This window comes from Calonectris borealis, chromosome 5 (genome assembly GCF_964195595.1).
Source record: "Calonectris borealis chromosome 5, bCalBor7.hap1.2, whole genome shotgun sequence".
NCBI classification, from domain to species: domain Eukaryota; kingdom Metazoa; phylum Chordata; class Aves; order Procellariiformes; family Procellariidae; genus Calonectris; species Calonectris borealis.
In genome coordinates, this window is record NC_134316.1 from 7,204,110 (window position 1) to 7,326,394 (window position 122,285).

General features: G+C 44.7%; 2 protein-coding genes across 2 annotated transcripts; one reads left to right on the forward strand and one right to left on the reverse strand.

Annotated features, from left to right (window-relative positions):
• Nucleotides 1-41,369: 41,369 nt before the first annotated feature.
• Nucleotides 41,370-73,669, reverse strand: C5H14orf39 (chromosome 5 C14orf39 homolog). Its single transcript, XM_075152474.1, has 17 exons — nt 73,619-73,669; nt 73,247-73,303; nt 70,018-70,144; nt 66,181-66,270; nt 58,708-58,895; nt 58,185-58,227; nt 57,649-57,769; nt 56,379-56,473; nt 51,394-51,533; nt 50,852-50,931; nt 48,702-48,787; nt 48,544-48,608; nt 47,366-47,433; nt 45,520-45,677; nt 44,850-44,985; nt 43,285-43,342; nt 41,370-42,059 (listed from the first exon to the last, which is right to left on the reverse strand). Exons 1-17 carry the CDS (start codon nt 73,665-73,667, stop codon nt 41,857-41,859), a joined length of 1,764 nt encoding a protein of 587 aa, XP_075008575.1. The 5' UTR covers nt 73,668-73,669; the 3' UTR covers nt 41,370-41,856.
• An 11,620-nt stretch (nt 73,670-85,289) lies between these two features.
• SIX6 (SIX homeobox 6) lies at nt 85,290-87,976 on the forward strand. Its single transcript, XM_075152475.1, has 2 exons — nt 85,290-86,305; nt 87,445-87,976. The coding sequence occupies exons 1-2, from the start codon at nt 85,734-85,736 to the stop codon at nt 87,611-87,613; spliced, it is 741 nt and encodes a 246-aa protein (XP_075008576.1). The 5' UTR covers nt 85,290-85,733; the 3' UTR covers nt 87,614-87,976.
• Nucleotides 87,977-122,285: the final 34,309 nt, after the last annotated feature.

Sequence of the window (122,285 nt, forward strand, 5' to 3'; positions counted from 1 at the left end):
GGCAAGGACCTTGTCATCTCACAACTCTGTAAAATACCATTTTGCAGCAAATCAACAACAACAACAACAATAATAATAGTACTAATAACTTCTAATAAAATGGCCTTAAAAGGCACAATATAGAATTAAGATCCCTGTCTAAGGCTGTTGGAAGCCTGTATATAGGACTTAAGAGCACAGGTAACAAGTTTTTTAGGATGTCTTAAATGAGTCTGCAATAGAAACAATTTTAAATGTCTTTGAAAAGATATTGTTTTATAGCAACTTTTATCAGAAGGGTATTACAACAAATAAAAATATGTCCCCACATACAAACCTAAGGCAAATATAATCCTAGGTTTTCCCCAACTTTGAAAAAGTTACATGATTGTGGTTGCATAAATAATAGTTTCTCAAAATAAAATACTGATACTTCTATTTAAAGTGGTTTCAACATCATCTTTCACTGTCAAGCTGATATCTCTAAAAGAGGTGGAACAGCATAATTTATGAATAAAATTAATAAAAAATAACACCAAATTTACATCCGTTTCAAGTAATCCTGGGAATTCTCAGCAATTAAGATGCTGCCTCTTCCAAAGCGTGTGTGCTGTTCTACCATAGCCACATACTGAAAGCTCTCAGGTTTAGGGAAACTCACTCCGAGTTTCCCCTCAGAGGAACTCAGTCAGTTTGCACAGCTCTGTACTGAGACTGGTTTATTCCACGCAGCTTTGAAATTCAAGTGAAATTGCAAATCCTATAGTCATCACTGCTCTTTCTAATATATGCTTCCTACGTAGTTGGCATATATTGTACCCTATTAATTAAAGTCCAGTGATAAAAAAGCCACCTTTTTCAGTAGCTGAGATTAGAGTAGGCTGGTTTTATATCATAAGATTTTTTTATTTATCTTTTTATAATTAAGTCTGTGGCTTTTGAAGCTGAAATCTATTTTGGAGTATCGTTGTATATTATGTTGCTACTACAGCCAAGACAAGCAGTGCAGACGGGTTCCTATTAATAGCAGCTCATCCGCAGAGACTGGGCTGGCTTAACCTAAAGGGATTTCTAAAGGGATTGTTGCAAGCTTCAAAACTCGACACAAGAGGGCTCCAGTTCCTTTTGTCAGGAAAAAAAAACCCACTGCTGCTGGAAAGAGCACAGCAAGGCTGAGAGGAGCCGTTCCCTCATGGTATAGTGTTGGAGCACGGTGACAAAGAGCAGCACGTAGCTGCTGGCAGAAGATGTCTCGTCTGTGCCTGGCTCCTCGTTCCCCAGGGGATGGAAACAGAAAAACCTGGAATAATCACGGCGTGAATGTATCTGTAAAAATGAATGAAAACCTGTGGTGTATGAAAGCCTGAGGTTTTGTGCTCAAACACTGCCAGATTAGGGGAAGGTCAAGAGAAGTTCACCCTGACGGCTCCAGCTCTTGTAATCTGCAGCCTGACTCAGCCTTCATCTCCTCCTCAGACACCAGCTCTGAACCAGGCAGGCCAACGGCGAGTGCTGCCTTTAGCCCTTGTCCACGCGTGGCTTTGAGGTGGCTTTGAGGTGGCTTTGAGGCACCCCGGCACCAGGTGCTCAGCTCAGGAAGACACAGCGTCCCATCTGATCTGAAGGAAGGTTGGCTCAACAAGTTGTGCTGCCACAGTGTTCTCCTCAAGCCATCCTGCAGCTGCACACCCGCAGCCTCCTGTGTTTCACAAGCCCTGCCTTCGTAGGTTGGGCTTCACAAGGTGAAGGAGAAGACCTGTCAAACAAGGACTTAAATCAGAGGCATCCTAAATGTGAATATCAAGGTTGCTAAGATATAGGTTTGACTTTCCATTATCAAATAGTATAAAAGTAGCTTTACCACCTCCCCTAGTTCTTGTTGGGGAGGAGTAGCGTGGCCTGGGGGCTGGAGCCATGGCTGGGGAACTCAAGTGTCTTTACGTCTGTTGTATGATGACCTCCTAAATGACCAGGGGACGGATCACTTCTGCCTGTGAAAAGGAGATAGTGGTGCTGACGTTGTAAAGTGCTTTGAGATCTGCTGGTGAGAAGAATGCTATATAAGAGCAGCGTTTTACTGTTGTTAGCACATGTGGAAATTGCTGCCAGAGCATCTTCTGGGAAGAGCTGTCCATGCTGGAGCCTGCTCTGCCCCAGCAGGCTCTCTGGGGCTGTGTCCTTTTTCTCAGGCTGCTTTGGGAAGGCTGCTCCAGTGAAAAATAGTTGTGCAAACACACTGCCATCTCCATATGCACAGAAAGTAGCTGTTCTCCAGGGTCTGTGCACTTGCTGATAGTGATAAAGGAGGAAGGAACTGCATATTTGCTAGAAAATAAGTGGAGTTCAGAGGAAGCAGGTAGGAAAGACATTGTCAATCATCTCTGAAAATAGCCCACAACGGAAGGAAGGAAACGGATGTCAGTCATTTCTGCTGTTCATCTCTCATTTCCCTTAGAAAACTTTATTCCAAAATCATTACAAAGAAAATCTACTTTCTGGGGAAGACGTTTAGAGCCTGCCACTGCTTTTCCGTGCTATAAAGCATTTGAACTAAATGTTTTGTTTGTTATTAGTAATTACATTATTTTCCCTTGTGATGGGTTTCTAGCCTGTGTGTTCAGGGCAAGAGGCATCCCGTGGAAGTACTGCATTCCAGATAGGCAACTCAATGTACCCAGGAGGGATGGGGGGTAAAAAAAAACCACTTCTCTCTGCGGTCGCTGGCAGCTGGCAAGTTTCAGCAAAAGGTTTGACTGGGCTGAAAGCTGTAGTGAGCCGGAATGAAACCATGCAGCACTTTATGTATGGACTATGAGAGTATGATCAGGCTGGATGTGAGTGACGAGGGTAGAAATAATAATAACAAACAATAACAATAACAATAATAATAATACCTGATAGAATTAGGTATTAATTATTAATTTGAAGTACAGCATGAAATATGGCCATGGTACTCAAAAGGACTCATAGCTGGGCCTCGCCAAAGCTCACAGTGCATTTGTAGCAACACTGATTTTAAATACTTTCTGGACGTTCTCAACCCCGGACCAGTAGTGTGAGGAGGAAAGCCCCACTTCCACTTGTACCTGAACGAGCTCTCTAAGTTGTCTTAGTTATCACCCAGGTCTGTTCAGTGGTTTGCCTCATTAAGGTCCCTATTCTGCACACCCTCAGCACCACAACTTGTCCCTGGAAGGTGGATGCTCTGCCACCTTCTGCTGTCTCCACTGCAGGAATCATCCTTCTGCATTTAGTAGAGCTTTTCAAACTCCTTCCTGCTGCTCTGACCCTTTAGTACGCTAGCAACCATGGACAAGTGGTGGAGAGGGCTCTTGCTGAAGTAAGGATATCTCACCCAAGATGTATCCCCCCTTATATGATTCAATGTACGAATAAGTGTTGGCACAAGGCAGTGCATATTCTCAGGATTTTAACATGCTTTTTACAAGGAGGTAACTCTCACGTCTCTGTGCACATGAAGCTTGCATGGCTGAGTGTCTTATGTCACAGGCCATATCCCCAACTCTGTAAGTAACTGCAGAGCCACTCCACCGTCAGACCTGTTAGCACTTCTTTCCTTAAGAACTTAATCTTGCAATCCTTCCTACTGCTAGTAGCCTTTACTCATGTGAGTAAGCAGATCTTCCACTTCAGCCCTTGTAGCCCGTAAGCTGCTCCCTGTTCCTAGAAAATCCTCAGTGCCGGGAGGCTTTCCAGCCTTAGTGTTGTTGCTGTCATGTTCTTTGCAACCATAATATTTATTCACTAAAAGCTATCCCGTTCACTCTGACCTGGCTTTTGAATGAAGATGGTGGCAAAGAGCCTGCTGGCTTCGGTTCTGCAGGCTCGGAGGCCTTATCTAAGGAGCTGCATCCTGTAAGGCACTGAGCACTGTCATCGGGTCCAGGCAAAGGCTAAAGCATGGGCCAAAAGGTTAATCTCACAAACCGACTCCACTGCCGCTCTCTGAAAATGCCAAATTCCTGCAGAGAGCTCAGCACTATCCAGGATTTAGCTCTGGTAGTCAATAATTTGCAGGGTTTCATGGCACAAGTTATTAACCTCTCCAATTTAGTGGTTCTGTGCAGCCCCAGTCCCTTAAATATCACCTCTGCATAAACCACAAGCTCTGACCCTCCGAAAATGCAAAGGTTCTTAATGAAATTCAGCTTTGGAAAATGTAGGTGTTGCAACACCTGTTTTCACTCTGACAACAGGTTAACGCAATTATCTTCCCAAAGCCTTACTGTATGGGGAGAAACGCACGTGAGAGCTCGAGGCATCGCTGTAAGCAACAAGTATCTCTTCTCTTTCTGGTGTCAGAATTAGGAGACAAAAAGTTTCATGGGTGGTCCACAGTGAAGGGAGAAATCTTTTCCTTTCCTTTTCTTTTCCCTCCTTCACAAACAAGCAGTAAAAGAATACAAAAAAAATTGCTTTCAGCAGGCAGAATGTCCCTATCGCTTTTAAGTGCACCTTTCAGCGAATTTGCTAACTGCTCCTTTGCCATTTATTAGCCAAGGGCCCGAGTGTGAAAGGTGGTTATCTGAAGTGGGCTCTGGGAGGCTGAACTCGCTGTGAGGTTGGCAATGCCCAACCCTGGGCCGTCTTTAATTACAGTCGTGCCCCGTCTAAGGGGTATATTTTTGACCTGCAATAAGAATAAAGCCAGAAAGCTATAGGAGATTTTGTTTTCTTAGAGAAAGCAGCTGCCCGCATTTGGTTGGATTTGAAGTGAATTGCATCTTTTGTTTCGCCTGTATTACATGGTCACAGGTTTCACATTTATGTTTAATTAATGCCTTCCCATCCACATGCCATATCTCCAGGCAGGTATCAGCGATGTTACCCAGATTGCACCAGTTTAATTTCCAGTGCATCTCCTTCAGTCTCGCTAGCTGTCGCCTGGAGCTGGATCCCCATTGAAGCACGCTGCTTTATAACCTGGTGACCGTGGGAAAAGACTTCTTTGCACTCTGCTATTTCAGAGTGTTCCCATGAACAGTGAATGTCTCTGTCCAAGCCCAGGCAGATTTTCGTTCTACGTGAGGAGAGGAGCAGCTGGCCCGGTGGTCAACCAGCCACGCTGTATGGTTGGCACAGATGTGGTTTGAGAACAGAGATGGAGTTTCAGGAAGCTGGCTCACTCCTTGGCTTTGCTACAGGCTCCGTTTGGGGTTTTGCCTGTGGCACATAGCTACCTCCGCTGTCTCTGAGCATCAGGTACTCTGGGCTTCTCTGGGACATTTTGTCTAATGACTCCTTCTTGCAGCATTAGGTATGTGCCGATGGGAGAGGTTCCTGCTTCTCCTTCTTGACCTACTTCGATGTTCATCCCATCACAGCAGCCAGAGAGAGGAACTGGCTCCATCGCATGATTCAGTAGCAGAAGCAGATTCAGAGCCCCACGCCTTGGCCTGGGTTGGGGACAGTATGACACCCTGGATGGCCACCACGCTTGCCTTGCTCATAGCCTGCCGAGGAAGAAACCTCTGCCACACTCAAAGCTGGCACAGACGTAACATTTGATCCTGTAAATTCATCCCCACGGAAGTAGAACGTGTTCATATGGGTGGCTCAGGTCTGAAGTCTTTCTACACATGAAGCAAGTTGCCATTAGCTTTATAATAATTTTGAAGGGGAATTTGCTGTTTGCTGGAGTATTGGATTAGCAACATCCTCAGGACTTGGACTCTTAGTTTGGATATGACCTGGAGCACACCTAATAAGAGTTATTTAAGAGAGTAAAAAAAGACTGACATATTAAACTCACTTCTTTTACAGCCAGATCAGATGGTTATTAGTATTGAAAATGTTTTCAGATGTGTATTTCTTCCTGGTAAAGTGAAGCGTGTACGAGTGTGACTTTAGCATAGCTGATCAGAGACCCAAGATAGGTTCAGTGCCGAGCAATGGCTTCAAGGGGACTACACAGCCCCTGCCAATATTCGAGCACTAGGACTGAGTGTGTGCACCTCTGGTGATAGAGATCAGCCCGTGACACAGGGCAGACAAAGTCAAGGGGTACTCTGGCAATCTACCCTCCTTTTGGAGCATCACTACCCTTCCCCGAGAGAGAGAATGCAGAATGCTGCTTAAAAATGCTTCCTTGTCTTCTTTTCACATTCCTCCAACTGTTTTGTATTACAAAATACAGCATCCCTGACCAGATTTTTGTATATGCTGCAATTCCATTAAAAATGGTAAATTTATAACATGTATAAATATATGCTTATATTTTATACATAGCTCCCTTTTAGTATTTTGGTGCCATTTTTTTCAATTTCCTCTGTCCTGGATGTGTGTTCAAATGTGTCATTTCCTCCTGAGGATTGTAATTTTTGCACTGCGGGTAAAGAAGCCTCAAAAGAATAAGGTTTTTCAGGCAAAATATCCGGGACACAATATCTGCTTTCATAAAGCTCTGGACATGCTGTTTGCCATTTCCTAATCTTATTCCTATTTTTTTATGCTGCTGGAGACTAACTTCTGGTGGCAAAGTCCTTGTACAGAAAAAAGTGAATATTTTGACCAATAGCCTGAAATCATACATTCTTTCATTGAAAACAGTTAATTAGGAATTGAGCTCCGAAGTTAATTTCACCAAGGTCATTCACTGTTCTATTGGGTCCAGTGACCCTGTCTTAAGTAATCACGGCATTAACATACAAGGTTATAGCTTTCTTTTCAGTTGATGACATAATCTCTTTAATTGGTGTCAGGAGGCCTGCTTATGAAAGAACCATGGAAAACACCTATAGACTATAATTTTACTTTCCCCATTCACAGAGCAAATGAAACAAGCCTTAAGAATGTACTAGAGGCTCATTACATCTCCTAGCCTGTCAACACAAAGCCCCTCCGTTTCAGCCAAAGCATTAGGAATGATCAATTCTGTTTACTTCTAACTTCAGCCTGTGAACTATTAACCTTTTCAGCAAAACTGGTGAATAGTAAATGTCAGATAATCCTCTCTGAGAAAGTTAAGAGGGTAGATAATGCATTTTAATTGATTAAAACTTGCACGGACAAAAGTTTAAAATATCAACAGGAGAATCCCCCGCGATTCCTATTTTTGGTGGGACGTGATCCAACTATTCCGCGTTGACCCCCGTGTCCACTTTAATTTTATCATTTCCGAGATGAAACTTTTCTAAAAACTGTACCTGAAAATTAAATATCCTGCCTAGCAGAAATTCTGGGTTTAGAAGACAAGGTCCCTTCTGCAGCTGGTGTGCACTGGCTCAGCAGGAGAGGAGCTCCACAGAGTTAAGCTAGGGCAGGATTTACACAGGTTGCTCCTGTGGGTAGATTTAAAACAAATATCCCTGTTGACCATATTTACAAAGCTCCAGAAATGAGTGTAAATACTTATATGTGTTCTCTTCATTCTATAGTACTAGGAGTTACTGCTTAGCCTAAATATTTGCCTTTTTTTTTCCCCCCAGCAATCTGGACTCTTGCATATTCTATGATTGATGCAACTCCTTCACAGGAGATCTTCTTTGTAACTCTTATGATATCTGTCAGCCCTCTCTGAGTGACAGAGAGTCTTAAATTCTACAGTAAACAATGCTAAACTGTTTCTGGACATAGCAAGACGTATTTCACCAGCATGACAATTATTCATGTCTTCTGGTTTTTTTTCCCATTGCATTCCTCTAAACCTTCTACTATTTCAGGTTTTTAGCATCTCTTTGGGGGCTTCACATAACCCACTTTTCCACTGTTGCACATTACCTTCTGATCATTCTCAGCTTTGTGAAGCTATCCCTTAAATTCATATTTATCAGTTGAAATTATCTTCACAATTTTTCCACAATTTTTATTTTCTGGTTGGAAATAAATTTTGGTTTTGTTTAAAAGTGGGAAGAAAAGTTTTGAAAATTAATTTATTTTTTTCAAAGGAACAATTCTTTTTAAGAGAGAAACTTTTAAAACTCTACTTTTTCTTAGTTGTGGGTGCACAACCCATTATGGTAGCTCTTCCCAATCCTTTACTTTTTATCAGGCTGTCTTATATTCACATTGGAGTGAATACTGCTTACATTAACCCTCCTTATCTTCAGAGCCATGGCTATTAAAATAAAGGAAACAAAGACCCCAACATGTGCTTTGATACACAAAACAATGCAAAAGACTGGCAAAAGCATTGATATGGAAGAGAAATTGTCAAACATGTTTCAGTCAGCCAGAGAATAAACTCAGCATTATCCATCTCTTATTAGTGAAGCATTATTCCACTATTACCCTTATTCTGTGAGACGATCCCTAAGGAAAACCACCAATTGCCTCTGGCTCTGCCACGCCGAGCACAAAAAAAACCAAGATCTGTGTGTAAGTTATCAACTGAGATACGTCCATGGGCAATTTTTTCCTCCAACTTGCTACGGCTCAGAGCAGCCCAGTACGACAAGCTGGGATCTATGGATGAAGTCAGCAGGGGATCGGATGGTCAGTTGGGCAAGGCAAAGTTGAGGACCAGACGAGCTGTAGCCAAACCTCTCCCCTTTTGCAGGCATCAGTGGTGGCAACACGCCCAGCGAGTGTCTGGTGGTGCTCAGCCCCGCAAAGGGAAGGGGGAATTTGGGCAGGAATGAGCATCTGGGGGTTATAGGTACAAGTGGGGAATGTGTTTTATCACTGCTGGAAATATCCACTGGGTAAACGATGGCCCTTGCCTTTCATCCCTTCCCTCTCTAGGAGAGCAGAGGGTGGAAACAGCTGAGCTGGAGTGAAATCCAAGTGGGTCTGTTTTGATGGGATGAAGTATTGTACCCATCAGCCTTACCCTGGACTGTTACAGCTTCCAAGTGATGCTGTTCTGTAAGGATCAGCTTATAAATTATACTGTCACCTTTCCCATCCCAACATCCCTTAGTTGGGGCACCAAGATGTTTTTTCAGTCTTTTGTGTAGCTTTTGGGGGAAAAAATCTCACTGCTGCGTTTCCCTGTGCACAGGCACGTGACTTTTCTTTATACTGTAGAGCATGAAAAGAAGGCGGTTCTGACGTCCAGGGAGGAAAGTGCTGGTCCACCTGCACCACCAGTGCTTTAGACAGTGAAGCGATGGGGTTCTGCCAGTGCAGTTGGGAGCCTGTTTTGTTATCCAAGGAAGCTGGGTTTTCTTGATGTTCCCTTCCGTGCTGTGCTGTGGGACTCACTGGGGTCAGTCCTCTCTCCTCTGCAGTCTCAGTTTTGGATGTATCGGTGTTCTCCGCACTGATGTGTCTGATTAGTCTTATTCCACAAGGAACTCTAGATAATTCTGGGTGTTACCACTGGTTTATCTGGAGTTGCACAGTTGCAGAGTCACCTGGTTGATCTCAACGGAAAAGCTTGCCATGTGTTACTGCTGCTATCTGCACTTGTGGAGCTCCCAGGATGCTGATCCTCCACTGCGTTAAGAGCTCTACAAACAGGACAAACAAACCACTTCCATCTCAAAGAGCTGAATGTGTCAATTGGGCTCAAACCCCTCTTCAGAGGGCTTGTTTTCTTCTGCTGAGTTTGCTGTGGGTATCCATGTGAGCTGGATGGGGCTGTAGTTTCTCTCCCATTGCCGCCTTCTCTCCTTCTACTAGCTTCTGGATTCAAGAAGAGACTTACCAATAAGTCTTAGGAAGACACTCAGCACTCCTGGTCCAGCACCCTCAGGTGTCCTGGTGGTGGCAGCAGTGACACTGCTCGGTGAGGAGAACTCACCCAAACTGCCATGGACCATAGTAGAGTTCACCATACCAAGACTTAGGTGTTTTCAACTCACCCCCCTGTTTATCTTCCTATTTAGATAATCATCATCTCAAAGCGCAATAGTAACTTTAATGCAGAGGTAGGGATGTGTGTGTATGTGGGGCACACAGGTCATTCCTGGCTTTGCTTATAACTTACTGCATGGACTCAGCAATAAAACAACTCTTCTTCTCGGGCAGTGGGACCTCTCAGTTAGCCAAAACAATTATAAAATACATTCTGCCCCCCGCACCTCGGCTTCCCTTCAGAAGGAAGGCAGCTTCCCTCCACTGCAGAAACACACCACAATTTTCTTATTTGTCTTCTGTTTTTTCAAACTTGTTTAAGTCTTTAGGAGCCGGTCTTGCCCATTTAGCCACAAAATGCATGTGCGTGCATGCGTGCGTGTGTGTGCTTCCAGTGAAAAGAAGGGAAAAAACCCACAGGTTTGAGTTTGTACAATGTTTGCCCCTTTTCCCAGCAGGGATGGGTTTTGAGAGCCAGGAGACAAAAAGCATGGCCTCAACAAGCTGAATTTAAAAAAGAACATCATTTTCATTATGTAGTCAATCTCAATTACAAGCAAATGTTTTCTCTGTTGAGACTTTTCTCTTTTCAGTGCATTATGCAAGCCTCTTTTGTGGGTTGAGAGAAAGGATCAGTGGTCAATAGGGAGCAGAGTGTTGTGTACAGTGGATTTTTGTATCCTTTAGTCTACTACATAATGCGTTTTGTCAGGAGAACAGCCCAACATCCTGAGCAGATTTGCTGAATTAAAGAGCACAGCAGGGATAGGAAACTTGTTGCTAGGTGACTGACAACTGCTGCATGTCAGTATCTCTGCGCCGGAGGTTACTCTTCCCTTTTCTTCCACCACTGGTCTTGCCTTTTAATCTGCATCTATAATTAACTCTCTTAATACTGTGCAGCCATTTCTTTCCCTTTTGCTTCAGATGGCTGTCTTGCCATTATTTAATCTCGAACAGAGAGGAAAAACGATTTAATTTTTGTGCTTCGCTTGGCAAGGAGAAGTTGGGAGTTTTATGCAGCGCAATGTCTCATGTCTGCGCTGCGATGAGATGGCTCCTAAAGGGCATTTCAGAAGATATATGCTCTTTGTCCCTCTTAATGCTCAGTGAAACATTTCTGTGTTTACCGTTCTTTCTAAAGCCTGTTTGTTTCAGTTCAACTTAATTGAAACGCAATCGCTTTTAACCGTTTAGGTTTGGTGACCTTCCAAGCTCTTTCACTTGTGTATTTTGCAAAATAGATTTTCTTTGTATGAGGCTCTTTCTTCAATGACTGGAAATCCAGGGCTGCATCTGGCCTAGATTTGTAGTGGCAGAAGTCAATTAAACAACAGTGTTTACCCTGCTTATTTTTACTCTTATTTTTCCTGCACAGATCAACTGCTAGTCACATTTGTGAAGCTCTGTGTTGTTCCAAGGATGGATCTGCATTCGAGAACTACATCCCTAGTTTACACCCATCAGTCGCTCTGGAAATGTATTTATTTTATTTTTAGTTTTTATTCCAGCAGCTGATCCAAAATACAGGGTATTTAGTGAATGTTCTAATTGCAGGAATGTGATTATTTGCTTGGCATTTTATTAGAAAATGACAAGAAAATATATGTCAACCTTTATTTTGGGCGGTCTTTAAAATAGCGCTTTTTTTCTGCATTATATGTGCATGTATTTTGGGGGAGCTGAATTCAGAAGTTCAAAGGAATTAGAACAACAATGAAAGCTCTTTTTTTTTTCTTGCAGGTTTGTAATAAAGCTGCAATCATAGAAAGCGTGTACCTTAGACACTCTTTATACCGAAAATTAGACAGCAATTTAAGAAGAATAGCCAAGTAGATGTGAGAAGTGCTACTGGTGAAAATAGGTGACAGTCATTGCTTCTAGGGGACTGTCCCCTGTTTGCTCAGCAGAGTGCTGAACTTGGGTAATTTAAAGGAAAAAAAAATCCCAAAGACTGTTAAGCAGCTGTTTCTAAGCAGGAGCTCTTTCCCCACCAGTGCAAAAGGCTTTACTGACACCAGGAGCTGTAAATTTTATTACTCGCTATCAGCTTCTGTGAAACAGTTCCACTGAGGGCAAATTTGGTCACCGGGAGCATAATTAGAGCTATCTTATTAATGTCCATAATTAATGTCTGACTTCAAGTCTGTAGCCAGGAATGAGTGGAGGGACTTTCACCCATAACCGTGGTGGTGTTTCTCCTTCCCGTTAGCCAAGGGCAAAATCCTGCCTGGGGAAATCCAGCTTCACACTTGAGGAGGAGAGGAAAAATTTGCAAACTCAAGTGTTTGGAGGAGCAGCACACGCAGTAATAGGGAGGGCCAGGAGAGGGCAAGCAGTGAGAAGACACCAGCATGGGGATGTGTTGGCATCCAAGCCTTGAAATACGGGGTATGAGAAAACCCGCAGGGGCTGATCGGGAAGCACCGAGCACCCATAAATGATCAACCTGTTCAGCTGAGGCTTTCCAACAAGGTACAAATCTAGACGCACACTTATTAGCTTCTTGGGAGCCAGAAAAAGAAGATAAAGGCCTTATCACGTAAGGCAGACGTCTGGAACTGAACTGCAATTTCATCCGTTCTTGTGCAGAAGAAAGCCAGAACCGGCGTTGAATACAGCAGTTTTGCCTTGTGACTGCTCTGAGACCAGAGTTTGCTCTTCAGCCTTTGTACAAGGTTCAGGTGTGCTGGGACAGGAATATAAATCTGGGGCAGGCTGGGGTGGGATGCATGGTCTAAAGGGTAGGTTGTGGTGTAGTGTGTGTTGTGGTGACATGGTTTTGTTACAGTGATATTCAGCGTGTCCTAATTTCTTCACAGTGGTATGTCACCCACATTTGTGCTGACACATTTTGCAATGAATTTTGGCCAAGTAGAGCAAACACCGGATCCTTTTGTGTGATGTTGTGGATCAAGTTCTGCTCTCTTTACTCAGGTAAATAGTCTCTTTGAAGCCACCTGGAGAAGGTGAGTTGGGTTCACGCTACTACTTGGGGGACTGGCTATGAATTCAAGCAATTGCATGAGTTAGTCTGACCTGTAATCTTCATAATCATTGATTGATACTGAAAACTTGATGATTAAATTATATTGATGATTAGATTATATGCTGTTAGTGACAGGGTCAAGTCTCCCAACCTCGGCCCATGCTTTAAGCCCAGAAGCAAGTTCTTGTCTTTCTCTCCCTGACTCTCAAGGGTGATGGGCACACAAGTGTTATGGCAAAGTAGATGAAAGTGGGAACTTCCTGCTAAGGAACTAAAAGGCTGTAATCTTCCTGAGTGCGAGCTCTAACCCCAGAGAAAGCAACTGCAGCATCACACAGACCATTCCTGTTTGCCTTCACCAACTCCTGCTGAAGTGCGTTACTGCAGGAAAACAGGCTCTCTGGCAAGAAAAGGTAGTACAGACCACCTCCATTCTCACCTGACACCTTGCCTCCCCCACATCCTTGGCTTCCAAGCTCCCTCTTAGCTTTTTCAGTTTTTAATATACTCCTTGTTGCCAGAATCTGCCACTGCAAAGCTGAAAGAGCCCCTTGCAGAGAGTGATCCCCAGGCATGAATGGGAGAAGAGAAGATGAAAGGAGATGGTGGGAGAGAAGGAGATGGCACGGACAGGAGGAGAAGATGGCGGACAGAGGTAGCTCTAAGCAAATGCCTTGGTCCCTCATCCAACACTGACCAGTTTCTGGACACGAGGTCTACACCATATGGGGCTGTTTTTCCAAGTGTTACACATAAAATCCATGACCCTACTGGCTGTACCTGTGTTGTCCTTGCAGGAGAAATGCATTGTATGGGCCAGGAAGATCATGAGAGAAATGGGAGACATTTCTCAAGGCCAAGACTAGTGTCTAGTGCTTGGAGAAGCTTCCAGGCTTCTTCAGGAAAGGAGTTCTTGCCATGCCATGCCATGCCTGTGAAGTATAAGGACATGAAGAAGGGCAGTAAGACAGACTATGCCATCAACCACTCTGAGGCACACCTGCTTGCCTGCTCTCCTCCCCAGGGAAGATGAGATTCAGTTCCTTCCTCCAGTGAAGGGAACCAATTCCTGATTCATATCCCACCTCTTTCTTTTCCTACCTTGCCATGTGATGGATCTTCTGCTTGACTGTAGCCTCGTTTGTGCAGCACTGGGGACAGATCACTTATTCTTGGTATGGATTTGTTTTCTTACCTGGATAAAATTGTGAAATACCCGGACACCTCCATAAAAAGTCTGAGAGAGAAGGTTAGGTACTGTGTGAGGAATATGACTGAGCATCAGTCATCACACCTGCTTTGCAAAACAAATATGCAGGCACCAGCTAGGGCTTCAAACAGGCTCCCAGGGACTCCTTTTTCAGGTAACACATAGGAAATACTGTGTTACCCAAAAAAGAGCATGTTACCCACCCACTGCTGAAAAAGACAGGAATCCCAAGGCTAGGGGAAGAAGCGTGGAGTCACTAGGCTGGAACAAGCAACCCCTCAGCATGGGGAAGTCCTGCTCAGGGCTGGCCAGCCAGTTGCTCTTCCTCAGTGCAGTTTTTTTCATAGTTAAAAGAATAAACCTAGACTTAGACAGGTAAATTGGAGAATACAATATGTGTTTCATATCCCAAACTGTCCTTGACCCACTAAAAGGAGAAGCAGCTCTGCGTCTCAGGGATTCTTTCCCGACTCATCTTGATCTCCCTTATTAATAAATGTATGGACTCCGCGATGACTCAGCCAGACTGTATTCTTGTCTAAATTTAGCAGTCAATTTGGTTTATTGCTTCAGGGCTGCACTGAAGAAGAATCATCAAAAAAGCATCCCTTTTTTTTTTATCACTGAAGTTGAAAGTGCATTTGTGTGAAAATGGATCTGAGCTTGGCAATAACAGCAATTAATTATTTATTAAGCACACATTGGGGACGGGCTTAAAAAAAAAATCACATCGCACATCTTTTCCTCACAATCACTCATTTCTCCTTTCTCTGCTTGTTGTCTGTGTTTTGCACTGGGTCTGCCAACATATTCCCTGGACCCGTGATGCTACAGAAGACCGTGGTGAGGAAGCCGATGGATGTCTCTGAGCTAACACAAGGGAAAGCTCTCGGTGACGGACTGATGCTGTAGCTTCTTTGGGGCAGGTTTCTGCCATTTCAGAAGCCTATAAAGCATCTCCCATATTTTAATCTGCTCTGCTGAGAAATAAAATTAAATCCCTTCAGTGAAATCAATAGGACCAAGTAAAACTTATCTGGAGCCATCTGCTGCCTAGTTAGAGCACAAAGAGAGACAGTTTCCCAAATTACTCTTTCAATGGAAAATGAGTGGCAGGTTTTATAACAGAATTTCGTCTTGCGGGAAACCAATCAGAAATGCTTTTGTATCTGAACTTAGTCACTGGCTGCATCTTTCATAATCTCTTACTGAGGCTCCAGCTCTGGCAACTGTGAAAGAGTCTGCTGTTTTATTTTGTTGAAGGAAAAACCCAGTGGGAATTAGGCTAAGATCTCCTCTCTTTGCCCCAGTTACCAGTCATTTGAAGAGTTGTTGGTTCAGTGTCTTATTTTAACTCCTTTTCAAGGCTCAAGTGTGTTGGAGTGATGAAAACCCTCGCTGCGTCTTCACTGCAGTCTCCGGTCCCTCTTCTCTTCCACCCTCTTACAACCAGACTCACAGGGGACTGGGCAGACCCCAGTTTTACCCCCTCCTGCACCCCTTCTCCCGCAGTGCCCTGACTCTGGCACGTGGGTGCTGGGGCAGAGCAGGGTGCTGGGTCGCACAGAGCGGGAACGTCAAGGAGGGTGAGCCATGGAGTGAGCACCAGCCACACGCACCCGGGGATGTCCAGTGCTGAAGTCAGGACAGCATCGTCTGACTCCAGCTTGGCACCCAAGAGGCTGCCCCAAGACACCAGTGCATGCAGAAATAGGTTTACAAAGACCAACTCAGGCTGCTTTGACCAATTTTCTAGGGCTTTCTTAGGATTTAATGAAGGAAAGGGGCAAAGATAATTAAATTCTTCTAAATGGTCCCCAAAGCTCTGTTCTTTTGGCTGGTGAGACGTTGGTGAATGTTCTGTTGAGCCCAGGTTTTTCTTACTCTTTATTTCAAAATCCTTAAGAACGACAGAAACGTAGAAAATTATCAAAACTGGAATTTCCATTCATCTTTTTCCTGTTCAAAAATTAAATTCTTTAGAAATGTAACCAAACTTGTGTTTGTTTATGGAGCAGGGAGCTCTGATGTCATTAAATTAGTTGTGACATTTTAATGTAATTAGACAACATTAGTGTCAGATAAGATTCATTAATGGACCTTGATCTTTGGTGGTTGTTCAAAATTGATTTTTGCACTGGAAATCTATGTTGGACAGAGAAAAAAAAAATTCATAAATTCATCTTTCTGCTAAAATGCTCAGCTAATTGACATAAGTACATTAATGAGAGCAATACACTAATAGGATTACATCAATATTCCCCCTGCATCAGTTAGAGACCCAGCAGCAATGGTCATTAATTATTGCCTTACAGTAATCCTTGGCAGCTTTTGCAAGAGTTGGATTGTCCTTCTTTGAGAAGATCAGTTTTTGCTTTGTTTTGCTTTTTGCCCCCAGATTTGGGGCTTTGCTGTTGTTTATACCAATGTAATCCCATTGGTCCAAACTTCAAGCCTGGGTGCCTAAAATTAGTCTCCTAAACTTATACTTTGATATTTTTCCAAAATATAGTTGGGTTTTCTCCTCTCAGAACAATTGCAATTCAAAGGCAACAGGAGAAACACTTTAAAATACAGGATGCTTTTGAGGTCAGAGCGTAACTATGCATTTGGAGGGGATTTACAAGAGCAGGAAAGATAATGGTTCCATTGTCACTAAAAGTCAGATTTTCTCAGTTTTTTTCTCCTATTTTTCCATGTCCAAGCTGAAAATTTTGGCTAAAGATTTCAGCAGAATTACTCCTAATTTATACTAACAACTTTATATCCATTGCCTTGTCTGTACTACACTAAAAGAAAATGTTAAATGAGTTTTAGATACAGGCCAGAAGTGATAAAATAATTCTGATATTTTGGAACTGACTTGGTTTTGTAATGTTAAAAACAACAATGATACTTAATCTTTAAGCAACATGGGTTTAGTGATCCTTGTTTAGCTTTTACACAAGCTTCTGTTTATCATTTCGTCCTATTTGATTTTTACCCCAAATATTGTAAAATAAAGCAGCTCAGTGTCCGTTAGCACACTGGGCTGCACATAATTCAGCGTTTTAGCTACATTTCTTCCATTGGGTTTTTCTGAACAGAGTATCTGTATTTATATAAAACAGCAGAGATACAAATAATCCCACTGCTATGTACAAGAAACTACATTTATTACCAATACCACTTGTCTGCTCAGGAAAAGGCAGCCTAAAACCAGAGAAGGTTCCTCTATTTATAAACTACCTCATTGCAATTAGATTTAATCCACAGCGTTCAGAAGCCTTAGGGAAAAAAATGCCATTAATTCCAGGTAACTTTGGGCCAGGCTCTGTCTAAAGGGAAACATGTCCACTTGCAGATACAGTTCCACCAGCAATTTTCCTTTCAGAGTCTGAATCTGATGCACAACAAAACCATTTTCTGCTGAAGTCGAGGAGTGCACACAGAAGTACGACTCTCAACAACGATCTGAGATGAGAGGGTTGTTTCTTAGTAAATATTTTGAAAGCAAATATTTCAAAAAACCATCTTACTGCGACCTCAGGAGACTGGTGCCAATGAAGGTACAAGACAGCTTTGCACCACAAGCACAAGCAAGGGGCTTTCCAAACAGAGAGGAGTCATTGAGCCCACCCGACAGGATACAGCGATAACCCTCTCCAAGGAGGCAGGACAAATAGGTGTCTTTGTCTTTGTCTCCCAGCCAAAAAGAGGCAGAAAATTAACTGAAATGTTCACGATTCGAGAATTATGCAATGGCTCGTTCGTGTAAATGCACAAGCCAATTAAATGAAGATAAAAATGTAATGCAGAGTAATGAAGTAATACTGCAACACGAAGCAGTGACTGTGGTGGTGCGTCCCCCCCTGCCTCCCTCCTGGGCCGCTCGTTGATCTCAGAAATTCCCAGGAAACCTCGGCCTTGGTGCACGGAGTCTGACGGCTGAGCGCTCCTTGACTGCATCAGAAACTCTGCATGGCTGAGGCTGGGAACGTGCTCCCGCTGCCTGGCCCGGCTCATCTTATCTGAGTTGTAGCTCAATTGTAACAGCACTGAAACCTTGAGAATTTTACTAACTACCACCTCGGATTGTGGCCAGGATGGAAATTTACAGATGACTAAAGCCAATCATCTTGCGAATGGTGGTCCTGAGACCCTTTGAGCTCTCCTGGACCGCAGCGGGCTGGGCCCAGCATCTCCCTCGGGGTGGGATGCCTCTCAGACACGACCTCTCGGGTCTGCGATATTCGGAGGACTGTCGCTGAAAGCTGATGATGGGACCTTCACTCCTCGAGGCTCAACCCGTTGAGAAAAAATGCCTAGACATTTGATGTGAATATTTCTTCACTGAACTCGAGGGGAATTTTTAACAGGTACCTTCTGCACATTTATATATATATTTCTGTCTGCGTATGTGTGTGTGAACTAATAGTAAGCATAATTTGTAATTAAGTTGTGATTGTAGTAGTCTCTACTAACTTACTTTGTAAATGTTAAATTAGTTAATGATTAAGTACTGCTAAAGTATTGTGATCCACCTTAAAACTGTGAACGAACCTTAAGCTGCTGCTAAACATGTACAATCTCTTACCCTTTTCATATTAGATATAAACCGTTGTCCAAGTCTGAGGTTAGGGGTAGATCCAGCCGCACCTAGACTCCTCTCTGAGAAGGAGTTTAGAAAGCAAGGGGGTCTTCTCTGAACCTCAAGACTCAATGGGAGGGTCTCCTTATCTTTTTCGTACTAGATATAAACCATTGGCCAAGTCTGAGACTGGGGTTAGGTCCAGCCGGGTCTACCCTGGACCTTGTGACTAAACAGGAGGGTCTGTCTTACCCTTTTCATCCTCGGTCTCTGTACAAATCATTCTAGCTCAATTATAACACGATTTTCCTTTGTATACTTCATCCATGTAGTAAGCAATAGAGTGAACCTTGCCATCGAACACTTTTAAGTCGCGCTTTTATATATCTCTATTAAAATCACTTTCTGCTAATACCTTTGATTCTTCAGGCAGCCTCTAAACCGCTCAGTCGCGACAGCGATGCCTCAGTTGCAGTGGGTATGTGCTCTTTGTGCCCCAGACCCCTCCCCACCGCAGTGCCCCCGGCTGCCTCCCCCTCTCCGGCAGGACAGCATCACCTTGGCTCGGTCGGGATGCTGCCCGGCCCAACGCTCACCTCCGGACACTGGGTAACAGCTAAATTCTGCCTGTCCTTCCCTCAGTGGGGGACTAACCTGCCTCCCTCTCCTTGTTCCTTCTTGGCAAAACTGTAAGGAATGCGACTGTCAACTGTGATTGAGAATGGCCGGTGAGTTCAGAGGTTGGGAGTGTGATTCCCTCAAAAACAAATCCAATGAAAAGGTGGGATATTTTCCTTAACAAAAGGATAGTGAGGGGTTGGACATGCCTAAACACCAGCTTCACTGCTGAGTCTATCTACCCAGTACTTTTTTTACATAAACAACTCAGTTTTTTATTGTGCTGAGCATCGAACATGAGCTTTGAAAAAGATGCCGATAATGGTATGAATTCACACCAGTGGCATGCAAATCTGCTAAAAAGAAAACCGGATTGATGGAGAGGAGTGAAAGCAGACTTTGTTACATTCCCAGTTTGCAAAAGACTGGGTATGCAACAGACTGCCTGGGTAGGTAGATAGAGGGATAGAAAGACAGGGAAGCCTGCAGGGTTAGGGCCAGAAGGTTGTACTGCTGAGCAGATAGCCATTTCGTTTCCCTCTGTTTAGGGTGATGGTCCTCGTTAGAACATCATCTGCACAACATATATAACGGCCGGTGTGATCTTTCGTTGTCTTCTGACTTAGACAATATCTTGCATACGTGCAAGTGAGCATAAGAAGCAGCTGTCTGGCTTTACCACCACTTTAAACTCCCTGCGCAGAAGAGAGCGCTGCTCTTCGCTCCCTCCAGAGCGCATCCTCGCTGCTGAGAGAGGCCCTCAGCTGGCACAGACGCCTCTGCTCGGGCAGCTTTACCACCTTGTCTGGTCAGAGGAAGCCAACGAGAGAGTGGTAAAAACACTTCCCCACCGGTGGTCTGCAGATCCTCAGGGAGTTGTGTGTGGTGCTTCAGAGACCCATGGAGGGCAATTAAGAAAACTCAGCCTTTAAAAGGCATAATATATTGGTGCTTACTCCAAATGGAAAAAAATTTAGATGTCTATCGATCAAAACAAGCCAAAAAATCTTTTTTGCTGAGACAGCGTAGCTTAGGGGTGTCCATTCTGTCTGACCTTATGAGCCACATCTCCAAATCCTCTTGTGGACAGGACTCACCAGGTGCAGAACCTGTCCCATGGAGGTCTGTGGGCAGGTGGGGCTGATGGACACAGCGAGGGTAGGGGACCAGCAACTGTCCCAGGCTGTCCCTCTCCCTTCCTCAGCCCCACACCATACCCCGGCTGCAGGAGCCACAGCTAAAGAGGCAGAGGCACCCTCCTGCTGGTATCGTGAAGGCATCCAAATCTACGTGCCGTTCCTCACGGCGCAGGTGGGACCCCACAGCAACTCACCGTTCCCGTCCCACAGAGCTCACAAACCGCTTCACAGCAGCCACCAAGATGGATGGGCTGAGGAAGCGCGGGCAAACGCACCAGCGCCGAAGCTACATATTCAGTGAGGCTAATGCAGAGGAGGAGCGACAATTCCTGTTGTCATGTGGTAAGTGGATGAAGTCACCAGGAGTTGTGTTTATTTAAGGCCATGGAAGGAAAGGTTGTTCAAAAAGTCTTGAAAGTAGGTGAGGGGGATGACTTTGTGAAGCACCTCAGGAAAGCTGTGAATAGTGGCAGGAGGGGAAAATGCCAAGAGGTTTGCGGAGAAGCAGATGCTGAGGATGCTGGAATTGGTACCTAGGACATGGAGGATGCGCGGAGGGTAGCACGCGGAGTGGGGAAGAGCTGGAATTATGCAGGGCAGAAAGGCAAGGACAAGGAGCTTGAACGAGATGCAGTAGAGAAAGGGGGAGTTAGTGAGTGATTGAAAAAAGCTGGGCTGATCTCGGCAAAGACAGAAAGGGATTTCAACAGCTGTGTTCTGCCTGGGTGGCAGGGAGGACAGAGGAAAGGAAGTTTTATTTAATAACTAATAAGCAAATAATTAGCCTGGATTTTTAGCAGTGCAGTTTGAAAGGCAGAATTTAGCCCTTTACCTTGCTTTCTCCCCGCACACAGACTTTCTTTGATTCCTGCCATTGCTGGAAAGAGCGCTGGCATTTTATTCAGCTTTGCTTTCATTTGTATTGATTTTTTTCTTCCTCAGCCACACACATAGTAAATGTTTTCCTTTCATCCTGGCTCAGAAATGCTCAGGACCCACTCTGATCTCTGTTACTCCAGCTCTGCGTCGCTGCAAATCCCTCTGTAACTTTGCAGTTCCCTCAAATTTTCTGCAGATGTAAATGCAAGAAGCGTCAAGCCTTGTATTTGGATCAGGAGGACTGACTGCCTCTTGATAGAAGCATAATGAAACCATCAAGAGTTTTCATTCAATTAGACTTTTTTCCCTCTGGCAAATGATTATAACACATTTATAGCGTAATGGGCAATTACTTTATACTCCTTGTCTGTTGACATCTTATTAAGTCTGCATTTTCTGTCCTTAACAAAGAGATCAGATATAATTGTTAGGAACTACAAGGAATACATAAGAAACCAGAATACATTTAAGCAGAATGAATATGTATCTGTTCGTGAGATGCATGATACGCGGTGGCAGATTTCTCCACTCCTTTCTGCTCTGGGGAAATCTCAATTACATATTCTTTTATTTCTTCATACGTTAACTTTTCCTCTGGTGTCAAGAATGATCTTTGTGCTGAGTGGGTGTGGATTGTACAATGAATTCTGCGCTTGTGAATATAAGACTGAGAGATGCGATGAAGGCTGCAGAGGAAAGTTTTGCCCCTGGAGGCTTTGAAGATCGCTGGGGTTTTTTAAACCTGCAGCAGGGAGGCAGGGAAGGCAGGGCAGGGGCAAGAACTGATGGAGTCAGCTCTGTTGTGAAGTGCAGTGGGTAGTTCTAATGATGCTGACGTTTTCTTTAGCTCAATAACATTTCTTATCCAGCCTCTGAAGAACGTGAACCTTCCTGTGGTGCTCTACCACCTTGGGATGTCCCGGTGTCAGGCAACAGGCAGATGCGTTCAGCATGAGTGGGTATCGATGGGAGCTGTGCGTACATATCCCTGAGAGCAGAACACAGCCTTTGGATTGAGCTACCTCGCAAAACTCTTACACAAGGATTTGAACAGTAGAAATCCGGTAGATCATCGCTTTTGAGCAGCAGTCTGCAGAATCCACTCTGGTCACGCACAAGCTACCACCGATCTGGGACTCACCCGTCTCAACAACAGACTGGCGATCTCATACACGTGGCAATAATTCCCCTTTGAGTAACCCTGCTCACCCCGCCGCAGTGCTCAAAAGCCTTGGGGGGGCTGCTAGGTGGTGGGCTGGGAAGATCTCACGGCTGCACTGTCCGTGTTTGCTTCACCCTTGCTGAATTACTCTGCTCGGAGATGTATTCTACCGGTAAGACATGAGGCCCCTGGTTGTGGCAAACCGTGTGAACTTGTGTGGGACATGTACGGGCCTTTGCAAACTGTAGCTCATCAGTGAGGTTAGCAAACACCTAAATGCTTCTCTCCCGGTCCTCGGTGGTGTTCCAGCTCGTGCATTAGAGCTCCCAATAACTGCAGCGTGGCTGACTCTTTACTGACAGATTAAAGGGCAGCAAACAGTACGTAGAAAGACGTTTTTCACCTGCTCGGTTTTATGCTCTTTCATTATCCCCTGTGGTTATGTTCCCGTGACTGACAGGTAAGGAACGCCGCATCCTGACACAGTTGCCTGGGAATCCTGAGCACACGCCAGTAATTCCTACCTGGCCGCTGCAAGGGGATCGGTTTACAGCTCAGCAATCATCTTGCAAAGAAGAGGTTTAAGAAACAGTGACAGTCACCCAGAAAGAGGCATTGCTCGGATGCTCTATCCACAGTGTCGGAGGAGTGGGAGAGAGCTTGGTCTGTGACAATTTCCATGGCAGCAGAGCCCACGCCAGGACTGTGGGACGTCGGAAGGAGGCGATGGAATCAGCAAGTCAGCCAAAATCACTTCACCTGCAAGTCCAAAAGCCACAAAGAAAGACTTTTAATCCGAGCACCCAAGCCCTCACTCTTCTTGATCTGCCTCGTACACCTCCCTGGAGCTTGGGCAAGGGTCACCCGCCGTGGGCAGGGGCACGCTTCTCATGTACGGTCTTCAGCGTTTTAGTTCTAGTGCCCTCGTCCAAACACCAAAGCGCTTCTCTGTTAGCTCTTTGCTGTTAATTCTGACCATTTGCCAGAGACTGAAAGGATTTTTTTTTTTCACCCTTAATGCCACATTTGGGTTGCTTTTCCGCGGCCTCTTCTGAAACACCCACATGTGGATGGATTTTCATGGGAGTTAAGTTGGTGCTTCTGCTGATCCCGAGAAACCTCTCAATTAGCGGGTGATTTATCACAAAGTCGGGGTTAACTCGGTGACAGGCTTGGGGTCAGAAGGATTTTGTGCCATAGATCAGACAGACGCGTGCCATTGGTTTAGGGCTACAATTTTTTGCTTTTACCCATAGCACGGGGTAAAATCTTCTCCCCGGTGAACCCAAGTTCTCACTGACACACAATAAAGGTGTTAAACACACTGAAGGTGTTAATTTAACACACTGGAGGTATTAAATTTGCTACTGATGTCGGAGTGCTGTGTGACACGGAGGCCAGAAATGATGGCACGTGGGGACTGGCGCGTGTGCTGTGCTGTGGGTCTCTCCCAGATATCTGTCACCAAACTGTTGGTGATGCCAGGGGTGGACTTTGGTGAAACGGGGGGCCCTTTCCAAGCCTTTGTCCCCATATATCTATGCATTCCTCTAGAGAATAAGAATGCAAATATCTGTGCTTCTGCCTACTGTTGGGTCTTGTCTCTTTCTCCAATAAATTCAAGCATTACTTTTTTTCCCGCTCTATCTAAATGATCCATTTTGCACCCATTTGTCATGGATTTCTTTTCTAAGGCAATTATCTGGGTTTTCTTAAATCAAATACCTGTATGCATTTTGTTTTCAGAGTAAATATGAATTTCATTACACTTTGATTATTGTTTAATAGCATTAGGGACACGACGTTTAGAGGCAGCCTGAATTTTGATTCAAAATGTCAGGTCTTTTTCTGAATAGCTCCTTCAACTGGAGACCTTCCCCATCAGCTCTTTCATAAAGAAAAAGAGGACAAATGGGAAGATAAGCTAACTAGGAAAGAAAGAGAGATTCCTTCCCTTGACCTAGAAGCCTGGCAGGACTCTCTTTCAATGCAGTATATTATGTAGTGGTTTTCACTATTATGCATATATTTAGCAACTGCCGTTCACCGATCTGCAAAGGGAATAGGATGGTGAAAGATGGAATTCAAGGGAGGAAAGAAACACAGGAGATGTTTTGTCTCTGCTTTTATATTGCAAACATTGCGTTGGAATATACGCAAGAATATATCTCCATTGTAGCGTGGGACTCCGAAGCTTTTAATACCTTTGGCATCTCTCCATTAATATACTTCCTGGTGACATTTCTGAACAAAAAACCCACTTCAAACTGCTGTCAAGACCAATCAAAAAGCAGCTCTAATTACAAGCAAAGGTAAAAAAATGTACCAAAGCGTAACGAGGAATGCAGGGACCTACTGAAGAACAGACACCAAAACTGCCCTCATCCTCCAGCTAGAGAATACATATTGAGAAAGACTTTGCCCAGGAGCTGGATTTTGAGCATCTTTTAGGCAGGTTATTTTTGCTGGGTTCCTACTTTGCATGCAGTACGTGTACTGGCTTACAAATAACTTTCACTAATAAATTCTGGCGTCTTGAGTGCTTGGTACCTGGTCGTGTTTAGATTCTCTATTTTAAAGACCTGCTGGGGGAAAGTACCTATGAATGTCAACGTGTCGTTATGTACCCGGAGCGCTCTTTGTTTCCTTGCCATTATCCAGCCTGCAGATAAATCACTCCTGCATATGGGCGCTGTGCAAGCAATATAGATGGAGAGGGTCTAGTGCGGAGTCACAGAAATGCCGCGCTACTCTTTCCGAGTCTGCTCGAGTATCTTCACACCACCCAGTTCAGAGCTGACTGTGTACGACAACGCGACCCACGTGAAGTGGGCTAATTGTGAGCAGACCTGGCCATGCTCCTTCGTGCAGAGACTGTGCTTGCACAGCTCCCGCTTCATCCTGCTGAGGGTTCCTAGATGTGTCCACAATGTACATTATAATGAGTAACGCTTCAAGCTGGGATTTGCAAAACAGCAAAGAGGATCTGGTTACTCACCCGTTAGTTTTAAAATATTACAGACAGACCATGAAGACAGAACTTGGTTCTAATGAAGGATATGAGAGTAAATGACCTGCTTCAGGCATCATGTCTCTGGGCCTCCATAAAGACAAAAGAAGATGACAAGGGAGCTCTGATTCCAGAGGGCAACATAAAACCCTGAATCTCAGCACCATGATAAGCAACAGGAGGAAATGCACATCTGAAAGGCATGGTAAAGCCACATTAGATAGGAAGAAAAAAGAAAAGGGTATGAAGGTAATTGGAAGATCTTGGGCTTGTAACTGATGCGGGTCTATGAAATAGTCTGCCTGAATAAAGGTACAAGCCAAGAGGAAATAAAGCCAAGGGAAGAGATAATTTTCAGTATACAATGTATTTAATTAACACATGGTAAGTGTGGCATCTCACAGCATGTCTTAATTCCTTTATGTGTTCAGGTATTTGACATTATTTTTTATGTTTATTGCAATGTCTGTTTTTTCAGCTCCCATCTGGTCAAAGGCAGTTCATTGTGAATATTGAGTATTTGGTATCAGAGAATTATTCACTGGATTAAACTGAACGTACAGTGAATGTTTAATCATCAGTCATCATCCTTTACCACCAGTCCTGACCTGCCGGAGTCCCTCTGCAATTGCAGCATGAATTCCTATGCAAGAGAATTTGAACGACAGTTTCTGGGCACAGAGGAACTGGCACAGGGACACATGCACGGCCTGAGACCAAACACAGGAGCCGGCCCTCAACCAAACAAACTCAGAGCGGGGCTGAAATAGAGCCGCTTCAAATTTCTGGTGTCTCTTCAGTGTATTCCGCACTGCACGTCTCACAGCAGATGAACGTTTCTGTGAAAGTATCCATGAACAGAATAAACCAAGTGCTTACCAGGTGCCTGCTAGGGACTCCCTCTCCATTCCCGCAATGTTCCACCACCGAGCGGAGAAGAGAAGCCTCCAGGTGAGCCTACATCACACACCTCCTGTCTTCAGTGGCTCGTACCGACATCGTTTCTTCAGGGACATTTTTTGTTTATATTACAATGAAAGCCCAACTCATTTACAAGGTGTTTAGTCTCTTTTAAAGGCTTTTAGAAGCAAGGTGTGTGTTTTAAGTTAATTCTGTCCTTGGCTCTGTAGTAATCCCAGCAATGAGAACCGTTTCCTAAATTATCTACCAGCCATTGCAAGCACTATTTTTGGGTGGACGCTGAAGTGACTGAGAAGTCCGTAACACCTGGGTATCACTTGGTAGGTGCAGCATTCAGAGCCCAGTGACTGACAACCAACCTTTCAACAAAAAAATCCAAATTTATTTTTCTTCATCAAAGTGATTATTGATCGGCTTAAGGCAAAGCCGGTGACTAACCATATGGGGATGTCTGTTATACGATTGGATTAGTATTTGCATCTAACTGCACTCCATCTCTATCTTTAGGATCAATAGAAGATGATAAAGAATGATTAGCCTTGCAGCTTCATTGTATGTTGTGATTCTTCAGCCATACAGCAAAAAAAATTGAGTAACTAATCAGGAGATTTAGAAAAATGACTATTATCTCTAAAAAATGCCATTCCATTGTTTCCTAAACTGAGGGAATATTTAGCAGCAATCAGCAACACAGAAATACCAAATGCAGATTCTTATTTAGTTCAACTTTCTGTTCCAGGAGGTGCCTCTACTGCCTAGAAGACGCAAAATCTTAAATGCTTTGGCTGTAACTTTGCCTGTAAAAATTGTCAGAGAATTAGCTCAAAGTAATTTCTTTCTTAAAGGATGGAGATGCCCGGATTTCACTCAAAAACACAAATTCATGAAGACATTATAAAGTTTTCTCTATATTCTTTCCCTTTATTCTGCTTTTAGAATATAGCACAGGGCTTTTCTTTTCTGCTTTGAGATTATTGTGGAAAAATAGATTTTAGTATAAAAGAACCCCCTACCTTCTAATACTAGAGACGGCTTGGGTTACTAATCCCTATTTCTAGGAGCAGATGCTGATTGTCCTATTAATCAAAGCAAATCATTAGGCATTAATTACACTTAGTAACAGAATAATTGCTTAGTTTACCTAAACTGTGGTAGGGATGTTTTTTTCTTTCTGAGTAGGATAAGCTTATTTAAATTATGTCATGTGCACACTCACAAAACATAATGAAAGTAGATCAAAATCTGGTTTGTTTTGCACATGTAAGAAGTGAACCTGAAACAATGTCAATGGGTTGATGTACGCAGTCTAAGAAATGATCAGTCTCAGAGACGTTCTGGCAGAAGGGAGGATTGTTGTGATATGGGAGGAAATAGTTGATAAATCTTGTATCTTAACTGGTGGAAGTGCTGGCAGCTGGGTTTTTTTCTGCTTCCCCCAGTTGAGATGAGAATGCTGAGTGATCAGCCCTTCCACTGATGTATAGAAAGATGGGTTGGTCAAATATACCCCCAGTGTTAGCGGAATATCTTCTCTGATCAAATAAAGCAGTAAATAAAGACACAGAGGTATGATCTAACAGCACATTATCATCCTTAATGTATCCTTTGTACAAAAGTTTATTTAACTTCGTTTGATGAGATGGGCATATACATTCCACCTGCATTTTTAGGGAGAGAGGGGACCCTTTCTGTCAGGCTGGTGCTAGAAAGGCAGGCTGATGTGACCAGGATCGTGCTCGCGGTACCCACAGCAGTTCCAAATACGCGGGAGAGGTGACAGTCGTGCTCAGGAAGGTTAGGGCTCCAGCATGAATATACACCTTTGGTTAAACATCCAATTGAACCGCGTTGCGTTTTCCTGCCAATAGCTCTAGAAAGATCTTGTCTTTCCCTGGGAAAGAAAGACTATGTCCCTGGTGAATAAAAACCTCAAAAAATTTTCTCAACCAAAGCTCAGAATCGCTTTCACCAGGTTTCCACCTGAAGTTCTCGGAGCAAAAAGCTCAGCACAGCTTTGCTCTATTTATTACCAGTAGCCTGTCCTAAGCACGTTTCTGGTGTTTCAGATATGGAAAATGTATCTTTCCGGTACTGTGACAAGACATGAGTCTTTCATTCTCATTCAAGAAAAAAAAGAAAAAGATGGAAGTAGAGAAGTGATTTTTTTGCAGCATGCCAGGAGATGCACCCAGCACTTCTCATGGCTTTGTAAAGACCCTTTCAGGCCTTTTTTAAACAACTGGCATTAAGAGAAAAAGTAGAATCCCCATGTAGTAAATACACTCTCAGAAATACATCCTAGGCATAGCAAGCCAGTACTGGCAATAAGAAGCATTTGTTGTCATAAATAAGTTAAAAATGTCCTAAACTGACAGGGATCTGCATTTCCCCAGCCAAGAATAACTGTTCCTCTGCAGCAAATACTCAGCCATGGTCAGAGGACACCGTTCCTCTCCTGGAGAGCAAATGGGAGCCGCACCCAGAGCAGGCAGCTCAGAGCAAGCTTCATGCTGCCCTAAGGGCACATATACTTCTGACAAACCTCGATTCTGGTAAGAAATCTAAATATTTCTCACAATGGTTTGCAAGATATGAAGAGAGTCAACATCAGCTGGAATATTTTGTTTTCCATCAACACTGAAAGGTTTACCAGATCTGGCCAGAGTCACAGAACTTAGTTTTCAGATTGTCATTTCAGCTTTTATATTCTGTAAAGAAATCTAGTTTTTAACTTCTTGAAATAAAAATGTTTCAACTGATCCCAGACATCCATAAACCATTTTCCTCGTGGAAAACTACTCCTCTCCTCCAACACAGAAGAAAGGTAGTATTTCACAATGCCAAAACCCGTCACAAAACCTTCCGTTTCCTGCACGGCTTTAATCACAGACTTAGGTGGCAGCAGGGGAGTCAGTGCCCTGGGTGCTCCCCTCCAGTGCTACATCCCCAGAGTTTTTCACCTTAGAGTCGGTTTGGACAACCCGTGTAGCACTGCAGCACGGCAGATATTAATCATGGGGAGAGAAGATGTTTTCAGATGAGACCTTGAAAAGAAATATGCAGAGGCATTTACAAAATCCCCCCCTGATGCTAGACACAGGAATCAATTTTGCAAATTATAATTTCATATATATGAAGGAGTGGGAGAAGCTGCCAATGTATGAAAAGAGGGAACAGGAATGGAAAGAGGCAAAGTCAACAGGCAGGCTGGACGCACCAGTGGAGAAGCAGGGCGGTGGCGTATGGGTCTGTTTTCACCGGGTATTCTGGGATGAGTCGTGCTTATGTATCACTAAGATCATAATTCAGCTTTATCAGAATCATCACTGAACGTTCAGAGACTAAAAGCCTTTTGTAAGAGGCACTCAGCTCACTCCCAGGAAGAGATTAATCATGCCCTGTTCAATTTGCAGTCTAAACAACCAAAAGATGCACCTTCACAACTGAAGCTATGTAAAATTTACTAAGTTAGTTTTTTCCCCCACTTGTTCAGTCTAATTAAAGACACTATCTCTTCTCACAGACCTTGTAGCACATAAAAATAATGATGATGATGACAATGCCATTATTAACATGTTAATTTTTACCATTGAGAACAGAGGTACAGGAAGACTAGTGACTCACCCAGTGACAGATCCAGCTCTCCAGAGGCTTAACGAAACGAATAAATTTGGAGCTTGGCCATTGACCTTAATAAAATAGAACTGGCTCCAGAAATTGTGACACTGCGTTTATAGTTGTTCTAATTAGAAATTTTTCTAATGGCACTAACATGCAAGGATGTTAGTGGATTTACATTCATTCAGCAGTTTGTTTATCAACATTCCTATACCCACATGTGCTTTGGGAAGTCAGAGGCTGACACCTGAGGTGTTGAGGAACAGGGACCGTGCTGCTGTCTGTTGGTGTGCACGCGCCTGTGCTTGCACATACTCAGTTTACGGAGATAATGTTCTTGCTGATCACGAACACGTGAACAGCCGGGTCTGCCAGCCACAGAGCGTGTGAGTGGTACTTGTACCATGCTATAAGCGTTGGCAAGAGGAAAAAAGCTGAAAAGCAACGTGCGCTTTGTCCTTGCTCTACTTTCCAAGGCTCTGAGAAAGTATCAGGAATGTAACCAGACTCCGTTAACACTTGGCTTCTTATTAAAAAGACTCGTCATATGAAACAAATTTGTCATATGATAAATATTGCCATTTTTGGATAACTGTCAGCAAACTCCTTTGTTGAAATCATCTGGTACGTCTAGCTGTCACAAGGAGACAGAGAAGGAAGTGAGCTCTGAGTCCAGGGGACTGGCTCCATCCATCGCAAAATCCCACCCTAGTGACGCAGGCATCCTCCATCCGTGATGCTCTCAGTGTCCTTGCATTCCTGACAGTGTATCCAAGAAGCTGGCCAGACACGAGTTCTGTTCTAGCAGCGTGCAAGCAGCTCAGATGCAGAAATCAATTTTAGCAGAGCCTGTCGGGCTGGAGCAGAGCCTAGATGAAGTGCAGCCCACTTCACAAACAAAGAGCGACCGCTTTGGCGTGTTCAGGTCAACACTGCAGAACAATGAGGCACATTGTAAGCAAACACCAAATGAAAAGACACTTTATGCCATGGCCAAACCAGGCCGGTGTGGCAGCATTGGGTGCCAGGGCTGGCACTTTGTACAAGGGGGCAGTTACGTCAGTGGAAGCACAGAGATGCATTTCTGCATCGGGATTTCCAAATTTCTTTGGTATTGTCCATCTCAGAATCATAGAATCATAGAATCATTAAGGTTGGAAAAGACCTCTAAGATCATCCAGTCCAACTCAGCGATGGTTTTACTAGCTATGTCTTTACTTCAGCATCTCCTCAGATCACTGCCCATCTAAGTTGATGTAATCAGCCATTGAGGTCCTAACAATAAGCTATAAAAGCAGTAAGAAAGCAGAGGTCCCCGCCGAGCAGTAGTTGGCCACGTCCTCAGAGTAGTGCCCAGCGCTCGCTGGAGCCAACGCACAGCAGGGAGGAGACGCTGAGGAGATAAAGCATTTGGGTCAAAGAAAAGTGACTTAGCTGGAATTAACAGGACCCATTTTGGGATCTATTTTCCCACCCAGTGTTCCTTCTTCACGCTTCGTGATCCTGTTCTTTTTCTGATATCCTGCTTCTTGCTTATTTTCTGTTTTCCGGCTTGTCCTCCCCTGCTTCAACCTCTGTTTAAATGCCCTCCCTTTCACTTTGTTTGTAAGTGTCTGTCATTCTGCTCCAGATCTTATGACACATGCAGTAACTCGCATCACATCTGGCCAAGCGATACTCTCCGCATCTTGAGAGTTCACCAGCAGCGAGACCGGGAGGTTGCATAAGTAGGTTTAGTGAATCACATCTACTTCCCCAAAATTCATTTTCTCTCACAGGGGATGGAAAAAATTTAATTGGTGGCCTGAAACAGTGGCCCAAGCCTGCCTGTCTGCAGGTCCGCTCTGGCTTCAGTCCCACTCTTGCGGGAGAGGAGGTGACGGCAGCATATGACCCCGTGTCCTTCACAGTATCCTGTGCACATCTGTGACACTCTGTGTATAATGTAATACAAACAGAATCGCCAGGGATTAAGGTTTTGGTTCTGCTCCTACTAATAAAGGCCAAAATCCCCCTTGACTTTGCTGAAATGAAATCAGGCCTTAAATGACCCACCACTGACATTTGTAAGAATCTTGCCAAACGCAAGATGCCTTTGACACAATATGCAGCGCCATATGGATGGCCTTCTTTTCGCCTCCCACAACAGCTGCCAGAAGCTGTAATGCTGACTGTAGTAATGACAATAAAAATCACCCCAACAGAGATAGTATTTATTATAGGAAAAATAAGGCCAGCTTCCCAGGCCACTCAGCCGGCACACTGCTGTTGACTGCCCTATCTTTACGCTGACTGACACCAGCCTGCGCATGGACTGCTGCTGCACCGCTGCCATATAACAGGCTAAATGCTGGGCTACGTACACCTGTGCCGCAGATCTACCTGACTCCGCTTGAATCCAGCTCCGAAAGCACTGGAGCATGCAGGCATTGATTAATCTTACCTATAGTCTTACTACAATCTGGGGGTAAGGAGGAATAAACGTGTTATGTCTCTGGCACTCATTGTCAGTCTGTCTTTTTTTCCTTCGTGCTGTTTGCCTCTCTTTCCCTCATCAGATTTGCTCTTTCATCATCTTTCTAGGCTGACATACACTTGAAAGGACATTCAACACTTTGAAAGCTGCTGTTTTTCAGATTTTATAAATTTCTCCCAGCTTAAGTTCTTGATGACAACTCTGCTTGGAGCGTGGCTTGTCAGTAACATTGATCTAGTTGGATCTAGTGGAAATGGCCCAGTTTGAATTTGGTGCACGATGCCTTCCCGAGACATCCTAACAAAGCCTGGCCAATAAGAGGAATTCTGTTTTATTTCCAACTATCACATTTTCCAAATGCCCAGTATTTCTTTTAAGGTTTTTTCCCCTCTGCAAATTCTATGAAACTAGTGGGAAATGTTTATTCTTTATTATTTTATTTGATATTTTCCTTTTAATGAGTCCTACAGGCTTGATGGAGCAGACTGACCGGTAGTGAGAGGGCCTAAGCAACCTTAACTCCCGTTGGCTTCACTGGAAACCAAACGCGCTCAGCACTTGTGGGAAGCACTCACGTTTCATGACCCAGCCCATCATTGCCTGTCCAGTCTTCTTAAATTGTAAAACGTTTAAGCTTGGACTCTCTCTCATTGTGCATAACACAATGCAGCCCTAGATGAAGCTGTACCCCGCAGGCACTCCTGTAATATAAATATTTGCTACATAAGTCTCCCAGCTATAACTACAAAGTAATTCAGACGCATGCTTGCTTTCACTGATGAAGGGAGAATAGGAAGGATTGCTCCCAAATCAACCTTTCGAGTCGTAACAGCAGCGATGTTTTCCCAACTAGGAATATTTACACAAAGTTTATCCAGTTTTCACATGCAGTGAATAAGAAAGGCAACCTATTTTTTTATTTAGGAGTAGCTGATTGCGTAAAACTCAGTTTTGGTCCAATATTAAACAGTTCCTGAAATCTCAGCCATATTATCAAAATGATTACTGTTTTCTTTTGCCAATACCATAGTCACACTGGCCATACTTTATAACTCCACATATCTACATTGCAATTACAGCACAATGCAGTTACATGTCTTGATACTTAATTATCATTTAGTCATATGAGTGAAGAGTTAATTATGACTTCAATGTTTAAACTTTGCTGTTCTCTCTTTTTTTTTATTATTATCCTGGTACATTAATTAAACTGTATTCATATTACAACCCTCAATGACAGAACTTTCCAATTATAAGGGGTAGTGCTTCAGCTAGGGAAATTTAACATATAGTTAAACGTTACCTGTGTAGATCATTAGGTTATAAAACTACAATTGGGTTAGAGTCTCTGTACTGGAATACATAACAAAACCAGCTAACAGAAGCACACGTTTGCTCTAATAGCAACATTGTTCTAATAACAACTTCCACTCAGGAACTTGCAGAGATATAAATATTTCCAAAACACTAGTATTATTCAAGAAATTTACTCAGAATAGTATTTTTTATCTTCCCTGCTTTATGATGGCAAAAAACTATTCTCTGAAGTTGTTCTGCACAACTTAACAAGTACCAAGAATTTTACCAAGTCTGAATATAAGTACATGACAAATAATCCCATGGAATTTACCTTATAAAAGCGGAGAGATGCATTTGCTGCTCCTAACTTCATTTTGTAATTTACAAAGACAATATATAAGCACTGACCATCAACTGTCAGTCTTGATATGATGATAATAAGAGATAACTTAACTATTTCTGAAGCTCTGGAAGAAATCACTAACCCAGCAGCACTCCCTTGTCAAAAACATCACCATAACTGACAATGTAAGCCACGAAAGACAGAAAACAGAAATCCGAATCATTATTTTACTTCATGCCAATACTTGCAAATGATAAAAGCACTCTGCCCAGCCTTTGACAATCTACTTTATTCCAGTAGTGTCAGCTCAGATAAAACTCAACAAAGGGAACTGAAATACATACAGTATCTGCTGGAGCATCTTTCTTTTTTTTTCTTTTTGTGGTGTAAAATATTCTGTGTTAAAATATTGACACTGCAATATGTGCGCTAGCTGCAATAAAGTATGCTGCTGCCAGCCTTACGCCGCTGTGAACATGTAATTTACGTACTGAAAAAGACGTGCCTCAGCCCTTTGCTTTTGCTGTGTATCACAGAGATGCCCAAGGTAACACTAAAGCAGTTTTGGCAACACGGGAATTCTTCTGGTTTAGATCATCTGTGCTTTCCTCCTTCTCCAAAATCAGCACAGGGACATGAGCAGACGGTATGTGTGGATCTTCCATACCCCAGCAAACCCCAACTATCGTAATGACACAGGCAGTGCACAGGCTTTAGGCCAAACCCACAGATGCTTTACATACAAAGGGAGTTGACCTGTATCTCATCGTTCTGATTCTTCTAATTCTAATTTCTAATTCTTCAGAAAAGAAACTCTTATGGTTCCTTGATGCTAGCACAAAAATCTCTTGCCTACCATTAATATTTTTAATTCTTTTATGTGAACGTGTAGCTGTTGGAAATATTACTATTGACAGCCGCGGAGATAAATGTCCTTTACATACCCACAGATGGTCTAGCGGTTCAGGCAGTAGCAACAGTTTCAGAAGACCTGAGCTAATATTCTTGCTTGTGATCCTGCTCATAGTCCTGTGGGAAGTCTACAACAATCCAATGCCCCTCAACAAAATGATCCCAAACTCAGTTCCTCATTATGTTACTGGGGATTGTGAGACGCTCAATGACTGTGATAATGTGGCTATATAATCACCTAAGGCAGATTTATAGTTTCAGTGCAACACAAGACAAGTAATCCAAGTGTCCTATTGATAAGCACCAAGAATATCTCAGGACTATTTAAAAGAGCGATCTGGACAATTAATCTCTCCTGTCCATCAAATTATCGGCTTTTTTAACAATTCTTCAAAAAATTGTCACTACAATTGGTAATTTTGATACAACTCTCTCTACAAGTGATAATAACACTACACTCTTAGCATACACCACACACTCAGCAGATTATAATTTTTAGTCACTACTATACTATATTAATTTGTAATTAGCAAACAAAAATTACAAGCTTATGCAGCACCATCAACCCTCCCAAACCCCACAGGGGGTTATGAGAGCGCCACTCTCATAGCTCTCAGGTCTATGAAGTTAGCCTAAAGCAGAAAAATCTATCCAACAGTTATCACGCTGGTTTTGCGATCAGAATTCTCCTGTGTTAGCAAAAGAAAAGGTCTATTTTTCTGAAATCTGGTAAGAGCACGATCCAAGGTAAAGTGGAAGTTTACATGAAGTCATGACCTACTTCAAGAACAAGCTTCTTTTAAGTGCTCTGGATGGATGGTCAATGTGGGTTTAGAAGCACCTTTGAAGTTCAGTGTTGGTTTTCCACATGATCTGTGATTTACATCTTTTTTATCAGAACTCTACTGCTCTTTGGCCTCCAATGATGAGTCACAAGTATTAGTTCAAGATGGAAAAAAGAAAATTCTAAGAAGCCATGTTCTGCATCCCTCTTACAATAAAACAACAGCAGTGGCAAGCAATGGGTCTGCAATGAGCACAGGTGGTCAGGGCCTTAGTTTAACATCTCACCTCTAAGATCATCTTAGTAATAACTGGCGTATTTCTGAGAGCCTCTTCCAAACATGAGGGAGAAGAAGAAATAGGCAGCTGCATACGACATTCAATATATGTAGCAGGGAGAAACATGATTGGTCAAGTGTTTGGGGCAAGATTCCCAAGGCAAAAAGTCACCTTGAAGTATGTATTGTATCTGGTGACATTTGTCAACCCATGTGGCATGATTTGAAATTGTGGTGTACACCAGTCCTGCTTGGGTAACAGCGAGAGTTCTTCAAAGGCTTGGCAGCTCCCTGAAATGTAATGGAAACATTGCTTCCAAAGGATTTTGCGGATAATTGTTAAGAAACGTTTTTAACCACTTCTGATACCCATAGCTTCTGGACATGAGCCCTCTGCAGCTGTGGCAGTGAGCAACATCACTGATCACAGCATCATGCATTTCGTGGAAATAGTAAAACTAGCCAACCACGTGCCTCAAGAAAAATTAAAAATCAGCAAGAGACCACGCTTAGCTCCAGGCAGTCCTACTGCAGCAGAAGGGAGCAGATAAGAACTGCAACCTCCAAACTGAGTTTCAGTACGGACTGTCAGCTACGAACCTTCCCACCGGTCATAACAGCTAGTTCCCCACTAGCGAGAACTTTTTTTACTTAGCCCTGTACTTCTTTCCCTGATTTTCCCCAACCCAAGTCTCAAAGGATTATGGAGTAAGTCCTGTGCTGTGTGAAATAATTTTGTGGCTGCTTTGTGGATTGTGGTACAATACAGAAAATTAAGTTCATGTTATTAAAACATTTGACATTATTTCTCCTGGGGAATCATAACAAAGTATTTGCCTTTTGTGTAAGTTTAAACGTTCTATTAACATGGAAATGTCCATCTTTTAATTTTTTTTTAATAGCCTTTTGGCAGCATCTTTTGATTGAATGAAACCAAATACAAGCTACCTATTATTGCTAAATTCAAGTGATTACTGAAAAGAAGAAAATCTGGGATGTAGCAAGGTGGGGGGGAAAATTTACCTTTCCAAAGGTAACATGTTGCAAGTGCTAAAAAGAGCATCATCTTCACATCAAATCAAGCAAGGTACAGGATTCAAGAAACAACGTGCCAAGAGGCAATTTCTCAGCAAGATGTTAGCATCAGAACACAAAGTGATGTGTCTGGAAGCAGAACTGCTGAGCTGCAAACAACCTGGGTGTGAGTCAGAGAACATTAGGACAGTGCCTGTCCACCAGGAATAGAGAGTTGATTGCATGTGACTTGTGTCAACTCTGGAGACATCAAGAGCAGAACATAAAAGCAAGGCAACAGAGATATTTCTAAATGAGCCATTCAGCCTCTAAGGCAACGAATCTGGCAACAACTCAGGTTCCAAGAGAAAAAACCAACATTCCAGGTTTGTGTTCCATGGTTATATCCTTCATTCATCTTTTTCCAGGAAAAAGGTCACTGAAACACCATGTTTTAAATCATTAAAAGACACAATCATCTCCTTTTAAACTAGCCCATAACTTTGAAACCAGAATCCAATTGTCTGTTCAGGCACATTAGTGTCTTTGGATCCTAATGACCCACTCAGTTGCAGTAAATGAAAAACTAATCCTTGTTTTATGCCGTTGGCCAAAAAGGATTAGCCAACTCTTGCTACCCATGCAATCAGCCTTGCACTGGGGAGATTACTACCATCTAATACTGTAAGTCTACACATTCCAATCTGTTACAATAAGTAGCACTTAAAGCTTATTTCCTTGAAATGCTTAAGAGTATTAATGCTATAGTGTAAGATTGTTTTCTTACAATGCAATGATTCTTCTACCCCTGCCCCCAAAGTTTGCATTTACCCATATATATGCAGTGATGCCCCTTTACTTCCAACATTAAGTTTTAATTATGTTCATAGTCTTGAAATGAAAAATGAAATAGAAGTTTTTTCTTTGTATAGGGCCCAAACTGGGCAGGCAACCGTGTACAGAATTTCAATGGGGTTCAGTGCAGTAATTTTCTTGAATTATGTGGAAAGATTGCAAGTCAGATCGTAAACAGCTGAAACTGAAACCAGAGTTTTAATTAATTGTTTGATGTTTAAAGATCCAGGCGGTATTTTTTGCACCCTACTATTAATCTTAACAGGTAGCTAGAAATAGAGGCACTACTTACATATAATGTTCTCTAAGCAACACTGCAGGTTGTAACTCAGTTTTGTCCCACTTGTATCACTGCAATTTTTCCAACTCAGAATTCTGGTTACTCTTGCTATATTACATACAAAATGAGTGACCAATTATATGAGGTGAGTCCACAGTGTGATGCTCTATACCTTTTTTTTTCCTCAAACTATTCACACAATGTTATCATTGAAAATTTAATATGGTAAAGAACCAATTTTAACACTATCACATGCTCCATTCATACTTGAACACTGAACAGTTTTTCTGACATAAAATTAAGGAACTCTTGTGGGTTTATCACATTAAGCATTATATGTAACAGCACAATGAAATTTGTCCTAAAGGATGTTATGTTGTGCATATATGATTTATATTGATAGGCTTAGACTGATGTTACAGAAAATGAATAAACTGCTCTTAATTGGAAACCTGATTTTTGAGTGGGAACAGTTTGATGAATATCTAATTTCTATCAAAGGTGGGGCCTGAAGCCATAAACAAGCATGACATTAAAATAAATGCTATATCCCGGAACGGCTGGATGTCATTCCACTCATCTTTACGTCCTAGTTTCTAAATTAATTTTTTAGCACCAACCCTGTCCAGCTGTTGCTTATTTGTTAGCTAAATATCCTGGACTGTTTATAAGCATGCTTTACATTTATGCATCAGTAAAATTAACAGTAAAATAGTAAATGGGGCCCCAGTCAACATGTTATATTACCTTACAAATTATAATGACATTTTTTTACTGGAAGACCACTTTGTACAACAAGGCAAATGTGGATAAATGCTCTTTGTGTTATTTCTGATCAGAAAAATGACATCTCCATATAGGTATTATTTCTCTGGGAGAAAGAAAAGTGAGGCATCAGTGTCCTCCTCCTGGCAGCAGCAGGTAAAAGTGTAAATTTTATTCTTCGCTGTCCAAAAATTGTACTCAACAAATTCAAAAATTGATTTATTCAAATGTCATGATATTTCCTATCATTTTGGTGACATAACGTATTTAACGAGCACTGACCTAATGCTGGGTGGTACACCAGCTTTTACAAGGAATTTTCAAGTTAAATAGTGTTCTGTCAAAAACATCATTAAAAACTTAAATGGAACAGTACAGATATCAGGGCCCTAAATTAACATTTGCCTTCTGGTTAGGATCCTCATATAAGATTCAAAGTCAAATCCCTGCTCTGCTTATTTAAGAGAGGTTTTTTATTGTTATTACCTTAGGGCTCAGTTGTGAACCTGTACTCTATTTTACTAGGTGCAATACAAGGACAGAACAAAAAGGCAACCCCCACCTCCAAGGATTCACAGTAGAAGTACACAGTATGACCATGTTACCACTTTGCAGACAGCTGCACTGCTTTTAAGAGATTACAGTTCCCAGCTGCCATGGCTATTCCGCTGCTGGAGGTTACTGGTCTCTAGTTAAGTTGTAGTCATGTGTGTAATACCTGTTCCTCATCTACTGGAGTCCAGAGTCAGCTAAGTTAGCTCTCCACACTTTCAACAGTGACACAAATTAAACTTACTGACTCTGTATTGAGGAATGAGGAACTAGTGCACAGTCCATTTACTGTGTCTGCACCACAGGGGCAATAACTGCAAACAAGTGGTAACGAGCAAATAGCAGCCCCCGCTACACTGACAAGAAGATCTCTGTCTACGCTTTCAGACCAGAGATGGATGTAGTCAGGTGACTACAAAATGACATTGGTCAATGTGACACATGCTAGGCTTAGCAATTCAGCAACATGACTGCTATTGATTTTATAGGCATAATAACACGGGATCATTTTTAGGCAGAATTTGACAGATACCGATGAAAAACCTCAGTGCATGTTTATAAGCAGTTTATGCTCTTTAGGTCTCAGAAAAGTATCCCAAATACTGAGTGGTTGCCTTTTCTGAAGTAGCTTTCTCTTCTATGTTATTAATCAGCCTATCCAATTTGTGTAAGTAAACATCCAGCAAGACCTAGAACTATGGTTTCTCCCACTTCAGTCAGCAGACTTGGCTACCGGACTGTAATGTCAGAGACACGGATGACAGAATTCATCAGAAGAGAGGAAAGCAAGCTTCAGTTATGGAATAACTGAGCAAACAAAATTGTACTTTCCAGCCTTCTAAATGATCTCAGAATATCTGCCAGTAGCGTACCCTAAAACTCTACCCCAAATAACGTAGATAGGCTCTCAAACTCACCTCTAGCCTATGTTTTTCAGATTGCAAGGTATGCAGCAGATTAGAAAAGCTGTTTAAAATAGATTAACATGGAAATCCACATTTGGAGAGCATAAAGTCCACCAAATCCATGTGTCTCACTTCTCATTAGCTGGATCTCAGCAGCACTTCACTAAAACTTCTGAGTCCCTCTCCAGTAAAAAAAACCCCAACTTTCACAAATCTCTAGGCACAAGTACTTAAGGAGAAGCTAGGCTGCACAAGAATAGTCCTAAGGCATTTAGGAGTTTGGCAGAAAAGTAGTGGCATAGATAACAGAGCTTTTAGTCACTTAGAGCTTTGCAGGTTAGCAGAGGGAAGGGACTCTACTCCCCTTTGGACTTTGTTGACATTTTATTGGCAGACTGTGCAGACTACACTGGTAGGATGCTTTTTGTCAACTTGTTCCACTCAGTCCATGTGCCCTTCTGACTAGTTTGTGCATTTGCAATGTCTTCTGTGAAGTCTGCTGAATGATGTGGTCTCCTCTTTATTTGCTTTGTTTCCATTTCAGCATTTTGCTGTCAGGCAGGGTGTTTACTTCATAGCGAGTGACTGAGAAACCCAATTTTCCTTATAAATTCATAAGGAGTTTCAAAAATCAGTAACCTATGTTTCACATGTAACAGAAAAAATAACTCAAAAGTAACCTGGTATTTCCTTCAAAGGCCATAAATGTGAAACAGCTGGTTCTAGAGAAGATGGTTCTGAGAGATTCACAGGGCACAGTGCTGTGGTGGCTCAGAACAGTCAGCATTCCTTGCTGAGTAACCCTGATATTGTCTTTACAGCCAGCCATTCCATAAGAAAAGACATTTGTGGAGAACTGGTGGATATACTTGTACTGACCAGAGTTAGACTTTGGGAACTCTCTGCTTTTGTATCTTTTTTTGAAAGATACTAGATAAAGAGGAAGGAACTTGCTTTCAGTGTTTCAAGTTAGAAAGACAGAAGTTGAAATGTTAAGTATTATAATTGCAACATTATTTCACATCAGATATTAAGAAACACCTACAAAACTTTACATGAAATTAACAAAAATGTTTATTTCAAAAATTTTATAAATATTCTGTGTATAACAGCTAATTTAATAACATTGTCTTTAACTCAAATTCAGCTTTTATTGCTACAATAAACAGTTACTAACACTTTCTATACAAGTTATTTAGTTTATATCAGAGGCTCAAAGTACTTATCTAGAAGTTTAGATGCTCTCTCACAGATAATTGGATTAACTCGACACACTACTGTAAAATGATATTTCTGCTGCTTGTAAGTGCCAATTTAGGGAGAGCGTATCATAACATTTTATGAAAACAATTTTAGAAAATAAGTAAGAAAAATAAAAGCGGCATCTCAAAGCATGTGTGCTTGATGAACATACACGTGCTCTTGCAGCAATTGCAATAACGTATTCTTACATGAAATGAAACGAGAAGATGAAATGCTTTGTACCTTAACTCAAGAAACTGAAAACATTTGTCAAGGCTAAGTAGGAAGTTAAAGGTATTCAAAAGAATGTAAATGGCTTTGTATTTTGTAAGGAAGAATGAAAACCTTTCACAGAAGGAGATTGTGATGATCTCTGATCCTGTCCAAATGCGAATGGAAAACTAAAGTCATCTTTTCCATCTCCAAATGCATGAGAAGTTGATTCCGAGGGGAAGGGAAAGGCAAATGCATCCTCATTTTCTGATTTCCCAAACAAGCTTCCTATATGGAATACATATTGTATTTATTATTAGATTAAATCTTACTGAAAGAATACTGCATTCAGCATAATATGTTTCTTTAATAATATTGTACTGCCAACATCCCGCTGAGTATCGGCCTGCTGTTCTGTGTTCATTTCTGCGCTAGAAATGGTACTTCAAGGAGGGCATTATTAGAATCTACATAGAATGAAGTGTGAAGTACTTGAATGATTTAGAACAACAAAACACTTCTGTATGATATACTGGGTGAAATATTTCGAATACTAAGCAACAGAGGTCTTTGTAAACTGATACATTTTTGCAGATTCTTTCTTCTCTAAAGAACAATGCGATCAACCACTGAAATACTTGAAGAAACAAAGCTACCAACAGAAAAACACCTGAGTTCTATATTCAGTAATACAAAATTCATACACTTTTCTCTACAACAGTTACATATGCATACAACCTTATATTCATCCACTTCGAAAAAGCAGATTTGCACTTGCAGCACCTCAAAAAAAAGAGTAGATTACAGTTCCCTTCAGAAAAGTGTTTGATCAAGAGTAAGTTTTGATCCTATTGATATCACAAAAAATTGGCCTTTCATTTCAGTAAAGCCGGGATTTCACACAAAATGTGTAAACGTGTGTGGCTGACTTAGTATGAGTGGAAGATACTGTTTATTAAGTCTGATTCTCCTCTCTCTAACTTGTGTTATTTTTACATTGTGTACCTCCAATTGTTTAAACTGATGGAAGTCAGTTTACTATCGAGATTTCTTTAACCAAATGGAAACTTTATTTGCTTTTTAGTTGAGGGAGGAAAAAACCCAACACTAAGCTGGTAGCCTTAAGTTAAAAAGTAGCTTTTACCAAGTACTATAGCTTTTTACATTACAAGAATTGTTCTTTTTATCAGTGGAAAAGCTTTAACACTTAAATTTTTCTTCTCCCTTGCAGCTCCTCTCAGTTTGCTTCAAACCCACCTAACAGTATCCCTATTTCTTTCTTTCTCATACCTCTTTTTTCATGACATCTCATTCATTTGAAGTCAAATATGCGGGGAAAGATTTAAGCTAGTCAAAACACAAATGAAAACAATAAACCACTGAACTACAATATCACAACGGAACACCCTTTTAGACAACCAAAGATGCCCTGTTAAGCAGGATCACGAGCTTGTGAGTCATATAAGCACAAGTAGAAGACAGATACACAAGTACATCTGAGTTTCAGACTTACCAATATCTTTGTGTGGGGACAGAGGGTTCAAGTTTCCCACAGAATAACTTTCATCTGTCTGAAATGTAAACAGTCATTTTATATAACGAATGAGAAAGACAAAAGATAAACTCTAATGCTGATACGTAATTAGTTCATTTGCTTTTGGTGAGAAAGACACTATCCCAGTGAATGTTAGCAGCCTTCACAAAATCTGCATTTAAAGGTATATATCAGTCCCTAAAGTTGCAAGGTAAACGCTTTGATGAGATAGGTTTCATGATATTTGCTTACATCTGCAAATACATTCCCTCTTTTCTTCAGAGAAAAAACATCAGATTGAGAACAGACCAAAATCTGATCTGGCTTCCTGCTGTTTTTTAAACTGAGAAGATTCAAAATTATTTCATTCTGTGACAATTTAGAAAGACCTCTAAGCAACAACATAATTAATGCCTACTGAGTAGGACCTGATATTGCCAGAAAGAGTAGCAGAATAACCACTCATCACTCCTGAGAAGAGTTCTTAGGCTAGATTTATAACAGATACTTAAGTCCAAATGAAGACTTCAAAACTCCCATCTAACTTCAGAGAATCCCACATGACTGCTAGAGGCTGGTAAATTCTTGGTTTCTGCCACTCAGCAGGCACACAGTAACACTGGTTCTAACAGATACTAAGTGCCTTAACACCTAGCTCACTCCTAAACAGTTCACAAACTGCTCACCAGTCTATTCTCTCCTACACACAGCTGATGCTAGGAGATAGCCTCAACACATATCTTGCCAAATACAAAATAAAATGGTGTTTTCCCTCTTCCCTCCTTCAGCTTTTATCTAGGAACCTCAAGACTGAGCACACCTACTGAAATAGGAGATACCTGGGTTCAAATTCCTCATTTGCATAATGGGGTTTGAATCTACATTGCCAGGGAGTGATACCTAACCACTGCACTATGCACTGACGCACACCTATCCTGAATACCCAATTATCTATTAGCTCAGGAGAGTAAAAATTACTCTAGAGCACTGTAGTTAGGGAACCTGCAAAGGAAAAGGAATACCTGATTCCACTCCCTGTTCCAATTAGTTGCCTACCTATCTCCTCCATTTAAGTACAGCTAATCCATATTTGCTCTTCAATATTCCCAACAGATAGTCTTTTCTTCCTTTTCTTAGTGTTCTGCATTTTGTGAAAAATGGAAAGGAAAAACTAAAATTTTAAGTACCTGATTCCCCACTTCAGCAAGATGAAACCACACAGGATAGGTACGTGAGTTGTGAATTTTGCTAGGGTAGCTAAAGTTTGGCATCACAACGCCAATCTAGTCACATGTATCTTTGCACAAGATCCAATCTTGCCCATATGGGAAAGATTCATACTTGGTCAGAAGTCATCACAGGGGTATCAACAGGAAAGGAGATAAGCATTTTCAAAGGATATAAAATGTAAAATTAAGCAAACTAGTATAAAAATTATTTGCTACAAAAATAACCAGTCTGAAAAACCTCATTCACTGTCAATGCTGTTTTCTTAGCGTATTTTGCTTTGTGGAAATTTAATATTCTCAAGTACTCATTTTTACCTCGTCAGATGAATTTTCTGCCCCAAATACAGAAGAATCAAATAAATTAAAGCCAGGAGACTTCTGGGAGAAGTTCATGAGAGAAAAGAAAGCTGGAGATTTTGACGTTCCTTCTTCACAACCTAAATTGTGAATGCTGTAAAGACAGGAAGGAAGAAACTACATTAATAGTTTTTAAAAGTAGCATAAATGGCTTTTTGTTCTATTTTTTCTTTTTCTGTTTTGACACTTTTTTAGGTTCCCATAGCTTCCATCAATAATTGCTTCTTGCAACACAGAACGGGTAACACAACTCTTTAAAGCAAAGTGAAGTGGTGTTCTTACCAATTCCCTACCCTTTTACCAAAAAAACTGTTTAAAGATAGAAATTGGTGTAACAAATATTACTGCAGGAAAATACAACAATTTTAGCACAGGACCTACAAAGAACCTGTCTCTCATATATTTATAAGCAGAGTCCCTCTCTTTCAAAACAGCTTCAAGTGGAAATGATACTGTAAGAAGAAAATCTAATAAATTACCTAGTATAACTCCCAAAAAAAATTGAATATTTTCAAAAGAGTTTTCTAGAGAAGTCTTTCTATAGTATCTTTCAAAAACAGCAGAAATGCCTATACAATAAACATCAATACAACTTTGCTCAAAATCAGAATAAAGGCTGAAATCGTACAAGTCAAATGGAGGTGTTTTAGAGAACTGGGTTTTCTTCTCCTTTGAGTCAGGCGTTCCTACAAACTCAGATGTTTCAGGTGCTCTTAGAAAATGTTCTGCACTTTCTTCTGCTGTGTCAGGATTATCTCCATTCGACTTAAAACATGTTTGTATGTCCTATTAAAAAGAAATATACAATAATGATATACAATAACGTTTATGGCATATAAAATTTTCCAAAATATCATTTGTCCATTTACCTATAAATACATTCATTATACATTTTAGGGTTAATTAGTTATTTTTATTCTCATGAAAAATAAAAGGATTTTAATAAAATGCTCAGTGACATATTCACCATACTTAAAACTGTAACCTTAATTTATCTCATTTAAAATGGACTTCTTGTGAATGAAACTATATATAAAAATTTTCATTCAAAAAATAAACTCATGAACAGACTGAAAACACTGATTTTTAATAAAAGAACTATTTTACTCTAAAGTATGTCTTAGCATAATGCTTAAAAATCTCACTGGAATCCTCTTGATACTCCCTAGTGAAATAAAGGAACATCACCATCAGAATGTATTTCAGTTGACTGAGATAGGTCCTCCTCCTCAGAAAATGTTAAATGAGAATGTACACTTGGATTCTCTGGAGCAATTTCCACCAGACTCAATATTGTTTTAAAGACATTCTTCTCCACCAGCAGCCTGCAGGCATCAGCCTGTAGTGAGTCAACCAGAAGATGAGGAGTATCTCAAAGTTGATGTTGTGTATACCGGTTTTGGCTGAGAGTTCATAGCTTGTATGGTGCTATATTTTGGATCTGTGATGAAAACAGCGTTGATAACACAGGGGTGTTTTAGTTATTGCTGAACGGTGCTCACACAACGTCAAGACCTTTTCTGCTTCTCATGCTGCCCCACCAGCGAGTAGGCTGGGAGTGCACAAGATGTTGGGAGGGGATACAGATTGGACAGCTGACCCCGACTGACCAAAGGGGTATTCCACACCATATGATGTCATGCTCAGCAATAAAAGCTGCGGGGAAGGAGGAAGGGGGGGATGTTTGGAGTTATGGCATCTGTCTTCCCAAGTAACTATCACGTGTGATGAAGCCCTACGTTCCTGGAAATGGCTAAAGAACTGCCTGTAGATGTACTGAATAAATTCCTTATTTTGTTTTGCTAGTGTGCACAGCTTTTGCTATACCTATTAAACTGTCTTTATCTCAACCCACAAGTTTTTGCACTTTTACCCTTCTGATTCTCTTTCCCATCCCACTGTGGGGGGAGTGAGCAAGTGGCTGTGTGGTGCTTAGCTGCTGGCCAGTGTTAAACCGTATCTTGATATCACCTATATATGCAATCTGTACACACAACTGGCTTGAATATTATGGCACGGTGAGCTTGATCGAGCATTCAGACACAGCTAGTAAAAGCAGTGCCAATGGAGCCATACAGACTCTGTAGCCAGCACAGAGCCTATTTACTATAGTTTTGTGGGAGAAATGAGTTTCAAATGCAAACTTTTTTTTAAAATGTTTCATCAGCTCACAGTGATGAAAATGATATGCACCAGTTCATACAAAAACTACGATGTGCATAGGATAGTCATCCTAAATAGCCTATTGTTAAGGTAGCATAAAAACCCATAGCACACTGACATGATCAAGAGCAACGATCACTATATTAGTAATCAGAAGGCATTGATTGGCTTCTCACCTGTTAGGTGCCTTATAATGAGTCACTTTGCCAATTTCTGAGACTCACCTCTTGCCAATAGATTCAAATATGTCAAGATACTTTGACTATTCTAAATAAAATAACTACTTGTGACATAAGAAATGCTTTGCTTACTTGAGGTATATACGAAGAATCCTTTGGCTCATCTTCTGCTTCCTTATCACATTTGGCCTCTTGGTTTGCTATACAAAAAAGACAGCACTGCTTGTATTATAATAGCATTTTAAAACGGATAAATAAGAATTATGTTGAGGGAAAGAATCCTTGAAAAAGGTTTACTAACTTGGCATCGCTATTGGTAAGGAAGTGTTCTTTCTGTAGTTTTCATAACAACCCATTTTGTGGCTATGTCCATAATAGTTACCTCTCATTCTGTCACTTACTCACTATCATTACAGCTTAGGCTGCTTCATACGGTTTGGTATGCTCTTCAAACCTAGCTATTGTTCCCTGAGAGTGCTATGTTTGTCTAATCCAGCTATTGCCCTCTGAGAGTGCTAATACCAGTCAATAGAAACCAGGTGGAAACAATATAAAAAGCATATCCATATGACACTGATGAAGTGTATCTTAAAGAACTGAGCAAAAGCCAGGATGAGAAATGAGAAGAATGTTATCAGACTTTCTGCTCTAAGCTTCAGACCATGCAACGTTTCAGGCATTGTGGGTTAAGATCCTGTGTTTCGGGACACCTAATTAGGATCCTATTTATAAAAAAAACAGACTATAATTTTGACATGCATCTAAATTGGCAATATAATTAGAAAAAATATATTTAAACTGAAGCTCAGTGCCTTGTGATTTCAAAACCTATGGGTGTATTTGTAACTACCCTGTTTTGTTTCTGTAAGAATTCTGTATATATTTCTCAAGTTAATTTTCATTTTTAATAATCTTAATCTGATGCTTCAAGATTCCTAAATTACTGAGTTTATTATATCCCTTTTCTTTGCATTTTCTCATGCCTTCTGGGCAGATTTTCAGACTGGATTTCATTTTACCCAAGTAATTTGAGACTAGAGCATGGATTTACAAGAGATGCTGGAAGGTTCCTTTCATTAGCAATGGTCAATGCAGAATGACTCCCACATTACTAAGCAGTTCAGTGTCTATTTAAATTAGGACTCTGCCTGTCTGCTATACTCAAAGTTTGAACTAATCAAGGTGGAAAAGGAATAAAAAAGGTGGCCCACTTAATACCAGAATGAAAATTTGGCCCCTAGAATTTTGTTTTATAATTATGTGATCCAGCATACAGTAACTGCACAAAAAAACCGACAGTGGTACTTTACCTATTACTGCATTTTCACTCTCAAACTGTTGATTATAAGTTGTCTGCTTTGGAGGAATTACCAGTCTAAAAGACAAAAACTACTGTTTGGCTGAATATGGATGATTTCCATAAACCTTAATCTCAAGAATGAAAACTACTTTATTAAAGAAAAGTTACCTGAATTGCATTTGGTTTTGTAAGCTTACGGTTGATGGAACTTGGGCAATTTGTGAGTTATTAGTCCCTGCAGTGTCAATAAGCATCTAAAGTATAACAAAAAATTCAAATGAGGCAGCATATGAAATTGTCATTTCAACAATACCACTCTCATTTCTCCTTAGACTGTGGAAATCCCTTCTTTTAACCTCTCTTTAGGGGTCAGGCAACATAAAAACTTTTTTGCCTACCTTTGCTTTACCTACATTTTAACAGCATGATACACAAAACAACTTCTATAATATTTTATAAAGTCTCATTCACAGCATTGATGACTAGAGGTGAATAATTAACTTTTCTGTCATACAAATAACATTACATAATTTACAAATTTTATCCTGGTCTTCTACTACTACAACCAGGTTGCTCCTGCTCGACAATACAGACAGGGCTGGAGCCAGGCCTGTCTCCAAAGGCCAAAGTGAGTGAATATGTCATCAGTGAATATGTCTCCTGTGTGGATTGAAAAACTGCAGAAAACATGGAAATACTCCTGCCTCACAGATTTTCATCAGATCAGAAGCCCTGACTCTTATACGTATGTAGCATGTATTTGTGCCTTAAGGGCAGAGTGGCACTAGGAATCTATGCCTCAACATCAGATAACAGTATTATTTCACAGGAGCTGCTAGTTTTGGTTTGTTTTTAATTTGTAAAATGTATCAAATTGAATTCAATTTGGGGTTGGGGACAGAAGGGCTGGTTATGCAGAATCCGTCTGCCACTCCTATAGTTTACAGCACTCCTTTTCTGAAACATAGCAACCTCCTTTCTTCCAATCTTTTTTATTTTTCCTCAGACTCTGCCTTCCTTTCCTTGCTGCCATCACTTTGTTAAAGTTCCCTTAACCTTGACTTACTGCTTCCCACTATTCTCTAAGTGCAATTCTAAGTCCCAGATTCCCATCCTCATCTCTGGATTACCCTGGCAACAGCCCTTCCATCATCCTCATCATGTTGAACTCCCTCAGCCAGTCACAAATCAGAAGTGCTTGAAATTTCTTCTGGTTGTGTTCCACTCAGTCTAGCGATTGCCCTTCATGTTGTCTTATGAAGGCTTCTTCTACCACAGGCTCCATCCTAAACCATTTAGTGATTCACTCACTTCACCCTTCAGTTCCCTTGAAATTCTTAAGAAAATCACAACTGGTTCTGTTGATTTTTTACTTGACAATTTTTGTTGTTCATTAAAATTTGGTTTTAAATAAATCCAGTGAGGTGTCCCTTATAAAGGGGGACAAGCTCCCCCAAGCTTCTGCACAGCAAACAAAGTTGCTAACTATTTATTTTATCTCCTATGGCCTTACCTTATCTGAGTACTCCTTTTGTACTTTAACCATCTATTGGTCCTATGAATGTTCTTGCACTTAATGAGATTTTACTAGTGGTTTTCATAACTATGCAAGTTGTTCCTCCAACTTGTTTCTGGATTGCTTTATTGTGTTTGTATATTTAAGATATTAAGCTTCACCTTTACAAAAAAGTGCCATAGGACTATTTGTTTATGGGGTGAAAGATAGAAAATGTAGGTGTGGACTCCTCAAGTGTACAAAGCAATGCTGTTCGTGGTTTTATTCCTCTCAGCCCAGATTTTTGTTTCTGGTTAAACTTCAGAACTGAGCTGTTAACTCTAGGCAGTCCTGTATAGCATCCTGCACATTTAGTCCTTTATGAAATCCTTCATTATGGAGTAGATGACTGATGATTAATCAGTAATAAAAGATTATGTCCCTCCTTTAGAATTCCAAAAATTTTCTACATACAACCAAGTGAATCTAAAAAGGTTATTCTAAATTTTAAAAACAATTATACAAAATTAATTCCATAGATGGTCCACCTCAAGTTTGGCATTAGAATGCATACTATGACTACCAGTTGCACTTTGTAAGAACATACATATTTTCAGTTGAATTAGAAATGGCACCAAAGAAAGATTTTTACTATGATTACCAAGTAATAGCAGATTACCAAGATTAGTGTCCTGGTTCCAGTATTAAAAAGTTTTATGCAAGATATAATAGCACTAGGTATATTTTAAGTGTTTTAAATTTAAACAACCACATAAAACAGATTATATAATCTCATGTTTTTACCATTAGGAGAGCTGCATACCTGTGACGAATTTTCTGCAAGGCTGGAGGAACTGCTAGTGGCCACTGAAAGTTCCATAGGTTTTTCTTTTTCTTCTCTCCCTAAATTAACAAATATTACTTAATATTGTCAACAGGATTAAGTATCCAAAGCATGGTATTGTTAAACTGAACTCGGGAACAAAGCTTATAATTTTTCCTGCTAATAGAGAGCTAAAAGAAAATTATCACAAAATATGAAAGTATCGATCAATTTACTGCAAATAATGCTCAATTAATATTTACTGTATTTATGGAAACAGTGCTAAAGGTATGTTTCAGTTTTTTCTGACACTATGCATCAGGTATACCTGTCATGTTACTTTACTCATTGCACAGATAAGAGAGGAATCGGACATAGAAGATTCTCAGAACATAAGGACAGGTAAGTACCCGACTTCCATTGAAAGCCTGGCTTCAACTATCACAGTAAGAGCTGTTCCCTAGATTTGTTATCATGTTTTCCTTTCATTTACACAAAAATAATCCAAAATCCTCACAGAAAGATCATTAAACACACTGCACCTGTTTCTGTTCGTTGCATTGAGAATCTAATACTCTGTACAGACTGGACTAATTTCCGAGGAATGCACGGGACATGTAATGGCTTATACAGTTGATGTTTCTCATTTAGCAAAGACGGATGTTCGCTCTCTTCAAATACCCTAAAAAAAAAAAAGTTTTAAAAAAATTAAGTTACCAATTGCAAAAGAAAGGAAATCATAAAATACAACTGCTTCAAATAAGCGGAGTTTTCAAGGGAGATGCATGCTGCCAGGGAGGTTCTACCTCATTCAGCTCCAGCAGCTGATAAAAATTGAAGTTTTCTTTAAATAATATCAGAAAGAGAATATCACTGAAAGCAGAAGACATGAAGTAGTAATAAGCCAATCATAAGAACATCACTGACGTAAATTTTGTCAGTATCAAAGAAAAGTATTAGTAGTTTGGGGTTTTACACTTTTATCAAAGTACTTCATTATTGTAGTTCTGAAATCACATTTTCACCTAAAAACATTTTTCTCTCTCTGAGATTGTCTGGAATGCTCACACTATACATACACAAAAGAGAAAACTGCAGCAAGTGTCTTCACTTGTGGGGTAATTATCTGTGTAGGGTAAATAGCCTTTTACAGTGTAGAAAGACAAAGGTTAGCAGAACAATTGCAGGGTAAAGTGGCCATTTGGCACAGGAACATTTACCATTTTTTAAGATAATGAGTTCTATTTTATTTTCTCTCTGGCATTCCTGCTTAGCACCTCTGTGCTTCTAGCTACAACATCTGGTTTATAGCTGACTAAACAATGCTATTCAGAACAAGTAGGAATTCAGTCATTTTGTTCCTCTTGAAATTTTCCATAAATAAAAATAAGATAAAATGTAGGATGCACCTTATAAGGTAGTGTGGAGTAAAATTAGCAACACCCCTAAAAAAATACCAAACTAGAAGCACTGGTTAAGATATATGGACCTAACAACACATTAAACTAATATACATGCACAACTGTGATCACATAAAACCATGAATGCACCTCAGTCAAATAACTCTGATGAAAAGGACTATCTTCACCTGTAAAGTTACATATACACCTAGTGCTGTGCTGGACTGAGACCTAACAAACTATATAAACCATGTATCACCTAACACATCAATCAAAAAAAACAGGAATAATAAAAGATTTTTTAAAAATCTGTATTTCTTTCAGTTACAGTCATTATAGATATTACCTGTGTCAAGAATGAGTACTACAGGAAATAAGATGTGTATATGGCTGGTGTATCTTTAAATTCAGATGCAGCGAGCGCAAAAACAAGAAGAAATAAAAACAGAGTTGAGCACAGAACCCTGGCTAGAAGTGCTTCACTTTGTTCAACTGGCCACTTTACCACAGTCATCATTCAAAAATGAATTGAACAAGGCTGCCGCTGCTGAGGTCATGAGTTAGATTGCCATAAACCATTTTTTTTACAGAATTTCAGATGCCAAATTGTGTTTTTAAAAGTTCCTGGAGTCAGTATCCATGTGCTTCTGTAGACCCTAGCAGACAACTCTATATTTCTAAAAATTCACTCTCCACGAAATACAGCATTCTTTTACAATGCATATCTATTCGGAACACGGCAGAGTTACAAACGGGACTCAGAAGCTCTTAAGATATGTATTTTTTAAGTAACAAAACCTTCCAAAAGAGTCTGCAGTTAAACTTTATGCATATGCAATACACCTGCTCCCTGCCCTACCCAAAAACACTACTGAAAAAAACCCCACGTGCATCTTCTCTGATATAATTAATAACCATTGAAAGAAAAATAAAACTGCATACTGAAGCTCAAAATAGTCCAAATTGCAGTAACAGCAAGAAAGATCATTTGTCTTCTTTCTCTACTTCATTGTTAGTAGACATCTGAGTAGATAAAAAATCTTTATCTTGATCCATACTGTGAAATAGATAACTTTTTTTTACTAAAGTGCAAAGAAAAAAATAGATATTCTTAAGTCAAAATAAAATCCCATTTCCTTAGCAGTAGTTTCTTCTTTGTAGGATAATGAAGCCCAAAGATTAATATGAGTTTATCTTCACTATAGGAATCAAGTGTATTTGATTATACATATGAAGAATCACACTTGCTACTGTAGTATTTACCAGGACTCTGTTGAAGCCATGTTCAGTATTCTAATCAGGCACATGCCAGCAAGTCTCTTTGGAAGCAGGACTTTTAATAACTAGCAGCCATAATACCTAGTAACTAACAATTGCCTATGAGGTTGTGGTCAGCACAGGGTTGACTCTTCACATATGTTTACATTTAGAAGTCCAGAAACAGATTTATAAGTTTTTTTCCAAGAATTATCTTACAAAGTTTTTTCTTTGGTCAGTAAAAGCTAATCGCTTGTAATGCAAAGATACTGAAAGACCTGCAATAATCTGCTATGGAATATCCTTTACAAGAAGTTTTAGAAAAAATCTCTCACTTGGAACATAAGGTATTTTAGATATTCAGAGGTGGAATTAACACATAATCAAATTGGGAAAAAAAACACCAACCAAAACAGAATTACAGAATAATGGAATTAAAGCTCTTTCAAACATTTTACAAAAGCAGAGAGAATGAACATGATATATGCCAAAGCACAGTTCAAGATACCAGCCTTTCTATATAATAAATATAATCTCTAACTGAAAAATCAAGACCAGGGCTTCAAAAGAGTTGAGTACTATTTGGTGATTGATGAGAACTCTTGATTTGGAAATTTTAACTGTCTGTGTAACTGGTGAACCATGAAAGCCCACTAATCAGAGAAAACAGCTGGTATGAGAAGAGGAATCTGTGTTTTGCAGTCAGCCTAATCAACGACTGGCTGGCCAGCAAGAAGTGATTCAAACTAAAATGTTCCAACCCTTTTAAAAGAACAGTTACCACTGCCATCCTCCTGCCCAAAGGAGAACATATATATCAGCACCTATTCATTAATTTGCAAGTTGGCTTCTTGTCTTGTAGCCCTCTAAAGCATTTCATGGATATTAATTTGTACACTGTTCTGCTCAATGCTTTCATTGCTCCTTTCAGTTCTTTCCCTTGATGCTGCTCGTTTCTCTTCACGCTGGTCTGCATCAGTTCACGGAGATTCACACTACAACTCTTCTTTTTTCTTCTTCTTCTTCTTTTGTGGTGGAAGATGAAGATCTCTCCTTTCTTGTCACAAAGCTCTCTTTGCTCTGTAGTAACCTTGTAGTGACTGCAGAACAGCTCACAAGAGAGCACTGCCTTTGGTACTTATATTCTGCTGTTTTATTTTTGTACATTGCCTTGAGTCTGCAAAGGTTTTAATTCATATGACTCATTATCTTAGCACATTTTCTGTTTGTGTTTTTTTCACAGTGATTACAATCACAGATTCATAATACACCTATTTTTAACATCAGTAGTTACTTAATCAGGTACTTCTAAGCTTTCTAGTGAAGACTTCTTTTTTTTAATACACTAATGCCAAATAGGGATTTTTAAAAACAATTTTTATGCCATTTTCTACAAGCCTTTTTGTTATGGATATCTTTGACATAAATAAGCTTTAAAATTTACTCTAAGAAAAACATATTAATTAATAATCAGGTTATGGTCTGATACCATATGCTATATCATGTAAATGCATACATGGAGGTTAAAAGGCAATGTGAGTTAGGATAGCGTAAGATGTTTACAACATCTTACAACCATGATGCAAGCCATGGAATTATTGCTTCAGTAAGGGCACCAAAAAGATCTGTATGCCATCAGGAGACAACTTCACATGAAGGTACAAGCATCTGAAGACTCCATGACCCGGAGGTAAACATACAACTGGCAGGTCTAGCAATGCACCCTATGAATTCCTTTCCACGAGGAGCCTGACTGAGTACTTCTTATGCCTCCATGCACAGAGCATAGATCTCTGCCTTTTATAATAGGTCTTTAATTCGCATTTTGCTTTCTGCAGACTGAACGTACATGGGTTTCTTTGAAAATTCAAAGGGAACGCTTCCCATCTTTTTTTTTTACCTAGTCTTAAAACTAAGTGGATTTCTTGCTTCCCTATGTTTCTGAGGTCTTGCCAATTACAGAAAGCTTATACAAGAAGGTAGAACGGGTGTAAAGGTTTAAACCACAAAAAATTATCTGAATAATTCATAGGTCTGTAAGAAGATATTAAAGACCTAAAATGCCTCTGTGGGAAGGATCTTAGGGATGACTAAAATGACACACTTCTATAGATATAGTACACTAAATCCCTATTTAAAGCCCTAAAAGGCTTCTTTTTCAAGCACACTATAATGTAAAATCACTTGGACAAAGTCTCTTGGACATATTTTCAGTTTAAAATGGATTTTGGTCTAAAAGCATCAGCTCTAAGGGTGATGTTTCAACATTCACAAGACTCCAGATAAGTGCAAGATAGTCCTGATGGTGATTTTCAGTCATTGTAATTAAGCTCAAATTAAAGTGAGTCCCAGTTGTAAATGACCACTGACTAATTTACTAAGCCATTAATCCTGTCTATGAAACTTTCACTCATGCTTGTTTTTAAGAACTAAATTAAGAGTTAAATTTCTTAAGTAGTTCAGAGCTGAAGACAAATGACATGTGAAACCCTGATTCTTTTTCCCCAAATATGTGTTTAGTAGAGTTAATGTATTTTATCTCTGACTGCACAGTCACTAGTTGTATTCAAAATTTGTAAAACTATTCACATAGGTCTATCAGCAGTAGCTGTGAGGAGCAAAGGTTTCTACAAAATACTTTTTAATAGTATGTTTCCAGATACATTTATCTTCCAAGAATCAAAATTTGCCACCATCTTAACCCCCCAAAATAGAAAACTTTTTAAATTACATAATTAAATCACATGACCAGGATTAGAGAAACTTGCCAGTCATTATTTAGCAACAATTTTTGTTTTGTGGCAGTCTTTGTGTAGATGTAGAGATAGTACTCAATGAAAGCACAGGAAAGAAAGTATTTTTAAGTGTACCTTTCCTTAAATTCCTTTGGCTTCTCTAGACTTTTCTGACTTTTTCCTTCAATCACTTCAGAATTATTTTGATCTTCTGTAGTCTCTTCAAATGTCTTAAAAGATAAAGAACAAATAACATAAAAATCGAAAAACTTGAAAAATTATAGCTATGTGCTGCAAATGTTCTCTAAACCTGATCAATCAGTGGACAGTAGTAGAGTTTTTGTAGCCAAGACAGTCTGAAGAAATAAGCAGAACAAGGTTAAAGAGAGGCAATATTTTTTGTTGGACCAACTGTAACAAGTGGAATAAACACAGAAGTTTTTGACCACAGACTCTACATATCTATTCAGAACAAGTAGCTCCTTACATGGTCTCCTTCATAGTTACAAATAAATTTGCCACATCCCTTCTTACTGGATGTTTATACAGCACACACCACATTAGGAACTTCAGTCTGTAACTACGAGTGTCAAACAGTATCACAAAATACAAATAGAAAACACCACCTGTGCACAATATGCTTCTATCAGCATAAGGCTGGCTGAAGTGGACATGGCTGACACAGCAGTAAATGGAGTCCTTGACCACCTGGTCCAGAGAGGTAAAAGTGTCCAGATGCAATACTGTAAAAACTTACCAAACTCTTTACAAGATTGGTCTACTGGGATATTCATGCTTAGGAGACACCTTTTACCTCCTAGCAGAGAGGTGGGTCAAAATGTTGTCCTGACCAAGTCTTTTTTTTTGGACTTTGGAATCAGTGCTTCTTCTAGTCAGTGGAACTGTACTGATCTGCCTAAAATCAGCCAGTTTTACCTCTGAGTGTTACTTATGCATACATTTATTTAAAAAAAAGAAATAAAATTTTTAAAAAAGGAATTTACAGGATTCTTACTGTAAAGCATATTTAATTAAACACATTCATATTAACAAAAACTTAAAAACCAGTAGGACCTGTGAAGGCTGTATACTCAAGCCCTGGGGCTCACTAAGGAATGGCCCTGCTATATTTTGAAGTGTGTTCTCTAGCACTCTTGAGCTAGCACGAAAGTCACCATGACACAGTGCCTTGACGGAAATTATGGTGTAAACTGAGGTCAATAGAAAGCAAGCTTTAAGAGCCTTTACATTCATGGACCCCTCTTCTCTAAGAAAACATACGTGATGCTATAGAAACCTAATTGGAAGTAGACCACTTTTTTTACGTTTCAGAAAATATAATGGTGGTATATATAACTACATATAAAAAATGTATTTATATAAAATAAAATTAAAATACAGTTACCTTTTTAAAGGAGTTTATTTTCATTTCTAATTCCTCTGCTTCTTTTTGTAGTTCAATGGATTCTTGTGTAGCAACTGCAGCAAGCTTTAACATTTCCTGTGTTTTTTGCCTCGAAGAAGCACTTTCATGTTATGGAATATTTGCTGCAATATTACTTTTTTCAAGCAAGGGATACCAGCAGATCCCTGACCCCTCTACGCCATAAGCACAAATGCCAGAGGAACAGAAAGCTCTGACAAACCTACATTTTTTAGACAGCTCTTCAAATCTTATTTCATTTAGGCTTCTTCTCCTTAATGAAGCATTCTGACTGATTTGTCATCAAGCGAAATTTGATTTTCTTTCCTCAAAATGCTCCCATAAACTTAAACTGAAGAGTATTATTTGACCTTCAATCTTCTCACAGAGAAATGCCAATGCTGCCCCTCTAAACATAAGTATATAAATAATTACTATACTTTTTAACAGAAAGTTGTGAAAGGTAAATATAAACTTTCTTGCCTGTAAACTGCATAAACACTACAAATCAAGGATACATCTGTAAAGCCCAATCATTTAGGGATTTAAAAGGAACAGGCTCTGCAGAAATAAAATTTAATTTCAGATCATTAATTCACAAATCTAATTTTCTTTACAAATACAAGATAAATTAATAGATCAGGAGCACTTATCTTCACTTAGTATACATAACAGAAATAGCAGTATAACAGACAGTAACGCCATTAAAAACAGCACCAAAAATATATGAAAAATAAATTTAAAATTTTGAGAGGCTTGTTCTGAAGTAATTTTTGGACTTTTTTACCCCAAGAAGCCCAACGGCAAACCTCTCCCCGTTACATTCATGGGTTGGAGGAATGGATATTAGTATGTATACTCTAAATTATTGTTCAGTTTGCTACAGAATCTTTTCCTAAAAATGGTGTTACAAAAAGAAGACCTTTTTTATTAGCTTAAGAGAAACTGTGGAGAATTAATTAGAGGATTTCTGTACAGCACTTTTAATGTGCAGTGCACTACCAATCGGATCTACTGTAAAAGCATTGATAATAGTAGTACCCAGAATATCCAAGCAAGCATCTTCTTTCAATTTATATTTTTCAGACTGTTTCAAAACTCTGTTTTGGATTTCTTCAAGCTCTTTCTTTTTTTTGTAATACTCCTGTGCAAGAGCAGTTTCTGCATATTTTTCACGATGTTGCTTCAAAATCTCTTCATACTGGGTTATATAATCCTGATACATTTTCCTATAAGAATACATATAATTTAATTTTTTTCACATGAAACCATTGTTTATACGGAAAAAGAACTATTAATTTATGGCATCAGCTCAATTAGATTTGCTGCTATCCTGGAAAAAAGTCAAATTATATTTAATATGCCACTATTTGGCTCTATTTTTTATCTTCCAGCTATTTTTAAGGAATACTATGCTGTATGTAACACAGAATACACTCATGACGTAAAAAACAGTCAAACCTCATCGTTCTGAATGGAATGTAGACCATACCATATTCAAAGGCAGCCTGGCAGATGACAAATGGTTTCTTCCCCGTGTAATTGTCATGAAACTCACAGCAGGCCAAATTCTCTGTTCGTGTATACTGGCACAACTCCACTGTTTTCAGTGCAGCTGTATCAAACTTACAGTAAACGAGAATTTGGCCTAGCATCCCGTATTTAGAGCAGCCTGATGCCTCACTGGACTAAGAGCTGCCTCCAAGGAGATGCTGAGTAATCTGTGTCTGACTCAGGGAAGCCTTAAACACACACATTAGTCACACTAAAACAATAGGACTATTCATGCTTAAGGTTAAGCAAACACTTACATGTTTAATTGGCAAAGAGCCAGAATGCTCAGCTTCTTGTAGGACTGCCCTCTAAATTAATGTTACACTAATATAACTTCGCTGACATCATGTGAGTACATAGCTACAAATTATTAAAATAGGTAGCATCAACTAATGTTCATGGCATTTTAAAAGTCTGAATCGGCTTTTGAAAAAATTGTACTATGAAAACAAACAAATACCATAGCAAGTAATAGGATGTAACTCATCACATAAAGCTGAAAATTGATCAGTATTACATTTGGAAAGAAGAGAAAGAAAAGTGCTGTTGCACAGAACAGCCATCCTCTTGTGTTAAATCAATGACAGTGACTACATTGGAAAAGACTTCTTTTTTTCAGGTTTTCTCATTCAGGCAAGGAATTTACAGGGTAGATGATTGCTAATGGCAATCAAATATTCCACTATCTCATTGGGATGAGTCTTTTTTTACACCAGTAATGCTGCTAGGCATATCTTTTATTACAAGTAATTTCCAGTACAAAAGTAGTATCTTTTGGGAAAACTGAATAATTAACAATGCCATCAAGGAACTGGTTCTGGTTCTTAATGTCACACACAGGTAATCTAAGTACAGACCTGCAGGAAGTCTGTATTTCCCACATAGACAAGAGTTAACTATTAATAGTTTTTAAAACGACAAATAATAGCAACCAGTGCCCAGTAACAATATTTCTCTCTGCATTTGAAAACAAAAGCTTAGTAACTGCTTAAAATGAAATTAAAAGATGTCATTTTTTTCAAATGTTGATATTCTATGCCTCTTATTCTTGGAAAAAAGATAAATTTATGCATATGCAAAACACATAATAAGAGTTTGATGGAAAGCATTTATGCAGATGGCACATGTTTATAAAGAGGTATCACAGCTACGGACATCCACTATATATCATTAACGCAGACTAGTCATTTAACTGAGAAAGAAATTTACACAAAGTTGCTTGATATTAGAATATGCCAATATAAAATCACAGAAGGTGAAGGAAATGTCATCCTCTAGGAAAAGGTTATGTGAACAATAGAGAGAGGCAAATTTTAAAATATTAAGTTATTAGTACACCTGTAGATTAGCCAGAAATTCCTTTATGAAATAAATTATGGTGCATAATAACAACTAAAGCCAGAGACCCACCTGTTTACCTGTACCATGAATAACAGCTCTCACTGCAAAGCATACAGTATTCCTCTTTAAAGAACAAGTTTTATCTCAAACTGCTATTAATCATTTAAATGCAGCATGACTGAAAGGCAGACACTCCTGGCTTGCGTGCTCGCTAGTCCAGGCAATGGAAGAGAGAAAAATTTGTGTCCAAATTCAACAGTAGAAGCTTCTGCTCTTACAAAAGGAAAACAAAAGTCACAGGAAAAAAAAAGTAAGATCTTAATTTTCAAACAAAACTACACTCCAGGCACTAGTTCCTGTTAAATTGACTGAAGTTCAATACACCTGTTTAGGGGAAAGAAGTTGTAGATCAACACTGTGAAACCAAGGAATTGACACTTCCCAAACTTCATGTAGAAAATCGCATTAATGTATTTGTTTTTCTACAAATGGGTGGTCTCAGGAATCTAAGTTTCCTGATTTACTGAATATTTGTGTATACTGTACAAAATTTCCCAGTAATGAAAGATGGAAAATATTCAGTTCTATTTAATTTAATAGATGCTACAAATAATAACTGAGCAACAAAGACATTTGCTGAAATACAATTAAGAATGCATTACAAAGAAATTCTAAAAATATAAATAAGTAAAATAACTTGTTGTAGCAGGTACATTTTAAGCTTCTGAAAATAATCCTCAAACTTTATATTCTTTTCTCAAAATGTATTTTCCACAGATTAATATTTATGGCCTCATATAGTATAGTATAGTAGTCTTGACAAATTGTCACTGTTTTTAATATTTTTCCTAAGTAATTCACATCCTCCAGTTCACGCAGTTACACATAGGCTTTTTAGAATTCAGCACTGTACACATTAAAGTCATTAGAAAAAGTTTTCATCTAATGACAATGGGAAAAGGACAGCACCCACAAAACCCCTGAACATTATGGGGATAGCTATTTATTCCTGTTTCCTTCTTCATATCACTTATTTTCAAGATGAACTTGAGTTCATGTAAGCATTCTTATATGTTCTTGAAACCAATAATAATGAAAAAATGTGCAATGTTTTTAAAACCTCCATAATAAGTGCCTAATTAAATGCAAACCGATCTGCCCATCTTTTTAAAACATCTTCCCATCTAAAGCAATATGTCCTTAGTGCTCCCAAATGCCAGGCTAAAAAGCACATTTAGCGCATAAAGTTCTAAATGTACTTATTTTTCTTCCTAATTTAAATATTTAGAATTTGCTGAATGTACATCTTGCTGATTTGAATATATCATCAAATACTTCGGTACAGAGGGACTATATTTGAGAGAGCACTTTTGTAAAATACATTAATTAAATTTATTTTATTATTTATAGTCATGATGTCTTACAATTAAGCTCAGCAAAACAGATCAAACACTTTTATGTTGGAATTGAAACTAGTTATCTAAAGAGCAATTTAAAAGTAATGCTTCTTTGGCTTGTCAGCTCAAATTAGTGAAAGCCAAAATGGCTTAATCATATACTCATAGAAAGCCAATTTAGCCTTATTTCTCACCAAATATAGAGCTCTGAACAGGAAGAAGACAGATAAGCTACTAACTGAGTTAATTAAAGGCTATCAGGCATGCTATTTCTGCTGTCTTGGACAACTGGCAAAAAGAACACTTACAAAAGAATCAAAGCCAACATTTTAAATTACTTCAAGTTATATCTCTAAATTGGTATTTAGATATCCAGATGGGTCTGCCATGATTTTTTCACTATAGGGCTAAGCAACCTCTTCCCCTTCACGAGCAGATCAGTAAAGGTGAGCAACCTCTCTAAAATGAAGATCAATTTTACCTGAGTGTTAAATAGAACTTCAGAGGATTAACTTGGCACACGGCATTTTGAACATTTCAGTGAAAATCTTCAGGGACTGTTCTTTATTCCATTGAATGTAGGCAGCTACATTGCACAACTAATCATTTCTGCTGTTCACGAACAGAGAAGGGCTGGTGGGAGATGTGGTGGTCGGAGGCCGGCTTGGGCTTAGCGACCATGAAATGGTAGAATTTTCGATACTTGGTGAAGTAAAGAGGGGGGCCAGCAAAACCGCTACCATGGACTTCCGGCGGGCGGACTTTGGCCTGCTCAGGACACTGGTCGAGAGGGTCCCTTGGGAGACAGTCCTGAAGGGCAAAGGGGTCCAGGAAGGCTGGACGTTCTTCAAGAAGGAAGTCTTAAAGGCGCAGGAGCGGGCTGTCCCCATGTGTCGAAAGAAGAACGGGTGGGGAAGGCGACCGGCCTGGCTGAACGGGGAGCTCTGGCTGGGACTCAGGGAAAAAAGGAGAGTTTATCACTTGTGGAGGAAGGGTCAGGCAACTCAGGAAGAGTACAGGGATCGCGTTAGGTCGTGCAGAGAGGAAATTAGAAAGGCAAAAGCCCGGCTAGAACTCAACCTGGCCACTGTCGTGAGAGACAACAAAAAATGCTTTTATAAGTATGTTAATGACAAAAGGAGAGCCAAGGAGAATCTCCATCCTCTATTGGATGCGGGGGGGAACGTTGCCACCAAGGACGAGGAAAAGGCTGAGGTACTCAACGCCTACTTTGCCTCAGTCTTTAGTAGTCAGATTGGTTATCCTCAGGGTACTCAGCCCCCTGAGCTGGAAGACAGGGACGACGAGCAGGATAAACCCCCCATAATTCAAGAGGATGAAGTTCATGACCTGCTATGCCACCTGGACGTTCACAAGTCTATGGGGCCGGATGGGATCCACCCGAGGGTACTGAGGGAGCTGGCGGAAGAGCTTGCCGAGCCGCTCTCCATCATTTACCAGCAGTCCTGGTTAACTGGGGAGGTCCCGGACGACTGGAGGCTTGCCAATGTGACTCCCATCTACAAGAAGGGCCGGAGGGAGGATCCGGGGAACTACAGACCGGTCAGCCTGACCTCGGTGCCGGGGAAGATCATGGAGCGTTTCATTTTGAGGGTGCTCACGAACCATGTCCGGGACAACCAGGGGATCAGGCCCAGCCAGCACGGGTTCATGGAAGGCAGGTCCTGCTTGACCAACCTGATCTCCTTCTATGACCAGGTGACCCGCCTAGTGGATGAGGGAAAGGCAGTGGATGTGGTCTACTTGGACTTCAGTAAGGCCTTTGACACTGTCTCCCACAGCATTCTCCTAGAGAAGCTGGCGGCTCACGGCCTAGACAGGTGCACTCTTCGCTGGGTAAAAAACTGGCTGGGCGGCCGAGCCCAGAGAGTTGTGGTGAACGGAGTTAAATCCAGTTGGCGGCCGGTCACGAGCGGTGTTCCCCAGGGCTCAGTACTGGGGCCGGTCCTGTTCAATATCTTCATCAATGATCTGGATGAGGGGATCGAGTGCTCCCTCAGTAAGTTTGCAGACGACACCAAGTTGGGCGGGAGTGTTGATCTGCTGGAGGATAGGAAGGCTCTGCAGAGGGACCTGGACAGGCTGGATCGATGGGCCGAGGCCAACTGTATGAGATTCAACAAGGCCAAGTGCCGGGTCCTGCACTTCGGCCACAACAACCCCAGGCAACGCTACAGGCTTGGGGAAGAGTGGCTGGAAAGCTGCCCAGAGGAAAGGGACCTGGGGGTGCTGGTTGACAGCCGGCTGGACATGAGCCGGCAGTGTGCTCAGGTGGCCAAGAAGGCCAACGGCATCCTGGCCTGTATCAGAAATAGTGTGGCCAGCAGGAGCAGGGAGGTGATCGTGCCCCTGTACTCGGCACTGGTGAGGCCGCACCTCGAATCCTGTGTTCAGTTTTGGGCCCCTCACTACAAGAAGGACATGGAGGTGCTGGAGCGCGTCCAGAGGAGGGCAACGAAGCTGGTGAAGGGCCTGGAGCACAAGTCTTATGAGGAGCGGCTGAGGGAACTGAGGTTGTTTAGCCTGGAGAAGAGGAGGCTGAGGGGAGACCTCATCGCGCTCTACAACTACCTGAAGGGAGGTTGTAGTGAGGTGGGTGTTGGTCTCTTCTCCCAAGTAACTAGCGATAGGACAAGAGGAAATGGCCTCAAGTTGCGCCAAGGGAGGTTTAGATTGAACATTAGGAAAAATTTCTTTACTGAAAGAGTGGTCAGGCCTTGGAACAGGCTGCCCAGGGAAGTGGTGGAGTCACCATCCCTGGAGGTATTTAAAAGACGTGTAGATGAGGCCCTTAGGGACATGGTGTAGTGGGCATGGTGGTGTTGGGTTGACGGTTGGACACGATGATCTTAGAGGTCTTTTCCAACCTGTATGATTCTATGATTCTATGATTCTATGATTCTTTAAAATGCAGAATCTAATTAATGAAGATGAAACAACTGAAACGCCACTTACTGAACAGAATTGAATTTGCAATTAATACTGGCTAGAATCTTACCCACAACTGGTCTTAAAATGGTTTTAGACCAGGCTTTCCTGAGCCACTCACCCTATTATTCAGGATCTAATATTGAATTTGCATGCTTTGTGGTTATTTTGAAGAATATACAGCAGTATACAAAAACTTGATTTGTATATTCTAATAATCATTGCAATTCATATTCACAAATGAAGAAAAGCATAAAATTATTTGAATGCTTCTAATTGTTATCTTACTTAGTCCATATATTAATTTAAAGGCTTAGTTTCAACTAAACAATGCTTCTGAAAAACACATAAAACCTGTGTATTTTCAAAAAAGTCTTCCCAAGCCTGAATACCTGAAACTACTGAAATCACAGTATACATGAAAACATGCCATAGTAATGGCAAAAAAAAAATTCATAGATAAAACCTATGTAAGCTTTTGTAAATATGCTCTGATATTTCATATTTCTGCCAAAGCTGAAACATTCATTGCCTTTATTTCTTGGGCTTTTCTTGAAATTGTAGGCAATTGAACAATGTTCTGAAAAATTATAATAGTCATTCGGGAAGCAATTGAAAGAAGCCGTATTTTATCCTATTCCATTGGTAACTACAAAATAACATATGACTTCATAATAATGTAAACTGAAAATTCTTTTAATTACTTAGTCACTTACACTATCCTGAAAAGTTTACAGCAACTTTTTGACGCAGACTGCACTATCTTTGCTGATCAGTTTAGACAGGTTAATAAGTACTACTGCGAGAAACCTTGTCTAGCTGAGAGTTGGGGTTAGTGGCTGGGAAAGGCTGAGAGTTGGAGTCATTCAGCCTGGAGAAGAGAAGGCTCCGGGAAGGCCTTATTGCAGCCTTTCAGTACTTAAAGTGGGCTTACAAGAAAGATGGGGACAAACTTTTAGGAGGGCCTGTTGTGACAGCACAAGGGGGAATAGTTTAAAACTAAAAGAAGGCAGATTTAGACTAGATATAAGGAATAAATTTTTTACAATGAGGGTGGTGAAACACCAGCACAGGTTGCCCAGAGAGGTGGTAGATGCCTCATCCCTGGAAACATTCAAGGTCAGGTTGGACGGGCCTCTGAGCAACCTGATCTAGTTGAAGATGTCCCTGCCCCCGGCAGGAGGATTGGACTAGATGATCTTTAAAGGTCCCTTCCAATCCAAACTATTCTATGATTCTATGATTCTATTCTATCTCACATAATCATAGATACCTCTCATTTTCTGTAGTTTCTTGTAAAGCTTCAAGTTCATTTTTCAAATATTCTTCATGCTCGCTAAGAATTACATACGTAGGCTTCCAGCTGTGGAGAAAGTAAAAAAAAAAGAAAGCATATAGGTGGTCTTTCTCAATTAAAAGCCATTCAGAAACTAAGACATCAAGTTACTTTAGCTCGCTTACTAGAACAGATAACTTACTTAATGTTTTGAAAGTCGAACATAAATGGTTTAGTACAGAAAGCTTTTACATGCATACATTTATTTTCTTCAGATTTTAAAGCTGCAAATTCAAGAATATATATATATAGAATTAACAAAGATTATAAAGCACTTTTTAAGGAATAAATAGAGTAAGCTTCACAAATCTTTGGAGCCTAATGCTAATCAATTAGGCATCTAAATCCACATATTAGGTATTCAGAACAGCACCATCAGTAAATCCTTTAGATATGTACGATCTTCTTGTTGGAGATGCACACAGCTTCGTTCTCATCAATATCACCAGCACCTATCTCATAGCTAAATGCGAGCGGCAGTCACAAACTCAGAATTTCCTCCATTTGCTGAGCAAGTCCTGCTCAGAAAACAGCCAGAAAGAGATGCTGTCTTTCAGTACAATAGCCCAGACACTGGGAGCACTGACCAGGCAGTTTGGAGTCACATACCAGCTCTTACTGACTAGATTTGAACTCAAATTCTGCCCCCACAGGAAAACACACCAGCTAATAGTTAATAATAAATTAATGGCAGACAAGAACTGAACTTCAGTTGCTGTCAAGTAACACTCTTTTCCACCTCTAAGTCATCATCCACATATATTTTCATATTTCATGCAGTTGGTATCTGGCTATATAGTATGTCTACATTGTTAAATGCACCCATTCCAGAAACCTGTCTCCAAACAAGAGGTGCTGAGTGGCTCGTGCCCAGCTCATAACTAGATTCCTCTAGAGAAAACTGATGGGTCCACATTCTGTAATGCTTAGCCTGGATCTCTTCTCATGTGGCTCCCCTACAGCCCTGAAACACAATTAATCCATTTTTTGTTCTTCTTCTCATTTCAGGAGCCTCCTATAATGTAAGAGCAATGATGCAGCCCACCAAAGTGATTTTCTTACAGCAGGATGCTGTAGATTGTACTGAAAGCACAGCAACTTCAGGGAATACATGAAGGACTTATAAATAGTAAACTAATAGTACTTTCTCAATATTCAGGTATTAGAGATGTCCACATCTATACAGCAGACATGCAAAAAACACATAGTACAAGACTGCTGTTTGTAACAGAACAAGGTATACAGGATTCAAGTAGCTCATCTACTGGTTTGTTAAATGCATCACTGTTTCACAGAGGTTCTTGGTAGCTATCACATTTATTTGTCCTTCCTTTGACCAGCTAGGGTACAAAAAAATCTTTATCCACACTAATCAGAAAGCAATAAAAATATCCCGTAGTTTAGCTAAAGACAACAATTTATTTTCCAAGTTAGCAACATTCTGCATTCATCTAGTTTTTTTTTTTTATTTCCATGAAATCTCACCATTCTTGAACCCGAATTTAGAAAACAGAAGAGAAAGAATAAAATTGGAATAGGTTCCATCAGCAGTATTTCACCACTTCTTACTGTTCTGGGGTCAACATTTCTAGTTTGAATCATTCAAGAAACTAAATATTAGAAAAATGTCATCACTTGTCTAAAAATATATATTTCATTTTGGTCATTTTCTGCCTTCAGTTCTTATCCAATATGGATTTCTTTAGAAAACACAGTAGTATCCTGATACACCTGCCTCATATATCATATTTTCTGTAGACTTGTTGAGTGTAAGAATCCCACATTTTGTTCAAAATCTTCAAACATGCTTCAACATACTTACGATTTCCAGTAATCCAGACAAAAAGTTGTTTCTTTGAGAGCTCTGTTGAGCATTATTGGCAATTAGTCAGCTATGAGGGTGACTGTGATTCCAAAACAATATTTGAATTCACAAAATCAATATTAGAGTCATGTCCAGTATATGTGGAGGATCAACCAGAATAAATTTTAGAAGTTTAAGATGATTCTACTACATAAGTGCTCTAATTGTCTGATCTTATAGCTAGGGCTTGTTTATTGCAGTTTTCAGTATGTCGTTAAATGACATTTTCAGTACTTTAAGACACAAAGTCTCTACTCTTCTGCAAGCATTGTCCTTCTATGAATACATGTATTCATTAATGAGTCACTTCTCATTTTCAGTCTCTTTACACTAATGCCATTAATTATACTTAGTAGGATCTGAGCCAAAACCCATTGAATTCAATGATTAAAATTTAGATCAGATCCTTAGTTCTACTCTTAATTTTTTATTTCTTTATTTGCATCACTTCAGAGTTTGTGATTTGCAAACAGATTTGCAACTTCAAAAGATATCTAAGGAAGTAGTGTGAATGGTTTCAGAAACTTACAACAGTGTTCATTTTATACTACATTGGAGACAAGAATTTAATGTAAAGGAAAACGGGAATTTTCTTGTCAAGGTCAAATCTCTTCCTAATTCTTTTTATGATACAGCTACAAATCAGTATGGTATGGCAATTGATTCAAACAGCTAGCCACTATATCCACTGCATTCACTAATGATTCTATTCTTTCTTCTGTTTTCAGATAGTTCAAAATAAACCTAGAAAGGACCCTGATGCTATCTTTACTTCTCTTTTTATTCTTAGAAACACCCACATTCTCCATTCACATCCTAAAAAAAAAATTCAGATATATGTTATAGACATTTTTATTCAAGTACTTATCTTTAGGTATAAAATTGCAAGAAAACAAAACGGATAGAATTTGCTAACAAATCATCTCTTCAACTGCCAAAGAACTAGACAGATTGTGGAGAGATGAACACTGCAATTAAAAGACAGGATTATATCATCTGGGCCAAACTCTGTATTGTGAAATACAGATTTGCCTTTTTAGCTACCCTTGCAAACACCTGAGATTTTAATTCTTAAAAATTAGACATTCCATGTCAGTAAGAAAAAACTCCCTGTAGCCAAATTCTTGCTTGAGAAACTTCTAATTACTAAGACTCTGAAGTGATCTGCATTTAAAACTTGCACTAATAATCTGATAGAAAAACTTATATGAAGAAAACTGAACTACAGCCCATTGCATTCATCAAAACAGTGTGCCTAGAAGAACAATTTTGCAGTCTGCAGTAAAAATTATACCAAAATCTGGTAGTATAAGTACACACATAACTGTACATAGAGGTAGTTATGAGACATCTTAGGAGACAATATGTATAGAACAAAAAGTAATGTGAAACATGTTGGGAACAAAGAATAGAAAGATGCTTCAATTTCAGGAAGCCCAATTCAGAATTAAACAAAGAACATCATAATGGACCTTTATTGTCACTGACAGTTATTAACTTTTTTTAGTTTAAAAAAACACACTTTTTTTGAACAGTATTCTTAATAATGTTCAATCTGACAGAACTCATGCATCCAAATGTAGAAAAAATATGTTTCTATTACCTTACTACTTGAATATTTCAGCATGCTGCAAAAACAGTACCTGTGATTTCCTAAAACTGTTGATTCTAATAAAAAACTAAAACAAACTTAAATATAGTCTGGTTTTCAGTAATTTACTTTTCCAAGGGATGGATAATACTGCAATTTTTATACCTGATGATTTGCAGCTTGAAAAAAATAGGAGAATACTAAAATTTTCTTTAACATCACTCCTGTCTGAACACACACATACATATTTTTACATTACTTCCTCACTGACTTTCTTAATGCTATCTATAACTCAAAGTTCAGGCTATATTATACTTACGCATTACAGCTCTCCTTACTACTCTCATTTTGCTTGTGCAAATCAGCAATTGCATCATTGATGTTACTTATATTTTCCTGCAATCTAGCGATTTCATTCTTTTTTTCCGTGATTTTTACAGTATACACTGAAATTAAAAATAAAAATAAAAAGTAAGCATATGTATTTTGAACCTATCCATAAAATAAAAAGTCTACATTCAGAATGATTCAAAATTTCTTCCAAAATACTTAATCTTGATACTGCCAGATGAGTGGACAGCTTGCAATTAAGCAAAGCAACAACAAAGTGAGTCAAAAACTTGGGGAGTTTCAGCTGTGTGGCGAGTACCTTAATTATCATCTAATATTGTGAGATTGACTTTGGAAGAAAAAAATTATTTGCTGTTTGTGCATCCCAGTCTATATAAAACTGAAGTAACTATTAATGGTAGAAATCAAACCACTCTTAACAGTTAGAGCTGACCCTTCTGGTTTTTTGCAGTCCACAGCATCTGCAGATACTAGAAGTAGTATACAGGGAAACCAGAGTGTAAGCCACTTTGCCCTCAGTAATGCTTGCAGCTGGGGAGACTGACTAAAGTACAAAAGTTGCTTGAGATAAAGGGTCTCTTTCAAACATTTGTTTTCTTTTACAGAAGTCCAGAAACACAAATGTTTTGAATGGGAAAGCTGACTACAGGAAGGGAAAATAAAACCATCACTAACGGCAAACTATTACTAGAAACAGAAACAGAAAAATTAAAATAAAAAGGGAATTTACTCAAGGTGGGAATGCGTAATGTATGACAAATTAATATAGGACACAGAGGTTAATTATGAAAAACATGCATTATAACAACAGAACCTCAAGCACTATGATATTTGTGGAGATTCTTAAGGCAGATTCTTAATTCTGCCTTTTCTAACAGCAGACAGCTGACAACAATTTCTGAATGAGTGGTTAGTAGAGAATCCATATCATTGAACATGATCAGCATTCTCTTTCACAAGTAAAAGCTGTGAGAGCTATCGTGCATGCTCACGTTGCAATGCAGTGAGTACAACCTAGGTGTACTTTTTTTTTCTCTGTGCTGTTTATTTCTTATTTTTTCATACAAGGTTTCAGATTTATTAGTGCCAAATCATCCCTTGCCATCACTGCTGCCCTGATGCACTATATGCCAAAGTTGGTAGCCCTAAACAGAAGTCAATCACAGACATCCCGCCCTTCTCATCTACTTAACCAGGAAGGGCATCCTGCTTATGCGAGATGTGTCTTGAGTTGTTTGAAGTACTGCTCTAGAACTTCAGGTCATCCTGAAGTTTGGGTCTGGTTTTGCAGTACTTGCTATATATTCACTTTCAATGCCAGCTGCATTTATATCAGCAAAAAACACTTCTCAGAGAGAAACATCAGTCAGTGAAAAGCAAAAGATTCTCAATGTATTTTAATATCTTGAGTTGTCCTGAATATCTTAAATATCTTAATATTTTCAATATCTTAAGTCAGTAACTTGCCTCTACTTAGCATGAAGCATAACTATTGGACAACTGACATATGCTTCATTTCTGTAAAAAAACAGGTGTATTTGGAAGTTTCTTGCAGGTGACATTTTGAGATTTACCAAGATATAACATAACTGTATTAACTAAATGTCTATTACATAGGCAAAGCTATACACTTTACATTTCATTTAGTATTTTCTATAGATGAGCACTTCTGTGACAAGTGTGAGTTGTTCTACTCACCCTTTGCTTTCGCAAGGACCTTGTGGATGAGCACCATCCCACCCAACTTTACAATGCAAGCATCTGCTTCAGAACTAGACACCCATGGCTCCACACACTCAGCAGAGACAACAGACATTTTTTAAAGCTTACTTTATCTAATCTACTTTAAACTCTTTCTTCAGGATGAGACAAATCATACCCTAAAAGTGCCTACTTCCCTCCACTGGTTGTAAAGGGACTCTACCCAAAAAGCCTGTGGAATCTCACACTAAAAGTCTGAGGCTGAATACTACAACTGTTCCTCTGCCAAGTAATACTCACACAGAGACGAAATTAAATCAGTGGAACTGTTTCTGGGTAAGTTTTTGAAGGATTTAACCTAAACTTTTAAAAGTCTGAGTGTTGGTTGTGAGTTCACACATATTTAGATATCTCTGAACTGAACACACAAATAGCTATGCCATGTTACTACATAGCCTTTGGATTTTCCCTAAAAGCACCCTCATTTACCATAAGCTTGCATAAATGTTAAGAAGAAACTCAACTTTAAGATTCAATTATGTGACTGAAGAGTTAAAACAGAATTCTAGATGTACCAGGTTTAGTGTTACAGATGTTTTAATGTTTAAGATGTTTCAATTTAATATTGATAATCTTCTTAATGAATAAGTACTTGCTTTGACATATCAGTCAAGATTATTAGAAATGTTGCCATCAAGAGGCACACCAGTCAAACTAGAACTCTCTCGTTCTTTTTCCTGAAGGTTATCAGCTTCAATTTCCACCTATGAAAGTAGTAGTGATGTAGTGATGAGTACAGATGTCATCAGATTGTCTAAAGAATAGTTTCCATACCACAACCATTCTCATGAGTGAGTGATACCACATAGTAGCATGGTAAAAAAAATCAGTCCAGACCTAAGTCCGTAATATTATGCTGTCTGTTAGTCCTGGGGAAAAAAGAATTTGATGTGGAGCAAGACTTTCTGATTGGGTTTACTGTTTTGAATTCCAAATAAAATTACCAGCTGCTTGATTGCAGAAAAGAAGAACCAGGCTTGAGTAGGTAGTAGCAACTGAGAGAACTTTCATTATTATAAGAAAACAGAAAGAGAGAAGAAGCAGTGAGGCAGAGGTCCAAATCTGGAAAGAACAAAAAACATGAAGAAAGAAAGGGAGGCAAGTGGCAGATGTATTGAGCAAGCACAGCTGAATCAAAGAACTGCCAGTGACTGTGAGGAGCTACAGAGTAAGAGCAGGAAATGGCGCAGCATGAAACTGGCTGTCTATGAGACAGCTGAACAGCATTAGCTGAAAGTCGCAAGCAAAAGCAAAGTCTGCTAGGGAGAATGAGCAAGTATTGATGGCAAGAGATGAGGTAGGGTGAGAGCAGGACACGGGACAGCCTTCATTATTAGGCTTGCTTCCGCCCCTGAAACACAGAACATGTACCAGGACTAATGAAACAAAAGCAGTGTGTTCAATGTCTAATAAAATTATAATTTATCACTACTTACAATTTATCTGTTGATTCACATGTTCCTTAGCATAAGAAGTTTGTTCTAGCTGGAAAACTAAGAAAAAAAGAAACAGTTTTTCACATATATATATACACGAGTTGAGCTGTGAAACAAATGTATGTTGTGCATTAATTGCACAAACACTGATTAACAAAGATTTTAACAAAATATCTAAATAGCAATTTTACTATTAAATAGCTGTTAGTACCGCTCTCCATAACCTCACAGCTAACAAAACATTATGTAGGCAAACACCAAAACCTTAATATAAATTTATTTGAAGTTAATATAACTGTTTAAAGCAGAAAAATCACCACATGTACTGTATTAGTAATTATTAATTAAAAAATATATGATATAGTGACCTACCAAACTCGAGCAGAAGTTTGTCTAAGTTGCTCAAAAGCCTGTCATTCATTGTGTAAACTACAAAAGAAAAATGGAATTCAAGGATTTACAGAGTCAAAAGCTTTATTGATACAATAAACAAGTCAAAATTTCAAGACAACACCATACCTTTTAAGATAAAAAGGAGAAAAAAAGTTTTAGCTGCATTTGAATTAGTATCTAAACCACTTTAGTGGAACCAAATTTCTCACTGATAGTGGTAATGGACTCACTGAAAGTCGAAACCACCGTTAGGAAAAAAGGAAGTGTATCATTTAGGTAAAGCTTTGTTCTTGGAGCAGTCCTATCTTTGAGAGGCTTAATGTTCTTAGAAGGCATGAAGAATGCAAGAAAAGATGCTTGCATACAAAATGTGTAGCCTCTATGCCAGCTGGTTTACTAAGCCTATCGACTGCAACCCTGGTAATGGAAAAGCTACTTATCCATTCTGTACATTCCTCCCATAGTAATTGCAAAGTACATTTAAATCAGAAAGTATATGCATAAGTGTGATTAAAGACAGAACTCACATACAATGGAAAGCAGATTATTACAAATCCATTCTTCTGTTTGCATAGTGGTGCTATGTGCAGAAACTCAGTTATGGGTTTTTAAACAGTTTGGGAGTCATGTAGTCTTCTAAAAAGGATGCAATCACCATTTTATCAGAACGCACTAAATGCAGGTAGTTAGCTCAGATATACTTAACATTAAGCAAAGTTATCTGATACTTAACTGTTCCACAATGGCTTCGCCATAGCGTCAGTATTGTGTAAAAAGTAAAGCCACAACAAATTCGTGATGAGGATGAGATCCTAATCCAGGATAAAGTGGAATAGAAAACAACTGCAGAATTTAACTAAAGTGGCATTAAGGCTACATATTGTAGCACTGAGACTGTGGAAACGGGAGGGGGCAGGGGAAGCATTTAAAATGCTGGATGTTTGACAGAAATGAATTTGCCTAATAGTTAAGTGAGGATCAGAACACCTAATCCAAGTGACTGGATTAGTATAGGCTGTGATAAAAACTCTGAGAAAGAGATAATAGTTTTACCAAAATGTATTTAAAAGCTTGGAACCCTAGTTCCTGGTGTCTGGAAACACTTAGGATAGCGAACAAAACGTTTTCTGAAAATACTAAGAAAAATACTACGAAATACTACCTGAAGCCACAGGTCAACGCAGAATATTTTTATTTTTACACGATGTGAAAGAAAATCCTAAGTAATTCCTAATTAGTTAGAGCATATATTAAAAATCTGTTCTCTAGAAACAGTTTAACAATGTTTGTTAGTTGTTTCCCTGACAGTTCTCATAAAAACTGCAAGACATTGGGGCGTACGCAGAAGGTACACAGATTAATGCAAAATAAAAAACACAAACATCACTTTAAACAGCGAAGAATTTCTATTCATTGGTTTATAAATCACAACACAAAGTTCACCAATAGAGCAGACTGTAGAGCTGCATATTATTAAGATACATACTATTCTATCATCTAGTTACTAAGACAGTTATGATTAATTTTATCTTTTGAATGCCTTTGCAAAAAAGAGAAACAGAACTAGAGTGTTTAATCTCTTTTTCTGTAATTTTACAATACAATTTATGTAAAGGGTAAAGTTGCAGAAAATGACACTGCTTCTGAAAGCACACATATGTAAAATACTTGCTATTCCGAATATTGTTAAAATGAAGTAACATAACTGCAAATGACAAATGCTATTCTGTGTTGTGAATTAAGAGGATACACTGGTAGAAAGGACTGAGAGATTCAATTACACTGGTAATCTACAGGATGTTTGCAGATTTTAAAAGCAGTGGTTAACACCAGCCTGAAACAAAAGACATCTAAATTTGGGACAACTGATGACTTCCAGGTTATGACTGTAGTAAAGACCGATTGTTGGTCCTGCTGGAGAAAAGTAGCATCGAACCATTAGCCAACTCTGGATGACAAATACAGAGGATGTTCTCATATGGGGCTGTTATTTTTGTTAAGCAAGCACTATAGAGCAAGAGGATGGCTCCATCAGCTTGTGCTATTGCAAAAATCAAGCACGTTTTAGGATATGTTGTGATGTTTATTTTCCAAACAATTCGTAAATCAAAACCTGTAGCTGATGTAATATATTTCACAGGTTGTTGTAATTAAATTGATAGCTTTGGTAAGAATGCATTTGTCATTTTTCTGTATTTTAATGTTAAAAAGAAATATGTAATACATAGCAATCAGTAAAACAGCTTCAAACTGCATATATTATTTCTGATGATGCTATTCAGAACGCTGCCAGAAGAAAAATATTATTACGCATCTTGCGTTTTTGTACCGCATTAATAAATGTAATTATATGGAATTTAATTGTGGCAATAAAATGTCATGTATTACAAGATTGCATTGAGTGCAGAAACCACAAACAAACTGCCTGATGGAGTCTCTAGCCATTATCGTAACACTAACATTAATGCCACTTCTCATTGCACAGTTAGCAGCAGCAGCTTCATATCCCATCTGACAACGGCCATTTCTAGGTTCTTCATTAAAAGGTGAAAAATACCCATAATCTATGAGGTAAATTTATTCCTTAAAATCAAACGCTCAATTCTACCCATTGTCTGCTGTGCAACAGTATTAATTTCTGTTGACTTTATATAAATAATTTTCATTCCAGCACGGCTCTTTTGAGAGCAAGCCATATTTCTCCTGTGTTATTCATTACTGTTTAAGACTCTCTTAAGTGAGTGGTTATTTGATTCTTCTTGAAATTTAGTAGACGTCACATTTCTAGACTAACTTTTTAACTCTTTAAAAAAACTGCCTCTCATTGTGCTGTTTATCATCCTCTGCCTTTCTGCAACACCGTTTTAGGAACCCTGTGAGGAGACCTGAACCCTGCATTCAAGGTGAGGACGTGCCATCTTTCTCAAAACCCGCTGCTGTTTTCACTCTTTCTTAACAACATCGAAGCCCTTTCCTGACTGGTGATAATTCTAGTTATTACATCTGAGTTAACATAATTGTAGGGCTCTTCATTTATGAAGTCCCTGTTTCTAACGTTTAGGTTTTAAAGCGCATTGCCACCGTGCATTATGTACCATGCCTTCATTACTGGCTACCGACCTGTCTGTTAAGTCCTCAGACAGTCAAACATCTCCTGGATTGCCGCATTTTACGTAGTCGGGCACATACCAAACAAAAGGATATTGCTGCAGATTATTCCCTAAACTCCTGGAATTTAAAAATTAAACCGATTTTTGTCAAAATGGTAGGGGGAAAATCCTATCCTGTGGGATACCACAGGGGCTACAGATGAGCGCCACAAAATGGCGGCGCAAGGGAACGGGAGCGGGCCCTCCCCTGCGGAGAGGGGTGACGGGGCCGGGGCGGCCAGGTGGCCTCTCTTCATTGTGAGGGGCCATCAACACTTGGAAAGTGATCGGGACGTGCCGGCTCTGCACCGCCTGAGGCGCTGCCAGAAGGGGAAGGGCAAGGAGAGCCATGACAGCCGTCCAGGGCCTCACCCAGGGCCGCCACGCAGAGGGGGCCGAGCGTGGCCACCGCTCCGCTCCGTCAGCTTTGTCCCCGCCGTCCCGGAGAGTATCGTGGGCGGCCCAGAGCCGCCACCAACCTACCCCGGCAGGAGCCCCGCACCCCGGCGAAAGGCCCGCTCCAGCCCCCACGGGGGGCCGAGCACCGCCTCGTCGCTCTCCTTCACAGCTGGCCGCTGCCCGCGCCACCCGCCGCCGTCAGGCGGGAAAATGGGCGGGCAGCGCCCCGCGCCCCTGGGGGGGCGGAGGGGAGAGGCGGCGGGAAGCCGGGATGAGGGTGCGCAGCCGGGCTGGAGCCACGGCCTCCTGCGTGGCGGAACGGGCAGTTCAGCCCCGTCAAATGGTGCGGAGAGGGCGGCAGGTGTCACCTCCCCGCCGCCGCCTCGCCGTCCTCCTTGCCAGGGGTGGGTGGGGGCGAGTGTGGCAGCTGCCGGCGGTCGGGCTCTCCGCTGGGAAACCTGGAGCAGCTTCACCTGCCGGGAGAAGGGGCTGAAGCCATTTTGCGAGCAGATCAATAAGCAGCGCCCGACGGTGCCCGCCGCCCATCGCCAGGGGCCGCAGCCCTCCCCTCCCTCGGGGGCACGTCAGGGGGGTGCGTGTTCCCCCAAAAAACACCCGTTTGCCTTAACAGTGAGAGTTATGAAGGAACGATCAACATTTCCGAGGGCTTCGGGGCAGAGGGCCGAGCCAGCAGCGCCGGCTGTGGGTGAAAAGCGATGAGGATGCTCCATCTACCGGGGAGAGGGCGCAGGCGGGCGGGAACCGGGCGGCCGCCGGGGAGAGGAGGCAGCGCCGCTGAAACGGGCCATCTCCTGGAAACGCGCTGGGGGTTAAACACACACACACGCACCGGGATGTAACATAAAAAGAAGAGGCTGCAGCGTGTAACTTGCTTTATCCACCCTCCGGGTCCCACGCGTGTTGCTGACCCAGCTGGGGGGGGGGGGGAGGTCAGGTGTAGCGATTGCATAAAGCCTTCTTCCCTCCATACCTCACGTCTAAAGGTGCGACCCGGCGCTCTGACAGTTTAAAAACGCATTAAAGTATCACACTTCACATCCTGGAACAGTGCTTTACATTGAAGATGCTGGGGAATGTCACCAGCCCGGCAGCTTTGACACGCACGGCAGGCTCGCCGCTCGCCGCAATGCAAGTTGCGCTAACAAAATTGTATGCGTTTATTTATTTATTGATGTGCAGCTTTACAAGGCAAAAATGCATAGCCCGGGCACGGAAGAAACTAAAACATGATACTTCCCTCCAAACGGCGGTAGCAACGGGGTTGTTTTTTCCTCCCTATGAGATTAGTGAGGCAGAGAATGGATTTAAGACTATCAATAAGCAAAGGAAAATAAATGAGGTGGGGGGGCACAGGGTGTGGGGGGGAAGACATCAGCATGGCTGATTAGAGAAGAAAGGACAGGGAAAATAGAAACAGGTCAGAAGAAACGAGCAGAAAACTCTCTCTGCCACCCGCAGCACGGGTGTCGGTCAGATGCGGTGCTGCTTTCAGAAGAGTCAATTCAACCAACAAGAAATGCAGCTTCAAAGAGAAATAGCTGACCTACCTGGCTTCAGGTCAGAGATGAAGGAGGGGAAAGAAAAGAGAGAGAGAGAAGTGGAAAACGGCATGTTCTTTTGGAAGCCACATGTCTACGGCCTCTGCTCTGTGCACCCGGCTGGCGGCGAGGCTCCCCCCTTTCCAAGAGGACCTCCGCGCTGCTCCCACCACCCACCTTCTCTCCCTGCCTGGCCCGGAGGGCGAGAGCCGCCTCCCTGCCCGGCTCCCCAGGGAGACTTTAATTCCTAGATGCCCCTAGAGCCTCCGCAATTGCTGCTTTGCAACCCCTCTTCCCAAATCATTAAATAAAACCCAAGGAGAAATCGCTTCAAAGACTTGTCCTGCCCTAAGCAATTCTCTTAAAGACCTCACAAACTTGTAGAAAAGGCAATTTAATAACAGATAACTTCAATGATGCTCATTAACACCTCCCGGTGTCCCGGTAATTTCAGCAGCGATGTCAAAGGAGGCTGGGGTTCCTACAGATCCAGGGACCCGAGCTCACCCGGAAGGTTGTCAGTCATTTCAACAGGCTTTGGATAAAGCAGCGGGGACTTCCCGGTTAATTCCCTCTCAGGACTGGCGAGAGCTGGTCCCCACTGGGGCTTTTCAGGGCCCGGGAGCTCCTTTAGCCCATTTATTTATTACAAGGACTCCCGACTCGAGGTTGTCGATGTGGCACCCACCAAAAAACGGTTCCTGCAGCTGCAGAGAAGAGAGCTTTGTGTCCCTCTGGTTCCGCCTTGTTTGTTTTGCCTTGCTTCTCAATAGCACTCCTCTGAAAAAGCAACCCCAACGCCATAAACAACTACTTTCATTACCAGCCGGCAAGCAGGAAGGACTTTTTCATAGTATCATCTCTAATCAATGATGAATGAGTTGCATTCCTCTGAAAAGAGATATGGTCAATTCAGGGCTCAGAAAGAGCTCCAAAACCCGCTCCCCCCGCTGGCAGACCCCCAGGCCGGTCACTCCGTTAGCGGAGAGTCCCGACGCTGCCTCTCGGTGGGCTCCGCTTCCTCCATGCCCCTTTCCTCTGGTTTTGGGGGGCTTCCCTCGGCGCTCCGCCCGCCGCCTCCTCCAGATGATGGAGAGGGCAAAGAAACCCAGGACCTTCCCCGCAAAAAAAGAGGCACGGCAATTTGATGGACGATTCCCGTCCTCATGCGGCTGCTTTGGGATAAACTTGCTCCCCGAAGTAGCACCGTGAATGCCCGAGCCCAGGCAGATGCCCACCTTCAGCGGTGGTCCCGATCCTGTTTCCAAGCCCGGGGTGGTGCCAGGGAGCTGGACCAGGAGCTGAACTGGCCCAGGCGTGGTGCTGCTGACTCCCACAAGGCCCCCAAAGTTGCGGAGGAGCTCCCTCGCCAGAAACCAGGGATCCCAGTTCCCGAGCAGCCTCCATCCGCAGCCAGCAACCTTCCGTAAGGGCTGGAGGCCAGCTCGGTGCCCAGACCAGCCGTGACACAGTATTTCTCCCGGGCTCAGCCTCAGAAGCATTTAGACACTACACTATCTCAGGGTATCTAATCCTGGTTCTTCACCCTCCCCCAAACACGCGAATTGTCCCCATTCCTGCTTTCTGCTAAATAAGTGTTTTCGTGACAGCCCTCGTCCCCATCCTGGGAGAAGATGTAATATTTGAAGGGCTTTTTTTTTTTTTGCATTTCCATAGACACGAAATAATTTTCCATACGACTCCTGCTCTCAGTTCCCTGCCTCCCACGGGAGGGGAGCCGCAAGAATGTCTTCTTTTCCCAAAAGACCACTTCCCATGGGAAAAAAAGAAGGTAAAAAAGGTAAAAAGGAAAAAAAAAAAAGAAAGGAAAGGAAAGAAGGACTTATTGGGGAAAAAAAACCACCTGAATAGTCAAAACCATCTAGATTTATTTGAATACTTCGGTGTTTTGTTTGATTACTTTTGTTGGAATTTTCAGTGAAAACCCTGATGGAAACCGAGGATTTTAAGCAGAGCGAAGTTTATATGTGAACACACCTCAGTTTAAAAGGAGATTTGGTGGTGTGTGTATTTACCTGCGGGTAAACGCAGCAGCCAAACAAATCCCAATGGATCGGGGACTTCAAAACTAGGTCCATAGCTACACCCTAAAGAAAATTTAAGATAAATCTTGGGCAGTAGATCCTTTCTGCCTGCAGCCCTGGCCTTGACCAGGGCCCTGTACAACGAAGGTCTTTCTTTCCAGTCTCAAAATAACTCAGTTTTTGGAGTTTTCAGTTCTTCTTTATTCTAACATCGAATATACCAGCCATGGTCTGATACTTCGTATTACAGGTAACCTAAATAATCTTTGCCGAAGGACAAAGATTTAATGAGTATGTGGTCTGAGAGTGGAAAGTGGGTGAACATCTCTGTCGGTCCGACAGCATTTTAGGGACCTTTCGGTGCTTTCGACGGTTATCAGTAATTTAAGTGGGGATCCAACCTGCACACTCTCCCTAATATTAAGCAGACTACAGCTTTAAACAAAGTCTTTTTAGGAATAAACGGAGGGATCGATAGCTGCTCTTTCAACAATTATGGCACTCTTAAGAATAAAAAGGCAAGCACACGAAACACGTCGAAACACGGGTCTTTTCCCTACCAAGCATCCCCCGCCACATCATCTTGAGCTTGAGGTCCTCCCTCCACCAAAGTTCCCGGGTGACTTGGTGGGAAACGCTCCCGAAAACCCCGAACCCGGCCCCCGGAGGGGCTGACATTTTCAGTAACCTTTTCTGTAAGCGGCCGCGGTCACTCTCCTCCGGCTGAGCATCCCCCCCACCTCCTCCGCGGGAGCAGGGTAAAAGCCAGCCGGGCTGAGAGCAGGGAGCCGCGCCGCTACCCGCTGCCCGCTCCAGCCCCGCCCGACCCGGAGCGCTCCCCGGCGCCAGGCCGGGTCCTGCCGGTACCGATCCACGGCCAAAAAAGCCCGACTGATTTCCCGGGTACCCGCCCGAGGGACTGCCTGCACTCCGGCTCTCTCGGCCAACGCTGCAGACTCGGTTAGCATCACTTAATGAACTCCCACATCTCCGGCAATCCTACCGAGACCTTTAAAGTGGGGCTTCTCGTTCCCGGGGGTATTTTTTTAATGCAATACTTAACACCAATCAAAGGTTTAAAGAATGTATTTGCACCTCTGCTGCGTTTGGAAACTCCGTCTAGGTAAATAATCCCCAAGGACTGCGATTCTGGGACCGAGGACAGCTGATGACTGCTCATAGGAAGGTGTATAGACATGTTGCTCAGCATATTTTTGCTTTAAGGCTCGGGTGGGGGATGCCCTGTCCGTAGGCCAGAGAGCACACCGTGTCGATGCAGGCCGTCTGGCCGGATTGCTGGCAGGATTTTTGATTAATCTTTTTTAATGTGCTGTTTTATTCCTCCTTCTCCAGTGGTTTCATCTCTGCAAGAATAACTCCTCACTCTACCTGTAGCAAGGGTCAGAGTCATGACCTAAATTAAAATAGTTATCATTGCCGGCTATTAATGTCACAAGTAGTGTCCCTATTACACGGGGGAAAAAAAGAAGAAAAAGGGGAGGGGGAAAGCAGAAACGGCGCGGACACGCCCGAGTGGACACCCAGGCTCACAGGCAGCTCTAACGAGACACGGGGGCCGAGCCAGGAGCCTGGGCACCCCAGAACCCTGTGCTTTCCCGGGGAGCCTCTCCTGGACGCGGCACCGGGTCCCACGGAGGTGGGGGTCGATCCTGGGGGCCCCGGTCGCGCTGCGGAGGCAAAGCCCGGCCAGGCCCGGCGGTAAAGCTCCTCCCGAAACCTGCCGGGGAAACCTGCCGGGGTCCCGGCCACGGATAAAACGCCTGAGGGAGTGGGGAAGAGACGGAGGGGCCTCTTAGAGCTGCTCTCTCGGCGCTGGTGGCACAGAACAAGGAGCCCCAGGTCCTTCCCCAGCCAGGGACAGGCCACTTCCCAAATACAGAGCCCAACGTTCATAGCTGGAGAGGGCTCAGAGCTAATGGTGCTGGGCTGATTTTCCCCCTCGGGTCACCCTTTAAATGGTTAACACCGGCTTCCTGGGTCCATTTCGGTGTTGCCTTTTCTTTCTCTTCCTCTCCCCTCCCAGCAGAGCTGCCAGCATCTCCCCATCCGGGCCGGTTTCTGGGGAACAAAGGCCGGGGACCTGGGGGACAGCCCCTCGCCCCTGCGAGCTGCTCTCGCTGCCCTTAATGAGGATTCATTTCTTTAGCCTACAGTCCTGGCTTTCTTTATGGAGCCTGTCTAGCTCTGTTCATAGCCATTAGGCTGCAGCCCAGTAACTCCCTCACCAGATCATGTGTATGCTTTAAAAAAAAAAAAAAAAGGCCAAAAGAAAGTCCTACAATAATATTAGTAATCATCATCATCATCATCATCATCATCATCATCTGGCCGGTCTCAATTAGCTACCCATTCCCACAGGCTTTCCACCCTTCAACCTTTCTAAAAGCAGAGGTGTTTCTCCATCAGCCCTTGTCCCGGGATGTTTCGAGGGCTGCTGGCCGCCCCCCGAGCGGGGCTCCGGCGGGGCAGGCTGCGGGGCGGCGGGGCAGCGGCTCCCCCGCCCGCGGGGACGCGCCCGGCGCCGCGGGGGTCGCCGCCTTCTCAGCCGCTCACTGGGGAAGCCCGGTGCTCATACCGAGGAGATTTGGGGGGTTTCTATCCCTGTCCGAAAAGGTTATTTGGGATCTTTCATTGAGCTGCCCAAATTACTGTTTTTCCCTGGCGGAGAGGACAGGGATGGGGGGGAAGGAGACTCTCCCCCAGCACTATTTATAGATTATATTTTCCTCTTCTCTAATTTTTTTTCTTCCCCCCTTTTTTCCCCTAAGCGGATCGGCAAATCAAACCTGGGTCTGTAAAGTAAAGCCGAAGAATCTCCACTTTTATTTTTTAAGTTTCTGTGGAGTGTCTCTGAACTCGTGAGTTTTGTGAGTGCTTTTATGTCTCCCCAGCTCTGTCGGGTTTTATGAAAATGAGCAGTATTGAAAGCTTTTCCATCCCGCTAGCTGTGAGCCTCACATAAATGATGTAAATGGCTCGAAGGGGTTTTTTCAAGTGAACTGTGTAGATCTGTGAAAATAATATCAGGGTTTTCCGTCAGAATGAGCTTAGCACTGTACTGAGGCGTACCATAATCTGACCCGACACCTCCGACCATCTGCGCTATCTATCTGCCTTCTGATTTACCAAATCTTCACAAGCAAAAGACAAATTGTACTTGATACTAAAGAAAAGACGGCGAGCCCCAGCCCAGCTCCATTTCTGCAGAGAAATGATTGGAGAAAATTTAAATCTGTTTAATTTCGGTCTACGGGCAACTAGCAAAGGAGCTTTCTTAAAGAAGGGAAGACAGGAAAACAAAAAATAATAAGAAAAAAAAAACAAAGAAAAAAAGAAAAGGGGAAAGAGACAACAACAAGATATCAAATTAAGAAGGCATTTCTTTGACAAGCATTCTAGGGGAAAAAAAATGCATTGCAAAGAGCAGAGGAGAGAACATATTGAGCTTAATTCAAAATATATGCTGCCTTTCTGAGCATGGTCCCTAATGTTCCCGGGAAGAAATTGCCACTGAGCAGCTATGTATAGAATAAAGAGTGACTTCTTGATTTTTTTTTCCCCGCCTTCTCTCCAGAAAACAACTCGTACCCTCACAGCTCCGAAAGTGGTTTCATTCCTGCCCCGAGACGGCTGAAGGTTGCCCCGCTTCTCCGAAGGGGCGGCCGGGCGCTCACCTCGCCCCCAGCCCCGCGGTCGCTCGCTCGGGGCGCGGGGAGGAAAAACCCGTGGGGAATGATTACTACTAGGTGATCAATATTTCAAAAGATTCCCGAAATCTGCTTTAAGTCGCTGTCCTGACCTACAAATGACTTCTCACTCCCCGCGACTATTCTCGGCGTCTATTCAGGGCCATTCAGCCGAAAACAATAAGGTTTTAAAAGTAAAAAAAAAAAATTATAAAGCTTTAGTTGAACGGAGAAGGGTGCTGGGCTCTTTGTAGATAATTCCTCGTCTTAACAGAGATGGGAAGTGACCTACAGGGGGAAGGGGGAGAGTTTTTCCCTAAATCTCGGCTCTTCTTGCGGTCCTCCCGCTGCATCCATTGTCACCGACGCTGCCAGCATCATTGTCACTGTTATGCGGCCAGTTTTTTACCTGATTTCTCAGCCCTGCCTTATCCCCCTCTCCGACCCCGGGTGTGCCGAGCTCTGTGCGTGCAGCACCGGGCCGGACCCCCCAGCTTTACCGGGGAGGTTGTAGGGGGGACCCGGCCATCCCACCGCGGGGGCCGGTCCCTCCAACTTTCCGGCAGCAAGCGGCAGCGGGTGCTGGGTCCCCCCCTTCTCCGCCTTGCCGCTCCCGGGGCGGGTGAGCGGCTCTGCCCCTGCCCGGAGCGGAGGGGCAGGGCGACGGTGTCGCGGCCCCCGGGGAGCGGGACGGGACGGGACGGGGAGCGGGGCGGGGAGCCGGGGCGGGGAGCCGGGCGGGGAGGTGCTGCCGGCCGGCGGCGCGGGGCCTTCCGCCGTGATTGGCAGCGGCTGACAGTGAGTGGCAGCCCCGCCATGGAAACCCGGGAGCCAATCTGCCGAGCCCGGCAGCAAATCAGCCGCTCCCGCAGCAGCGCGGTGGCGGCGCGGAGCTGGGCTTGTGCCTTTTCTTTTTTCCTTTTTTTTTCTTTTTTTTTTTCTTTTTTTTTCCCTTCCCTCCCTCCCCCCACGCCCGCCCTCCCCCCTGCTCCATCCTCCTCCGCCTCGCCCCTGCCCACTGCCCCCAGTCGCCGGAGCCGCCGAGCGCTCCCCATCGCCTCTCCGCCCTCCACCTTCCCTCCCGCGGCAGCTCCGCCGGCGCCGGAGGAGGCAGAAGCGGAGCGAGGGGCGGCCGCCCGGGCCGCTGCCCGCTTCCCCGCCGCGGGGGTGTGCGCGGCGGCGGCAGGCATCGCCGGGGGTGCGCGGAGCGCGGAGCGGAGCCCGGCGCCGCCTCCATGTTCCAGCTGCCCATCCTCAATTTCAGTCCGCAGCAGGTGGCCGGGGTATGCGAGACCCTGGAGGAGAGCGGGGACATCGAGCGCCTGGGGCGCTTCCTCTGGTCCCTGCCCGTGGCCCCTGCGGCCTGCGAGGCCCTGAACAAGAACGAGTCGGTGCTGAGAGCCCGGGCCATCGTGGCCTTCCACACGGGGAACTACCGGGAGCTCTACCACATCCTGGAGAACCACAAGTTCACCAAGGAGTCCCACGCCAAACTGCAAGCCCTCTGGCTGGAAGCGCATTACCAGGAGGCGGAGAAGCTGCGGGGCCGACCCCTGGGGCCGGTGGACAAGTACCGGGTGAGGAAGAAGTTCCCGCTGCCCCGCACCATCTGGGACGGCGAGCAGAAGACACATTGCTTCAAGGAGCGGACGAGGCATTTGCTGCGGGAGTGGTACCTGCAGGACCCTTACCCCAACCCCAGCAAAAAGCGGGAACTGGCTCAGGCCACGGGACTTACCCCCACGCAAGTGGGCAACTGGTTCAAAAACCGCAGGCAAAGGGACAGGGCAGCAGCCGCTAAGAACAGGTAAGGTGCTGCCCGTCCCGTCGGGGCACAGGGCCCCCCGCTTAGGGAGGCCGGGGGGCTGCGCGGGCTGGTGCGAGGCTACCGGCGGAGGCAGCGCGGCCCCGGCGCTGCGGCGAGCCCCGCCTCGGGGGACGGGGAAATGAGCCCGGGAAGTTTCTCCCCGGGAAATGCAGCGAGATAAAGTAGGAGCAGCGGGAAAACCCTACGGCTTTTTATTTGTTTATTTATTTTTAATGGAGGAGGGTCCCCGCCCGGGGTCCCCCTTGGCCGCTTTTCGGGGAGCGGGGCAGGGGAGAGGGAGAGAGACCGCCCGGGCACCGCGGCTGGCGAAGCTGCCGTGACCCGGCAGGACCTGGCGGCAGAAAGGGCCGTATTCAGCGGCTAAGCGGAGAGAAACCCCCCTTCAAAGTTTTGCCCGGACATATAGAAACCTATCCCGTATATGTCCGTCTGGAGCAGAGCCGGCAATGCCCCTCTGCGGGTTCGTTTGCAGAGAGCCGCCTTGCCCTAAATCTCCGCCGGAGCCGGCCACGAGCATTTCTTGGGAGATTTTTCTTATTTCTCTTCTCCCCACTTTTCTTTTTTTTAATCTTAAAGAACAAAACCGCGGCTCTAAATGCGCAGTGTGACCCCGACAGTAGTGGCACAAGCAGACGCCCCGGGAAGCGGGGAAGGGAGCAGAGTCCCCCCATTATCTCCTGTCCCGGGGCCCGGGAGGGGGTTCCACCCATCACCCCGCCGGCCATCGCGCACAGCCCGGCGGCGGCACGTCGGGGGAACGGGTGCTGTCACCCGCAGCCCCTTTTTCATCAGCTGAGAGGGAAAATGTAAGGCCTGCTGGAGGGGAACGGCCGCCCGGGAGATGCTGCAGGGAATGACCGACCCCTCGGATGAGTCCCGGCTTGGGGACAGGCTGCGGAGGGGCGGGACAACCGCCTCCCGGGGGTACCGGCCGAGAAGTGGGGCTGGCCTTGGGGTGGTCACCCAGTCTCAGCCGCCAGACTGGGATAACTGGTGCGAACCGGAGGTGGGGGCAGCGGCGAGGGGGTGCCGGTCGGGGGGGAAAGCGGGGGGCTGCCGGCGGGTCCTCGGGGCGCGGAGGGCCGGGCGGTGATGCTGTGTGTGCCGGTTCCTTGCAGGCTACAGCAGCAGGTCCTAACGCAGGGCTCGGTGCGGTCGCTGCAAGCGGAGGAGGAGAGCGGCGGGGAGGCGGGGGGGGCCGCCTCCAGCCCCGCAGCCAGCCTCTCCAGCAAAGCGGCCACCTCCGCCATCTCCATCACATCCAGCGACAGTGAATGTGACATCTGACACAACCGCCATGACAAACCGGGGGGAGCGGGCGGTCCAGCTAACCGGTGCCTGCCTGCCTGCCGACACGGCCGGAGCAGCGGGGCTTGCAATCGCCCGGCGGCCGTCGCCAAATCCGGGGTACCGGGCGCTCCCCAGACACACGCCGTCCGCCCGCGCCTCCCTCCCAGCCCCGCAGCAGACTGCATTAAAAAACGTGATAAAAATCGTTGTCGCCTTTATTTCGAAGGATTTGCAGAATTGATGCCTAAAAAAAAAAAAAAAATTCAAGAAAGCCCACAAAACGTTTTAAAAAAAAAAAAAGAAAAAACGACAAAACAACCGAATGCCAAGTTGCAAAATGTCTGAGCGCCTGCCCTTTTCCCGCGGGGTGTTTCATGTTGAAAAGACGCTGATCTTTTGGTTGGGTTTTGCTTTACTTTAAAGGGTTTTTATATATATATATATATAATGTTTATTTACTTATTTAAGGGATTGCTATGGTAGATTTTTTCTATTATTATTATTATTAATTATTATTATTTTTGGCTTGTTCTCTATGTGCACAGGTGACTTGTAGAGCATGTGCAGGACGAAACTGTATGAAGCAGCCTAAAACCATAATAAAATATTTGGTGAACGACCCTCGCATCTGCTTTGAAATGACGGTGTCGGTCTCAAGCCCCGCCAGTTTACGCAGAGCAGATCTCCGAGGCCACGGGTATTTCAGCATCAGTTCGGCAAGAACCGAAAAAGCCGGGTCCCCGGGACCGGGGGTGATGTCTGTGCAAGGCGGGGAGCCGGGATGAGGCGAGGGGAGCGGGGCCGGGGCTGGCGGAGGATGCGGGTGCCCGGGGAAGGGAAGGAGGAGGCATCGCCGCAGCTTCTCATCTCCCAAGGGCTGAGGCTTTGGGGATTATCGGCGGCGAATTTTTCGGACAGGGACGGAGAAAAAGGAAGGAAAAAAATAAAAGGGCGAGGGAAATGGCTGGGGACAGCCCAGCCGTGGAAACCAAGTTTCCTCCCTCACCTGGCAAATGCAAGGAGAAGATGGGGAATTAACAGTCTTCTGTGCCCGGGAAGGGCCGAATCGGGAGTGAAATAACCCCAAATTCCGACCCCTGTGATGTGCCAGGGACTGTCCCCACCATCCGCCTCCCTCGCTTTGTTTTGCGGCGGTTTTGCTGGAGGAGACCAAACGTCTAAGGAGCGTGCTAAGCTTTTTCCCCCAGCAGAAGGATTTTATATTATACAATTTGACATTGATCTTTAAATCGCCTGAGCTGTGCTTTTTTTGTCTGCTCGGTCTCATCGCGTTTACTTCCCTGTCCTCGGAGAGATGCCTTCCCGGTAAGCTGATTGCTCAGCTCGTTTTATTTAGAGGCGAAGCCTTGCACCGGGGGAAGCCGGGCAGAGCTAACCCGCAGCGGCTACGAGAAATGCCCCGGCTCCTGCTCGGCTCCAGCTCCGCTGCAAGGGCACAGGGGAGGCACAGGGGCCATTTCAGCGCCGTGATAGATTAATTCAATCGTGCTGCCTTTTATCGGGAGGCAGATTCCCGTCTCGGCAGTGGCTTTTCCCTCCTCTGCCTAAATTTGCATTTAAAGCTTGAAAAACGTTGGCACCGCCGATGTCTAAATCTGCGTTTCATCCTCAGTGCATATGCGTTGGTTTTCCTTACAGACCACCACAAGGACGGGGCAGGTAGCGAGTATTTATTAGCTGTTTTTTAAGTCCATTTACAAACAACTATTTCCCTGGCGGGGTGTAATTCGGGGTGTCGGGAGAGGCAAATAAGCTGTGTTTTGCTAATGCGGGAGCAGCGGGGCGGGGAGTGGGGGCAGCGCGGGGGCTTCCAGCTCCCTTTGGGGGGCACCCACCTGCGGGAGGGGCTGGAGCCCACCTTGCACCCCAACCCTGCGCCAGGTTTGCTGCCTCTTAAGCCCCACCGGGTTTGTCCACGACAGAGCCGCGCAAGCCCGGCTTTGCTGCCCAAAGCAAGGCAGCGAGGTGGGCTTTTGCCTTGGTTTTGGGGTTGGTGGGTTCGCTGGCGGGCAGTGCTTCCCACCCAGGAGTTTTTTGGGTAGCAAAAGCGGTTTTAGCCCTCAAAACGGAATCGGCTGAAGCACACCGTGTTCTTTCTTTCCGTCCCCGGGAATCGGTGAAGCGGATTGCAATTTCTCCATTGGCTTCTGCGGGCAGAGTAGCTAGCGCTTATTGCGGGGAATTAAAGCTTTCGAAAAGACATATAGAGAGATGGAGAATTATATGAACGCATACGCTCAGCCTCTGATAACGTGGAATTTCTTTCTAACTAAAAAAGCTGGAATTTGGACAATAGGCAGCGGTGTGAATATTACGTATTTCGACAAAGGGTTTAAGTGGTATAAAGGATGCCCGATCTCCCGAGTGGGCTATGGAGGGACCCTCCCGCGGATGCTCCGTGCCCCCAGCCGCAGCGAGGGCACAAATCGACCCCTTCCGAAACAGCGGCCGGGGAGGGGAGCGGAGCACGGAGCCATCCCGAGAAGAGCAGCCCCGCAACCCGCGCTTGCTCGGTGCGGGAGGATCGGGAGAGCTGAGCATCTCCCAGTCCCGCTTCTTCACCGCCGGGTCTCAGCAGGGGCCCGGCTCGGGGCCGCGTTTGGTTGTACCCGTAAGAACCACGGAGGAAAAACTCCTTTTTTTTTCCTTTTTTTTTTTTTTCCTCCCCTTCTGCCCTTTCTCTTCACATTGAAAGGGAATGCCCTTCCCCTGGCATTTTCAGCATTTTTTTTTCCTAAAGATCAGCACAAGCCGTCGCCCTCCCGAGCCTTCGGCTGTTTTAAAAATAATAATAATAATCGGGGGAGAAGGAGGTAGCTTGTATTTACATTAAACAAAACGCTCAGAAAAGGGTCACTAAAAAGTCTGCCTTGACCCCTCTCTCTCCGGTTTAACAAAGAAGGAAAATATTGTATCAAAAGTGAAGTGAATGGGGAGGATGGAGAAGAGAAACAGCTTTTCCTCTATTCAGCTGGGGAGAGGGGGGAGAAATGTTTGAATATTTCCGTTTCTTTTGAGAAGCGGGGCAGCCCCGGGCAGGCCTGAATGGGAAAGTCTTGTAAGCGGGCTGGGAGGCTGTCAAACTGCTCAGAGTAATCACTGCTAATGAAGGGGTCTCCAGCCCTCCCTGGGACAAAGGATGCTTACCAGTGCTCGCCGGGGCTGAATAGCTAATAAGTTTGCAAGGGGGAAAAATTAGTGAGCTGTCCGCAAATTGATTTTGCAAGAGCAAAAAAAAAAAAAAAGGGAAGCAAAAGGCTTGCAGGTTGGGGAGAGCCTGGCCCCGGTGCAGCTGGGGACAGAAGGCCCACTTATCTGGGCTGCATTGTCCCAGCCCTGGTGCTGCAGAGGAGGGTTGCTGCTGTTTGCAGTGGAAACCGGCATGGAGGGAGGGTTGGGGGATGCAGGAGCCTTGGAAAAACCAGACTGGCCTCTCCAGGCCGGGAGCGCTGCCCCAGCTGCTGCCTGGCACACGCGGGTGTCCCCCGCATGCCGATCTTTGCGCTCCAGTTTGCACGAGCCTTGCGGAGCACTCGTCCTGGCCCCATCCCACAGCCCAATCCCACAGAAGGGAGCGACTGTTCCCTAATTGTTCTGCCACCGCGTTTTGCCTCTCGTCTGACTACGGCATTTGCTTTGCAGAACAGAAAAAGGGTGGGTGTCTGGAAAGCTATTGAACATTTCACCACCACCAGCACCCCACTTGGCTGGGAGGGCTCCCTGACAAAGGGTCTGCTTTGGCTTGCTGGCCTGGGAGCTGGCTGGTAGCAGAGGTTAGAAAGGAGGCTGGGTTCATCGGGAAGCGCCCTTGTGTGACAAGGAGATGGTGCATCTCATGGCTGGGGGAAGCATGAGCTGCATTTTGGACCTTTCATGCATCCAATTAAAGGCTTGGGAGGATCAGACTCTATCACAGATCCAGTTACCCCTGGCTGATGCAGGGGTAATACCGTGAGAGAGAGAGTATAATACTACCCAGCAACGTCCGTACCTCTCAGCAACGCCAGGCACTGGCTTTTTTATATTCGTGTTATTTATTTCTTTTCCAGGAGAAGATCCAAATGTGTTTGCTGGAGGGGAGGATGGAGGTGTGGGAGGCCAAAGGGAAAGGGCACTACGGGGTGCAGAAGCTGCCAAACTTTGACCTGTCTTCTCCCATGTCCCCTCCCCAAGGCCAGCCTGCAGCCCCAGCACCCACAACGGAGCCTGAACCCTGGGCTGACCTTGGTGTGCCCCCCCCCGAGAGGGGCCCAGAGGGTGAGACCTAGCTGGGAATCAAGGGAAGGAACATGTCATCTTAGATCCCCGAGGGATACAGCACTTTGCACTCTATCGGCACTGGGATGACAGATAAAGCCCTTGGATTTCTGTTCCTTTCTGTTTCAGAACAGGCTGCAAGACCCCCAGCAAAAGTCCAAGAAGCGGCTCCCCTCCCTTCATCACTTGCTACATTCAGTCTAAGCCCCCAAAAATGCAGAAGTTCCCTGGAGAGCCCATTTTAACCCTGCTGCCTTCTGATCTGTGACACGGACCTCTCTGACACACACCTTCCCAGCAAGAAATAGGGTTTGGAGGAAAGTTTCCAACTTCGAACCTTATAAAAGCAAAGTGAGTTCATGTATTTGTCCCCTCTGGCTTTTCCCAGAGGTGGGGGAGAAGCATCATGGCCCCACAACCCTACATGCTTCATTAGTTGTCTCCTCGTACTTAGCAGAGCAGAACCTGGTGCCACTCCATCCCGCTGGAGTCAGTGCTGGGGCATCAGCCCTCACCACCGCTTCCACTGTTTCTGTCCCAGAACACTTAAAAATGGTGCCAATCACCCAGTGTCCTCCCTTCGCAGCCTCTTTTCGCACTGTATAAAATAAATTCCAAGGGGCTTTTCTTGCATCTTGGGGTTGCCCCATAGGACTGAGCTAAACCCACCTCTGTGGCTTTCCCCGCTGTGACCCACACAGATGGCATGGGTGGGATGGGGTCTGTGCCTTCCCCTCTTATGGCTGAGGGAAAAGTGTCTCCTCTCCAGTGATGCCTAAGGAGGGGCTTGGTGGGACCTCCAGGACTCCCTTCCCACTGTGCCTATCCCAAGCCGAATAAAGGTGGAAATGGTGTCAGAGAAGACTGGGAGCTTGCTCTCCCCAAAATCTGGATTTGCAGCTCACCCTCAGACAACCAGGACAGCCTTGTCAGGAGGGTGTCCACATGGAGAGCAGGCTCATGGGGTGGTCTCTCTTCCCCAACATGCCTTCATCCATCACAGAGTCCTGACTGGAAAACATCTGGCAGGGTTTTAGCTCTTTATTGTCACAGCAGAGACCTGTCAGGGAGAAGGCAGCCACTTTGCCATGCCTCTGCTATTAAATGAAATGTCCTGGCACTGCTGCCGCTGGTGGGGGGCCCTGCTCCATGCTTTTTAGCCCTCTCACCCTCCAAATAGGGTGGCTGCGTCCATACTGCCAATGGGAAAGGCTCCACACCCCGTGCTAGCTATAGAGCTGTTCCCCAGGGACCGTGTGGGACAGCTCTGCCTGGTCTGAGGCAACCCCGTGCCAGGGACTCTTCTAACGTTTTAATAGGATAAGTGATGAACCTCAGTGCCCTCATACGTTGTAATGTACAGATACAGCCGGACTAAATCACTTGAGACATCCCAAACAGCCTAAAGGATTTAGACACATCTCTTTACTTCCATTTAAAGCTGTTCCTCCTGATACTTTTTTTTTTGTTGTTATTTGTTAGCAGTCTGATATAAAGCAAAGATGTGAAAAGAGAGGTTGTTATAACCTAGTGGTAGGAGCAGAACAGGAGCATCCGTTCATCCTGAGCACCCACGCCTTATTTGCACTAGTCTCAGAAGTTCAATCCCTTAAAAAACTTCACAGGAGCTGAATGCAGGTTTCGGAGAGGAGACGCACAGCCACTGCTGAGATCTGCATCTGCATCCACACACACACGTATTGATCAGCAGAACAAGCTTCTCAGCCTTTATTCAATAACTCCATAGTAACCCGCAATGACACACTATTTGGGGCTTCACTAGGACAAGTGGGGAGTTTTATTCTAGTGCTACCTTTTTTTTTTCAAGATCCATTGATTTCAATGGACGAGTAGGACATGATTTTTTTCAGCTGCAAGACTTTCGCTGTGTTGAATCTTCTTTCGATGACCATTAGTGGCTCCATTCAGAACAAAGACACCCCAATTTCACCTACTGAAATACATGTGCTTCTTCAGAAGCAATTCTTGAAATACTTTCATACCACATAGTTGTAACACCAAGGTAGCTGAGGACAAAATGACAGCTCTTCTTCCGGAACATCATATTGTAGGATAATTCCCCATTAAATGTACAGTGAAGCCAGCCCCACACATAGGGACACACGGGTCCAGTGTTTTTCAGGCACTTCAGAGAAACACAAGGACACGCAATTGTTCTTCACGGAGCAAACTGATGTGTCTATAAGCCTGGGAAAAAAGCCTTCTTGGAAACATCTCTATTAGGACGTCTATATTGGAAACCGCTCTTCAGGCCAGGATGTTTTTCAAGTCAATTTGAAGGTTTTGTGGGTTGTTCTTCAAAATTACCTTGGTTTGCAATCACTTTCTCATCCGCTTGCTCCTGTGCAGGTCGGCAGCCAGTCCCTGGAGTCGCTGTGGGGACAAATGTCCCCGAAGCTGATGTGAAGGAAGTTGATCTCTACAGGTTGCCAGCACGGTCAGTGGGAGAGAGAAGTTCTCACGTAGGTGACTCGGAGCACCTAATCCCACACTAGTTACGCTAGCGCAGTAATCCAGCACCGTCAATCTGGCTCTGTTGCCTGGAGAGACGGTCCCACCATCCTCCCCCTCCATCCTTAGCAGCAAGAAGATCTAGGCAGTTTTAACCAAGATCAGCTCTCTAATCAAGTTCACCATCTGCAAAAGCTTGTCTCTGCCTATTGACCGCAGAGGTGGATGAGACTCCCGAGGCCAAAGCTGAGTTTCTGTGAGTATTGTTCCCATTCAACCTGTGATCCTTTTTATCCCTTGACATCCCCAAGCGCTGAAGGAGCGATGCTAACCAATTTGATTGTTAAGCTTAAACTGCTGGAGTATTTCCCAGTAGACTTGTTTGGCGGGTCACTCGTGGGTCAGAAGTACTTCGGGGCGTCAGCAGTGGGATGTCTTCTGTAGGGAACGACTCTTCAAGCAATACCAAAGTCACATTGGTACTTGCGAGCACATAGTTCATGGCTCTTTGGCAGATCCGCTCACCATTTTCAAATTTTTTAAGCTGTTTTTCCTGGTAATATTTCATTTTATTACTATGCAATGCTAACAAACATTCCCATTACAGTATTTAACTGGTCTCTGCCATTTTCTTTTGGCTTCGCTTCTGCTGGAAACTCACTGTCTCCAGGAGCTGAGAGGTCAACAGGCTCACTTCTCTGTTCCAAAAGCTCTTCGCTAAAGAGCTGAGCCGCAGGAACTCTGCTAGGTATCTTCTATACCATAGCATCCATCGTGTGCACGGGACTTGATGTGGTTCTTCACCCTGGGCCCCCACAGCGTTAGGTCTTGCCTTTCACCCATCCTTCATCACCCATTGACTTTCAAGTGTGTCATCTCAAAAGTAAGTGTTTGTAGGACGGGGGCTTTAAACAGACGAAATATAAAAAATTAAGGTTTGTAATGCAGCCTCAGAGTAAAGTGAATGAGCTGCTCTGTGGCTTGTTTTTTTTAGAGACAAGTATTTGTTCTATTACTTATTGATGTTGCTAATTGCCATCTGAGGGTTTGGACGGGAGGGGGAGCAGGCTGCATTGCTGGATGTGGAGCCCTTCTGAGATAAATGAGCTCTGAAAAGTAAAGAATTTGCTGTAACAGTCCTGGAATATGAGCCGCATTTTGCAAAGGCACCCAGTGCTCTGCATCTCCTTGCAGGGAGAGAGCTGCCAGTGCTCAGCTCTTTCATTTAGGAAGCCACAAAGAAGAGTTGCTTCATTTTAAAGTCCTGAATTTGAAAATGGTGCCCCGAGAACCAAGGTTTGGTGCACGCTTGAAGAGAGAAAAAATCCAGTTTAAAACATTTTTTTAATGTCTTTGGTTTTGGAAAATCAAATTTAAATACTTTGTCTCAATGCGGTATCAAAACACGCCAGCCAGGAAACCTTTGCTTTCCTGAACCAAAGACAGAAGTCTTCTCTCCCTCTCTCGTGCCCACGCATACACACACGGAGGGAGGAGGGGGAGGAGGATATGAGGGAGGGAGCTTTTAGTGTTCCGTCTAAACTAAACGTCCATTACGGAAATCAACGTGCTCAAAGAAAAAAAAAACATTGCACCCACATTAGACATTTAATAGGTTATTTCTTTACATGTACAGTATACATCTTTTTATATAGTTGATATCTCTTGTATTGGAGCATGAACATTAACCTCCTACAATTCACCTTGGTTTGCAAACTGTAAGAATCAATTCACCTAAGATGGATGTTCACATCTAGTTAGCTTTCTGCATTATCTCAGCTGGAGAGGTCACTAAAAATAGTTGTATAGCACTTTAAATTTTCAACAGGGAGACTTTATTATCGTTTAGATCCATCATCGTTACTTTACCTACCATGGTTCTTCCAGCTGAAATAATGCACAGAGCTGGTAGTGGCTAAGTGTTTTCAGAGTTCATGCACTGATGAGCAGGACAGCTTGGACAATATCTGAATTGCTAGCAACAGCAAACTGAGCAAGCTGCATGGACAGTGTAACACTGGTTCAGTAAATCCCCACTGCTTCAACTATTTCATCAAAAACGCCTTTTTTTTTTCTGCTCTCCCACGCTGCGGAAGCAGGACTGAGCTGTCACCGTGTGTTACCCTGATCCTGCAAACCATTACCTTCATGAGTGGCAGTCCTCAGCCTCCCCCCAGTCCCGCTGAAGTCAATGGGGCTATTTGTGCATCAAGGGGCTGCGGGGTCACAGCCGCATTGTGCGAGACAGGGTGACAGAAGAAAGGTTGTCCTTAATGGTGCTGCAGCATGATTTTCGTTTGTTATCTTTATTACTTTTAACAATTTCCCCTGCTTTGTTAGGAATAAGTCACCTTGCCGAGGCCTTTCATGGCCTTCCAGGCATTAGAACTCGCTGTTCACATGTCACCTCTATATGTCACTGTACATACATATGGATGTAGATATACATTTTGGCTGTTCAGGTTTGTTTGTGTTACTAGACTGACTCAGCCATTACGAGGTTTCTAAGTTTGACCTTCCACGTACGCAAACGTGAGAGTACAGTGAGCCCGCAGTGCCTTGGCCCAGGTGCTCACACTGGCATTGCTGATCCTGTTTGCATTTATTGCATATACTTATTTAAGCAATGGGGGCAAGGCTCAGAGAAGACATGAAATGCCTGGCAGCATCAGCAAAGTATCAGAAGACACAAAGAGCAATGGAGCAGACTGACTCCTTTGCTCCTTTGTTACATTGCAAAGTAGGTGTAATTAATGAAATGCTTCATTCATTTCTTTAATGGAATGGTATTAATTATTTGTTGCATAAATAAATGCTCTTTCCTTCAGCACTAGCTGCTGAGCTCTACATTGCATCTCGCTATCAATTCATACCAGATCCAAATACTCTTAACATTAGCAGAAAGGTTCCTGTTGACTTCAGTGGCCATTAGATCGGGTCCTGCTACAATAACACGAAATTGCCATTTTCAGGGGTTTAATTAACCAGACATTAAAAACTTTGTAAGAAGCTGCATAACACAGCCTAGGAGAAATCTCTTTCCACCCTTGCAATCCTGCTTTGTAACTCCAGCAGGCGCTGTGCTGCCAGCCATTGAGAGAATCCAGAGGGTACCTCACTGTCTTGGAGCTTGGTGAAATGGGCTAGAGCTTTCCTACTAGAGGTAGAAGAAAACTGTCTCGTGATGGGTATCAAAATGGATAGGTCTTCAGCTGTGTCAAAAAGAAAAGATGTTGACCCAGATTTCTCAGTCTGAAAGGTACCTAAGTCAAATGAAATTTAGCCGTCAAGCAGAATTTTGGGAATATTTTCAACTGCCAACAGAGAATCATAGACTTATAGAATTATAGAATCATTTAGGTTGGAAAGGACTTTTAAGATTACCTGAGATCATCTTGAGTTGGCAGATCCAACTGCAAACCTAACAACTCCACCACTAAACCATATCCCTTAGCACCACATCTACACATCTTTTAAATACTTCCAGGGATGGTGACTCAACCACTTCCCTGGGCAGCCTGTTCCAATGCTTGACAGCCCTTTCGGTGAAGAAATTTCTCCTAATGTCCAATCTAAACCTCCCTTGGCGCAACTTGAGGCCATTTCCTCTCGTCCTATCGCTTGTTACTTGGCAGAAGAGACCAACACCCACCTCGCTACAACCTCCTTTCAGGCAGTTGTAGAGCGCGATGAGGTCTCCCCTCAGCCTCCTTTTCTCCAGGCTAAACAACCCCAGTTCCCTCAGCCACTCCTCACAAGACTTGTGCTCCAGGCCCTTCACCAGCTTCGTTGCCCTCCTCTGGACACGCTCCAGCACCTCCATGTCCTTCTTGTAGTGAGGGGCCCAAAACTGAACCCAGGATTCGAGGTGCGGCCTCACCAGTGCCCAGCACAGGGGCACGATCACCTCCCTGCTCCTGCTGGCCACACTATTTCTGATACAGGCCAGGATGCCATTGGCCTTCTTGGCCACCTGGGCACACTGCCGGCTCATGTTCAGCCAGCTGTTGACCAACACCCCCAGGTCCTTTTCCTCCGGGCAGCTTTCCAGCCACTCTTCCCCAAGCCTGTAGCGTTGCATGGGGTTGTTGTGGCCGAAGTGCAGGACCCAGCACTTGGCCTTGTTGAACCTCATACAATTGGCCTTGGCCCATTGATCCAGTCTGTCCAGATCCCTCTATAGAGCCTTCCTACCCTCAAGCAGTTAATCTTCTGATAATCAGACATCTTCTTGAATGATGGAAGAAGTACACACCTATGCATGTTGTGTGGTCATATTCCTGTCTCTCATTTCTGCATTAGAGAAATTTCAGGAACTGGTCCTAGAAAAACAAGCTACTTGAATTTTTTGTCCTGCAAATGTTTGTTCACAAGGAGAGTCCTTCAATGGATGCTGTTCACACAAGCCAGGACTGATGATATCCAGCTGGGCTCTCCTAATACCCCAGGATGAAACCTCCAGGTTTCAAGGAAGTTGATGGATCTTTAAGTCAGGGATACACCAGATTAACAAAGCTCTTAGTAAAAGTCAGCAAACGCAGAAGTCTGTAAACTGGGGGCCATATTGACGTGATGGGTTAAACATGGCTTTTATGTCCAACAAGGATGAAGCACAAACTCACAGAACAGCTTTGTCCCTGCCACGGTCGCAGCTCAAACTGCAGCCTGGTGGCCTCTGCCACCCACCCCAGGGCACTGGGATCCCTGAGGCACTGAGACGTTAGAGGTGCCAGACCCCAAAACCAACAGGAATTGGGGCGAGTCTGAGGCACTTGAGGGAAGTACTTTGGTGTTTTCATGGTGGATCCTCTGCCCTGCGGTGATTGCCTGTGTGCTCATGACAAACCCTCCCTCGTCCTTGTGCTCTTTGCTTTAGCATCATTTCAGCCCCCGTGGTCCCCTCCTTTCTGCTTTTCCTCTTCCCCAACCCTCTCCCATCACCCACCGAGAGCCCCTCTCCCCGTATCTCTCTGGAGCTTATCTAATCCCCCCCAGGCTCACAAAAAGACCCGGCACCAACATGCTGCTGCCACACAGACCCCTCTGCTAACGCTACACACCTTCTTCACACCCCCTGGGTGCCCTCACCGTACCAAGCCTGGAGGTCAGCCTGACCTGAGAGCAGCAAAAGGAGATGCCAGGAAAGCGCAGAAAATCATTGCGATACTGCGAGGCTCCCCCTCAGCTAGGGACTTTCCGAGCCAGAAGAGGATTTCTCTCCCATGAACCTCCCTTTGAATGGTGGAAACTTTTACCAACCGCAGCATCTTGTGTCTCAGCATACCTGAACATGGTGCTCATCACATTCAGCGCAATGAGTTCTTGTATGGCTCATAGATATTCCGGTCGCACAAACGATTATATGCTAATGAGTCAAGCTGTGTTAACTGTTGCAGCATCACCTGTCTGGAAGCTCTACCATGATCGCCTTTTTTTGCATCACGTGTAGGAAGAAAAACAAAAAAACCGCGTTGTTTTTCTCCTGCTGTAACAATCACCCATCTCTTAGAATCATATAAGCCCATGAATGCATGAATGTTAATTCAAAATTTTCCCTCCTCAAGTATTAACAATTAGAGCACTGATTATTTTCAGTATCGATGTCTTCTTGATGTAAAATATGCCAGCAAATACAAAGGCCACCACACATGGGAGGGATCCAGTGTTGATTAAAATGCATTATCCACAGAGTTTGTAACTCACGCTGGCCACACTTCATGGATAATGCATTTTAATTTTATGGGGTTTAGAGCTGCAGGTGAAAGATTTAGCTACCTAGAGAAGAGCCTAATAGCACTGAAAGAAACAGGGATGCAGCACTGAAAGAAGCAGGGGTGATTTTAAAGGAAAGGAGAGATTCTCCTAATGGATTTTCAGTCTCTACCCTCTCTCTAAAGAAATACTCTGATTTCTGTGCTATATCTGAAAGGAACACTTCCACATCGAATTGCCAGCAAAGTGGCGGGCAAGCAAGCGTGGGACTGCAGATGCCCTTGTCCATGTCGGGTGCAGAGCCTACCAAAGCCCTTAGGCTTGTCTTGGTGGGACAGAGGGCTAGACACGATGGTAAGCAAGAAGTAGAGGAGGCAGTGCCTGGTGTACAGACCCTGACGGGCACTATAACACATTCAGATTTATTTGCACCCCCCTTTGCATCCGTAGTCCTCTGGAAGCCCCTCTGAGTGTGTGTGGGGGCAGAGGTTGGCACCAACCCCCCTGTCTGTGCAGCTCATTTCAGACGCCAAGGCCAAGCGTGCTGTTTCTCCAGTAGCATGAGCAGGTCCCCTGGCATTACTTTTGAGGCAAAAATGGATAAATTCAGGTTGAGGAGAGGAGGTGGTGCTGGAGCACACAAAAACCAGCCAGCAGGGACTGTCCCTTTGCCTTTTGGGAAGGGGCAGCAGCCTGGATTAGGGTTAAACGGATTTGTGCTTGCAGGACCCTGGGCCTCTAATTGGGTTTTTTTTTAATTCCTGTAATCCTGGATGATTTGGAGCAGATGCTTCGAGATTACTGTCAGGGCCCAAAGGTGACTGCAGGAAGAAAACAGTCCGTGCCTGGCTGGCCGCGGTGTGGTGGGCTGGGGGGGTCACTCTGCCCGGGGGGCTTCTCCTCTTCCCCGCTGCTCAGAGGGGCCGCAGCACCAGCGGGGATTGGGCTGAGCTGGGTTTTGGCCCCGCACCAGGGTTTGGGGTGACTCGAAGTCACCTTTGCCCTCCCAGGAGCCTGCAGGCGAGGGGAGACGGAGCTCATTCCCCAGGAGGCGGCTGATGGGAAAAGACAAAACCATACGGAGTTGCCAGAGAGAATTTATTTTTCCTGCCTGCTGCCAAAAATGTGTGAAAATCCCCTGGGTGTTGGCAGAAACCCTTGCACCTGAAACCCCAATGCCAGGCTACGAACGCACCCCACTGGCCAGCCGCAGCCTCGGTGGGTCCTGGGGGCGAGATGGCTCTGTATAACCCATCAAAGGATGAGGCTTCAACCACTGTCGAATATACACATCGAATATTGATGGGGACAGACTTTTTAGCAGGGCCTGTTGTGGCAGGACAAAGGGGAATGGTTTTAAACTAAGAGAGGGTAGATTCAGACTAGATATAAGGAAGAAATTTTTTACGCTAAGGGTGGTGAAACACTGGCACAGGTTGCCCAGAGAGGTGGTAGATGCCCCATCCCTGGAAACATTCAAGGTCAGGTTGGACGGGGCTCTGAGCAACCTGGTCCAGTTGAAGATGTTCCTGCCCATGGCAGGGGGGTTGGACTAGGTGACCTTTAAAGGTCCCTTCCAACCCAAACCATTCTGTGATTCTGTGATAACCTGTTATACACGGGTTCGGTCTTGGCTTAGCACCATCCTGCAGCTTTTCTTGAGGGCGCTGCTGAAGTTGGGCAGTCCTGCCCAGCTTTCACAGGAAAGACCAAGGGACCGGGTTGGCCAGAAAGACAGCAAGAGGCATGGGAGAGGAGGCAATGAGTTTGGTCCATGGGACAAATGAAAATAGTTTCCTCTGTGCCAACTGAGGGAATTTTGAGGATATCTCAAAAACCAGCCTATAACCACCTTCTGCACAATATAAAAATTCATTTAAGATGATGCCCAAGAATACTTAGTGAAGTCCTTGGGTTTTGTTGGCCCAGCGGGACTCCTTGCTGTCCACTCCAGCTCTTCCTTCCTCTGTCTCTTTACACCACCAGATAGGACGAGCTGTAACCTGTCTTTGATCTTTGGGAAACGTTGCCTAATCTGATACAAAATATTAGGAGCCTGGATCTGAAAGCAAACCTGTGTTTGTCTGTGGGTTCCAGCAATAATTTTGCAAGTCTCTAATGTTGCAACTTGAAGCAGCCATTTAGGCTAAAACCTCTTCTCTGATCTTAAACATTTAACAAATACCATACAAAGATATTTAATATCTGCAATATTCATAGCCTGGGCAGCAGGCTGAAAACACTTGGATTTGGCATGGGGTTATCTGAGGTTTTCCTTTGAAGACCAGTAGATTTCCGTTGCTTCTTTGTCATTGAACACTGCCATACAACATTAAAAACGTGTAACTGATAATTCATAGGCCATTTGTGATAATATGATGGCACAGAGGTGGTTGCAGTAAACAAAAGCATATCTTAAATAGCTTAAACAAGATGTGGTCTACAGGCCGACTTGTATGAGGCAGAGATTAACTACGATTATTAATAATTACAAGCCCCGATCCAGGAAAGCACTTAAGCACAATCTTATGCTCCATTGGCTTCCCAGGGCAGCCTCTCCAGCAACGCCTGGGAGACTTCAGCGTGTACCAACGCTCAGCGCCGGCCCAGGGTGCACAGGAGCCAGGACCGTGGTGCCAGGGCTGCGACGACCCTCTTGGATGAAAGCGGCCATGCAGGTGGAATGGCAGTGATGCCTTCCTCACGGGATGGGTATTGCTTTCCTCCTTCACTGGGAAAGGAAGAAAAAAGCTTATCTGATAATGCTAATGCTAATGTTAAAGGTTTGGATATAAATGCTTACAGCCAGGCAGTTTCATAGCTGCTTGTCAAAGCCAGCTGCTTAGAGAGGCTTTGGGTCAGGCTATTTAAAGGCGCCGTTGATCCCCAGCCTACTCCCCGTGCCCACGAGTCTCCTCGGCTGAAAAGAAAAACTGCTGAGTGTGGCAGGGAGAAATGGGGTCCAGGCCACCCCGACTCCAGGAAAGCATGAACGTGTGAGTGAGGACTGAAGATGTACGTGGTGGCGTTGGCCACAAGAAGGAGACACGGATGAGCAGAGCTGTGTCTGTCTCCCCATACGCAGTGTCACGCTCTGGAGCTGTCTTGGTGTGGAGGCAGGGCTCACCTCGCTGGCACCAAGTGTTACCTCTTATGACACAGCGGTGGCTGCATGGATCAGGCACACAAATACCCTCCTTACCCATCCCGAGCTGCGCCAGGGCTGCGCCAGACAAGGTGGTGACAGGGACAGGCAGCAGTAGCAGTGGTCCCTGTGCTCAGGCAGGGATCTCCGCAGGGGAGCCCATGGCCAGGGCGAGGGCAGAAGGAGGAGCTGGAACTGTCAGGGCTTTTTAATTTTATTTTCTCCTAGACAGGTATACCTGAAGCAAAGTTCTGGGTAAGGGTCTGGGCTCCAGTTCCCACTTCAGCCTGCCTCTACTTGATTACAGCTGTTCCCCTTGACTCAGCCCCTGACTCCTGGTCCCACTCAGGAGCAAAACAGCTTAAATTTGGGTGGGGGCTTGGGGGCACCCGAGCTTTATGCCGGTGCCCTGCACACAGCTGCTGGGACCCCTCCAGCCGCCGCTCTGCCAAAATCCAAGTCTTTGAAAGAAGAGTAAATTCCTGTCTGTCCCGCACCGGTCCAGGTCCGGGTCGAGGCCGGGGTCGGGGTCCGGGCGGAGCGGGCGGTGGTGCCGGCGGAGCCCCCCGGCCCCGGCCCCGGCCCCGGCCCCGGCCCCGGCCCCGGCGCGGAGCAACAGCTCCACCGTGTGCGGAGACGGGAGCGCACCGGCACTCCGCACCGGGAGAGCCTGAGGACACCGGCCACATTCAGCTCCCTCTAGTCACATTTATGCCTTTATTTACTATTTAATTTTTTTTAAGTTTAAAAAAAAATCAAAAAGCAAACCAAGAAAATCCCGCTGTTTCAAAGGGCACCTTCTTATCCGATTCTCAAGGAAGAATGCATTCATTATTGCAAGACTGGACAACCCAATGCTTAGTATTGCCAGAATTACAGCCTGCTGCATTGCATCTCGTTAGAGCCTGCAGTAATTCTGCGTGGGCTCACTTGTTTGCTTTAACTCCACGTTTGAACGCTTGCCGAGGGACGCAGACTCTCACAGATTACCCTTTCCTGCTTCTTCCGAAAGGTCAAGATCACAGATTTGTCATTTTTTTGGTTTGACTTGCAATTTCTCCAGGGGCTGCAATCTTCAACAGTACCGCTGGAGTTTGCCTCTTGCCAAAACAGTCCAAACACAATAAACCACAAAGCCCTATTTTGTGCTCACTCAAATACTTGGTGTCCAATCCCATCCTTTTGATAGACTTCTCAGCTCGGTGCCAAGCATGGCCAGGTCTGTGCTCACCCAGGGCAGCCTCAGAGCACTGCAGGACCAGGTTTCACATCCACAAAGCTTAGCAGGAGCTCGGGCAAATGCTCCTGTCGGCAGGCAAACGCTCCAGCCTGAGCACACGCAGCCGTGCCTATGCGATACCAGGGTATCGCTCCAGGTTACGGCTGTGATGGGGCGGCATTTGAGGCCACTGCTCCTGTTGGGGTGGGACCAGCTCCGGGCACACCTCAGGGACGATATTTGTGGGGTAAAGGCTGGCAAACCTCACCTCCCAATCCGTCGAATAAAAACATTAGGCAGTGCTAGAGCTATATAAGAAGAAGCACCTCTGGGACCAAATAGGTTTTATTCGTTGTTCCCCACTCGCTAGGGTTTCTCTCCAGCTTTGTTGCTCTGTGAAAGGCAAACCTGCTCACTTGGATACATCAGTCCTGGGTCAAGCTATGGGGTTATTTCTTCCTAGTGTTTTTGGTAACTGCTGCCATTCCCCACCCATCCCCTTGCTGCAGTTGTTTGCAGGGAGGGGAGTACATCTATTTCCTTAGCGAGCTCTGCAGGTGTTTGCTGTCTGTGGCTGCCCTTCCCTGACGAGGTCTGGTGATCAAACACCCCTGCAGCCCTCAGTGCTGGGTGGCAGGGTTGAGGGCTGAGCCTTCCAGGCCAAATCCCTGACAAAAATCACATCACACAGGCTCTACTCTTCCCTCTCCCCAGAGATGTCTCTGGCTGCAGCTGATGCCAAACCATCCCAGGAAAGCCCTAAATCCTGTGGGGTCTGAGCTCTGGGAGGGGAAGACCAGGTCTTTTGATGCCACCTTGTGGAAACCTCGCTATCCTGCCGTCACCAGTGCCAGTGTCACCTTGGGGACAGGGTTGTGGGCAGCAGGTTGGAGTTCTGATGCTGGGTAATATTTTGGGAAGGGGTTGGGTCCAGCTGATCTCATTTAGGCTCAGCCACGCACAGAAAAGCTGCGCTGGAGGGACGAGGATCATCCCAGCCGAGCAGCCATGCGAGGGGAGCGCAGGACGGTCCACTGGCGGTTGGACAGGATCAAGGTCCTCATTAAATGCAATCACAGGGGCTTTCTCTTTGTAAAAGCCAGCCCGAGGAGGAGGAGCTGCGCGTACCCACATCCACTGCAGCCCTGAGAGCTTCAAATGCTTTCGTCCCAGGAGAGCACCCTTGCTACCAGACTACAAGCTGGAGGATACTGGATTTACTGGAGGGTAGGAGGGGAACATCTTGCCTCCTGTTGAACCTGAACAACAGCAAAGTCAAGAATTTTCCTCTACTCTTGGCTCATACTTCACTGTCTCCAGTACACAAAGATTTTGGCTAACCTACCAGGTAAGTTAGTGCCTGAGTGGCACTTCTCTGGAAGACAGGCAGAGCTTTTCCCAGCCATCACACAGCATCAGACATCCCTCAGATTACAAAATTTCCACAATCTGTGCCTTAAATCTTTCTGAATATCTTGCTTTAAGCCTATATACCCTGATGACATGCAGCTCAGTATTTCACCTCATATCAGTACCTTCTGATACCCAACACAAGCAGCTTTATGTAATTTTTAATTTGGAAAGTATGGGTAATGAACAAGTATCTTTAAAATCTGAAAATAAATTTGAAATTCATGTATTTTTGCATGTTTTCCTGTATTTAACCTCATCTTCCCCTTACGTTGACATGGTCTGTCTTACAGTTTAGAAACCACAATGACTTCAAGAATAGCAAAAGCTGAAAATTAAATTACCATAAATCAGGTGCCCACATTAAATCCAGTCAGTGGGACCTGGCTGATTTACATCCAAGTTGTCTTTCAGGATATCAGCTCTTTCAAGGTACTCTTGCAAACTCGTATTACCACCTGAGGTACTTTGGAGGAGTACAACCCCCATAGGAGGTCAGGAGCAAAATAAAGCTTGTTTTCCAGATGCAGAACTGGAAATCCAGCAGCACAATTGTTGCTTTGGGAGGGGAGTCCCAGGGATGCCGCTCTGCCATTTGCATGGTTGAAAAAAGGATTTATTGAGAGAGTGAGGAAATATCTGCTAAATTCTGTCCTGTACCATGAACCTGCAACATGTTGGATACCAACAAGTGTGAAATCCCACGGAAGAAGACATAACCAACGCCAAGCCAAAAGCTGTGAAAATGTGACCCTCTGAAAAGCCAGGCTAGGATTTCTTTTTTAGCAGCAGTCAGTTTGCAGCTGGATATAAATGTTATCACTTGAACATCCCTTGTTTTGTACCATCGGGGTCACGTTTGAAAAGGTGCGGCATGCTCTTATGTTTTCCTTTCCTTTAAAAACCTTTAGGATTGAGCCACAAATGGTATTTTCACATGAAATCCAGCTCCTCTGCCCAAGAGACTGCATAGATGGGTGGTAATATAACGTTCCTTCCCAGGTCTGATGGAAACATGTCTGCATTCATAAATTAAAACATCTGGCTCCACTGCAAAGTACGTCAGAACTCATCTGTGAAAGAAGGATTTGTCAGAGATACGGGGAATTGTATTTTCTCCGTCCTGTCTCATTTGTGCGGCGGCAAAATAAGAGCGGCCATTCCCTCCGTAGGTGCAGGGAGGTGGTAGCTGACCCGAGGGTGTAAATATTCCCCTGCAGTGGAATTAAAGTGCGACTGGTCCCTCACCAGTGTGTCCTGTACAGCTCCCTTTTAGGTGACGCTCCTCAGATTGGTCTGTGATGCCACACCAGTCCGCACCAGTCCGACCCAGCACACAGACCTGCTGCCCTAAGCCTCAGCAGGCCAACGGAAAGGGAGGAACATGGGAGAAAGTCTGTATATCAGCCGGTACTGTGGCTGCTGCTGGGTGTTTGCAAATGTGCTGTGGGCAAAGCTATCGCCCCATGGTTTAGGTGCCATCAGGTATGACCATGGCCAACTCTGCGCTGACCGATGCTGGGACTCCTCTCTCTTTAACGTGAGCATCATTCCAGTCTGGGAAAAAATGCTTTCCAAAAAAGTTTATAACTCTAGAAAATGAGAAGAGAACAGTTTCTTGAAACAACATCTACTGGAAAGTCTCTCTGACAGCCTGCTCTGAAGGGCAAAACCCCCAGGTCTGGGTGTAACCTCCACAGCTCATCGACGTGGTCCCCAGCACCCGGTCAGCATTGTGGCATCAGCCTGGCCGCATCCAGCCCTGCCAGCATGTGCCCTTCCTCGTGCTGTCAGGAGATCCCCGCTCTCCCCGAGGCGCAGCCCTTGGCACCGGCGTGGGGTCTCCTGCCCAGAAAGCTGCAGCGGGAGCATTTCAGGCTGTGCCATGGGATGTCTCAGCCCGACTGCATTGCCCACCCCAGGCAGCTTCCAGCTGCTGGTCCTGCCCTGCGCGTTTGTACCCATGCCCCGTGCTGGGAGCAGGTCGCAGAAACCCTTCAGACATCTCCCAGCCTAAGGAAATACCTGCAGCACCCGCTCCAGCCCGGCGGCAGCACAGCAGGACCACTGTTGTCTCCCAGGTCTGCCAAAACCCCCAGTAATTAAAATCATTTCCCTGCAGTCAGCAAAGGACGCTGCGGTTCCCAGCACCGGCAGCCGGCAGCTGACTCAGGGGTAGGTGAGTGCATTGGGCTGAGCCCCCCGGGGCGGGGGGGCTGCTTACGAAACACGGCAATGAAACAGCCCAGACGCCCGCAGAAGTGACCACGCTGGCTGGCAGCCGCTTCCCCTCCGAAAACAGCCAGCTGGGGAAGGGCTAACCTCCATCCACTGCTGGGAAAGCTGGTGTCATCCCCACAAGGGTGATCCCAAGATAAAGGTCATCCAGCTTTGCGTCCCTGGGCTGGAGCTGGCACTGAGCTCAGACAGGGTGGCAGGGGGGTTAATGCTGATTTGGACCCAGAGCAGAGCCTGAGCCGGTGGTTTGGCCCCGATTTACTGATCAGTTGCAGAAAATTGACAGCAATCAGTTCCAGTCCCGGCTTTCTGGGGAGGGTTGTCTGGGTAAAACTGGGGCGATGGGGCGTGAACAATCCCGGGATCTCAGCAAACAGCTACTGATGGAAGAAGAAATTGGGGAATGTCAAAAGGTGCAGGGGAAGCATTAGCCATGAGATGGAAGGGGCTGATAAGGAGTAATAAATCCCTCACCTTTCTCTTTACGATTAAGAGGGGTCAAAAGGAAAGCGTGGAGTCAAGCTTGGGTGTAACTCCATCCATCTCCCCCACACCACAAATGGGATGGGCTACCAGGCCCCCTTCCAGCACTATCACTCCTCTTAGGGACTTCATTTGCTTTTTTTCAGAGGAGGTTGGCGTTGCCTCAATGCTCCCCGGCAGACCAGAGCCCCGCTGTGCCCGCGGGAAGAGACAGTCCCTGCCCCGTCGCTTCCCCAGCCTCCGCAAACACGGCTGGCACAGGCCTCCAGGAATTCCTGCCTTCCGTTTATTTCCATTTAGCGAAACAGCTTGGGAGGAGAACGGCTGGCTCTGCGGAGCAGTGGAAATCTCGCCCTCAGCCCTGCCCTGAGGTGCAGGAAGGAGCAGACGTGGAATGGCCATGAAGCATCTGCAGGCGCGTGTGGGTCTCGCTCGTGGATGGGAAACAGCTACGGAGGGGGCTGCGGGGGAGGATGGAGCGGTGCGGGGAGAGGGAAGGCTGCCGCCTTCCCCTGCCAGTGCCAGCCTCTCCTGGAAATTTTTCTTTAAAATAATTTCACATGAGCAGTAAAAGGGACCGGAGGGGACCCGGCCTCCTCGCTGTGGCCAGGAGCAGAGATGCTGCTGGGTCTGTGGGTGCATGGAGGCACCGGGGCACAGTGGGCATCGGCCCCAGGAGCATAGCGGTACCTGGGGATGGACCTCATCTCAGCTTGCATGTCACCTCACGGACCACCCCATGACCACTCAGGACACCATCAGCTTTCAATAGAAAAGCCAAATTTGTTTGAGCCTTGGAGAGGTTCTGCCCATTTGGAGCATGATGAGCTATGTCCATGGAGCAGGGATGCCCTTTTGGAGGCTGTACCCCACAGTGACGGGTTGGAAATCGGGAGAGGAAGAGGTTAGGCCCAAAAACATAGGACGACATCTAAGTCACACCCCTGTGCACGTATCGCCATATATTTGCAGCCCTCAGGTGCTATGAACAACGGCAATCAATGCTTTCCTAACCAGGGATAAGGACAAAGTTGTCCTCCTGATATGTATGTATGCATATGCATGTGCACCCGTATGCAAGGGAGTCGAATGGGATGGCAGAAAAGACAAATGGGCCTTTTTTGCTGTGAGGAAGGACAGGGAAGGACGCCTGCGAGCACGTTGCAGGAGATGTCCCGCACTGTATGGGATTTCCTGGAGGAAGCTGAGCTCTATTTCTGAATGCAAATGACCCAAATTTCTCCACATTAAAACATGAATGAAATTTTTTCCATGATTTTCCAACACTCGCTTTCATCCCAAGCAGCGAGCAAGCTACAAAATATCAGTCCTGCCTGTAGAATAATCCGGAAAAAACACGCACGCAGAAAACTCGGCTTTATTGCCAAGTTTTCAAGCAGGAGGGACGTGACTTGGTGCCTGCGAAGTGAAACATTTACATTTCTTCCACTGAATCAAATTCAGACTGGAGTGTGACACTCGGGAGCCCCAGCCCCTGGGGACAGACCCACCGGGGAGCACCCTGCCCTCGTCAACTCTCGGACGGGGCTCCCCATCCCTGAGCATGGTCCAAGAGCAGCTGCCGTGTGCCTGGAGGTGTGACCTGGTGTCGGGTCCAACTCACGCAAGGAGTTGACGTCCACAGCACCCAGATCCCAGCTCTCGTGAAGCCCTGCAGGCAGCTGGACTTTGGCCTCAAACTGACCAAAAATTGCTATGTTTTGGTTCCTTTCAGCAGACTGAAGTGCTTTTCATTTTGAATCCCCCCCCTCCAAACCTAAAGGATCCTGGCAGCTTGGGCTGTTGTGTCAGCTGACTTTTCCGTCCAAAAATAATAACATTTTTGATGCGAAATCCTCAGCCTGCTCTGTTTTAACTCTCCCCAGAGCCCCGTAACTCTGTGTGTGCGGGGATGCCTTTGTGTCCTCTGGCACGCTTTTGCACATGGAGAGAAGAAAGAGCTTTTCCCTACCTGAATGCTCGCTCCCGTTATTGAACCTCTTTGAAGTCGAGCAATAAAAAGCCCCTATATCCAGGCGCAGAGCTCCCTGCCAGCCCTTTAAAGTCTCAAATGCATATTTCACCGTAACCGTACCGAAAATGTGGAAGGCCACTCCAGACTATCACATCGCTCTCACAAGTGGGTGGTTCTTCAAATAAATACCTACGGACCAGAGAACGGCCTCGTCCCATCCGCGGGGTATGAGCATCTCCTTGCTGGGGGCTCCCTGGGCCCCCATGCAGCCACAGGGCTGTGGTACGCCCACGGCCATGTGGCTCCGGGCACCTCGCCAGCAAAAAGGCTGTAGGATGGGAAGAGGAACACGGATGAATGCCAAAAGAATAAAATAAATAAAAATCCGTGCCCTTGCACTGGAATAAATAATTTAACAAGGGAAGCTGGGACAGTTCTTGCAGCAAATGCAGGCATGTGCTTGTGTTTATCTGAAATTCAGCGGCCATGGTGGGGGATGCGAGATGTGTACGGGTACAATAAAACACCCAGAGCCACCACAGCTCTCTAACGTGAGATATTGCAGTGCCTTTTTCACGCTGCCTTATTTTTCCTCCCAATTAGACAGAAAAAGGATCAAAAGCTGTAAGGGGGTTGGGCGGGAATTATCGTAACCCTGACGGCAGTAGGTGAGAGCAAAGCCTCATTCCAACAAGTGAGTGCACAGTTAGCACCCACCACTCTGCCCAAATGCACCTCCAGTCCCTGGCTCCAAAACCAGGGGCAATGATAGACCTCAGTCACGTACGTCCTCTTAGCCTGTAGGTCCATGCAGCAACGTAACGGCTCTTCCTGTCTGCTCCATGGGGATGTGTCTTAGCTGGAGCCCCAAAAAGCCCTTGAGAAACATTTCTGGATGAGCAGGGAGAAGAAGGTGCACGGAGACATCCAGGCACAACATGTGGGGAGAGTGATGAGCATGGAAGGAACAGAGCCAAACTTGGGTGTATTTATCCTAAAATGAGGCAAAAAGAAAACTTTTTAAGTTTTAGTAGGTGGAGGCACTGATCAGGCCATGCCTGATTTTCAGGATACCCCAAGGCACAACCACGCTGGCAACCCGGTCAGATGGAGACATGGGAAAAGCAGCTCCCAGGGCTGCTAGAAATCCTCCGTGTGACCTTGGGTACATCACTGTGTTTGTCCCTTTGACTTCCTCAGAGACGGGCTAACTCCTTTTTCCCCCTGCCTTCTTTACCCTGCTGCTAGCTCTTCTATTAAAGGAGCTGCCACATTCACGTACCAGCCGCGTTCCTAAATGGGGCGAGCACGCTGCTCATCCTTGGCAAGCAGCTGAGATGCCCAGGTGAGAAAGAGAGCAGGCAGAAAAGCAGGCTACAGCCCCCAGGTCTTCTCCTCTCCCCGACCAGCTCGGTTTCTGCAGGTGATGGTCCAAGCAGCTGGTCCCAGCCCAGTTACGCGAGAGCGCCCGCCCAGTCCAAACACAGACCTCTGTCCAGCTACAACCAGGAGGCACCTTGGGAAAGTATAAAAACAAGCAGCGAGAATAAACATCCGGATGAGGGCTGAGGAGGGAAACCAAAACACTGGGAGAAGCCAGGAATAATAAGAACCGAAAACAAATAGAAAAGAGCTAACGGGAGCAGCAGATCTAAAAATAAAATGAAAGAACAACAGCAGGGTGGAGGGACTGAGATATTTCGGGGGACTGGCAAAGCACGTAGGGCTTTCAGGGCTGAGTCTCACAGTCGTAGGGCTCAGCCCTGGGGCAGAGCCAACCTCTACTCTCACTGCCTTCTCTCCCAGATGTTGGGGAGGATGGAGGGAGTGGGCTGGGACCCCCAAGAGCTGTTTGGGTGGCAGCAATGACAGCAGCCTGCTGCCCACCCCTGCCACATCTCCCCTGGGGGCAAACGTGTTTGTTGCTGAGGAGCAGGATGCAGATGCTGTCCTGGGAGCAGATGCCCCATCCAAACCCATTCTCAGCTCTCGCCGGAGGCTGCTCATCCCTCTGACCCTGGCTCAGCCAGGCAGGGACCGCATCTGCTCAATCTACGTCTGGGGGGAGAAGATGTGTCTCCTGTACACCCCAAATCAGTGATGTCCCGGCTGGAGCTAAACCCTGGTTAGCCTGGGAACTGTCCTGGGACAGCTCTGCAAATCCTGTCAATCCGGAGCCAGTCACTTGCTCCAAAATTTATATCCAGAGATGAAACCGCTGAAAATCAAACCCCTGAAACATCCTTTATTGGTCCAGATTCCCTGAAGCAGTTCAGCCCCTTAGGCCTAGATCATATGGAATCAATAAGAGAAAAGAAAGGGTTTCTTTTTTTCTTTTTTTCTTTTCTTCTTTTTTTTCCCAAGGAATTAACTAGTGCTTCAAATAACTCTGCTCACGACGGGAATGCTGTACAGGACGGACTCTGCACCCGGCTGACCCGTATGGGCAGGGAGCATGGGCTGCACAAACCCTCTGTGGGAAGGCCATTTTGGAGATGGGCATGGGCCCATTCAGGAATGGGTTTAAACCTCTCCCCGGGAAGCCGCAGCAGGGCGAGAGCTGCCTCCACTTCCTCCAAGCTGGCCACAGGGCTCCTCTGCATGAGTACCTTCTCTCTGAGGAGGACCCAAACCCCTCCAGGACAGAGGCCGTATACATGGGACATTCAGACATTTGTTTTTTCTTAGGGGTTTCCCCCATTTTTTATCCAGTGCTCAGGGCTGGGATCCTGCCCCCATTGCCTTTCTCTGCCACCAACACTCCCCTCACCCTGGCACCGGCGCTGCCTCCTCAAGGTGGCATTTCCATGGTGGGACTCCAGGAGCTGCAGGCAGTCTGGGAGCACGCTGGGATAAGAGAAAACACTTTGGCCACCTCTTGGCCCTTGACTCAGAGCAGTTCCTCTCTCTCGAAAGCAAGACAAGCTGGGTCACCCCGAGCTGGGTTGCGGTGCTGCTGCCACCAGATCCACCACGCCAGACCTCCCCTTTCCTGCTCTTGGAAGCTCTCTGGTCTCACTAGGGCTGCAAGTCCACGGCCACCTAATTAAAACCAATGGTTAATTTTAAAGACGGGGAAAAATAAAACAATAAAAATAAAAGAAATCAGTCTGGATGAGAAGCCAGGAGGCCACGTGCCAGGAAAGCAAGCCGCCTGCCAGTTTGGCACACAGTGAATGCTTGGCCTGTTGAGATGAGATGCTGGAGCGGGGCGCGCTGAAGAGGCACTTACCATCTTCGGGGGGAAGGAGAGGAAGGGAAGGGGCCAGGGACAAGGACCATACAGGGCCCTAATGACGGTCAAATCCCAAACACGCACTTGAGCATGAAGATGAGTGGCAGGGGAGGACCGAGGCACGTCCCCGCCAGGGACTTGGCTGGTGTTTGTTAGCACAGCCTCATAAATGACAATATTGCGGCTGCTGCAGACAGGCTCCCACCAAAACCAGAGCTGGAGATAAGCAGAGCAAGGGATAGTCCCCGCCAAACGCATCAAGGGCGCTGGGCTGTGGAGCAGCGGGAAAGGGCTCCCAGCGAGCCAGGGAGCACAAGGCGATGGGGCAAGGAGGAAAGGGATGCAGCCCAGAGTGGCACGTGATGCACCAACCCTGAGCACCAGAGGTTCAAAGGATGCTGAAGGCCCCAAAACCCTTTGCCCTGTGCGGCAACAACACCCAAATCAGCGCTGGGTGCTGAAATAGGGGTGCAGGGCAGGCAGACGCCCAGGTGCTCCCCGTGCACGCCGTACCCCGGCAGGGCAGCAGCCCGCAGGCTCCTCCCGGGCCGCCCCACGCTGACGGCGGCGGTGGGGAGGCCGTGCATGACTTTCCCTGCTTCCCACCTCTGGCAGCACGCGCTGGCAGGCAGCACGGGCTGCTTTCCAGGATCCGGTCTCTCCTTGGCCCCTTTCCCCGGCTCCCCAGGACACGGCACAGCAGACAGTAACATGCCCGCCTCTCCGTGGGCTGGTTTCTTATGACCCAACGCAAGGAGCCTGTGAAAGGAGCAGCCGCGGCCAAGTTTCCCCTTGTTTTTACTTTCCCCGTTTCATTTTGTCTGGGTCCAAGCGGTGGGTTTCGAATCCAGCCGTTCCCTTTTGCGGCTCTCCCCCGCCGGTCCCAGCGGCGCTGTAAGAAAATGTTAAGTTGGAGGCAGCCGGCACCTCCCTGGCTCCAAAAACTGCACCCGGCAGGATCCCGGCTGGATCCTGGGATGGGCTTGCAATGGGCTGATGGGAACGCACTGCTACTTCGCGTCTCCGCTGGGGAAAAACAAAATCGGGTTGTTCAGTATGCAAGTCTGAGCTTTCAAAGGTGGGGTTTTTCCTCCCAAAAGTCCCCAGTTTCTTTCCACGCGTTTCTGGACATGCGGCCACACCAAGGCTGGACCTGCTGAGCTTTTCCAACAGGTTTCTCCTAAAACACCCTGGCAGGCTCCTCCACCGACCCCTGTGCACCCCGATCCCCCAGTCATGCACTGCTGTAGCTGCACCCTGCAACCTGCTCAGGATCAGGCCCTTTGCAGCCCTCCTTCCCAAAAGTGGACTGCCCATGAGAAATTAATGCATTTCATACGCTAACCCGCACGGGTAGAAGATTAAAAGGCCAACACAGGCTCGCTGCTCTCTCCCGAGGCCTCCCGGCTGCGTCCAGATTTGCTGGGGCTGCGTCCGCTCTCCTCTTCTCTTCTGGGCATGGCCTGCCCAGCTGCACAGCATCCCGGCGAGCCGACAGGACGAGTGACGGGTAAACAGAGCTTTTCCATGGAAACATTTGTTCAACAAAGAATTGCAAATTTTCATGGCGAGTATCTGGTTTCCTCCAAACTTTGTTGTTGTTGTTTCTGAAAGCTGCCCGGCCAGTCTGGATCTGGCTTTCACGAGCATTTTTTCCCCCTAACGCTTAATTTTCAGCAGCTAGGATCTCCCTGCTTTTTTTTTTTTTTAAACTTCTTCTTTAGGTTTCTGTTCTTTTTTCAACATAAATGGAGGCGACGGCATTTCCTTTGGGCTTTTCTGCAGAGCACAAACTTTCCTCCTCGCTGAGAGGTTAATGATAATAACGGGAGTCCCAGGAAGGGACACTTGGCTTTTTAGGCTGAGAAGACCTTGAGTTGGAGAGGTGGGACTGGGCAACCTGCTGTGGGCCACATCAGCACACGGACATGGGGGAAAATCCAGGTTTTTCACAGAGCCAGAGAGGAGCAGTGATAATTTGGGTTTCACACTGGCTAAAGCTCTTAAACAATACACTTAAGCTGAGAAGGAAGCAAGAGACCACGTCCGACTGTCCAGAAGGAGATAAGAGAAGATGCCTGCAGGGTGCTTGGGTCCACCTGGCGTGCTGTGACAGTGTGGGGACATCCCCTCACCCAGCCCAGCCCCGTGGGTGCTTCTCACTCCATCCCTTTGACTCAACGCTGCCTTTCTCCCGCTGGCTTTTTCTTGTTTCTCTTGATTTTTTCCAAGCAATTCTGCGCTGATCCTGAGGTCGGGGGGATGCAGAGACACGGGTTTCTCCCTGGCGTGTCCCCCGGCATGTGCCCAAGGAGCCAGCGGGGTCCCCAGCAGAAGGCGGCGGTGACAGCAGGTGGCACTGCAGCCCCAGAAACGCGCCGCAGCCGCCCCGGGAGCTGCTGTCCTGCACACACACACGCTCACGCTCACACTCACACTCACACTCACGCTCACGCTCACACTCACACTCACAGCTGATGATGAGGCAGAGCAGCCCCCCCCCGCACTCCGGGGCGCACCCCCCCGCGTGGGACCCCGCCAACCCTCATGATTTCATGCACCGTGAAGCAGAAGAGCTTGGGATGTTATTCCTAACCCACGCCAGAGCAGGACTTTGGGGGGAAATCCTGCGCTGGGTGAGGGTTTGGTGCAGGGATAAAACCTGGGGCAGAGGGACTTTTGGGGGTGCAAGAGGCTGCACATGCCTGTTGCTTGCAAACAGGGGGAACAGGAGGAGGGAAGTAGTCCAAGAAACCAAGGTAGCTCAGACAAAGTACAACCACCAGCCGCTGCAAACCAGGGGGATTTAGAGAAGGAACCTGAGTTGCTGTAAAACTGTGAATGTGAAACAGAAGCTTTAAAAAAAACCAAAACCAACACCCTTCCATGAACTATACTGAGTTATGCCAGTAAATTTATACCAATCTCTCCAGTTGTGAGTCTAAGAATATAAGCAGGGATGCACCATAACCTCTGTTCCCATCCTATAACCGCTCTGCGAGTTCAGGCTTTATTTTTAGCCCGGCTTCCTCAGGGCTCTGTCTGATCTGATTTCTCTGGAGAGAAGATTTTTTATGCTAAATGCCACCCTCCTGCTAGAAACTCCCATTCTCCCCAGCACTGCTGAGGGGTTGACCTTTTCAAGCAAATTTGAAAGATAATCGGGTCAAATTTGGAAAAAAACTGGCAGCCAAATAGAGAAGAGAGAGACCTAAAAGAGCATCCTGGGGTGAGACAGACAAGCGGGACTCAGACATCACAGTCGCTGGTCGGTGGCCCAGGGGAAGTCGGGATTGCTGCAGGAGGAAGGAAAAAAGGATATTTTTCCTTCTTTCTTTTCTTTGATTTGGCTGGTGTATTATTGCCAAGCTCTTTGTGACTTGCTTTCAAGCAGTTTGCTGTGAGCGTTCAGTCAAAAATATGAGCGGTGTTGGTTAGTGGTGTTTGGTCCCGTGATGTTGTTTCTGGCCAGCAGTTGGTTGAGCTCATGTCTTGTAATTAGTGGGTGGGCTTGAGGAGACCACTGCGGCTTCCGATCTCTCGGGGAAAGGGAGAAAATAAGCAGGATTAAGGAATTTTAGAAAATTATAGGCATTTTAATTTCATATAAGCTTTGCCAGGAACATCAAGCCCTCGAGAAGGATGGCCACTGCAGGATGCGTTGCCCATGGGCAGGAATAAAGGACTTTGGTTCTCGTCATAGTCACCCGAATAACTCCGTGTGTGTGTCTGTCTGTCTGTATCTGTGTGTGTGTGCACAAATACAGCGTTGCCTGCCCAGCGGTCCATGGGCCGGCGGTGGCTGTGGGAACACGGTACCTCTGCAAGATTAAAGGGATATGTTTCATCTGCAAACACAGTTTTACACAGTTTCTTTTTTATAGCAGAATTACTATAACTGGAGGGACCTGAGGGATGCAGAGGGATGTTAGAGCAGGGGGAGCACTGGCTCTTGTTCGTTTTTAACCAAGCTGATCTGTTAAGGTGACAACGCCATGTGTCCAGCCCAGCCCACCCGGGCTGTTGGACCCCACTTGAGCTAATCCCCTTCTCACTCACGTGTTTTTTTCCTGCAGCAGAGACAGAAAACCAGCCACAAATTCCCCAGGAAAATGCCAATTGTGAAGCTGCAACAACTGAGCAAGAGCCATAGGAGTAGATATAGCACCCGAAACTGCTTTTCACTAGGGTCTCTATTTGTCCCTGGTTTAGGGACCTGGCAGGGGGACCCCAGCTCCCCAGCCTGTCTCATCCAATACCCCAGTGGACATTTCCACTATACATATTCGCTCAGCAGCATCTAAAACCCACGAACAGTCGGTACTTGGTGCTAAATGCACAAAATAAACACAAATGCTGTTTCAGGTGGGCATTTATGCTCCTGCTTCTGCTGCAGAGTGTAGGATCCAACCATCCCATTCCCATCTCAGTGGAAGGAGGTTCCACCTCCAGCATCACCAAGCAATCCCTTGCTACTATTTTTCCCAAATAACAACTTTTTCTGGACAGGATTTGATAACAAGTTTTGTCTTGAGAGAAGGACTGATCCGACATTCAGAGCAGAAGGGATCTGATCAGCCAGGCGCTGAGGCACATGCCCAAAACCACGGCTTTTTGAACTACAATTGACACAAAAAAACAATTTCTACTTTATAATTGCAAACATGGATCTAATCCTGCCCATCTTGCTCATGGGAATGGCTTATCAGGCAAGTTGTTCTACAGAGTGGCTCTATCAAGTGCATTTATCTCTAGATATACATGTATACATATATGATATGTTTATGTATTCTGTCTCCCATTCAGTGTAGATATTAATCATATGCTCTTCCACCCAAACAATGTTAAAAGTGGCCTACATCTTGCTGGCGATGACTGCTTCCACCATCACTCCCCTGACTCTTGTTTGCGGGCTTATTGCACCGGAGCTGCCAATTGCAAGTGCCTGGGCCCTAAAGGAAGGAGCTTTCACTAAAAAAACCACTCAGCTTTGGGCAAGAACCCATTGCTTTTCTATGGCAGGGCTTCAGGCAGCAATTGTCGCCCCACAGGGACATCTCGCCCTTGGGATGGTGCCCTTCGCTGGCATCCCTGCCACGCTGCACGCATCCAGCACCGGGGCAGCGCCCTCCTCCAAACCAGCCAAGGACCAATCTCTCTCTCTCTTTATTTCAGCAAAATAACCGTGCGATTATTTTTCCACATGAAAGTGCCCCGGTGTTCAGGTGGACAATCTGACTCCGGCTGAGCCGCCTGGAATCCCTGTGGTTTTGATTTTCAGTGGAGAACAATCTTATCAGCCCAGATTGTACACAGAGATAGGGAGCCTGCGGGTAGGGTTGCATAAGCACAGATTGCCTCAGCTGGGATGGGGAAGGCTCCGCTCGCTGTATTTATTTGTTTTCCCCACCGCGGGTTTCAGGTTCTCCTGGTGACCATCATTTCAGCTTTCTTTCCCCGCTCATTGTTTGAGCAGCCGAGCCTTCCTCATGGATCACTGGGCAGGAGGTTCAATTTAAATCCAGCCTCAGCCCTCGGCTGCTTGCATGTTGCCTTGAGAGATTTCTTGCAAATAGGGCTTTTTTTCCCCATCCCACTATGGTTCTTCTCTCGGCAAGGATGGGATGGGCCCCAATTTGGCATGGATGTGATTCCCTCCTCCCTCGGTGCACCCGATTTGGCCTCTTCCCCTCCTGCCAGCTCCTCTTTCAAATCTGGCAGCTGCGTGGGCACCTTGTCTCCGATTGCAAAGGCAGGATATACGGTTTCCGCGGAGGCCATCAGCAAATAACTGTGGCTACGTAAGCCTGGTAGAAGAGGGGGATGAGGACAGAGAGGCATCCTGAGCAAAGCAAAGCCCCCAAAACATCACCCAGAGGAGCACCGGTGGGTGCAGACTCAGAGACTCGGGCATTCGAGGACAGCACGTGCTGCAGCTGGGGGTCCCATCCCGCGCCATGCGATGCTCCTCTCCCAGGGCAGTCTCCTCACGTGCCACCCAAGGGGACAGGGTGGCAGGGACTGAATGCACCCATGCGACCTCCATGCTGGGGCTCTGGGACGTGACGGGGACCTGGCACGAAAAGTCACCGTGCAAGTCAGAGTGTGTCTTTTGGAAAATGTTTTAGGTTTGAAGTTAACCCTGCAGTGGCGTGGGAGCATCGTGTGCACGTTGAACTCCCCAGATGTCAAATCACCTTCGCTGCGGGAAACCCTTATGTCTCGGTCCTATTCACAGCTTTTAGGTGCCAGCTCTCCTTTTGTCTCTTTTCCTCCTGGTTTAAAGAATTTTAAGACATCTCCCTTGTACTGATCATGTAACATCCTCGCTTTTCCTTCTCCAGGATAGATTACCAAATTTGACACATCCATAAACCAGAAGCTGACAAGCTGGTTGGACATCTGGTGTGCCATGGGCTCAGATCAAGCCTGCTAAACATCTACCAGAACGTCGTAAGAGGCTTTGTAGAGGTTTGATCCTCCTCCCTGCTAAAATGTACATCTCCCTTTTAGGCTTGAATTAGGCCATGAGTGGGTGCAGGCCAGTGGGGGTGACCAGCTGCTGACCATCCTCACCATCATCATCACATCTGCTGTCATCGCTGTCCCCCACCACCCCAGTACCGAGTTCCCACGGGCTGGTGACAGCCGAGCCGGCCAGCGGCAGAGCCCCTAAGCCTCTTTGCTGAAGGTCTCCTCCAGCCCAGGCCCTGCCTGTAGGTGGGGAGGTCAGAGGCAGAGCAGAGGTGGGGGTCTCTGAGCAAGCAGCCTGCAGCTCCCCCTCCCCATGCCCTGCTTCACCTTTGCCCTCCTGGAGGCTCTTTGAACCTCATCCCAGGTACCCTTCGGATCCGGAGGCCCCAGAAGCACATCCCACACATGAAGATAATAGATGGGGCTGGTACAGCCCAGGGTGGCATCAACTCCTTGGCCAACATGTTGCACTGAGTGTGTCAGTCCACTTCATCAGGCACCCTGTCTCCCAAGGTCAGCACAGCTCCAGCGTCCCCGCGTCCCTTGCCTGCGCTCTTCCCTCCAAGAAATATCCCACCTCCCTGTCAAGCACCTCCTGGGCCTTTGGGGACGTTGGCTTGAAGGGCACTTCTGCCCGCAGAGATTCCTGCCAGCTCAAGCCTCAGCATCTCCCCCTCCCATGGCAGCAGCAGTGATGCGTGTCCCCGCCTGAGCTGTCCCAGTAGTGTAAAACCACCACGTGCTTTCCCCCGCCGTGCACCCAACAGCCACCGAACACCCAGGGGAGCATGGAGCAGGCCAGGGCATCCCCACCTCAGCCCTGCTGCAAAGGGCACGTAGTGCCCATCGCCAATGGTCCTGTGCGCTGACAGGGTTGGAAGCCACCATGCCGGGGGACAGAAGTGTCCCCTGCAGCCGAGCGCTCCTGAGCCCGCACACCATTCCCGGCTCCTGCTCACTTCGGTTCTGCTCCTGCAAAGGGGTGACACAGGCAAAGCCCTGCCAAGGCAGGCAGAAGGCAGCCTCTGGCTATGGGGAACCAAGCAGCCCATGGCCAAGCGCTTGGGCAAGTTCTGAGGTTTCTTTGTGCCGGCGCCTCTGCCCAGCCCCGGAGGGCTCCCAGGAAGGGAACAGCAGTTTTTAAGCTGGTGCTCCCTCCCTCTTGCACTCTTTCTCTCCCTGCTTCCCCGCTGGCTCCAGGAGATTAGGCATGCGAAGATCTTAATTCCCTAAAAACATCTCTGATTTGTTCTAGCGTGATGCAGCCCTTCTGTTGAATGAAGCACATGCCGAGGCCATGCCTGTCCGCAGCCTCCCGTGCCTGCACAAGCAGTCCTGCGGGTCCCCGTGACACCCACCGCCCCGTACCCGGCAGGGAGGGACAGGCGTCCTTCAGGGCTCAGGAGAAGCGCCCTGATGGTTTGCAGATGTGATTTCATTTTTCAATTGTTTCTAATTTGCTTGGGGTTTTTTTTTCAATTCTAGAAAAGAGACAATTTCTTCAGGGAGTGTTAGCCACAAGCCTCATTTGGCATTGTTTTTTAGTCAATTGGTTTTGTCTTGTATTATTAGGAATATTATATTACATAATGATAAGCCGCGGCGACTTATTATGGTGACTATAAAGGGAGGCAGCGTGGGCACGCGGAGCACCAGCCGCCGGCGTGGGGCAGCCGCCCTCTCCACTTTGTCATCTGCCCTTGCTCTGACCTTCAGCAGGTCTGTCATCTCCCTGGGTCTCAGTTTCCCCTCCTGTAAAACAGGGCTGACACACGCTCCAGCTATTAGCTTAAAAGCTTTTCCATCCTTAAATCAGAAAAAGATGAGGTTTTCCTCTTTCTTCCATCCTGAGAAGTGGGCGTGAGGATCTTCTATACCTTTTCTATCGCAGCTGAAAGCCATCAGAGTCTGAGCAGGCACAGCACCCTACCAAAGCAACCCTGATCCCTGCAGAACTAGGCTGTGGATGAGAAGCTAAGGCAGAAATGGGAAGGAGCTACTCTGCCCAGGGAGGCATTTTCCAAAAGC

Coding starts and splice junctions, on each gene's coding strand:
- SIX6 (XM_075152475.1), top strand. CDS start 85,734: ATGTTCCAGCTGCCCATCCTCAATTTCAGTCCGCAGCAGGTGGCCGGG. Junction 86,306..87,444: donor GCAGCAGCCGCTAAGAACAG/GTAAGGTGCTGC, acceptor GGTTCCTTGCAG/GCTACAGCAGCAGGTCCTAA.
- C5H14orf39 (XM_075152474.1), bottom strand. CDS start 73,667: ATGAATGACAGGCTTTTGAGCAACTTAGACAAACTTCTGCTCGAGTTT. Junction 66,271..70,017: donor AGTAAGGAGAGCTGTAATGC/GTAAGTATAATA, acceptor CTTTCTCCACAG/CTGGAAGCCTACGTATGTAA. Junction 44,986..45,519: donor AAAACACCTCCATTTGACTT/GTACGATTTCAG, acceptor CTGTCTTTACAG/CATTCACAATTTAGGTTGTG.